This window comes from Stomoxys calcitrans, chromosome 3 (genome assembly GCF_963082655.1).
Source record: "Stomoxys calcitrans chromosome 3, idStoCalc2.1, whole genome shotgun sequence".
NCBI classification, from domain to species: domain Eukaryota; kingdom Metazoa; phylum Arthropoda; class Insecta; order Diptera; family Muscidae; genus Stomoxys; species Stomoxys calcitrans.
The window spans coordinates 46770660-46902131 of record NC_081554.1 but is presented as its reverse complement, the minus strand read 5'-3'; the positions used below and the strand labels follow the sequence as shown (position 1 = coordinate 46902131).

The following is a 131472-nucleotide window of genomic DNA, read 5'->3' as shown; positions in this document are numbered from 1 at the left end:
TAAACCCCAAGATGGTCTGAAATGTTTGAGCTGAAATCAGCAGCACGCAGCTAGCTTCCGGCTTCTGTCTCGTCGGCAATGGGGAGGTTCTTTAAGGCTGAAAACTCAAACTATGGGATGTCTACACTATATTATTTTAAAAGTGTGCGTGCGAAAGATAGAAGAGAGGGAGAGAGAAATAGAGAGAGGAAAGTAAAAAAAAGGGGAATTTTCAAGAGAGGGTTTTGTCTACCACCGATGCAGAGATGTTCACATCGTAATACGCCCGCCCATCCATGACCAGGACTAAAACCCAAAGTTATATCATATTTATCCATTGGTCCCACTGTACCTACCCTTCAAATGTTTGTAGCCCCGAAATCACAAAACGGAAATTTAGCTAATATTCATTATGTTGTTTATTAAACAAAATCCAAAATAAACCATTAAAATTCTAGAAAAAGCTAACTTGAACTTTCACATAACCTTAATCCTAAACAGCATTAATAAATTCATTAAAACAATTTCCAGATAATTAAGGTTCATTGTGGCCTAGACCAAATCTAATTCAAGTAACAATAATTATTTAGATAGCAACTAGTCCAATAATAATTTAGGCAACAATGATTCTAAAAACAACTATCCCTTTACTTTAAAAACAGGAAACAAAACTAAAAGGCTAACAGCCTAGCTAAATGACAAATAAACCTAACCGGTGTATGTGCAATTTCAAAGAAAAAAAAAAAGCTGAAAAAAATATATCCCATTCGGGTATCATGGGGTTAATTTAAATCAAATGTGCATGCAAAATTTAAATATAAAAGAAAATGTAAAAGAAAAGTTAATGGCAAAAACTTTAATTAAGAATGAAAATCCATTTAAAATTTCATTCTGGTTCGGGGATATGAACCTGCGACCCACTGTGCCGTGGTGGATTACATTCGAAATTCATTGGATGTATGTATGTAGCTTTAATCAGAATTATTTCTCTGTATGGTACATTAAAGTGCACCAAGTGCTTTCTCTTCCTCCCATATACTGCCTTACCCACGAGAGTTACCAAACAAATATCATCCAAACCAAAATGGAATTATTTAAAAAAACAAAAATTATTGATCTAATTAATTAATTAGACAAAAAAAAATAAATTTTGAAAAGAAAAATTAAATGACCAAACCCGGGCTCGATCCCACGACCTCTCACTTCAGAGTCAGCGACCCCCACCACTGAGCCAACCAACCACTTGATGGGGTGATGGCTAAGCGGCCATTTGATCACTTTGAATGATATTTGCTTAGTTACACCAAAAAAACAAGGTGAATACCACGTTGAACTTCGGTGGGTATTAAAATCTAATCAAAAAGGGTGTTTAATTACTCACTTTGAAAAATGTCCCCCGTTGAAAGATCTTTCAAGTGTTCCGGTTCCGGGATATTTTCCAACACAGCGATTCCAAGGAGGTATTTAAAAGCGGATATGGACAGGAAATTGGTGAAATCAGCAACAAAGCACTTACACACTCACGCATTCAATGTCTATGTTTTTTTTTTTCCTTTTTTTTTGTCTTTAACCACTGTCTTTTACTTTCTTTTTAAAAAAAAAAATTTTAATTTTTAGCACAACAGTTTTAGCTAATTTTCTTTATTTTATTTGTCTCTAGACTTTTTCTTTTTACCATTGAAATTGCACAACACTTACAAAAGTTTGAGTTCTAATTTTACACTTTCTAAAACACTTCTTGGTCTGGTAACCAGACGCAGGGCCAAGTTTTCACAATCTTCACAAATTACTCGATGAAATGCCCAAAAGCCGTCGGCGAATTTCTCCCAAATTCATCATCGAAAGGATATGCGGGTTTGTCGATGAGGGTTTCCCGTTCCCAAAAAAAAAGAATCGGCCTTTGATGGTCCAAACAGCTAACATCAATCTCAAACAAAGCTAGTCCAGCCAGGCGAATGGGGAGCAACCAAAAAAAAGGTTAAAAGTTCCAAAAAAAAAATTGCAGCAGAAGCAGTCAAGATGCAATAGTAAAAGGCTCCAATAAGTGCAGCAGAAAAAAAATATATTGCTGAAGCAAAAAAAAATCAAAAGAAAAAAAAGCAAAAAAAACAACAAAAAAATAGAATCTAAAAAAAAATCATTAGCGACGGGATTCAATAGTCTCACCCCTTAAATGGCTCCAGAAAATTTATTGAAATAGACAATTTCACTGAGCCTAACTTCTATTTATAAAATAAAAAGCCTTGGAAATAATGCGCTAATTCAGCTAATTTTCGTTAAATTGTTGCGGGAACTGCGTATACGTATACGTACTAAAAACCAATACAAAAATAAAACCTTCCTCAACACAATCAAGCCAATGCTAATATGGATCTCAAGGCCAAGATCAAGCCCCACGGAGGTCCTATACAAGCACTTGGAGAAAAACCACAACTCCGACAGACCCACCCACACTATAGGAATAGCCTATCGGTTAGTGACGTCGCCTTGCAATCCGGAAGCCCAGGTTCGAATCCCGGACCGGTCGAAATAAATTTTATTGTTCTAACGCCTGATGTTATTCAAACGCGTGAACAAAAAATAAAAAAAATAGAAAATAAGAAAAAATAGAACAAAATTTGTAGCTAAATTGTAGCAAAAAAAATATAAAGCAGAAAGCAGAAAACCAGCGACAAGTCACCCTACACTATATAGCAGCTATATCCAAATCTGAACCGATCTTGGCCAAATTGACGAAGTATGTCGAAGAGCTTAACACAACTCTATGTTCCAAATTTCAGCAGAATCGGATAATAAATGAGGTTTTAATGGGCCTAAGACCCTTAATCGGTGGATCGGTCTATATGGGAGCTATATCAAGATATAGTCCGATATAGCCCATCTTCGAACTTAACCTGCTTATGGACAAAAAAAGAATCTGTGCAAAGTTTAAGCTCAATATCTCCATTTTTGAAGACTGTAGCGTGATTTCAACAGACAGACGGACAGACGGACGGACATGTCTAGATCGCCTTAGATTTTTACGCTGATCAAGAATATATATACTTTATAGGGTCGGAAATGGATATTTCGATGTGTTGCAAACGGAATGACAAAATGAATATACCCCCATACTTCGGTGGTGGGTATGAAAATATGCCAACTCATTGTTCAAAAGCCAAAATTTTCGTTGTAATTCTAATGAATTTTTTATAACGGTCTTATTCGACGTAATTGTCGTTTTTTAGGGATCTTTTCGTATGAAAGTAATGATGACACATGTGTCTGCATTGAAATATATGTACGTACATATACATATGTATTCCTCTTATTTCCATCTCCTTAGACATGCTCTGTTGTTATTATTTTTTATTTCCAATTTTGAAAATAAAACCGATAAGGTGATTTGTCTTATCAACATGACTTGTATACACATACATACATACATATATTAGAAAAATACTATATTTGTCCATAGGGGGGCACGAACATGAACAGTTTTATTAAAGGAAAACTGGCATAACTCAAAATTATAAACAAATGTCTGTATAATAAGCTTAAAAGAAAATAACTTTTTCAGGTCAATTTTATGACATGAACGATTGGTGTACCACAGTAAATTATCAATTATCATGTACTTAAGCTCCTATTATCATTTAGTCTATATGTAATACGCATGATAGGAATTTCATTTTTTTGTAATAAATGTTAATTAATTGATTTTGAGATGACACACTCTTGCTGGAATTTCTTATTTTATTGTTATTTTTAGTACATATACATACATAAATACATTTTCATGGAAGTGAATTTAAAAAATTTCCTTCCATCGTAACAACATCTTTATCATCTATTAGTTTATTTTATGACTTTTTAGCGATAGAACGAATTAAAAAATGCCGGATATGGTAGGTAATAATTTTATTGTTTTTTTCCGTTTGCCCTTAGTAACTATTTTTTCCAAGTATGTTTATGAATTTATTTGCAAGTTTTAGAAGGTCTAGAAGTATTCAAGTTCGATGAAGACCTCAGATTTAAAATTTCAATTTAATGTTTTCTATTTCAACAAGTAAAAGCGTGCTAAGTTCGGCCGGGCCGAATCTTATATACCCTCCACCATGGATCGCATTTGTCGAGTTCTTTTTCCGGCATCACTTCTTAGGAAAAAAAAGAATAAAAGAAAAGATTTGCTCTGCTATTACAGCGATATCAAGTAGTCCGGTTCGGACCACAATTAAATTATATGTTGGAGATCTGTGTAAAATGTCAGCCAATTCGAATAAGAATTGCGCCCTTTGGGGGCTCAAGAAATAAAATAGAGTGACCGCTTTATATGGGAGCTGTATCAGGCTAAAGACCGATTCAGACCATAATGAAAGGATCCGTCGTACAAAATTACAGGCAAATCGGATGGGAATTGCGCCCTCTAGTGGCCAAGAAGTCAAGATTCAAGATCGGTTTATATCAGGTTATGAACAGATTTGCGCCATACTTAGCACAGTTGTTGAAAGTCATAATTAAATACGTCATGCAAATCGGATAGGAATTGCGCCCTCTAGAAGCTCAAGAAGTCAAGTCCCCAGATCGGTTTATATTACAGTTATATCAGTTTATGGACCGATTTGAACCATACTTGGCACAGTTGTTGGATATCATAACTAAACACGTCGTGCAAAATTTAATTCCAATCGGATAAGAATTGCGCACTCTAGAGGCTCAAGAAGTCAAGACCCAAGATCGGTTTATATGGCAGTTATATCAAAATTTAGACCGATATGGCCCATTTACAATACCGACCTACACTAATAAGAAGTATTTGTGCAACATTTCAAGCGGCTAGCTTTACTCCTTCGGAAGTTAGCGTGCTTTCGACAGACAGACGGACGGACGGACATGGCTAGATCGACATAAAATGTCACGACGATCAAGAATATATACATATACTTTATGGGGTCTCAGACGAATATTTCAAGTAGTTATAAACAGAATGACAAAATTAGTATACCCCCCATCCCATGGTGGAGGGTATAAAAATAAATCACATGTGTCAAAATACATATACTAGCTGAACAGGGCCCGCTCTGCTGCGCCTTCTTTCACTCTCTTATTTTATCTGAGCCCCATACTGGCACGGTCAGGAAAAAAGTCCTGTTTGGGGGTACTGGTAAGGTCTTTCAGATATTCCGACCCTATGTGGATATCATATTGGTGCTGTACTCAAAAATTTCTTTCATTTGAGCCTTATATTGCTATGGACGGTAAAAATGTCTGGTTGGGGTTTTTTTTTGGGGGGGGGGGGGTGGTGCACCCCCATGAATCACCAAATTTCTATTCGCGTAAATCGCCTCACCCATCTCCGAGATCTGGCATTTTTGCAAAAGTGAAAGTGGGGGCTCGGCCCTTTTAAGTTTCGTTGTTAGATCGGCTTCATTCTTTTGGTTTTGATGGTGGATTGGAGTAGCCAACCCTTTTCCCCGAAAGTGTATATCAGATTCAAACACTACTCCCAAAAACCACATTTAAGCTACATTTTGCTATAGTCGGTATATATGTGTAGTTCAGGGGGGGGTTTATGAGATGAGTCGTCCCTGAAACACTTGGCCATAAAACAGACCCTGAAATGGTATCGGCATTGTGCTAGAGCACGATTTTGTTTGAGCCCCATAATGTCAAGCATTTTGAAGCTGGCGATCAAGACATTCAGGGTTGCGGGTCTCGTTCAGATCCACCCTAACTATTTTTTTTATTGTTTATCTACATTCAAAATCATATTTCAAAGCTATCACTTGAGATACCAGATTTTTAAAGATCCGCAGGGTCTCCTGTGTCTTTCCCAATTTGAGGGTAAAAAGTGTACTCTCCTGTCAAAGACCTTTTATTGATGTTCTATTCTATCCTGATCGGGCTTTATAATTATACCCTACACCACCATTGTGGTACTGGGTATTATTACTTTGTGCATTTGTTTGTCCGATCTTTATAAAATTTTGCATGACATGTTTTATTTGACCTTCTAATATGTGTGCAAAATTTCATGCCCTCTGACATGTGCTTTCATTTAAATACAATTCCATACTGCCCAAAGGGGTAAAAGTGTCCTGTTGGGTGGTGTTTTTACAGGTTTTGGATGGGGCGCCCCCATGTTTTTTGACCCAAAAATTCTATACCAATTTCGTGTTTTTGGGGTACCATAAGGTGGCATACAAAATTTCGCTTAAATCGGTGCACGCATCCCCGAGATCTGGCGTTTTTGAAAATTGGTGTATGATATCAAAAAAATTTAGTGTCCTATTTCCAGGTTTTTTATAATGTCTGCAAAAAAATCTGAAGACATTCCAAGACATGCGCGCTCGATTTAAAATTTACGCGGCTTGTCATTGGCGAACAGAGCATTATCTTTCACTTCTTAACACTTAAATAAGTCCTGTTGAAAGAGTACTTAAATAATACTTACTTTACTTTAATTGGATGTGACAGAACATATGTTCCACTAGGCGAACGTAGAATCGATTTCCAAGCACCTCGATCTTCTGCGCTCATTCTAAAATCTCTGACACCAAGTATCGAGGTGTCTCCCACCACTTGATCTTTCCATCGGGCATTTGGTCTTCCCGGTTTGCCTGTACCACCGTGTTTGTCTTCAAAAGACTTCTTTGCTGGAGCTTCTTCGTCCATTCTGACAACATGACCTAGCCAACGAAGCCGTTGTATTTTGATACGTGTAACTATGCTGTCATACAGCTCATACAGCTCGTGCTTCATACGTCGCCTACATTCTCCATTAAGGCAAACTGGTCCATATATTTTACGAAGAATCTTTCTCTCAAATACTCCAAGCACTGGGTCCGACATGAGCCATATTTGAGTTGAACGTCGGGGGGCTTAAAACAACCCATTGTTTCAAATTTCAGTGGAATCGGGTAATGAATAAAGCTTTTATTTGCTAAAGGCCCAAAATCGGCCAGATCGGTCTTTATGGCAGGTATAACCAAATATGGTCCGATTTATAGCTGTGGAGTGCTTACAATAGACGGACCGACAGACACATGGACATCGTTAAATCCCATTGGAACTTTACGACGATTCGAAATATATACACTTTTTAGGATCGGAAAGGATATTCCGTATGCAACACATGGGCGCCCCGGTAGCCGAGTTGGTAGCGTGCTTGGATTACCAGTGCAGGGGTCACGGGTTCGATTCCCGCCAGAAGCCTTGGTCTGTCACTACTGTGGTATCACAATGGACTTAAAAGCATTGTCTAAGTGTGGCTGTAAAGGACTGTCACTCTTACCTAACCTAACACATCGAAATATCCATTCCTGTGGTGGTGGGTATAAAAAATTTAAAAATAAATAAATAAACAAGTAAGAGCGTGCTAAGTTCGGCCGGGCCGAATCTTATATACCATCCACCATGGATCGCATGCATCAAGTTCTACGCGCGGTATCACTTTTTGGGCAAACAAAGAATATTGAATAAGAACTGTTATGCTATCAAGCTATTGATCGATTCAGACCATATTGAACACATATGTTGAAGGCCATGATAGAAACCGTTGTACAAAATTTGCCAAAAATCTGCCAAATCGGATAAGAATTGCACCCTCTAGAGGCTCAAGAAGTCAAGATCCCAAGTCGGTTTATATGCCAGGTATATCAGGTTATGCACCGATTTGCGCTATACTTATCACAGTTATTGGAAGTCATAACAAAACACCTCCTATAAAATTTCAGCCAAATCGGATGAGAATTGCATCCTCCAGCGGCTCAAGAAGTCAAGATCCAAGATCGGTTTATATGACAGATATAAAAGATTATTAACCGATTTGAATCATACTTTACACAGTTGTTGAAAGTGATACCAAAACACTGCAAACTCTGCACTGTGCAAAATTTCAGTCAAATCGGACGAGAATTGCGCCCTCCATCGGCTCAACAAGTCAAGACCCAAGATCGGTTTATATGGCAGCTATATCAGGTTATGGATCGTTAGTTATTGTTGGAAGTCATAGCGAAACACGTCGTGCAAAATTTCATTCCAATCGGATAAGAATTGCGCCCTCTAGAGGCTCACGAAGTCAGGACCCAAGATCGGTTTATATGGCAGCTATATCAAAACATGGACCGATTTGGCCCATTTACAATCCCAACCGACCTGCACTTCTTCGAAAGTTAGCGTGCTTTTGACAGGCAGACGGACGGACATGGCTAGATCGACTTAAAATGACATGACGATCAAGAATATATATACTTTATGGGGTCTCAGACGAATATTTCGAGATGTTACACACAGAATGACGAAATTAGTGTACCCCCATCCTATGGTGGAGGGTATAACAAGTAAAAGCGTGCTAAGTTCGGAGCTATATCAACTTATAATCCGTTTCGGACCATAAATGAATTGAATATTGAAGACCATAGTAGAAGTCATTGTGTAATATTTCAGTCCATTCGGATAAGGATTGCGCCTTGTAGGGGCTCAAGAAGCAAAATCGGGAAATCGGTTTATATGAGAGCTGTATCCGGCTATAGATCGATTCAGGCCATATTGGACACGTATGTTGAAGGTCATGGGAGAAGCCGTTGTAATTTCAGCAAAATCGGATAAGAATTACGCTCTCTAGAGGCTCAAGAAGTCAAGATCCCGCATCGGTTTATATGGCTATATCAGGTTATGAACCGATTTAAACCATACTTAGCACAGTGTTTGGAAGTCGTAACAAAACACTTCATTAACATTTTCAGCCATGAACTGATTTGAACCATACTTAGCACTGTTGCTGGAAGTCATAACAAAAAACTTCATGAAAAATTGCATCCAAATCGTATGAGAATTGCGCCGTCTAGAGGCTCAAGTAGTCAAGATCGGTTTATATGACAACTATGTCAGGTTATGAACCGATTTAAACCATACATAGCTCAATTATTGAAAGTCACAACAAAACACTTCATGAAAAATTTCATCCAAATCAGATAAGAATTGCGCCGCCTAGAGCCTCAAGAAGTCAAGATGAGATATCGGTTTATATGGCAGCTGTATCGCTGAAATTTTACACTGTGACTTGTGTTAGGCTTTTCGACATCCGTGTCTTATATGGTTCAGATCGGCTCAATGTCCGGGCCGAGTTTGGTCCAAATCGGACTATATTTGGATATAGCTGCCACGGGTGCATATGTAAGGCATTTTTCACCAGATTATGACGTAAAGTGGTTAACATATATACCCGAGGTGGTGGGTATCCAAAGTTCGGCCCGGACGAACTTAATGTCTTTTTACTTGTTATACCCTCCACCATAGGATGGGGGGTATACTAATTTCGTCATTCTGTTTGTAACTACTCGAAATATTCGTCTGAGACCCTATAAAGTATATATATTCTTGATCGTCGCTACATTTTATGTCGATCTAGCCATGTCCGTCCGTCCGTCTGTCTGTCGAAAGCACGCTAACTTCCGAAGGAGTAAAGCTAGCCGCATGAAATTTTGCACAAATACTTCTTATTAGTGTAGGTCAGTTGGTATTGTAAATGGGCCATATCGGTCCATGTTTTGATATAGCTACCATATAAACCGATCTTGGATCTTGACTTCTTGAGCCTCTAGAGTGCGCAACTCTTATCTGATTTGAATGAAATTTTGCACGACGTGTTTTGTTATGATATCCAACAATTGTGCTAAGTATGGTTCAAATCGGTCCATAACCTCATATAGCTGCCATATTAACCGATCTTGGGTCTTGACTTCTTGAGCCTCTAGAGTGCGCAATTTTTATCCGAATGGAATGAAATTTTGCACGACGTGTTTTGTTATGATATCCAACAATTGTGCCAAGTATGGTTCACATCGATCCATAACCTGATATAGCTGTCATATAAACCAATCTTGGGTCTTGACTTCTTCAGCCTCTAGAGGGCACAATTCCTATCCGATTTGGCTGAAATTTTGCATGACGTATATTATTCTTACTTTTATCAACTGTGTTAAATAAGGTTCAAATCGGATCATAACCCGATATAGCTGCCATGTAAACCGATCTGGGATCTTGACTTCTTGACGGATCCTCTCATGACCATCAACATACGTGTTTATTATGGTCTGAATCGGTCTATAGCCCGATACAGCTCCCATATAAATCGATCTCTCTATTTTACTTATTGAACCCCAAAGGGTACAATTCTTCTTCGAATTGGCTGACAATTTACAGAGGTCTCCAACATATAAATTAATTGTGGTCCAAACCGGACCATATCTTGATATCGCTCTAATAGCAGAGCAAATCTTTTCTTATATCCTTTTTTGTCTAAGAAGAGATGCCGTGAAAAGAACTCGACAAATGCTATCCACGATGGAGGGTATATAAGATTCGGCCGGGGCGAACTTAGCACGCTTTTACTTGTTTTTATATCACATTCGTATTCTACACCTTAAGATATTTCATTTAAGTCCCATATTGCATCGGAAGTTCTATACGTCCGTTTGGGTGAGTTTTAGGCATGGGGTATCCCCCGGGTACTTGACCCCAAATTTGAATATGTGATAAGCGCTCAAGGGTTTTGGGCTACTATTAATGTACAAACTAAAAAATCGCATAAATCGTTGGACTCAACGCTGATATATCTCGGTATACCGCAAAATATGCTGACCCTTCGTCTTCAATTTGGGCCCTCAAAAAGTTTAGCCAACGAACTCTTCAAACTCTTTTGAGTTTTTGCTCTTTCCCAGCCCCCATATTGGCTGTTGCACAGTGTACTAAGACTCTTGTACTGTATACCAAGTTAAGTTTATTTTATACTACGATTTAAGATAATATTTCCCTAATATTAAGTAAAAATTTTTCATCAAAGAAATATGTTTCCTAAAGTTAAGACAATTTCTTTCAATTTGAAGCATAAAATGGCAGAAGACGTCATATTTGCCATTATTCCCAAAACCTATTTATTTCAAAACATGTATTATAAAAACGCAAAATATTTTTGTTATGAACTTTTTTTGAGTACAAGAAGAAATTGTGATGTTTTTATTATATACGTGATCTATTTCTTTCTTTCACATTAATTTCAAACTCAGCTTTGATGGTCATCGACCCATAATCATATCAAAAAACTTAGCATTACTAATCAATACATATGGAAACTGTGTGCGTCATAATAAGAAGTGAAATTAAAAGGGGGACAACAACTCTTCACAACGTATGCCCATCCCCCATTGATTCTAAACGGAAATGGGTAGCTAAACATGAATTATTCTATTGTAAACGGAATGATGCGCAACATTACAATACAAGTCTGTTCTGAAAGGATTTATTCAGTATTTTTGATTTTTTTTCATTCTTTGAAATAATTTTATGTTTTTGTGAACGTGCCTCCGTTTGAATATAGTCAGGCAAAAGTGTCATTATGTTTAATCTGAGAGACCTCAAAATTTCTTATCAAAAATCTTGGGGGGAAATTTTTTTGACGCAAATTCAATTGTTTACGACAAATCTTAAGAACGTAGAACAAAGCATGAGAACACGAAATAACAGACTTCATCGCAAAATTTTTGACATTATGCCATTTTGCATTCAAAATTTGATGACCATATAATAATACCTTGACAGCAGCCTTGGATGGCGCTCATGCAGATAAAAGCATTCGAAGCCAAGTTTGAATAAATATCGATCTAAAGAAATGTTTTCAACAAAACATTACTTAGCAGACAATGCTGTACAACAGTATGCACAGATTTATTGCCATTGTATTTTTTAGATTTGCAAATGAAAACGACTTCAAAAACGGGGTAAATCTCTTTCATATCAATGAGTGCTGTCCATTTCAAGTTTAGCATAATTATATGGCTGATCGGTCTATATGGCAGCTATATCCAAATATAATCCGATCTGAACCATATTTGGTTCGGATGTGGGGACTCACAGTTTCAAATTTCAGCAAAATCGGGTAATAAATAAAGATTTTATGGACTTCAGACCCTTAATCCGCATACCGATCTGCATGACAGCTATATCTTAATATAGTCCGATCTGAACCATATTTGGATCGGATATCGGGAGGCTTAAAATAAATCACTTTTCCAAATTTCAACGAAATTGGGTAATAAATAAAGCTTTTCTGAGCTTCAGACCCCTAATCGGCATATCGGTTCTATGACAGCTAAATTTAAGTACAGTCCGATCTTTACCATATTTGAATCGGATGTCGGGTGGCATAAAACAACTCACTGATTCAAATTTCAGCGAAATCGGGTAAAAAATCCAGCTTTTTTGGGTTCCAGACCCTTAAACGGTAGATCGGTCTATATGGCAACTATATCTAAATATAATCCAATCTGAACTATATTTGGATCGGATATCGGGAGGCTTACAACAACTCGCTGTTTCAAATTTCAGCAAAATCGGGCAATACATGAAGCTTTTATGGGGTTCAGACCCTTTATCGGCGGATCGGTCTACATGGCAGCTATATCTTAATATAGTTCAATCTGAACCATATTTGTATCGGCTATCGAGAAGCTTACAACAACTCACTGTTTTAAATTTCAGCAAAATCGGGTAATAAATAAAGCTTTTCTGGGTTTCAGACCATTAATCGGCATATCGGTCTATAAGACAGTTATATCTAAAATCTGGTAATAAATAAAGCTATTATGGGCTTCAGGCCCTTTATCGGCAGATCGGTCTACATGGCAGCTATACCTTAATTTAGTCCGATCTGAACAATATTTGGATCGGATATCGGGAGGCTTACCACAACTCATTGTTTTAAAATTTCCACGAAAGCGGGTAATAAATAAAGCTTTTATGGGCTTCAGACCCTTTATCGGCAGATCGGTCTATATGGCAGCTATATCTAAATATAGTCCAATCTGAACCGTATTTAGGTCGGACGTCAGGAGGCTTACAACAACTTAAATTTGAACGAAATCGGTTAATAAGTAAAGCTTTTATGGACTTCAGGCCCTTTATCGGCAGATCGGTCTTTTTCGCAGCTATATCCAAATATGGTCCGATTTGGTCCGATCAAGAACTTAACATGCGTATAGCAAAAAGACGTATCTGTGCCAAATTTCATCTCAATATTTCAAACTTTGAAGGCTATAAAGGAATTACAACAGACAGACACATGGACATCGTTAAATCACCTTAGAATTTTACGACGATCCGAAATATTTCGATGTGTTGCAAAAGGAATAAACAAACCCCCTATCTTATGGTGGCAAGTATAAAAAAAGGTTATATGGATTTCATTTCCTTGGGCCGCACTCGGGGTATTTGTCCTGCTGGTATAAAACGAGCGGTGCTGCGCTATTGTTGTCTCGGAATTTCCTCTCGGCAACTATCACAATAGAGGGTTTAGTCAGTTCTCTGAAGCGGCGATTAGTGTACTCTCTGAAGTCGACCCAATTGGTCTTCTTTTGATTGATAAATGTCCGGCGCTCAGAGGTTATGAAGTCGTGTAGTTGGTCAATGGTGAGAATTATGGGGAGGTGGTCTGACACCAAAGAGAAGACGGCTTGCCAGGTTACGTCACTCAGGAGATCAGGGGATGCAATGGAAATGTCTGGCGAGCTGCTACACAGAAGGCGATGACGACGACACTTGTGACTCGCTACTGTCTATCTTCGCAAAGCACATTCACTGGCCTAATACATGGTACATGCGACCTTTTAACTGTTCAGCTACCTTATTGAGAGATCAGAGTTACAATACAGCAGAACGTTGATCCCGTAAAGTGATTCGTTTAAATCTCACCGGTTACGTCCTGCCGCAAAAAAGGAACAGGGGTAATCTTCTCACTTATCAAAGAGTGCTGTCCGATTTAAGGTTTAGCTCAATGATAGCCGAGTCGGAACTTCATGCAGCAATGTGACACCTTTTGGAGAGAAGTTTTTTTAAAAAGTACCTCACGAATTTCGCCAGCTTTAGCGGGGTATAACAACCGCTGACATTGTTATACCCACCACCATATGATGGGGGTATACTAATCAAGTCATTCCGTTTGTTACACCTCGAAATATTCGTCTTAAACCCCATAAAGTATATATATTTTTGATCGTCTCGACCTTCTGAGTCTATCTAGCCGTCCGTCCGTCTGTCGAAATCACGATAGCGGTCGAACGCGTAAAGCTAGCCGCTTGAAATTTTGCACAGATACTTAATTTGCATGTAAGTCGCTGGGGATTACAAATGGGTCATATCGGTTCAGATTTAGCGATAGCTCCCATATCCGCTGATCTCCCGATTTACTTCTTGAGCCCCTAGAAGCCGCAATTTTTGGCCGATTTGGCTGAAATTTTGCACATAGTGTTCTGCTATATCGGTCTATAACCTGATATAGCTCCCATATAAACCGATCTCCCGATTTGACTTCTTGAGCCTCTTTGGAAGCCACAAATTTCGTCCGATTTTGATGAAATTTTGAACATAGTGTTCTGCCATGACTTATAACAACATTGCCAAGTACGGTTCAAATTGGTCTTTAACCTGATATAATTCGCATATAAATCGATCTCCCGATTTGACTTCTTGAGCCTCTGGAAGCCATAAATTTCTTCTGATTTGGCAGAAACTTTGCACATAGTGTTCTCAGATGACTTTCAACAATTGTGACAAGTACGATCCAAATCAGTCTCTAACCCGATATAGTTCCCATATAAACCGATCTCCCGATTTGAATTCTTGAGCACCTTAAAGCTAAAATTTTTGTCCAATTTAGCTAAAAATTTTTACATAATCTTCAGTTATAACTTCCAACAACTGTGCCAAGTACGGTTCAAATCAGTCTATAACCTGATATAGCTCCCATATAGACCGATCTCACGATTTTATTTCTTGTGTCCTTAAAAGCCGCAATTTATGTCCGATTTGGCTGAAATTTGGCATATGATGTTCTTTTGTGACTTCCATCAACTGTGCCAAGTACGTTCCGAATCGGTCTATAATCTGATATATCTCCCATATAAACCGATCTCCCGATTTAACTTCTTTAGCCACAATTTTTGTCCAATTTAGCTGAAATTTGGCATGTGATGTTTTGTTGTGACTTTCAATAACTGTACTTAGTAAAGTCCAAATCGGTCTATAACCCGGCACAGCTCTCATATAAACCGATCTTCCGATTTGACTTCTTGAGTCCTTACAAGCCGCATTTTTTTGTGGGATTTGTCTGAAATATTGCATACGATGTTCTGATACGACTTCTAAAAACTGTGACAAGTACGGTCCAAATCAGTCTATAACCTGATATATCTCCCATATAAACCGATCTCCCGATTTAACTTCTTTAGCCCCTGGAAGCCACAATTTTTGTCGAATTTAGCTGAAATTTGGCATGTGACGTTTTGTTATGACTTTCAATAACTGTACTTAGTTAAGTCCAAATCGGTCTATAACCCGGCATAGCTCTCATATAAACCGATCTCCCGATTTGACTTCTTGAGTCCTTACAAGCCGCAATTTTTTGTCGGATTTGTCTGAAATTTTTCATATGGTGTTCTGATACGACTTCTTAAAACTGTGACAAGTACGGTCCAAATCAGTCTATAACCTGATATAGCTCCCATATAAACCTGTCTCTCGATTATCCTTCCTCGGTTCCTAGAAACTTTACAGAAGTTTGGTATGTAGAACAAACTTATACCTTTCAACTAAATTTATTTTGTATAAATTTTTAGCAGAATCCATGGTGGTGGGTTCCCAAGATTCGGCCCGGCCGAACTTAGTACGCTTTTACTTGTTTAAAATGGCATAATTCCTCATAAATACCACCACTGAAAATTTTTCTGATGTTCTCGCCAGGGTTCGATCTCTGGCGTTCAACGTCATAGGGGGACATGCTAGCCTATGACACTTCCTCTGCGCTACGATGGTGATAATTACTATAGTAGGTTAGGTTAGGTTGAAAAGGGGGTGTGGATATTAATCCGCCCCATGCCACTATGGAAATACACCTAAGCCAGTAATCGGCTTATTGTGCGGTCTAAATACTAAAAAGTAACCTTGAAAAAGAAAATCTAAGGGAATTCCGTGCTACTTACAAAATCTTTGTTTTTCATGCCACGCCCCTAAGTTGGTTCATGTCTGGTATTGTGTTCCCACCTAAGTGATAGTATCGGTTAGGCCCGAAAGCCGGGCAATGACATAGGAAATGTTCAAACGTCTCATCATCTTCTGCGCATGCCCTACACAAGCTATCACTTACCGCACCGAGCACTGAGCTCGTAGTCCTATGTGTCCCGTTATGATACCGAAAGCTATACTGACCTCCTTCTTACTTCCTTTCAGTAATAGCCTCGTCTTCTCACGATCTGGACCTCCCCATAGGATTTTCGGCATCCTACCGACCGTTTCGCTGTAAATAAAAGATGAACTGACACAATTCGCTTTCTTTTCGCCTTAAAATCGCTAGCTGTATACTTTTGCCGACCACTGTCAATACACATGTACCTACACATGAATTTTATTTTCTATAAAGAAAGAAAGCAGAGATTTGACACGAGTTTAATTTTTTGTGTCTATTTTTTTACTGATAATAAAGTGTTTTTCGAAATTTTTGTTGTACTTTTTAATATTGAAGGAAACAAATACGTATGGGATGTTATAAATAAAACTAAGATTTGCCGATTTCAAACAGTTAAGAAAAATCATCCGTTGTGAGAAGTAAGTTGAGAAGTGTATTGCTGTCGATCCATTAGTGAAGCCTATTTGTGTGATTTTTCTCAAAGTGTATTCAAAAGAATAATTAAAACTAATGGAAAAGGACGCTTTGGTTTAAAAAAATTATTTGTTTTTGTTTTTTCAAAGTGTTTGTGTACTGATGATTGAATTTTGTACCACCATTCATGTGGTCAAATTTTGGAAAACGTTTTCCTTATGTAACAGTGATAAGGCGAATCGCTTTACTTCTTATTGTGTCTCATCCATTGTCTGCAATTGTTGTCAATGCAAACGAGTTATCAGTGTCAAGCAATGTAAAAACGCTTCCCGATTTAATGTATATCGATTGCTTCTTCTACATTTATAGTGTTCGAACAGCATGTTTTTGCTGACATTGAGCGAAAATGTCAAATTTACAGTCAAAATTAGTGTGGTTAAGTGTTTTTAGAAAAACTGTCAAAATACACGTGCATCTTGTCAATATACACGTGAAGGTTGTCAATATACATGTGCAGGTTGTCAACATACACGTGGAAGGCTGCGCAATTTTTTTTTTATATTTGATCTGACAACCAAAGTCAAATATTCGAATATTCCAAAATTCCTTCGTCATCGCGGTCCTCCTTGCAGCTACTGCACCATCTTACGATTTTGATCCTATGACTCGACTACTTAGTGACAAATATCTATGATCTAACTGCATGATCTTGAATGAGATAGTTCCACTTCAGTGTCCTGTTCTATTTCCTCCGATATGAATTGAAACACCTACGAATGTATGGGACAAAAACGGCTTTGTAAACGGAAGATAGTAATTTGTTTGGTTCCAAAAGATTACTATCTTTGATCTTAGTGGATGACCCAATTATCTGGTTGACTTTAGATATAGATCCCCCACACACAATACTAAAGTAGACATATTCCTCTGTTTTGAAGGCCACCATAGCGCAGAGGTTAGCCTATGACGCTGAACGCCTGGGTTCGAATCCTAGCGAGAACAACAGAAAATAAATTTTCAGCGATGGTTATCCTCTTCTAATGCTGGCAACATTTTTGAGGTGCTATCCCATGTAAAAACTTCTCCCCAAAGAGGTGTTACACTGCGGCTATCACTTTATTAATGGCACTGCACTTTTCTTGGTAGTCACTTCGTTCTCACCTCCGGTTGCTTCGACGTCTCAAAAGGAAAAGAAAGATTTTCCCTCCTGTTCCAGTGGCTTGCGTTGTAGTTTTTCCCATTATGGCTTTCTTCCCAGCCAGAATTTCCTCTGATGGGCCAAATGACAACCTCGCAACCAACTGTCATTCAGACAGGGGTCGTGATTAATGGCTAAGCAGCTGAGTACGTTCGGCAATTGTCCGCTACATGGCGCTTTGAGCGACATCAAGGCGCATGCGACACTGCACGCAATCGGACTCGGCTATAAAAAGGAGGCCCCCTATAATTTAGCTTATACATGAATCGGACGGCACTCATTAATATGTGAGAAGTTTGCCCCTGTTGCTTAATGAAATGTTCTGGGCAAATTTGTAATTTGCAAATGGTATATAGCGTCTTGTCTGCGGAACGTGGTCTGAAGTTAATCATGTCACGTGAGATGGTACGTAGGGCTAATAAACGTGTTGCCTGGGGAATTAAATAGTCGAGCTTGTAACCCATCGGCCACTCCTGCCTTATCGTAGTTGGGTTATTTTGACTATATAGCATACATTCTATATCGTCATCATTGATTGTTTCTGGAGTATCCACGTCACCGCCAGTTTTGTTAAGTAGTTCAGCTAGTAACCCATAAGTTCCTCCTGCCTTATGTTACTTCAGATGGGTTAGCAGAGGAACACCTCAAGGAAGTGAACGAGATAGTTCTACTTTAGAATATAGCCATTAACAATATATTATCTCTGGACGAAAAAGATGGTCGCGTATGCTGATGACGTGGCTATTGCGGTTAGGAGTAATTTTCCAAGCACTCCTACATATATACTTCTGGAAGCTCTACGTGCAACAGCAAGAGAGCTATTGGCAATCTGGGAGTTTAAACCGTGTGTCGTACAGTGAGGCGGTATGTAAAACCGGCTGCATGCAGTTGTCAGATCTATAATGTTATATGGTTGTTGTTGTAGCCATATTTTCCGTCAAGCTCCTGTAGGTGAGCAAGCTCTTTCCGGTCCAAAAACCCACCGCCGCGGGAACAGGGAGACCCATTGATTATTTAGAGGCGCCAATAAATCGCCTTGTCATTTCGAGCATCATAGGCACTCAGTATTTGTGCAAGAGCCGATAGCTCGCAGCTAAGATTCTCGTGACAGCAATGAACACCACACAGATCAGACCTCAGACTTTCCAGCCTAAATATGGTGTTGTGGTCTGGTGGGCGGCGCTTTAAAAGTCCATCTACTGTTCAATACTCTGCCGTATCCGAGGGATGGCTTGTTTGTGCATCACAGCTGCACTGGGGACAACATCTGATGCACTGAATTTAATTTTACATCTAATGCCTTTAGCGATATGTAAGCTAGATTTTCAGGATCAGACCCGAAGGGCAACGAAACATTGATGATCGCATGCGGGGAGTTTGGAACATTCCAAAATTATGTGGCCAAATCTAGACTTTAAGAGCTCTACCGCTTTGCTACCGTTGGCTAGAACAGATGTCTCAGTCAGTGTCCGTCATGACATCCTCAGATTTATTTCATGGTATGTTGCAGGCCACCCTAATGTGTTGGTGGCAGGGAAAGATGACACCGATTGCATGAGGGGGTGGGGGGGTACGGTGTGATGGTGGTTATGGTTATTTCCATGATCGGCTGGTTCGATGCACGCCACCACCGATATCCAAAAGTTGACGGTTTCGCCGATAGGGAGATATTCCCAGATGAAGAACACACGTTTTCTTTTAAAGATTTAATTTTTAATTCTGGTGTGTTCTGCAGTGGGCTTCTGGTGGATGGATCGTGGTATCGTGGTGGTGGCGTGCGAGTGAATGGGGATGTGCGTAAAGTTGGCTGCGAACATCATGCCGATCGAAGCCAGGGTTGGTTAACAATTAGTGAATTACGTGATGATACGCTAGGTACGTTGGCGTAGGGCGTAATGAGTGATTTTGTGAATTCAGTGCGGGTATGGACTTTAAGGCACGGTGGACATTGAAAGGCATTGATTGATATGCTATGGGGTATCATGTATGCTATTACCCCCAAGAAATTACAATGGTCTTGTGATTTTTATTTTGGCCAGGACCATGAGAAATCTGCACGATTTGTTCGAAGATTGGTCGTACGACCGTAAATGTATGTCGATAATGTGGCCACGTTAATCGAAATCGACCCCAGTGGGAAAAGGACGACCGATGTATTTGGGGAAAATGAGAATGGGCCTAAAAGAAAATAGCTAAAGAAAATGGTTGTGGCTGGAAAATTGGCTTGTGGCGGGAGGGTATGCGGGGATATATAAGCCTCATGAGCAAGCGAAAGAGCCATTCTAAGCCCAGCCAGTGAAACTGATCGTAGTCAAGAAAAAAAAAAAAAAAAAAAGAAATATTCATCAGTGTTTTTTTTTTGTTGCCGATTTTATTTAAAATAATTAGTTTGTGTTAACTCATGCCTTTGTAAGTAACAGGTGTAGTGTTTATTGAGTGTGTGTAAAAGTAATTTGTTGTATTTTTGCCAACTTTCATAGCTGCACTGGTTTTCTGAGGACGGACGGCCAGTGCTTGTTTCTTTTTTGCGTGTGTGACGTTACATATTTGAGATTGGTGAATTCGCCATCCAACACGACTCATTCGTTGCCAAACTGCCAGTAAATTGCCCGCGAAAGTTGATTCTAGATCCTGTGTGCTTTGCCCTTGGTTGCAGCAGCCGTGGAACCAACAATTGGTTAGCTACCATCATTTTATTCGGTTTGCCAGTAGCTCTACTGCAACTTGCGGCAGGAAACTGTGGCGTGTCGCGTGAATTGAAGCTCTGGTGAGCGTTTTGCTTCCCTCTCCGTCTGTGAAGACCGCGGGAGCGCTTCTGAAACGTTGGAAGAAGATTGTTAATTTGTGTCAAAAAAAATTAAGGTAAAAGTAGATTCTGTTACCTGTGTGTGTGTCGTCCACCTATATCCAAGATTTCGTCCAAGTATATTCAGTATTGTGGCTGAGCGCTAGCTGCAAAGAAGAAGTTGAAAAATCAGTAAGAGCTAATTTTTTTTTTTTATTTGGACAAGAGAAACCATTATATACTAAAGAAAAAAAGAGAAAAGAAGAAGAAAAACAGATCCTAGGTTAGTTTTATATTTAACGTAGTGTTAATTGTTGTGTTTTGTAAAAGGAATAATAGCCTGAGGCTAAGAGAAATTGTGCCTCCCAGGGGGATTATATTGAATTGTCTATGAACCTTGTTTAGTTTTTTTTTGTTGTGCCGAGAGAAGACATTAACGGCAAAAGATAACCAGATAAGCGAGCTCGTTTAGTGGTAGGTAATTTCTATGCGCTGGTATTAAAGCGAAAGACAAGGTTAAAGAAATATTCGGTTAGTCTCGCCTTAGGTGAATTGGGCAAAAAAAAAAAAAAAGGGGGAATTGTTTGTTTTGTTTTACCAGGTATTATTCTTTGTTTGTTTTGCAAAAAAAAATAGTTGTAAATCCAGGTTAAGAAACAAATGTATTTTTATGGCAAAATTTTCATATAATTTTAAGTTTTTTTTTAGTTAATAAAATATGTGCTGATTGTAATGTGTAATAATTAAAATGACTATGTGTTGGTAAATTTGTGATTGCGGGGGCAGCGCGATGAAGTAGGTGCATAGCTTTGTGTGTGGAATTTGGGGTCCAAGTAGAAATATGGTAAGTGGATGCCTTGGACCATGGTTGGGCGGGCTAGCGCGGGATTGTGACATCAAGATCCCTGTGAAGAGTGTTTCCCCTTGAGTTTTTTTTTGTTCGCTAGTGGTAAAGTTTTGGATGTGAAATAGTATCCCCCTCATTTTTTCGATGTTTGTGTGCAGGGTTTGTTTTGGCGGGTTGAGGCCCCTAGCCCTGAAAGTCTCACCACAGCTAACCGGTAGCCATTTCAAACGCCGACCAAGCGCACACATAACAGAGATGGCGCCCAAACGAAAAGTAAGACAGAAAATACCTGATGCGCGTTTCAGAATGGCGATGTGAATAACGCCTTTGTTTAATGTGATATTAGGTTAGTTAAATCTGTGCAATAAGACCGACGCACATAGCCATAGAATGATAGTGTTGAGAATAGACCAAAAGAAAATATACAAATGTTTTTACAAACTATGATATTTTATTGCAACCAACCTTGTAAAAAGCAATTTATGATGTGCAATATTAGATCTAGTAGGTTGAAAATAGAATAATTTCTCCATTTTACACCGGATATGTGCAATAACTCGTTAGTTCTCATAAGGACGACGAATGTTTTGTCTATGTCCGAAGTTTGCCTTACAATTTTTGTTTTGTGTTTTACATCGGTGCAATATATAACAATATGACAATATCGCTTCAATTTTGGGAAAGTGCAATAGCCGTTTCAATTTACGCATCGTTTTGAAAGTCAGAGTATTGCGAGTACAGTAAGCCATGAACTTTTCATGAAAGTAAAGATTTTAAGAAATGTCATGGACATTGAAGTGATAGTTATTTGTTTCGCAAATGTTCAGTTCGTAAAATTGTCTAGAGAAACATTTTTTTTTACACCTCCAATAGAGGGCGCTTTATAATTCTTTCAGTAATTAAGAAGGGAAAACCACACAAAATGCACGCACTGCTTCTGAGAAAGCATTGCCCCCACAAATTAATGATCTGATTGGAAATTCAATTTCGTAGTATTTGTCAACCAAGTATTTTATGTTTTTAGAAGTAGCGATTGATGTTTGTAATATTGAGTGTCATATTTATTTTAATTTAACAGCAATTTATATATATAAAAAAAAAAAAAAAAAAAAAACAATAATAATAATAATAAATAAATAATAGCATTAATACATATCTGGGTTACGGCGAACCGCCTAAAGCGAATTGATTTTTAGGGCTGTTCAATTGAGGCATGAATATTAATACTCGATCAAAGAAAAGAACCCTACCAGAGTCATTTGATTTGAATAATTCAGTGTATTTCCCTGAACATAGTAGACGAAGACTTGTAAAGGGCGATATGGCGGAACCAAGTACGAACACGAATGGGGCCCAAGTTAGGGATCTCTCAAATTCTATAATCAATAAAGAACAGAACAATGCTAACGTGTCTGCCAGTGGCGGTCAGTCATCAGGTAATGGGGCAGGAGAAACATTGCCGCAAGAGGCTAGAGGTCCGGTAAAGAATAAGGCCGCGTCCAGCCAACGATCATTAGAGGAACGGGTCAAGGAAATGGTTAGGGACGAATTAGGCGATGTTAGAAGGATGATAGCTTCCTTGGCGAAAGGCATGGATGATCTATCTGGTATTGTCCGCAAACAGTCGGCCATACCAACAAGAGGAGACACGCCCATTTCTGGCTCCAATGCATCTGGATCGGTCATTGCAGAAGGACCGATACATGATTATGGGAACAATGTAGCTTCTCTGCCCACGGCAGATATTCACCCGATCATATCATACCCCGGTACGACCTCGTCGACCAATCTAGACAGTGCACCAGCGGTGTACCCTAGTAATGAGCCCTTGCGCATACGAGTTGATAAGTTGGGTTTGATTTTTAGCGGGGATCCTCGCGAACTAAGGGTCAATGATTTTATTTATAGGCTTGAGTTGATGAGAGCCCAGTACAATATTCCATGGGCAGAGGTTTTACGAGATTTTTCGTTTTTAGTATCAGGCCAAGCCAGGGAATGGTACTGGTTACACCGCCGAAATAATGTCGATTCCGATTGGGAAAGTCTGAAACATGCGCTGACAAGTCAATATCAAACTCCACAGTCAAAATTTGACATACTACGGGAGTTGTTGGAACGGAGGCAAAGGCCCAATGAGTCCGTCAACAATTATTTTCACGAGATGGGAATATTACGCTCTAGATTAATGCAGCCCATCTATGAGTATGAGATGATAAAGATCTTGAAAGGCAACATAAGAGAAGATATAAAGCGTCATGTCTACCAGATGACCATATCTTCTGTTGAACAGTTGCGCATTGAATGCATAGAAGCAGAGCGTAACTTTCCCAGACGTGAAAATAGGCCACTGCCCGTACCACAACGACCCATGAGACAAGTGAGCGAGATATATGGACAGGAGATAGAATGTCCGGTCGAGGAGATTCAGGAACCTCAGGAGGAGAATATTTCAGCACTTCGAGTGCAAAGTCAGTCCAGAACACAGATTATTTGCTGGAATTGCCGCGAACCTGGACATATGTTCATGGACTGCCAGGCGGAGTTCCGAAAACTATTCTGTTACAGGTGCGGTAAACCAGACACCGTAACGCCGAAATGCCCGATATGTCTACAGGGAAACCAGAGAAGGGGCGGAGAGAAGAGGGGGGAACCTCGTCCGTCCGACAACCCGGTGCCCCACGGCAAGTAGAAGATAAGATAGTTAAGAGTTTAAATAATATTAGGAATAGAGAAAATAAGGATAGTACTAAGAATATCTGTGGGGATTTTACCCCATCCCAAAGGCATTATATTCCACTGGAGATAAGAGAAAGAAACTATGAGAAAGTAAGAGAGAGAATTTTTAATTCGGAAGTAAAAACGATCCCAAAGAAAATAGTCAAATTAAGGCAAAAAGCAACCCAATGGCGCCAACAGAGGCGATTTTTAACAGACTCGATAACGAAAATCGTAGGTCGTCGGAATGATCCCAGAGTTTTTGCTGACATAACCATTCAGGGAAAGGTCATTCACGGTCTTCTCGACACCGGGGCGTCCGTTAGCATGTTGGGAAAAGACTGTAGAGAATTGATTAATGAGATGGAAATTCCAATGATACCCCTATCCAGCAACGTTAGCACTGCAGGTGGGAAACTGTATAGAGTTTTGGGAATGGTAAAGGCTTCCGTTGAATACCAAGGGGAGACTAAGGAGATGGTTTTATATCTATGTCCCGACTTGGAACAGAATCTCTACTTAGGCATTGATTTCTGGCGACTGTTTCAATTAGCCCCTGATGTCGTAGGCGTCTCTGAGTTAAATCTCGAAAAGATCACCAATGACATGGCCAGTACCGATTCCGAACATCGGCTGAATCCCCACGAACTTTCATCCGAACAAGCTAAGCGGCTGAATAAAGTCATAGAACAATTTAAGACATTTGAGAAACATGGTCTGGGTTGTACCACTTTGGAAAAGCACTCCATAAAACTGATTGACGGGGCGGAACCGGTAAAAGACCGCCATTACCCCATGTCACCCGCGGTGCAGGCAATAACATTCCAAGAAGTAGACAACATGCTAGCCTTAAATGTGATTGAGGAAAGTGACAGCCCGTGGAGTAATCGCACAACGGTGGTGAGAAAACCGGGTAAAAACCGCTTCTGCTTAGACGCCCGGAAGTTAAACAAACTAACCGTAAAAGATGCCTACCCACTGCAAAATATAGATGGCATATTAAGCCGAATAGATGAGACTTTCTATATAAGCAGTGTGGATTTAAAATACGCATTCTGGCAAATCGAGCTAGACGAAGAAAGCAAGTCTTACACTGCCTTTACGGTCCCAGGCCGTCCATTGTATCAATTCCGTGTGATGCCGTTCGGCTTGTGCAATGCTGCGCAAAGATTATGCCGCCTGATGGATAAAGTCATTCCCCAACGACTGAAGGAGAATGTCTTTGTATACTTGGACGATCTGTTGATCATATCAGGTGAATTTGACGAGCATCTTCGTCTGCTAAGCGAAGTTGCCGAATGTCTAAAGAAGGCGAATCTCACGATAGGCTTAAAAAAGTCCCAATTCTGCTTCAGGCAACTAAAATATTTGGGATTTATTGTGGGCGAAGGAGTCTTAAGGACCGACCCCGAAAAAGTAGAGGCCATTAAAAGGATCAAAGTGCCCAAAAATGCAAGAGAGGTCAGAAGCTTCCTCGGTACTGCAGGGTGGTATCGTCGGTTTATTAAAAACTTTGCCACAATTTCAGCACCGCTCACCGACACCCTGAAAAAGTCCACAAAGTTCACGATGGATGAGAAGGCAAAACAAGCATTTGAAAACCTAAAGAGAGCTTTAACCTCGGCACCCGTCTTACGCCACGCCGATTTTTCCAAGAGATTTTATATCCAATGTGATGCATCGGAATACGGGATAGGCGCCGTACTTTTCCAACTCAACAGCGAAGGGGAGGAGCACCCCATAGCTTTCTATTCTCAAAAGCTCAACAAATGCCAACGAAACTACAGCGTTACTGAGAAAGAGTGTCTCGCAGCTGTGATGGCCATCCGCAAATTCCGACCCTATGTCGAGCTCATGGAGTTCACCGTCATTACTGACCATGCGAGCTTGCAATGGCTAATGAACCTAAAAGACCTAAGCGGTCGTTTGGCTCGTTGGTCATTGCAACTCCAGGGGTATAGCTTCGACATTGAGCACAGAAAAGGGAAAGACAACGTGGTGGCGGATATGCTGTCACGATTACCTACAGCTGACGAGATAGATATGAACCAGGTCTTGGAATTCGAGACGACTGAGTTTGAGAGTGAGGCGTATAAGGAGATTAGAGGGGTGGTGGAAAAGAATAAAGCACAGTTGCCTGATCTCAAGATTGTGGATAATATGATTTTCAAGAAGGGCCATGCGTCGTATGACCCAGACACCCAAGAATTTCAGTGGAAACTGTGGATTCCTGAAGCTTTGACGCATACCCTAATAGAACAAGCCCACGACAACACCACTGCTGCTCATGGAGGAATATCCAAGACGTTGTATCGATTAAAAGAAAAATATTATTGGCCACAAATGGCATCGCAAGTGCGACAATATGTAACCAATTGCGCTATATGCAAGGAAACCAAGCCCACCAATGAATATACTCAACCCACAATCGGTGACGAGGTGGTAACCCAACGTCCCTTTCAGAAGATCTATATAGATTTCTTGGGTAAATATCCGCGCTCCAAAAGTGGAAATGCCTTTATATTTATCGTGGTAGACCATTTCAGCAAATTCACGTTCCTGAAAGCGATGCGTGAGGCGACCGCTTCCAACGTGGTGAAATTTCTGATACAGGACATATTCCGAAAGTTTGGGGTGCCCGAAACGGTTCATAGCGACAACGGGGCTCAATTCGTATCGAAAACTTTTAAAGATATGATTGAAACATACGGTATAAACCATCTACAAACAGCACCCTACGCCCCACAGTCCAACGCATCCGAGCGGGTGAACCAATCGGTGCTGGCTGCCATCAGAGCCTATCTAGAAAATGATCACCGAGATTGGGATCTATACTTGACAGACATTGAATGTGCTCTTCGAACGTCGATTCATAGTGCGACGGGGGCAACCCCATTTTTCGCCCTATTTGGGTACAATATGTATACCCATGGCGCTGATTATAAACTAGCCCGAAAATTACATTCTATGTCTGATCACGAGATTGTGCAATTGAAAAGAGACGACAGAATGGACTTGGTTCGTAATAAAATCAAACAGAATATGCATCAAGCTTACGAACGGAGCGCCAAGAGGTACAATGCGAGGGCTCGAATGGTAACATTTTCTCCTGGACAGGAAGTATACAAAAGGAATCATGTCCTAAGTGACTTTGGAAAAAATTTCAATGCTAAATTCGCCCGTAAATTCATAAAATGTCGTATCGTAAAACCGATAGGAAATAATATGTATTCCCTTGAGGATCTGAACGGAAAACCAATGGGTGTAAGTCATGTGAAGGACCTTAAAAGATAGACCAATGCCACTGACGTGAACGCAGATCTAGTTTTGAGAAACATAAACGAATCCCTATTGAGTCGACTTTTGAGCATGGGTTACCAAGATTAAGCCAAACCATGTGACATTACTCTGTAACTGTCTTACCCAAATGTAGCAAATTGGAAAAATAGTTTTTGTTAACCATTGACATTGTTTGAAAAGTTAGACATAGCGAGATGCATTAGCTATCACTGGACTGAAGGTACCCGATTAAGTGTGGAATGTCTGATGATATCCTGTATTGGGTCGAAGTGGAACAAATCAGATCGTACATCAACACGGTGGGACAGGGCAACATGAAGACCTATTTCCTTTTTTTTATGATGCACACTTTGTCACCATACTACCTACATTTTTTTCGACCACTGGTATATAGAAGTATGAGCAGTATGAATCGTAGCTTTGCTTGCGTCAGCTACCTGGTTGTCTAGATCAGTGAATGTCACCAAGAATGCAATACAGGCCAAGAATACATTCCTGCAATATTTATACCTTTTCTTAAATACATTTCCCAACGCGGAATATGCTACATGACAATCGTTTGCAATGAGGTATATCACTTTAATGAAATTTAGATAACCATAATATTCACAACTCTCAAAACATCGTTTTCTTTTGTGTCCCAGACCTAGTCCTTTGGAACCCGGTAATCATAGGCCGTATTGTCCAGTTACATATTATGAACTATTTGTATCCATATTTATATTGGGTAGTACATGGTTATGTTTTTTGTGTTGTACGCATTTAGTAAAAAAAAAAAAAAAAAAAAAAAAAAAGAATCAAATATAAAATCTAACATTAGGGGTATGTCATGCCCTGTAAAACACCCTGAAATAATATTCCTATACATTGGTATAGTTTGTGTTTTTATCCGTTTTTCGATCCGTCCAGCTGGCGAATGTACGTCCGTCCGCGTAACGTATCTACCCAATCTTACTAACGTTTTTCTAAAACACGTAAATTTTCCAGTAGGCGGTCACATTTGGTTATGCAAAAGCACGGGCAGATTTAAGCAAACCATACCTACGATTTCGCGTCAAAATACCACTTGATCGTTTGCATTATTTTGTGCATTTGATGCATTAATATTTTTAAACATTCATGGCAAGTTTAGACCGCATAGGCCTTCAAACGGTTAGGCCCCTCACGGAAAAGATGAATTTCATTTAACTTTCAATGTACGTCTGTTTATGCACACATTAATTGTACGTACCATTGGTTACAACAACAATAACGTACCACTTTCTTATAACGATCGGCACATTTTGTGCTATTTTGATTTTTCCCACTGTTTCGCTGCTGCCATAATAAAAAGAAAACATCAACCACTGACTGCGTCATGCTTATATTTTCACTCCCAATAAGGGTGCATGTGTGTGGCATGCCAATAAGTACTTTGGTGACAGTATTTTTTTTTTATATCTATTTGTCCTCATGAAACACGAATATTTTGGCTGCAATAACGTACACTGATTTTTCATGATGGGCTGTAACTAAAACTATACCTGTTGCATCCTCATGTTTTGCACATAAATACTGTGAATCGGGGACAGTATCTATTATTTATTTCCACAATCATATTCGACCACTGTCACTAAATTCACAAACTATGCCTGTATGTTTTCATAAACCAGAAGGAACACAATCATTTCCATTTGGCCATGTGTGTTTTTTTTTTAATTCAAGAAAAAAACAAATGTCTACGGACACTAACTAGAGACAACCACAACGATTATGGTACCTGAGTGGATTTGGGCCACGGCATTCGACCTGGTTATTGTGATGGTGAAGGGGTCAATGGAAACATGAGGACAGGTAGAGATATTGGCACGACAACCCTCATGACCGACAGAGCTGGATTTTCGCAAATACGTTTCACGCGCAAGTTCCACTGAATGGCCATGGCTTCGTCAATACCAGTAGTAAGCCAACAACAACTACGAGCCTGTGGATGATATGTGAAATTAGTTTTTTCTCTCATTTTCGTGAGACAGTCATACTTACCTACAGCGGCCATATAACGCCTAGAGCCCGGCATGAGACATCTCAGGCGTGGGTGTTCCCCACGTTGGAAATCCTACCTGTCCTGACACATCGTTGCCGTCTGCGGAGCCTCGCCGTTCCCCGATGTTTTGTTGCAGGCCACCCTAATGTGTTGGTGGCAGGGAAAGATGACACCGATTGCATGAGGGGGTGGGGGGGTACGGTGTGATGGTGGTTATGGTTATTTCCATGATCGGCTGGTTCGATGCACGCCACCACCGATATCCAAAAGTTGACGGTTTCGCCGATAGGGAGATATTCCCAGATGAAGAACACACGTTTTCTTTTAAAGATTTAATTTTTAATTCTGGTGTGTTCTGCAGTGGGCTTCTGGTGGATGGATCGTGGTATCGTGGTGGTGGCGTGCGAGTGAATGGGGATGTGCGTAAAGTTGGCTGCGAACATCATGCCGATCGAAGCCAGGGTTGGTTAACAATTAGTGAATTACGTGATGATACGCTAGGTACGTTGGCGTAGGGCGTAATGAGTGATTTTGTGAATTCAGTGCGGGTATGGACTTTAAGGCACGGTGGACATTGAAAGGCATTGATTGATATGCTATGGGGTATCATGTATGCTATTACCCCCAAGAAATTACAATGGTCTTGTGATTTTTATTTTGGCCAGGACCATGAGAAATCTGCACGATTTGTTCGAAGATTGGTCGTACGACCGTAAATGTATGTCGATAATGTGGCCACGTTAATCGAAATCGACCCCAGTGGGAAAAGGACGACCGATGTATTTGGGGAAAATGAGAATGGGCCTAAAAGAAAATAGCTAAAGAAAATGGTTGTGGCTGGAAAATTGGCTTGTGGCGGGAGGGTATGCGGGGATATATAAGCCTCATGAGCAAGCGAAAGAGCCATTCTAAGCCCAGCCAGTGAAACTGATCGTAGTCAAGAAAAAAAAAAAAAAAAAAAAGAAATATTCATCAGTGTTTTTTTTTTGTTGCCGATTTTATTTAAAATAATTAGTTTGTGTTAACTCATGCCTTTGTAAGTAACAGGTGTAGTGTTTATTGAGTGTGTGTAAAAGTAATTTGTTGTATTTTTGCCAACTTTCATAGCTGCACTGGTTTTCTGAGGACGGACGGCCAGTGCTTGTTTCTTTTTTGCGTGTGTGACGTTACATATTTGAGATTGGTGAATTCGCCATCCAACACGACTCATTCGTTGCCAAACTGCCAGTAAATTGCCCGCGAAAGTTGATTCTAGATCCTGTGTGCTTTGCCCTTGGTTGCAGCAGCCGTGGAACCAACAATTGGTTAGCTACCATCATTTTATTCGGTTTGCCAGTAGCTCTACTGCAACTTGCGGCAGGAAACTGTGGCGTGTCGCGTGAATTGAAGCTCTGGTGAGCGTTTTGCTTCCCTCTCCGTCTGTGAAGACCGCGGGAGCGCTTCTGAAACGTTGGAAGAAGATTGTTAATTTGTGTCAAAAAAAATTAAGGTAAAAGTAGATTCTGTTACCTGTGTGTGTGTCGTCCACCTATATCCAAGATTTCGTCCAAGTATATTCAGTATTGTGGCTGAGCGCTAGCTGCAAAGAAGAAGTTGAAAAATCAGTAAGAGCTAATTTTTTTTTTTTATTTGGACAAGAGAAACCATTATATACTAAAGAAAAAAAGAGAAAAGAAGAAGAAAAACAGATCCTAGGTTAGTTTTATATTTAACGTAGTGTTAATTGTTGTGTTTTGTAAAAGGAATAATAGCCTGAGGCTAAGAGAAATTGTGCCTCCCAGGGGGATTATATTGAATTGTCTATGAACCTTGTTTAGTTTTTTTTTGTTGTGCCGAGAGAAGACATTAACGGCAAAAGATAACCAGATAAGCGAGCTCGTTTAGTGGTAGGTAATTTCTATGCGCTGGTATTAAAGCGAAAGACAAGGTTAAAGAAATATTCGGTTAGTCTCGCCTTAGGTGAATTGGGCAAAAAAAAAAAAAAAGGGGGAATTGTTTGTTTTGTTTTACCAGGTATTATTCTTTGTTTGTTTTGCAAAAAAAAATAGTTGTAAATCCAGGTTAAGAAACAAATGTATTTTTATGGCAAAATTTTCATATAATTTTAAGTTTTTTTTTAGTTAATAAAATATGTGCTGATTGTAATGTGTAATAATTAAAATGACTATGTGTTGGTAAATTTGTGATTGCGGGGGCAGCGCGATGAAGTAGGTGCATAGCTTTGTGTGTGGAATTTGGGGTCCAAGTAGAAATATGGTAAGTGGATGCCTTGGACCATGGTTGGGCGGGCTAGCGCGGGATTGTGACATCAAGATCCCTGTGAAGAGTGTTTCCCCTTGAGTTTTTTTTTGTTCGCTAGTGGTAAAGTTTTGGATGTGAAATAGTATCCCCCTCATTTTTTCGATGTTTGTGTGCAGGGTTTGTTTTGGCGGGTTGAGGCCCCTAGCCCTGAAAGTCTCACCACAGCTAACCGGTAGCCATTTCAAACGCCGACCAAGCGCACACATAACAGGTATAAAACTATTTTTGGCACAAAAAAACACTACATTATCGGTAGTACTTACCTTTTACACATTTCACTTCACCGCAAGGCTTAAAACCACCAGTAGCTTCAAGATTTTACGTAGAATGAATGACGCAGAGATCTAACTGTACATGTTGTCATGTTGTGCATTGGTGTACGTATGTAAAAGGTATGTAAAACATGCATGTATTTAGTTATGCGTGTGTGTGTTTTTTCATTCTTTCTTTTGCACCCAAGAAAGCAGGTGAGTAAAAATGGAAAACAAACAAATGTACAGCCCTTTAAGAAAGAAGGACTTCTCTGGTACATAATGTATCCAGCCTCCCGCAGATCAGAAGAATGCCCATAGTACGAGGAACGCAAGTTCCCGAATTCCTCAGTCAAGGGCAGTATAATTGTTGTAAACACAACAAAAAGTTGCAAAGACACGAGATCAATCACTACATTTAGCTATTTGATTTTGGGCACGCTACGGAGATCACAACCGCTGCGACTCTCTGTAACCTCTCAATCATCCTCCCAAGGACTGAGCTGACCAGAGTCTGATGCCATAACTAAGACCCATAGGTGTTAACCGACCAAACCACCACCGCAAACATCTAGTGTACATTCTCCCCTGCTTAAACCACCAACTATTTCCTATTGAGTTGCAATAGGAATAGAGCGCATTCAGTCTCCTTCCGACCTTCTCCTCGATATTCCTTCTAGAAATATGCACGTGAGTGATTTTTCACTCACGCACGCTCGCAAGAAAAAAAATTTACTCGCCCACGCTCTAACACGACGTTTTTTATCTTGACTCACATTCACGCATGCTCGCGAGACGAACATTTTGCTCACGGACGACTCACGAGACAATGACGACAATTACGTGGTTGGATTTGGATCTCACTCACGCATTACGTGACTTGTGCGTGACACGACAATTCAGTTTCTGGTCAGACCCAGGTTGTTGTTGTTGTTGTAGCAGTGTGTTGTACACTGAGACGGCAGCTCTTGCCGATGAAGGACTTCATCGAGTCAATCCGGTACGTACAACCGGCTGCCATGGGATTGCAGACACAGGTACAATAGTTTGTCTATAGAGAGGCAATCCACCCAATCCAGGACAGTAGCCCCGATCACTCCTAGTATACGTTTCCTTGTGAAAAATATAGTCTTTCTAGGGTATTTGTAAAGCACATTGGTCTTCGCCCTGGCAGTTTCCACAATATATCCCCTTAAGGATGCTCATAGAGGTAGGTTAAAGATCCAGCGATCGGTCTTATAAACCGAAACAACCTAATTATAGGAGCTACCTCCAAATGTAAATATGTGGCTAAAACAACAACGTCATTCACGTAGGCAACTACTTTTACCCTTTCCTCCTCAAGAACCTGAGAATTCCATTGACAACCATAAACCCTGTTTACACTGCACATTAAATTTTAAGGCTCCGGATTGAAGGCTTTCGTCGGCTGATTTTACAAAGGGAAAACAGATGATCGAGCCATTAAATCCGGATTTAAAGAGCAGTGTAAACGGGGTTATAGCTTCAAATGATGTGATGAAAATCCCCTACCTAATCGAGTTCTTCGCTAGTGGTGCACTGCCAACCGACGGACCCTTAGTGTAACCATTCAAATAGCTACATAATAGTAAAGGGTCGAGAAGGTTTCTAATATATGCTGCCGCTTCAGACAAATGATAAGCGAATTTTGGGCCCTTAATCCTTGAGCGAAGAGTAGCTTAGTTTTCTTTCGGTCCTGTAAAACGTATCTCCAGAGAACCGTTACTTGTTTTTTGTGTTCTAACCACATTTTCAAGGGCGATCCTTGCCAAGCTCCTGTAGGTGAGCAAGCTCGTTCCGGTCTAAAGGACCGATCGCCGCGGGAACAGAGTGGCCATTGGTTATTTAAAAGCGTCAATAACTCGCCTTGTCATATCGAGGAACATAGGCACTCAGTATTTGTGCAAAAACCGGTGCAACCGACCTCTCACTAAAACTCTCCACTCGATACCGCTGATTGTCCGCGTCTGCAAATACAGCTAGTCCTTATGGAGCACTCCACTATCCGCAACCTGTGAACGCGCCCGGTAGCTCGCAGCTAAGCTTCTCGTGACAGCAATGAACACCCCACAGATCGGACCTCAATGTTCCAGCCCGTGTGGTGCTCACAGCTATCCCGTGCCGTTACTTGTTGTTAAACATTTCCTAATTTTCCAAATAACTGACCCTATTGACATAATTTAATTTGATGATAGCTCAATATAACGTTGAGAAGATATGTAGTGCCAAAAATAAAACGAGTCTATCATTCATATAGCGATAACGCCATAACCTGACCACGCCACAAATTCGAAAATATGTTTTTTCTTGTACCACACTGTGTTGCCAAAGAATTCTCACCACAGTTACGTACAACTGATTGAAATATGCCGATAAGCTAACATTAAGATTGGGTTAGTACAGGACATTAACTTGTCTGGCATACAACAACAACCAATCCCATGACAGCCGGTTGTACGTACCGGATTGACCCGATGGATTCGTTCATCGGCAAGGGCTGCCGCCTCTGTGTACAACACACTGCTATAACAACAACAACTGGTCGTAATAAAATGTCTGTTTACATTATTTTTTATATGAAACTTTGCAGAAAATAGCAAATTTCCTCTGCTGGTTGTTGTTGTAGCAGTGTGTCGTACACTGAGGCGTCAGCACTTGTGGCTGCTGTAGCAATTTGTTGTGTTCTATCTTTCGTCTGCTTGATTCTGTTGAGTGTCAAGAACCAGGAACGCTGCGACTAAGATGAGGTGCGTCCACAGGGATCTGGGTCTAAGTCGAGTGGGTCTGACTGGACAGTTAAACAGGTGACGTGTATCGTGTGGTCCCTGGTTACAATCGAGATATTAATCTTGTACGTCGTCTTCAATCCTTGATCTGTGGGAGTTGAGGCGGCTGCATCTGCCGGAACGTAATTTAGCCAGAACTACTCTGGTTTGTCGGGGGAGGTCAATTTCTTCAGATGCAATGGGAGGCGTCGTAACCAAGTTAATAGCATGGATTATCAGTGAGGTCTTGGTCTGTCGCTACTGTGGTATCACAATGGACTTAAAATTGTGTAAGTGAATCCGAAAAGAAATGCCACTCTTACCTAACCTAACCTACCGTGTCTGCATGAATGTTGTCTAGACCCGCTTCAAATGCCGCTTGATCAAGGGGTTCTCTCTTGTAGCGCTAAATCTCACGCTCCAGATCATGTAGATCTACCTTAAGATTTCTGGGCGGTAGATATCTATCCACAAGATGTTGATTTGGATGGTCTCTGCGGTAACAGCTCAAAAGGTATTGCTTAGACAGCATGTAGTAATGTCTTCACACAGGTGAAGACATGAGAACTGAGGAGACAGCCCGTCGCAGTTCGGAGGGCGGCATTCTGACAGATCTGAATATTATTTCACTGCGTGTCACATAGCTGGCGAGCTGGCGTTGTATAACTCACCACAGACCGGTCAATTGCTTTGCATGTGGTCAACAAAGTTTCTTTGTCTGCGCCCCAAGTGCTGCAGGCAAGTGAGTTGAGGACCTTGTTTCTACTTTTGACATTATCGCAAATTGCTGTGTCATATTGGGAAAAAGTGTTAGAGCTTGATGCTTGAAATCATTTCTCCATCGACCATCACATTCAGCTCGGTATTCACCTCAAGCGTATTTGTACTGCACAATGTGGCTGAAGATTTGGTGGCAGATATCTTCGGAAATCTGAAGCAGCGAAATATGAGGCAAGTTCGTTGAGGTAGACGTTTAACCCATCGCAGATGTCAACAATGTTTGGGGGCCTAATGCCATGATCGTACTATCGTCTGCATATGATACGATCTCTATGCCATCTGGAGGGAGTGAAATCGAGGATAAGTAGAGGTTCAACAGTGCCGGAGATTCGTATTTGTATTTCAAGATCCAGCGTTTCAAGCCTATTCTGTAGGGACGTTTTGGCGATGTCTTCAAATAGTTTGGCATGCCTGACCGTGTCGAATGGCAGCCGGTTGTACGCACTGAATTGACTCGATGGAATTCTTCATAGGCAAGGGCTGCCGCCTCAGTGTACGTGTTTCTCTGCTGGTAAATACAGTATACAGTACAGTACACAGTACATACAGTACGCCAACAGCATACAAAGGTATTACGTTACGCTTGGGTTTTTGTTTTTTATTAGGTTTCCCCTTATTCCCATTTTGACATGTGCTTCTTCTGCTGTCAAAAGTATGCTCTCTTGACAAACAGCTGATCACCACATTGTTTTTGGAGCGAAAAAATTGGCAAAAGAAAACAGCAGCGCACATGTGGAGATAAGGGAAGGAAATACAAAAACACGCTTACAGCAATTTGTTAAAAAAAATATCAAGCAGTAAAAATTCCCTAACAGCAGCAAAAGAACTTCTGACTCACAGGTAAACCAAATACAGGTAGAGCAACAACCAACCTATTTAATTTCAATCAAGGTATTAAATTGTAGAAGCGAATGAGTAGCATAACACAAAAAGTGAAAAGGTAAACTAAAACAATTGTAAGCAATGAGCCAGACACCCGCAAAAAAAGTCTAATAACAAAAGTACCACATTTCCCAGGTTGCTGGTTGGAGACGGCGCAAATGTCAACGAATATGATGAAAGAGTATAAAACGAAAATAATGTGAATATTGTGCGCTCTTTTACGTTTAGAACCTCGAGGTGTGAGGACGTTGCCTTCTCTGTATCAATTGCCTTCTTGTGGTGGCGAACGAACAAACGACGAAACTCAAAACGTTTTCCACACACATACGCATACACTTCTCCTGCCAATCAAGCCCATACTAGAGGAAAAAAAATCGTGTATGAAATTATATTTTTGGAATTGCATAAAGTTAAATGAAAATCTAAATTAAATTTTAGTGTGCTAATTGAATAGTTCTTTATCCATCGAGAAAATCAATGAAAATGCAAGTCCAGGCTCTGCCCAGTGCGAAAAAAGCGTAAAATATTCAAAAGAAGTTACATAAAATTGTCTTCTATAAAAAAAAAAATCAAGAAAAAAGAAAATTTAAAGCAAAATACAAAAAAAAAAGAAATATCCGAAGAGGAAAACAGTGTGTGTGCTGTAGTGTGTTTGTGTGTTGTTTTTATGAAACAGCCATTCAGTGTCGCCCCCCTCCTCTAGAACGCTTGTTGGCTGGCTGGCTGGCTGACAGCAGCAGACAAAATATTTCATCACTTTGAGAAAAATCAATTTTAGTTAAATAGATTTTATTCTTTAAAATAATATCAAAATATTTTATTCTCAAAAAGCGAATCTCTAAAACGGTTAATTCATTCTTTAGCTCTGGCAATTACAAAACTACAGCGATAGCGGCAACAACAAATCTCACCCAACACGTTCTCTGATAAGTAAGCATCAGTCACCATCAACACAGCAGACACCAGAGCGGAATATAAACAATTCATCTAGCCGCACTACTACTACACTCACTGTACAGCAACAAATCAATCTTTCTACAAAAATGCCCCAAACAGTAACAAATGGTCACTCTAACGGATGCAGCGTTAATGGCAATGGCACACAATACGATATGGAAGATGGCCAGTCATTCCTATTCACTTCCGAATCCGTAGGAGAAGGACATCCAGGTAAGTGCATAATGAAATATTGCTTAAGAACTTGCTTTGATTTATTGCAGCGATTGTGCACTCAAAGGCCCCATTTATGCAGGAAAAATTATAGCCTCCACCATGGATCAAATTTGTTAAATTCTATGGATTATATCTATCTTAGGGAGACACCAAAATGTTTTGTAAAGACAAAATTTCTAAGAAATGTATCCAAGGAATTTCCTCCAAAGTTAAAATTTTTAAATTTCCTATAAATTTCTTCAAAATTTTCTCTAAAGACAAAATTTCTAACAAATTTTCTCTAAAGATAAAATTTCTAAGAAAATTTCTCTAAAGACAAAATTCCTAAGAAAATTTCTCTAAAGACAAAATTTCTAAGAAAATTTCTCTAAAGACAAAATTCTACGAAATTTTCTCTAAAGACAAAATTTCTAAGAAATTTTCTCTAAAGACAAAATTTCTAAGAAATTTTCTCTAAAGACAAAATTTCTAAGAAATTTTCTCTAAAGACAAAATTTCTAAGAAATTTTCTTTAAAGACAAAATTTCTAAGAAATTTTCTCTAAAGAAAACATTTCCCTAAAAGACAACACTTCTAAGAAAATTTCTCTAAAAGACAAAATTTGTAAGAAATTTTCCTTGAAGACAAAATTTCGTAAAATTTTGTTTTATTCAGCGGTGGTTATCCCCCTCTAACGCTGTCGACATATGTAGATTCTGTCTTATTAAAACTTCTCCCCAAAAGGTGTCGCACTGCGCCGCGCCTTTCGGACTAGACTATAATGGAGAAACCTAATCAATAAGCTTTAACCCCAGTTCCTTAATGGAATCATGGTTCATGGGCAAATTTTCAATATTTCAACCCAAATTTGAAGCTTAAACGTAATCGGGCAGCATGAAATTCTTCTCGCACATCAATTAGTGCAGTCTGATTCAAGTTGAAGCTCAATGAAAGACAACCTCCTTTCTATGTCGAGTCTTGTCAAAGTACTGTTGGGCGACATATCCTTGCAGAGAAGAGAAAACTGTTTTTTAAGGAGCTGTTTTAATTGGACATTTAAACAAGTAAAAGCGTGCTAAGTTGACCGGGGCGAATTTTATAATCCTCCACCATGGATCGCATTGGTCAAGTTGCCCGGTTATAAGCCAACAAAGGACAACGGATAAGAATTTTTATGCTATTACTTGGTTCGGATGTTGTAGAATAAAGTAAATAGAAGTCATTGTGCAAAATTTCTGCCAAATCGGATAAGAGTTGGCCCCTCTCGAGGCACAAGAAGCATAATCGGGAGATCGGTTTATATGGGAGCACGGGATAGCTGTTAGCACCACACGGGCTGGAACATTGAGGTACGATCTGTGTGGTGTTCATTGTTGTCACGAGAAGTTTAGCTGCAAAATATCGGGTTGCGGATAGTGGAATGCTCCATAAGGAATAGCTCCCACGGCAGTCGCCTATAATCAGCGGTATCGAGTGGAGAATCTCAGTGACAGGTTGGGCGGCACCGGCTCTTGCATAAATACTTGGTGCCGATATGACAAAGCGAGTTATTGGCGCTTTTGAATAATCAATGACCACAACGTTTCCGCGGCCCGGCACGGGATAGCTGTGTGCACCATACAGGCTGGAACATAGAGGTCCGATCTGTGTGGGGTTCATTGCTATCACGATAAGCTTAGCTGTGAGCTACCAGGCGCGTCCACAGGTTGTCAATAGTGGAATGTTTCATACAGAGTAGCTGCAACGGCAGCCATGGACATTTAGCGGTATCGGGTGGAGAGTCTTAGTGAGAGGCCGGGCGGCAACGGCTCTTGCTTAAATACTGAGTGCCTAAGATGCTTCAAATGACAAGGCGAGTTATTGGTGCCTTTAAATAACCAATGACAGCCCTGTTGCCGATCGGTCCTTCAGAACAGAACGAGTGTGCTCACCTATAGGAGGTTGACGACGATAGCCACCTCCACATGAAAATGTGGATACAACAACAATAAGAACATTCGATTTTGGATCGATTCGGTAATACTTGCCACATCTTTTGAATGTCATAGAGAACGTCATAGTACAAATTTTTAGCCAAATCCGATAGGATTTGCGCTCTCCAGAGGCTCAAGAAGCATAATCGGGAGATAAAGGTCTATATGGGAGCTATATCAAAACATAAACACTAAACGGAAGCATTTGTGCAAAATTTCAAGCACCTAGCTTTACTTCTTTAAAAGTTTGCTTGCTTTCAACAGACATACGGACGGACATGATCAGGGCGACTTAAAATGTCATGACGGGGTTTTATGTTCCGGCATTTACAAATGGAATAAGGAAGTTAGTATAACCCCTTCTTATGATGGAGGGTATAAAAATGTTTTTTTTTTAAGTTTCATAGAGTAAAGATCTGGTAGCATTGTTGTTGAAGAAACTGGTTCAAAAGAAATTAAACCAGATATTATTTGTTTTTATTTCTAAGCGTAGCTACTTACTACCATTCATATGAAAAACACATTGCGAAGTTTAAGTTGCATATAGAAATGAAGTACGCAATAAGAAATGGTAGCTGAAATTCGATTTTAAACTTTGATCTCTTTTTAAAAAATATCAACAATGAAAAACAACCAACGTATGATTGCTAAATAATTGACATTTTAATAATCAATTGTAAACCCATAGTTATAGTTTCTATATGTGATTCTGTATTACACACGCCCTTTGATGATAAAGATAACCCGCACATAGCTTTAAAGAGGGGACCCCAATGATAATCTTAATTGCAATGGCGCAGTACTCTTTGATTTGAGAATAGATTCCATTCTGCTTTTTAGTAGAATGTTTGAGAACTGTTTAAAGTGAGTACTCGATGAGCTAGGAAAATAGGTCAAATAAACAAGTGATCTTTTTTACTGTAAAAAGTAGGGTAGTGTATACATGGTAGCTGACATGAAGTGTAGCCAATTCAATCAACCACATTTTTTAAACACATTCACTTTTGCTCGATAGGACCACCTTTTGCTTTGACTTTGCTCGGCGAATAAAAGCGAGTTACAAGCTGTTCGAATGTTATCAACCGATATTTTGACTCATTTCCGTACAATAACTTTCTTCTGCGCATCCATACACGCATAGTTTTAGGCCTTTCCCTGCGCTCTCTAAAATGGACCAAATAGTTTTTGTTGTTGTAGCAGCGTATTATACACTGAGGCGGCAGCACTTGCCGTTGAAGAACTCCATCGGGTCAATCCGGTACGTACAACCTACTGCCATGGGATTGGGCCCAAATAGTAAAGTCCCATGGATTGGCATCAGTCGAATTGGACAGAGACTATGTGGACGCAATGATGTGTGGAACATAATTTGTTAGCCATTCTTGGTTTACAAAGTCCACGACTGAAATGTTTGCGTGCCCATGGTTCTTAAGCAGCTTCCAAAATGTTTTCCCGACAACAAGCAGCCGGTTGTATGTACCGGATTGATCCGATGGAATGCTTCATCGGCAAGGGCTGCCGTTTCGGTGTAAAACACACTGCTACAACAACAACACAGCTGCCCCTACCTTGAGATGGAAATTTTCTTCGAGTTGCCGTTCGCTGATTTTAATTCTCGTTGCAGTGTATACTGTTCTATCAGTTGTCTGCTTGGTTCTGTTGTATATCCAGATCCAGGAACTTTGCGACCAAGGTGAGGTGCGTGCAGAGGGATTTGGGTCTGAGTCGGATAAGTCTGACTGGGCTGTTAAACAATTGACGTGTGTCGTATGGTCCCAAGTCATCACGTTGGCATCAATCCCTGCTCTATAGGCGTTGAGGTAGTTGCATCTAGCGGATCATAATAGAGCCAGAACTACTCTTGTTTACTGGAGGAAGTAAATTTCTTCAGTTGCAATCGATCGATCGCCCCTTCACCACCACTGTGGTACAGGGTATTATAACTTTTTGCGTTTGTTTGCAACGCTAAGAAGGAGAAGATCTAGACCCATTGATAAGTGTACCGATCGGCTTAGAATCACTTCCTGATTCGATTTGTTGTCCGACTGTTACAAAATGTTGTACAAGACATGTTTTTGGTCCAAGGACGAATGCTATTGATTTTGAACAAAATCGGTTCAGATTTAGATATAGCTCCCATATATATCTTTCATCCGATATGGCCTTTGAAGGCTATAGAAGCCACAATTTTGGTCAGATCTTTGAAAATTTTGAACGAGATGTTTTATTTTAAGTCTCAATACGTGTGCGAAATTTCATAAAAATCGGTTCAGATTTAGATATAGCTCCCATATATATCTTCCATCCGATATGGCCTTTTAAGGCTATAGAAGTCACAATTTTAGTCCGATCTTTGCAAAATTTTGCATGAAATGTTTTACTTGACGTTGCAATATGTGTGCAAAATTTCATAAAAATCGGTTCAGATTTAGATATAGCTCCCATATATATTTTCCATCCGATATGGCCTTTTAAACTATAGAAGCCACAGTTTTTATCCGATCTTTACAAAATTTTAAACGAGATGTTTCATATAACGTTTCAATACGTTTGCGAAATTTCACTAAAATCGGTTCAGATTTAGATATAGCTCCCATATATATCTTCCATCCGATGTGGCCTTTGAAGGCTTTAGAAGCCACAATTTTGGTCCGATCTTTGCAAAATTTTCCATGAAATGTTTTACTTGACTTTTTAATATGTTGCCAAACTTTCATAAAAATCGATTCAGATTTAGATATAGCTCCCATATATATTTTCCATCCGATATGGCCTTTTAAGGCTATAGAAGCCACAGTTTTTATCCGATCTTTACATACTGGTTTTTTTCCGTGAGCGTGGTGAAATTATGTTTTTGAAAGTTTCTTCGTGGATCGAGCTGTGCACACCGCACACCTCTTTCAATTTATTTTCGAACACAGGTAAACAGTCTGTTCCGATTGGTTTTTGACATCAACATGGAGGTTTATAGAAAGTGTGTTTTTTGACCAATTACATGTATATAGCACGCAAAATTAAGTTATTTTTAGATTTATCAAACAAAGAACGAAAACAAAACTAAAACACCTGTCGCATCACATGGTTGTGGAAACAACAAAGCTTAAAATGTGCTCTTTAATTCGAAATTTATCAATTTTCACATACGTCTTAGATAGCACAACAATTTGCGTATTTCAAAAGAAATTGCACGATTTTTTTCTCATTGGCTTAAATATTAATTTCTGATATCATGACATATTTGTGCATACAAATTTGATCGATTGATGGTTCGATGGATTGATTAGTTTTGGTTTAAATTGCTCACACGAACTCACCTTTCACATTCTTCGCCTCTCGAAAGATATGAAGAGAAAAATGTCTATGCTGTTTCTTCAAATTTGGCTTTTTAAAATATCGACTCTGAGAAACTTATTTACCCAGCATTTTCTGCTACTACTGCTTCTTGGTAGCTTTTAGGCATTTGTTGTGGTTCTGAGCTACCACATGCATTCAGCATTTCCTATGGTGATGGAGTGAACTTGTGTGTTCTCTTTTTTAATGCTGTATTTCAAACAAAATGGCGTTGGCTGACTATATGTTTCCTTACTTTCGTGTGTTGATTGTATTTCGTTAGAATATTGTATTACTCTTTTCTTATACCCCATGCATTGTTTATTCGTTATCCACCATCTCTATCTCCTCTTCACCCAGAGAGAATTGTCGTTCTAATGGCTAAGTGATGTATTTTTTGCGGTTGTTATGTTACATATGTTTATTTATATTATGTCTGCCAAGAGATGTGTGTTCTGGTTTATTTGATTTTATTTTTTCTTTTTATGTATATGGACACCTTCCTCTAGGGCAATTCAATTTATGTAGTGTGTTGCTGATTCGACTAAATAGTCTAAACTAGATATAGATATGTTGTGTGTGGGTTATTTTATGCCCGCTATGAACGCAGCAGGCCGCTTCGTCAAGACGCCGCCTTAAAAGAAGGGTGCATGACCATGTTAACTCATTGAAGACGTCTAGCCGACAGCCGTTACAAATCGTTGCTGACATACTCTATATGAATGTCGCGAAAATCATGCATGACATTTGAAGCGACATTGTGAACGTGTCATGTTTCAGGACAATTCAAGTGACTGGTCCACTATGATGTTCTTTAGAGGAGGTCCATTTTTCGAAGAAAAAAATTATATAACAATTTTAAATTTCTCAATAACGCAAAAATTTTGCTGACTTGATCGTGGACACGGTTAGTGAATCGGTCGACAATAAAATTTTATAACACAATCTGTATGACACGTCAGCGGATATGCCATATCGGTGGCAAAGTTCAAATTGTCTTCAAGAAGTCTTTGAAGTCATTTTCATGATGGACTTTTGGACTGCTGAGAAATATTCCGATTGCATGGGTGAGAGTTTATATTTATACCCTACACCACCACTGTGGTATTATATAATAGGTTTGTGCATTTGTTTGCGACGCCTAGAAGGAGAAGAGCTAGACCCATTGATAAGTATACCGATCGACTCAGAATCACTTCAGGTTTAGATATAGCTCCCATATATATGTATCCCCCGATTTGCACTTAAATGGCCGTAGTAACAACAATTTTCAACCGATCTGGACACAATTTGGCACGGATTGTTTTCTTGCTGATCTTAACATGTCCGCGAAATTTCATCAAAATCGGTCCAGATTTAAATATAGCTCCCATATATATGTATCGCCCGATTTCCACTTAAATGGCCGTAGTAACTACAATTTTCAACCGATCTGCACAAAATTTGTCATAAATTGTTTTGTTGCCGATCTTAACATGTCCGCAAAATTTCGTCAAAATCGGTTCAGATTTAGATATAGCTCCCACACATATGTATCGCCCGATTTGCACCTTAATAGCCGTAGTAGCTACAATCTATAACCAATCGACACAAAATTTGGCGCGGATTGTTTTGTTACTGATCTCAACATATCTGTAAGATTTCATTAAAATTGGTTCAGATTTAGATATAGCACCCATACATATTTATCGCTAGATTTGCACTTATATGGCCGTAGTAACAACAATTTTCAAACGATCTGTTTAAAAGTCGGTTCAGATTTAGATATAGGTCTCATATAGATATATATTTATATATTGTCCGAATTTATATTTGTTGGGTAAGTGTAGGGTATTATATAGTCGGCTTCGCCTCTCCTTACCGTTTTTTTCTAAATCTGGCGGGCGGTATTAAAGTAGTTTTGTATCTGAATGTATTATTGGACTAATGACACCAAGTTTTTCCTTAGAAATTACGTTTTACATAGATGTTCCCACAGTTAATGAAAACGATTTAACCATTTTAATGACGTCCAACGATACCTATTCGCTTGTTGAAGGGTAAAGAATTGACGTTAATTTAATAGTATGTAGTTATATTTAATTAAGAAATGAGTGGTTACATTAATTTTTCCAAGCGTCAATAATTAAATATAAGACACTCCTCGACCGTTGGTCCAGTTTGTCAGATTAAGGGAAATTTCCTCAAACCGGGGATTTTTTCGTGGGTACGGGATTTATGATGGGGATTTTCTTTAGTATGCGAATTTTCCTTATGTGTAGTTCTGGCCCTTGGATTGGGTGTGAAAGCATATTCACCTACACTGATCTTTACTGTATAGCAACCGAAATGAGAAAACGTACATAAACACATGATTATGGGCGTCCCGATAGTCGAGTTTGAAGTGTGTTGGGATTGCCAGAGAGGGGTCATGGAGTTCGATTCCCGCCAGAGGCCTTGGTCTGTAGCTACTGTGGTATCACAATGGACTTAAAATTGTCTAAGTGAGTCTGTCAAAGGACTGCCACTCTTATATAACTAACCATGATAGACATATGCTTTAGTTCATCATACCACAGCGGGAAAAGTTTCCAACAATTTAAGGTTGTCCAAGGTCGCGGCATCCAAAATACTAAGATACCCCACCACCATAGTCATTCCGTTGGTAGCACCTAATTTTAATGTGCCTCCCTCCGTCCGTCTGTCGAAACACGATAGTGGTTGAACGAGTGAAGCTATGTCCTTGAAATTTTGGGTAATTTGCGAATGTTATTGTTGTTGCAGCCACATTTTAATGTGGTAGTGGCGATCCTCGCCAAGCTCTTGGATGTGAGCAAGCTCGTTCCGATGCAAAGGACCGATTGCGGCGAGAATAGGGTGGCCATTGGTTATTTATAGGTACCAATAACCTGCCTTGTAATATCGAGCCTCATAGGCACTCAGTATTTGTGCAAGAGCCGGTGCCACCTGGACTCTCCGATCGATACCGCTGATTGTCCGCGACTGCCGTTGCAGTTACTCCGTATGGAGCATTCCACTATCCACAACCTGTGGACGCGCCCGGTAGCTCGAGGCTAAGCTTCTCGTGACAGCAATGAACACCACACAAGTTTAAGCTCAATGTTCCAGCCTGTGTGGTGCTCACGGCTATCCCGTGCCGGGGGTTATTTGCGAATGGACCATATCGGTTCAGATTTCGACATAGCTCCCATATAAAGTGGTCTTTCGATTTGACTAAACCCTTGCAAACGTGCCAAGTATGGTCCAAACAGGTTTATTATAGCTCCCATAAAAACCGCATAAAACTATCTCCCGATTTGAAATCTTGAGCCTTGGGATTTTTTTGTGGACATTTTTTTGGTATTTTGGGGATCTGTCTCAAAAAAATCTGGCAACTGTGCGTTGGACCTTTTTTATACCCACCACCATAGGATTGGGGTATACTCATCTAGTCATTCCATTTGTAACACCTTGAAATATTGATCTAAGACCCCATAAAATGTATATATTCTGAGTCGTCTCGAAATTCTGAGTCGATCTAGCCGTCCATCTGTCGAAATCACGATAGCGGTGAAACGCGTAAAGCTAGCCGCTTGAAATTTTGCTCAGATACTTACTATTGATGTAGGTCGTTGCGGATTGCAAATGGTCCATATCAGCTCAGATTTGGATAAAACTCCTATGTAAACCGATCTCCCGATTTGACTTCTTGGGCCCCTGGAAACCGCAATTTTTGTCCGATTTGCAGATGGTCTTCAGTTATGACTTCCAACAACTGTACTGTCCAAATCGGTCCATAACCTGATATAGGTCCCATATAAACCGATCTTCCGATTTGAATTCTTGAGCATCTGGAAGCATACTATAAGCACACTAAGCACCTTCTTCGTCTCTGCAGGAGGATGTACTTGCACCAAAGTCATCGGTTTGATGTTTGATTCTTTGTTAAAATTTCCGGACTTCATTCTGACTCATGTGCATCCTCAATTGCTCACACTCGCGTTTTTCCAACTCACTTTTTTTTTCTTTCTGCGGAATAGATTTTTCTCCAATCCCGTTTTCCTTCAAGGTGTTACAAACGGAGTGGCGGAGTAATAACACCCCATCCTATGGTGAAGGGTATAGTAAAGTCGCGTTGTTTTATCGGAGGAAAGTCTTTAGAGATTTTAAGCATTAATAGCCTTAGTTTTTCTGCAGTTAACGTACTTTTTTATGTACAAAGTCTCAACTCCTTAAACAGGTCGTAAATGAAAATACATTAAATACGTGACTTGAGATTTTTCTATTCTTTTCCTTTCTTTTTCAATTATTTTATAAGAACACATATTAGGTCACATAATAACGCTGGCCACTTTGTTATCTTATTAGTACTTAATTACACAAATAAACGCACTTTGAAGCCTTATATAGGTTAGGGTAGGTTATAGTGATAGTCTGCAATCAAATTAAGACAATTATTTGTCTTTTGTTTTTCTAAATTATTTGTTTATTTAGTTTAGTTTTTGCATGTATTAGGTTGTTTATGTTTCAAAAGTTTTTAATATGAATTTAATGGAAAAACTTTACGGAAAGTCATAATATAAGCTCTGGTAACATACAAGCCTTAGGCATTTGGTGGCAAATGCTATTCAGTTCAATAAACCCTTAATGATGATCAACATATAAAAAGTTAGCAGGACAAAAGAAATATGGGCATTAAAGGGGATATTTTATTTTGGTTGATTCAACGGTTCAAACACATTTCCATCGCCATTATAAATTCACCTAAAATCAATTCAAGTTTAAGCTCAATGATCAGGTGCCTCCTTTTTATAGTCGAGTCCAATTAGTGTACCACAGTGCAACACCTCTTTAGGGAGAAGTTTTTACATGACAAAGTACCCCACAAATGTCGCCAGCATTAGGAGGGAGAGGGAATTGGTTAGGTAAGGTTAGGTTGAAAAGAGTGTGCAGATATAAATCCGCCCCATACCACTATGGACATACGCCTAAGCCAGAAATCGGCTTGTTATGCGCTCTAAATACAAAAAAAAGTAACATTGAAAAAGAAAATCTAAGTTAGGATTTCCGTGCTACTTACAAAATGCTTAATTGTTTTCCATGCCACTCCCCTAAGGTGCTTCATGTCTGATATAGTGTCCCCACTTAAGTGCCCGTATCTGTTAGACGCGAAAGCCGGGCAATGACAATGGAAATGCTCCAACGTTTCATCATCCTCCCCGTTTGCCCTACATATGCTATCACTTGCCGCAACGATTATACATAAGTGAACTCATAGTCCTATGTGTCCCGTCATGATACCAATATCTTTGCTGACCTCCTTCTTATTTCCTTTCAGTAATAGACTCGTCTTCTCACGATTTGGATCCACCCTAAGGATTTTCGTCGTCATACCGACCGTTTCGCTGTTCTACAGTGTTGCATGCGCATTCGTCGCCCATGCCCTTAACTCGGACTGAACCAAGTTTATTGACAGCAGTCCTCTGGTCTTCACCGCCAAATAATCTGCCCTTTCATTCCCCCTTACTCCTTTATGACCCAAACGATGTGGATTTTGCCATCCTCAGAGATACACTGCAAGACTGTTCGTGATTTAACCGTTATTATTGTTGTTATTGCCCTTATGGCAATTTTACTCTCCGTAAAGATGTTCACACTCGACGTCCTCGCGTTAGCACCACACCACTTCACGCATTACGCGATCGCCCGGATCTCCGCCTGCAGGACCGTATTATGGTCAGACAGTCTTAAACAGACCTCAGTCCCTGGGTTCTCAATGTAGACCCACTGGCCCACTCTGTGCTCTCGCTTTGATCCGTCCGTGTAACATTGACCTTCCAAATGGCAATATTTGGGGTTCCGTCAATCCAAGTCGATGGCAGCAGTGCCTCGCACTCGACCTCAAGTGTCGTCTCAGGTATCCGATCGAAAAGTTAAATTTAAAATGCAGCCCTGTGGCGTGCCCTGTGCCACTTTCTGTATTCTAGTGTATCGGTCCGCACATTGTTAAAAGCCCCCTCTATGTCAATGCATACCGTTAGTGTGTACGTTATGGCATCGAAGGATTCTCCTATTTCATGCACAACCTCGTGCAGGGCAGTCTCCACCGACCTTTCCTTGACATAGGCATGCTGTTTGTATTTGAGCTGGATGTCCTTCTCTTTATCATGGTGCCCACAATACGTTCCATGGTTTTGAGTAGAAAGGACGTAAGGCTAATGGGTCTTGCCTCCTGCCAGGCTTTCGGAGTATATGCAAATCCTAGGCACGCTGTGAAAATTTTGTCCAGATGAGGCGCCAGATAGTCTGCCTCTTTCTGTAGTAACGCCGAAAATATTGAGCGTCGCGTTGCAAAAATGCAACTCTGCACACAAATTCCACAAAAGCAACGCCGAAAAGTAAAAAAATTTTCAACTCTGACGCTAGAAACAGAGCTTAATTTGGTGTTGCCACATTTGAAGTTGTGTTTTTGGTCGTCAAAGTTAAAAATTATTTCACTTTTGCGTGTTTTCAACTTTGACGCTTGAAACCGAGCGTCATTCGGTGTTGTCCAAAACCACTTGTTTGAAGGACAAGTGGTTTTGTTAACTGTTTTTAAGTGGAATGTTCATGGGCATTTACTTCTCAAAAACATGCAAAATTTCATAATGTGAAACCGTTCCAATTTTATACTTCAAGTACTGTAAAAACTTATCAAAATGTTAACATAGCAATATGGCAACACCAGGGCCATCCGGGTTAATGTTTTTTACCCGTTTTAATAAACATGACGAAAAATTCGCTCTTTAAACATGTCTTTTTCGACCCTAAATAGGACTGTCGGCAAAACATTGGCTCTTATCAGGTATTGGCTTAGAGATAGTTTTGTGACCAAAAGTTTTAGCAAATGTTCTCTCAATATCCATCTTGATCTTCAACCCAGTTTACACTGCTCATTAAATCCGGATTTAAGGCTCTCGTCAGCTGATTTTATAAAGGGAAAACAGATGATCGAGCTATTAAATCCGAATTTAAAGAGCTGTGTAAACGGGGTTTTAAAAGCTTTAAGTATTTACTTATATACACCCGTATTCACAAAACTTAAAACAGCTTTACAGTAGGTTTATTTGACAGTTCGATAATAGAAATCTGTCAAATAAGCCTACTACAACTCTACTTTAAGTTTTATGAATATGGGCAATAGGGTTTTCTTTCTATGCTATAAGTATTTCTGGTCGTTTAGGCAAAGAAAATAGTTTAAAGATAATTTGTACATTCAAATAGTAGACAAACAACCAACCAAAACGCCACCAATGCTCCATGCCATTATACACATATATATATGATTGTAACATATTTATTTTATTTATTCACACTCACTCTCCACTCACATGAAATAAATTCCATTTATAGACGTTTTGTTTTGAAAACCTGGTCACCCAAGAACATAGTTCAACTCATTCATGCGCACCATGTGCTTTTGAATTTTGCCTCTCCAGAATACGTTCGTCTCATACTATAGAACGAATTCTATCTCTTACATTGCACAAGTATGCATTCAATAACCCAATGCCTTCAGCACTGTTGTTGCGTTCTCCTCTCAATAAATGCATGTTGAGCGATATTTAGTTTTTTTTAAGGGGGGAATATGCCTACTAGTATGTGTACATTGCACAAGTATGCATTTTATAACCAAATGCCTTCAGCACTGTTGTTGCGTTCTCTCAATTCATGCAAGTTGAGCGATATTTAGTTTTTTTAAGGGGGGAATATACGTACTTGTATGTGTACCTCTAGCGCCATGCATAAAATCCATTAAGAATCGGTTGATCAAAACAAACTACAAACGAGTATAGTAGAATATTGATCGTATTCTTATCTAAAAATTTTATAATACAAACATTATGTGCTGAGGTGTGTGTGTGTAAGTGTACAATGTTGGGGTTTTTTTTTGTTAATTTCTTTTTGCACGCTCTTTGCATGATAAATTTCTTTAACTAACGTGTGAGGGATATGTACAATGTACATATGTATATCCATTGTTTTTGGAAAACACATACCTGCCTACTTAGATATGTATGTATAGAAATATCTAATACATATGTATGAATCTCAACCACGTGTTGTTAACTTTTATTTTTGTTATAAGGTACCTAAGATATTAGTTTGGGCTAAAGCGTGTTATTTTACTTCGATGTAGATACAGTGAGCATCAAAATAAAATGTATAGAAGCACAAAAGCATTTGTTTTAAAAAAGTTTTTAATTCAGCATTTAAATTTAATATTCATATGAAGTAAGAAAATTAATGAAGTTTCTTTCTGGAACAACGTTTTGTTTAGCGATGAAAGTTAGTTTGAGGTTTTTGACCAGAAAAAGCCCGCCATAGTATGACTTTTGTACACGTTATTTTGACACTCGCTGTACATACGTATTAGCAACGTTTATGTGTTTCTATTTCATTTGTTTTTTTTTTCGTGCTTTTGTTATACAATGTGATGTTTTTTCTAGCTGATAGCTGAATTGCATTTATGTTTGTAGTCACCGGTCTCTGGACATTTCATTATTTCTTGCTACATGCCCTATTTGTCACCAAGTATCTATCTATCTCATTAACAAACAACCTACACACATACATTTGTCTACAAATTTTCTAAAATGCCTTATCTCTCTAGCATTAAACTTGATTTAAAATTCATTTTTATTTATTTTGTTGATATGCTCATATGAGCTTATTTTTAAATAGAATGGTAACGCCATTACTCTATTGTTTATGTCTGAAAAACAGAAATTGTTTTCTCAGCTGATTTGGTCTTCAATAATGGGTGACGTCCGAGATAGTGATTACTAAGCAAAAATGTATTATATTTTTTAAAGCTCAAAATGTAAAAAAATTATCACGGAGTTATATTTGAAAAGAAATTTCAATGCGCACATTTGAATCGGGGGAACTTTTTATTCTATTAAATAAGAGACTTATTGCATTATATACATTACAAAGTTTTTAAAAACATGTTGTTTCATGCCTTGGATCAAAGGGCTTTTGCTATGTCTTATAAAAAAATATTTTTATTTTTTTTTAAATGCTGTTCACTGAACACTTTCACTTAGAACTTAATCTTTATAAAGATTAAATAGCAAATATATTTGCTACAGTATATGAAACTGGACGTGTTATGACTGTAGAACTAGAATTTACACTTCAGAATTTGAACGTGTAGTGCCTATAGTAGGAAATTGTGTTTTATTATTGTCTCTGTAATAGCATGTTAATGATTGGCGTTTTCTATACTCAATACTTTAGATGATTTTCAATACATATAGATTTGTATGTACATAAATTTTTGTAGGTTAGGTTAAGAAAAATGTTTTGGATTATTATCCGCCTCTTGCCACAATGTACATTAAGGTGATGACTTTTTTACAGCCCCATATCCCTGTATCATATTTTCATGAGTTCTTATTCGTAAAAAATCTGACGCACAAAATTATTTAAAAAATTTCTTCACACTAATGAAGAAGTTCGTAAATTGACTTTTACTTTATATGGCACAAAATTATCTTTTGAATATTTATTTTCGACAATTAAAGAGCTTTTAGTGAAAAACCATGCTACGAAAATCATATATGTATCGCAAAAGCATAACAATATAAATGCCTTTATCCGAATCCCATATGATCTTTATTGGTCTATGAACTCGCTCGGAGAGTTTAGGGTCATTAAAGTTTGGGTTTTAGATAAAGTCCATTCTTAAAAGTCTTTATTGCAGCCCGATATTGTCAAAATGTCCGATTTAGGGGTGGGCCATTTATTTAACCCCAAATTGCCATTGTTTGAAGAGGAGTTTGTGGTATGAGGCGTCCTCAAACACTTGGCCTCAAAATTTGTACTCTTTGGGGGGTGTTTTGGGATAGAGCGGTGCCCCAGATGTATGGTCCCACATTTGGATATCAGATTCGTATTCTACTACCAAAATACCTTTATATTGCAACGTGGTCGGTAAATATGCCCGATTTAGGGGTGTTTTAGGGACCCCACTCCCCCAAACACTTAGGCCTGAATGTATATCAGCATCATAGTCTTCTCTCATATATCATTTATATGAACCCCATATCGCCATTGGCCTCAAAATTGGATATTAAATTGGTTTTCTAATCTCAAATACCTTTCATTTAAACTCCCTATTGTTAAAGTCAGCAAATATGACCGGTTTAGGGTTTGAGCCCTAAACTTGATCACACATTTGGATACCAGATTCGTATTCTACTCGCAAATACCTTTCATTTGAGTCCCATATTTATTTGTAAACCGATTCTCACGAAATTTTGTACGAAGGGCTTTCTGATAACTCTCGCCATTATTGCCGAATTTCATAGAAATCGGTTCAGATTTATATATAACTCCCATATATATATTCGTCCGATTTGGACTTAAATTGCAATTATATCATCATTTGTAAACCAATTCTTACGAAATTTTGCACAAAGGGCTTTCTGATAACTTTTCTTGGGCCTAGAGACAAAGACTTTTGAAATTGGAAAAAATCGGTTCATATTTAGATATAGCTCCCATGTATATGTTCGTCCGATTTGGACTAAAATTGCAATTATGTCGTCATTTGTAAAACGATTCTCACGAAATTTAGCTCGAGGGATTCTCTTACAAGTCTCTAGACTATGGGAGGATTTCATAGAAATTGGTTCAGATTTAGATATAGCTCCCATATATATGTTCGTCCGATTTGGATTAAAATTGCAAGTATATAGTTATTTGTAAACCGATTCTCACGAAATTTTACGCGAGTGATTCTCTTATAAGTCTCGGCATTATTGGTGAATTTCGCATAAATCGGCTCAGATTTAGATATAGCTCCCATGTATATGTTCGTCCGATTTGGACTAAAATTGCAATTATGTCGTTATTCGTAAGCGGATTTTCACGAAATTTTGCTCGAGGGATTCTCATATAAGTCTCGAGACTATGGGAGGATTTCATAGAAATTGGTTCAAATTTAGATATAGCTCCCATATATATGTTCGTCCGATTTGGGCTAAAATTGCAATTATATAACCGATTCTTACGAAATTTCGCATGAGTGATTCTCTTATAAGTCTCGACATTATGGGCGCTTTTCATAGAAATCGGTTATGGGAGGATTTCATAGAAATTGGTTCAGATTTAGATATAGCTCCCATATATATGTTCGTCCGATTTGGATTAAAATTGCAAGTATATAGTTATTTGTAAACCGATTCTCACGAAATTTTACGCGAGTGATTCTCTTATAAGTCTCGGCATTATTGGTGAATTTCGCATAAATCGGCTCAGATTTAGATATAGCTCCCATGTATATGTTCGTCCGATTTGGACTAAAATTGCAATTATGTCGTTATTCGTAAGCGGATTTTCACGAAATTTTGCTCGAGGGATTCTCATATAAGTCTCGAGACTATGGGAGGATTTCATAGAAATTGGTTCAAATTTAGATATAGCTCCCATATATATGTTCGTCCGATTTGGGCTAAAATTGCAATTATATAACCGATTCTTACGAAATTTCGCATGAGTGATTCTCTTATAAGTCTCGACATTATGGGCGCTTTTCATAGAAATCGGTTCAGATTTAGATATAGCTCCCATATATATGCATCTTCCGATTTTCACTTTGAAAGCCTCTGCTAAACCATTTATCATTCGATCTTCTCAAAAAATCAAATTTCAAATTCTACGACTTAGCCTGCATATTTAATGTGGTGTAGGGTATCAAGAGGTCGCCTTCGTGCGGCTTTAGCCCGTCTTTACTTGTTTGGAAGTAAAGTAGTCTTGAAAAAAAATCTTTGCCATCTCTTCTTCTTTGCTTTGATTAGATCTTGGTGACTGGAACATTCACCACAATTGCGTTTTAACTTTACTTTCATTTCTTATCATCTTGCTTTTTTTTCGTTTAATTCTGCAACAGGGCAACGATTTTTTCTATTATATATAACATACTGATACGCCATTTAATCCTCTAATTACTGTGTTGAACTTTTGTGAAAATTGATTATTGGATCATATGCAGCGGTCAATGATAACTTGATTTGAATATTAACTTCATTTTGTCCAGTCAATATAAGTTCTTTGTTGCTCTCTTCATTGCGGTGGATTTCTCAATTTCAACGAAAATCTCAAATTGCATTTTATGGCATATACCGGGGCATTTTTTGTTTGTTGTTTTTGTAGCTCTTTCATAATTTTTAGGAAGATACCAAATTGGCGCTTGTGCCAGCTAATTAGTTCTCTATGTTCAACGTACATTTGTCTTTTTCAAATGTCGTCCAATTTTAGTGCAGCGTCATCAGAAAATATGTACATGTCTTACAAGGTTCTCTTATGTTCGCAGTCATTTAATATTCCGACAGGGTGGTGGGTATGATGAAGGGGGTCAACACGGTGTTCGGTTTTCTGTCGTTTGCCATGAGGAGTTCTTCAAATTTTAATACAAATCTCGAAATATATATTATGTGACACTGAGTTGGGTACCCTAAGTTTCGTGTTCTAGACATATTGGCATTGAATTTCACATATGCAAACGTTTGACAGTGCAGTTTTGTCTCCTTTGGTCGTTTCTTGCAGACTTGTTCGCTGTATTTTGAATGCGCGTGCGATAACTCATGTTGCAGGTTTCCCATAATCTGATTGTTTTTGTAAGGCAAAGTGAATTTTCAAATTTCGCTCACCACTGCAAAGCAACTGCAATAATTCTTAATTTTATTTTATTTTTGAACTACATATAAGCATTTTATATATATATTGAAATATAGTTTTGTTTCATGTTTGTCTTATTCACCTTTTCCGTTTTTTTTATGTGTCTCTTACAGATAAGATGTGCGATCAAATCAGTGACGCTATTTTGGATGCCCATTTAAAACAAGATCCTGATGCAAAAGTTGCTTGTGGTAATTATTTTTAAGTTTAAGCAATGTTTGTCTTCTTTATGATGTACAGCTGATAAAAGAGCTTTAGAAGAATTTAAATTAGATTGCTATAAATAGAAAATTTTCATTTTTAGATCATGACTATCTTCTGCTTTTGGTAAAAAAAAGAAATGGCCCTTATAAAGTAAAAGTCATTATACGCATTATATGATACATGCGAAAATATTGAATTGACAATGCTTTGGCAGATATCAATAAGGCTTGGAGCATAGTAAATAAAACACACGCTTCGAACAAGTTCAAATGTTAATGAATTCAAGCTAAAAAATTTGAATTCTTGCTCTTAATATTCTTTAGGTCTTGTTAAAAGCATATTTGTTTACCAAGAATAAACAACTTAAAAGGCGTTAAGTTCAATCGACCTTTGGATACTCACCACCTCGGGTGGTGAGTATCCAAGTTTTGTCATGATCCGGTGAAAATGCATAATTTATGACCCCATATCAGCTTTTGCGAAATTTGGTCCAATTTCGACCAAATTCGACACGGATATTGAGAGCCCTAATAAGTACAAGTCATTGTTCAATTTTGTAGATCTAAATATTGGCCTTTTTTGTAGCTATATCCAAATATAGACCGATCTGATCCATATAACATAACATAAGTCACTGTCAAATTTCAGCGATATCGGATTATAGATGTGTCTTTTATGGGGCCAAGACTTTAAATAGAGAGATCGGTCTATATGGCAGCTATATCCAAATCTAAACCGATCCGAGCCAAATTAAAGAAAGATGTCGACTGGCCTAACATAGCTTACTGTCCCAAATTTCGGTGAAATCGGACAATAATTGCGCCTTTTATGGGTCCAAAACCTTAAATCGAGAGATCGGTCTATATGGCAGCTATATTCAAATCTGGACCCATCTGGGTTAAATTGAACAAGGATGTCGAAGCGCCTAACAGAACTCACTGTCCCAAATTTCGGCGAAATTGGACAATAAATGCGCCTTTTATGAGCTCAAAACCTTAAATAGAAAGATCGGTCTAAATAACAACTACATCCAAATCTGGACCGATCTGGACCAAATTGAAGAAGGATGTCGAAGGGCTTAATACGACTCACTGTCCCAAATTTCGGCAAAATTGAACAATAAATGCGCCTTTTATGGACCCAAGACCTAAAATCAAGATGTCGGTCTATATGGCAGCTATATCCAAATCTGGACCGATCTGGGCCAAATTAAACAAGGATGTCAAAAGGCCTAACACAACTCACTGCCTCAAATTTTGGCAAAATCGGACAATAAATGCGTCTTTTATGAGCCTTATACCCTAAATCGGCGGATCGTTCTTTAGGGAGGCTATATCAAGGTATAGTCCGATATAGCCCATCTTCGAACGAAACCAGGTTATGGACAAAAAAAAAGAATCTGTGCAAAGTTTCAGCTCAATATCTCTATATTTAAATACTGTAGCGTGATTTCAACAGACAGACGGACGGACATGGCTAGATCGTCACAGATTTTAACGCTGATCAAGAATGAATATTTCGATGTGTTGCAAACGGAATGACAAAATGAATATACCCCCATCCTTAGGTGGTGGGTATAAAAAGACATACATTTTGTGTAAACTTGTTGCTCAACAATCTCTAAAACAAAATTGTCCATTCAAATCCCATAATTTTGCTTCACCTATACTAAAAGTTTAAAGCGTTGCTTTTGTTTCGCTCACTCATTATACCCTACACCACTACTGTTGTATTATAAATAAGTGCATTTGTTTGTAACACCCAGAAGGAAGAGAGATAGACCCATTGATAAGTATACCGATCGATTCAGAATCACTTTCTGATTCGATTTATCTATGTCCTGCTGTCCATGTTAATTTGTGTACAAAGTACAGATCGCATTTTTCATCCGATTGTCTTAAAATTTGGTATACGCATGTTTTTCGACCTAGAGACGAAGCCTATTGAAATTGGAAAAAAACGGTTCAGATTTGGATATAGCTTCCATATATATGTTCGTCCGATTTTCAGTAATAATGCAATACAATGGTCATTTGTTAAGCGATTCTCTCGAAATTTGGAGAATTTTCTCTTGACTGTCGACATTACTGGTGAATTTCATAGAAATCGCTTCAGATTTAGACATAGCTGTCATATATATGATCGTCCGATTTTATGAAATATTGCAATAAAGTGGTCATTTGTCAACCGCTGTAATTTGGCAGGAAGGATTTTCTTATGACTTTCTACATTACTGGTGAATTTCATAGAAATCGGTTCAGATTTAGACATAGCTGCCATATAGGTATATCGTCCGATTTTGACTTCTAGAGTCACAGCAAGCGCATTTATTGACCGATCTTGCCAAAACTTTGTACAACGCTTTCCCCGACGACTACGACAATATCTAATATGTTTGCTTGAAATCGGTTCAAATTTAGATATAGCTCCCATATATATGTTTGTCCAATTTTGAGATTTATTGCAATAAAGTGTCCATTTGTAAACCGATTCTCTCGAAATTTGGCTGAAAGGATTTTCTTATGACTCTCGACATTACTGGTGAATTTCATACAAATCGGTTCAGATTTAGATATAGCGATTTTTTAAAAGAAAGTTAATGCATTTTTAATAAAACTTAGAATGAACTTTAACCAAATATACTTTTTTTACACTTTTTTTCTAAAACAAGCTGTGAAAAAATTTGTCAACGCCGACTATATGAAAAATCCGCAATTACTTTTTGGGCAACCCAATATATCCCCCGATTTTCACTCCGAGAGCCACTACAAGCGCATTTATTGGCCAATCTTGCCAATTTCTGGACGACTACTACAATATCTGAGAAGTTTGCTCGAAATCGGTTTAGAATTAGATATAGCTCACATATGTGTGTTCGTCAGATTTTTGGGTAATTTGCAATAATGTTGCCATTTGTGAACCGTAGTTATTACAGTTTGAACATATTTGCTCGGAATAATCTGCCGAGGTTCATCAAAATAGGTTCAGAATTAGATATAGCTTCCACATTGTACTTATAGGGTAGGTGTAGGGTATTATACAGTCGGCACCGTCCGACTTTAGCCTTTCCTTAATGGTTTAAATTTGAGAAAATGTACCCCAAATTGTTGTATTTGTAGTAAAATATATGCATTTGAGCCCCAAAATATTGAAATAAGAACCTAAAGTAAAATTAAAATGTGCCCAATATAGTTTACCACCAATTTAATCGGAAATTTTTAGTTTTGGATGAAAAAGGCCCCAAAAAGAGGAAAATGGACCCCAAATTTTTTTGTTGTTCTCCATTAACCTATTTGGGGCATAATTGGATTTGGGGTGTAATTTTCTGGACTCTCACTTCATACTGCCTGAATACCAGTTCGAAGGTGGACTGTGTTTCCAAGATTTTTCTGTCCCTTGTGTCCAAATTTCGGATAAAAAAAAATTCCGATTTACAACTCAATTTTTCCAAAAACAAAAACTGTTCTGAATGGATTTTTACAAAAGTACAAGGTAACAATCGTTCCCAGTACTTCTAAGACCCTAAATTACAAATGAATTTTCCCCAAAAAAATGTGTTCTGAATCGATTTTTGCAAAAGTACAGGGTAGAGCTGGCAAACTATCGTTAATCGCAAGATTCGATATTTTCGATAGTTTTAATAATAAATATCGATAGTATCGATACTATCGTTCATTTTCCATCACCTATATTTCGAACGAAAATGAGAAGCAAAAATCAGGAGATTGACTTATATAGAAGCAATATTAATGCACATACCAAATAAAACCAAGGTTAATAAAGTCAGTTGGAAGTCATGAGAGAAATCATTGTACAAAATGTTAGCCTAATCGGATTAAAATTGCGCCCTCTATAGGCGCAATGTATCTTAAAGGACATATTCAGCGTCGGATTCCTTATTTTTGTTTAGTTTTACAAAAAATTTAACTTTTGCGATAGTATCCATCGGAAAAATATGAATTATTCAGTCAAAAAATTAAATATCGTTAGTGCCATCGATATTTTGCCAGCTCTAGTACAGGGTAGCTGACACAAAGTGTTACCAATACGAACGTTCACATTTGTTTTGTGTGAAAATATTTTTGTTTTTGATTCAAGTGACAAATGGAAGCAATCTTAATTTCAGAATCCATTCACTTTTGCTCGATATGACGACCTTTTGCCTTGACTAATGCTCTAGGTTAGGTTATGTCAGAGTGGCAGTCCTTTATACAATAGACTCTCTTAGACAATTTTAAGTCCATTGTCATACCACAGTAGCGACAGAGCAAGGACTCTTGTGGGAATCGATCCCTGCTCGGGCAACCCGAGCATGCTGCCTACTCTGCTACCCGGGCGCCTGCTCTAAGTCGGTCAAAAAAAGGGGTCTATTACTTTTATGGCTTGTTTAATATTAGAATCCAATTTTTTTTGTCTTTAGTCCCTAACAGATCGATGCACAAAGAGAGCAAGCATAACGATCGCCCTTTGTTATAGTTATGGGTGATTATATATCCCCTTCTGTTATGCGTTACAAGTTAATGTTCTAAATTTAATAACCTGTACCACAGTAGTGGTAAGTATAGGGCATACAAATTCTTCATATCAGACTTTGTTGTCTGCCGCCAAATGTCCATTATCTTGGTAATATGATTCCTATGGCAACGAAATTCTCAGAATTAAAAATCCTCCATGCATGATATCTTTATTTTTTTTCGCTTGCAATAAACACTTAAATGGCTAATCATAATAAACACTGCGCCTGATCGTAGGCATTGTTTCGATTTATTCGTATGTTTAGGGAATGAATTTGAAGCGTGCTGCTGTAAACAACCATTTTAAGAAAACAGTTTAATTTTAGATTTCCAAAAACTTGAGTCAGAAATGATACAAAATGATATTCTTTTGCAGAAACCGTCGCTAAAACTGGCATGATTCTCTTGTGTGGTGAAATCACCTCAAATGCTGTAGTGGATTATCAAAAGGTTGTGCGTGAAACTGTTAAGCACATTGGCTATGACGACTCGTCGAAAGGTAAGTAGTACTGGCTCTTGGGCTTTGATGGTAAAGAAGCAACTTAAATGATTCGATAAGAAATTTCGAATGAATTGAATTTTCTATTTCAAAAGGGGCGGGACTAATTGTTTTTATATATGTATATGCCAAAAGAAAATAATTGAATTTTAAATCCTATTCTGTAATTAAGGCTACGATCATAAAACTTTGAATTTACTTGTTGCCCTTGAACAACAGTCTCCCGATATTGCCAGAGGTGTCCATGTTAATCGCGAAGAAGAAGATGTGGGTGCTGGTGATCAGGTATTGTTATTGGTTCTTCACTTGCTCTTCCTAAGAGTTGTGTTCTCGTTAAGCGCCGTCAACATTTAAAATTCTTGGCATATTTTCGCTCTTTAAATTACACATTTTTTTAATGTTTTTACCATGGCCGGCAAACTCATATTTTCATATTTTTTTTAACTAATTCATTAATTTAAACTGAGTAATGACAATGGGATGATGATTTTATATGAGCAACTTCAAATAATTGTTTGTTATATTTGAGGAATATAAACGAAAATTTAATGTCCTTTTTTTGGAAAGTTTCATTGTTTTTAATGGTAAAATGTTGTAAAGAGCAAAACCAAAGATTTTTATGAATGGAAAATAAATGAGTTTGAAAACTTAATACTACTCATATAAGAATCAGGGAAGGAAATCTAGTAATCAACGATTAAAAGCGAAATTATTGGCTAGAAAATTCTCAAAAAAAAAAAAAAATCAAATAAAATAAAATATATGAAAGAATAATAAAAAATATTTAAATATAAAAAATATATTCAAATGTTATAAAATACAATAAAATATTTAAAAAATAAGATAAAAAGTTAAAAATTAAGTAAAAAAATTAACAAAAATTAAATAAAATTAACTAAAATGAAATACAATTAACTAAAATAAAATAAAATTAATTAAAATAAAATAAAATTAACTAAAATATATTAAAATTAACTAAAATAAAATAAGATTAACCAAAATAAAATAAAATAACTAAAATAAAATAAACTTAAAAAAATAAAATTATCAGCTTCAATGCTGATGAAAGTCACTGTGTCACATAGGTTTGCATGTTACGCCTATGATGCTGTGGCTCCTTTCGTGCTCATGGTCATTCCCTCACTAAATACAGTCGACATTTTTAATACTGCAGCCTTAAAAATATATTCCCTACAACGATGTGTTGCTTAGTGGACGCTGTCTAGATCCTCCTTTAAAAAAGTAGCTTTATTATTAACTGTATTCAGCTCGCATTCCTTGATGTGAGAGAAGTCTCACTGCAGGCATTAACTTTGGCCAGGCCAAAAATTGGATTCCCCAACACCTTGGATATATATAAACAACATTTCGTTAAAATCCAGTGAAAAATACACGATTATAAACCTATAGTACTTACTTTAATTTAATTGGCTATGACAGAACATTTGTTCCACTAACCGAACGTAGAATAGCATTCCAATCTCCTCGATCTTCTGCGCTCATTCTAAAATCTCTGACACCAAGTTTCGAGGTGTCTCCCACCACTATATCTTTCTATGGGGCTTTTGATCTTCCCGGTTTTACGGTGTACCACCGTGTATGCCTTTAAAAGACTTCTTTGCTGGAGCTTCTTCATTCCGACAACATGGCCTAGCCAACGCAGCCGTGTAACTATGCTTTCGTCGTCATAGAGCTTATACAGCTCGTAGTTCATACGTCGCCTATATTCTCCATTAACGCAAAGAATCTTTCTCTCAAATACTCCAAGCACTGCCTCGTCTGTTTTTACAAGTACCCATGCCTCAGAACCATATAACAACACGGGTAGTATCAGTGTCTTGTATAGTGTAATCTTCGTCTGTCGAGAGGTGGCCTTGTTTCTAAACTGCATACTTAATCCAAAGTAGCATCTGTTTGCCAGTATTATTCTTCGTTTTATCTCAAAACTGGTGTCATTTGTTTCGGTTAAGGCGGTGCCGAGGTAGATAAAGTTGCTGACTATCTTTATCTGCTCGGTTGTACAATGCGTTTTGGGAGTTGAAACCATCCATTTCGTCTTATCTCCATTTACTGCCAGGCCCATTTTCACTGGCTCTCTTTCGATTCTTTCAAAGGCTGCGGTTACTACTTCCGGTGACCGACCTATGATGTCGATGTTGTCGGCATAGTCGAGTAGCATGTGTTCTCTTGTGATTAGTGTGCCATATCTATTCCCATCTGCATCTCGTATAATCTTCTCCAGCAGGATATTAAAGAGATCATCTTTGAAACCTCCCGTGGTATTGAATGATTCAAAGAGATTCTTTCCTATTCTTACTGAGGAACGCAGATCAGCAGGTGTCATTCTGTAAAGTCTTATTAATATTGCAGGGATACCAAACTCAGACATGGCTTGAAATACCTTTGAACGTAATGGGGTATCGAAAGCGGCTTTGTAGTCAACAAAGAGATGGTAGGTGATGATTTGTCCTTCTCGGGTCTTTTGCAGGATTTGGCGCATTGTGAATATCTGGTCCAGGGTGGATTTACCAGGTCTAATGCCGTATTGATAGTGCCCAATTATCTCATTGACTTTAGGTTTTAATCTTTCACACAGTACGCTCGAGAGTACGCTTGTATGCGATGGGGAGGAGACTTATTCTTCTGTAGTTGGTACATTCCGTCTTGTCTCCTTTCTTGTGTACGGGACATAAATGCTGAGGTTCCAATCATCGGGTATGCGTTCTTCTAGCCAGATAGCGCAGATAAGCTGATGCATACGCCATATCAGCGTGTCGCCACCGGTCTTAAATAGTTCAGCGGGTAACCCGTTGGCTCTTGCTGCCTTGTTGTTCTTTAGTCGGGTCGCTGTTACTTGGACCTCATTTTGACTAGGAGTTAAACATTCTATACCATCATCATTGATTGGTTCTGCGGTATCCTCTTCACCGCCACCGTCCGACACTAGCAGTTTGGTAAAATGTTCTTTCCATATTCTCAGGATGCTATCTGTGTCAGTTACCAGATCTCCTTCTTTATTTCTGCAGGAGGATGTGCCTGCACCAAAGTCATTGGTTTGGTGTTGAATTCTTTGGTAGAATTTCCGGACTTCATTCTGACTCCTGTACATCTAAATTCGCCCACACTCATGTCTTTCCATTTCCTTTTGCTCAGAATTAGAGGGGTATTTATTGATTGATATATGTGGGACTAAAATGAAATATATTTGAGAGTACAGTACGAATATCTCTTGGAATTTCCCACTTCCAAATCGGCTGTTGTACAGTGTAATTCATAAAATGATTTCTCAGATCCGGGTACGCAACTAAAATATATTTATCTGAAGAATTTTCATAGAAAATTTTAATATAATCGACATATGATGGTCACTGATGTTCTTGTCGTTGTTATTTGCATTTTGGTTAGGTACGTTCCAAATGAAAAAAAACTCTTGTCATTACTTGCATGTTGGTAGGCCCTTCAAATAGGATTTCATTTTGAATTTATACTAGTGCTCATCATCGTGGGTTATGTTGTCCAATTGAAAGTTAAATGTTTGTGATTGTCTTTAAGTGTAAAGAATATAATTATATATATATTACATGGGGAATTATATAAAGGCCTATTCCTGTTTTCGAAAATGCATAATGAAAGATTTTCTTAGCCTAACGCCACATCGATGTTTGAATGCTTACTCTAAAATAATTTCTATATGATTTATCGTATGATTTCAAAACTTAAAAGAAGAAGACTTAGAAAATACTGGCCAAATATTTTTTTGAGTTTTGTGAATTCGAAAATCGGAACAGGCCTAACGAATAGTAAAAATATGTTTGTATAATTTATTTATAAGTAGGAAGAAGAAAATAGCATTGGCTACTGAGGCCATCAGCTAACATATTTTTTTATCTTTATAATATTGGGTTGCCCAAAAAGTAATTGCGGATTTTTTAAAAGAAAGTAAATGCATTTTTAATAAAACTTAGAATGAACTTTAATCAAATATACTTTTTTTACACTTTTTTTCTAAAGCAAGCTAAAAGTAACAGCTGATAACTAACGGAAGAAAGAATGCAATTACAGAATCACAAGCTGTGAAAAAATTTGTCAACGCCGTCTATATGAAAAATCCGCAATTACTTTTTGGGCAACCCAATATATTTTTTTTAAATACAAAATAATCATAACGTTGTGTGCATTTTTCTTTTTGTCTATTTCCATATCATATTTAATACTAAAAATATTTAAAAATCCATTATCAAAAAATATAATGAAATCAAAGGTTTTGATTATAAGACTTGCAACGTTTTGTTAGCCTTGGATCAGCAATCGCCAGAAATTGCCGCTGGAGTGCATGTAAATCGTGCTGAAGAAGAAATCGGTGCCGGAGATCAGGTGTGCCTTAAAATCAAATATTCTCTTTTCGTTTGAAACTAAGACGCTTTGTTAATAGCATCTTCCAAAAACCCACGTATCTGTAAAAAATCATTGTTTCTAACTTGTATTTCCCCCCCTTTCTTTTCCTATAGAATTAGGCTGCTGCTTGAAGTACGCCTATTAATTTTTTTTAACTATTTTTAGTTCTTTGTTTAATAATTTCTTGCTAGAGCGCACACACACATTAAACCTTTCACCTCTATTCAAATTTATAAAGACTTGTTATTTAATAGTAGAAAGTCCTCGAACTGCCTATTGTCTTTTCTAAAATTTTTGTATGCTTTGGGAACCGTTTCTATGAAATAAAAAATAACAAGTTTTTCTTTTATCATTCCTTATGTTGGTAGCAGAATATTTTTGTTGAATTTTTCAATATTTTTCAAAATATTTAGTTGGAGTTTTGTGTAGAGATTTCAAAACATATTTTTTTCACAAATTTTTAAAATGTATAATTGGTTTATAGTTTATCATATATCCGATTTTCATGGTGTTTATATGACTCATACAACAGTTTGCATAATAACTACAGTCGAAATCGTTTATAGCGAACTTGCTGAAAAGGTCTTTGCAGTTTTGACGAATCACAAACGATAAAGGGAAATAAACAAACCTTTAAATAACCGACAAATTTCGTCGTTTCGCTGAACGTCGTTATAACCGATTTTGACTGTTTATATACTCCACTAACAATATAGCACTCTCCCATCTGATTCATGGCTTTTCTTCATTGTCTAAACCTTTAAACCCTTTCTCTTGCTTTTAGCTTGCTTTTATTCCTTACTTGGTTACTTTTCTGTCTTGTATATTGGTGTACAGTTCTTCCCTTATTTTTTTGTTTTGTTTTAAGAATATTAAAAATTGGATTTAATTGAATTTTAATAATGTTTTTTATCCGATTTACTTTTAAAGGGTATTATGTTTGGTTATGCCACTGACGAAACTGAAGAATGCATGCCTTTGACTGTCGTTTTGGCCCACAAATTAAATGAGAAAATTGCCGAATTACGTCGTTCTGAAGATTTCTGGTGGGCACGTCCCGATTCTAAGACTCAGGTGAGATATAACAATAATTTAAAGCATTCTAATTAAAAAATAGTAAAAAAAAGCGTTAAGTTCGGCCGGGTCGAACCTTTTATGAGAGATCGGTCTTTACCGCAGCTATATCCAAATCTGAACCGATTAGGGCCAAATTGCAGCAAGATGTCGAAAGTCTTAACACAATTCACTGTCCCAAATTCCGGCGAAATCGGGCAATAAATGCGTCTTTTTATGGGGCCAAGGCTTTAAATCGAGAAATCGGTCTATAAGGCAGATATATTTAAATCTGGACCGATATGGGCCAAATGGAAGAAGGATGTCGAAAGCCCTAACACAACTCACTCTCCCAAGTTTCGACGAAATCACACAATAAATATGGCTTTTATGGGTCCTAAACCTTAAATCGAGAGATCGGTCTATATTGCAGCTATATCCAAATTTAGACTGATATGGGCCAAATTGAAGAAAGATGTCGCAGGGCCTAACACAACTCACTGTCCCAAATTTCGGCGACATTGGACAATAAATGCACCTTTTATGGGCCCAAAACCTTAAATCCAGAGATCGGTCTATATGGCAGCTATATTCAAATCTGGACCGATCTGGGCCAAATTGCAGAAATATGTCGATGGGCCTAACACAACTAATTGTCCCAAATTTCGGCTACATTGGACAATAATTGCGACTTTTATGGGCCCAAAACCTTAAATCCAGAGATCGGTTTATATGGCAGCTATATCCAAATCTGGGTCAAAATGCAGAAAGATGTCTAAAGCCCTTACACAACTCTCTGTGCCGAATTTCGGCGAAATCGGACCATAAATGCGTCTTTTATGGGCCCAAGACCTTAAATCGAGAGATCGGTCTATATGGCAGCTATATCCAAATCTGGACCGATCTGGGCCAAATTGCAGAAATATGTCGAAGGGCCTAACACAACTCATAGTCCCAAATTTCTGTGACATCGGACAATAAATGCGATTTTTATGGGCTCAAGACCTTAAATCGAGAGACTGGTCTATATGGCAGCTAACTCCAAATCTGGACCGATTTGGGCCAAATTGCAGAAAGATGTCGAAGGGACTAACACAACAAACTGTCTCGAATTTCTGCGACATCGAACAAAAAATGCACTTTTTATGGGCCCAAAACCTTAAATCAAGAGATCGGTCTGTATGGCAGCTATATCAAAATCTGGACCGATATGGGCCAAATTAAAGAAAGATGTCGAAGGGCCTAACAAAACTCACTGTTCCAAATTTCGGCGACATCGAACAAAAAATGCGCCTTTTATGGGCCTAAAACCTTAAATCCAGAGATATGGGCGAAAATGAAAAAGGATGTCGAAGGGCCTAACACAACTCACTGTTCCAAATTTTGGCGAAATCGAACAAAAAATGAGCCTTTTATGGGTCCAAGACCTTAAATCGAGAGATCGGTTTATATGGCAGCTATATCTAAATCTGGAATGATCTGGGCCAAATTGAAGAAAGATGTCGCAGGGCCTAACACAACTCACTGCCCAAGTTTCGGCGACATTGGACAATAAATGCGCCTTTTATGGTCCAAGACCTTAAATCGAGAGATCGGTCTATATGGCATCTGGACCGATCGGGGAAGTTAGTGAATGAAATTAAAAGTTGAAAGGCATAATTATCAAATTTCTGTTTAACCAGGCAAAAATGAAAGCTTCATGGAACCGAAAAAGGATAATAGAGAGATCGGTTTATATAGGAGCAACATCAGGATAAAGACCGATTTGGACCGTAGTTGGAACAACTGTTAAAAGTCGTAACAGAACACCACGTTCAAAATTTTATCCAAATCGGACAAAAATGTTGATTTTCAGGGGTTCGAGAAGTTAAATCGGGGGAAATGTTTATATGGGAGCTATATCAGCTTAAAGACCTATTTGGGCCGTACTTGGCACAGTTGCTGGAGGTCGTAACAGAATACTACATGCTATATTTCAGCCAAATCGGCCCTAAAGTGCGGCTTGTAAGGGCTCAAGAAGTCAAATCGGAAGATCGATTTATATGGGAGCTATATCCAAATCTAAACCGATATTGTCCATTTGCAATCCCCAATCCAAATCGGTCTAAAATTTTACAACTATGGTTCAAATCGGTCCATAACCTGATATAGCTGCCGTATAAACCGATCTTGTATCTTGACTTCTTGAGCCGCTGGAGGGCGCAATTCTCATCCGATTTGGCTGAAATTTTTCATGAGGTATTTTGTTATCACTTCCAATAACTGTTCCAAGCACCGTCGGAATCGGTCAATAACCTGATATAGCTCCCATATAAACCGATCTCCCAATTTGACTTTTTGAGCTCTTATAAGACGGAATTTTTGTCCGATTTGGCTGAAATTTGAAAGTAGTGTTCTGTTGTGACTTCCAGTAACTGTACCACGTACCGTCAAAATCAGTCTATAACTTGATATAGCTGCCATATAAACCGATCTCCCGTTTTGACTTCTTGAGCTCTTATAAGACGCAATTTTTATCCGATTTGGCTGAAATTTTGAATGTACTGTTCTGTTGTGACTTTCAACGCTAAGTACGGTCCAAATCGGTCTATAACTTGACATAGCTGCCATATAAACCGATCTCCCGATTTGACTTCTTGAGCCTCTGGAAGCTGCAATTTTTGTCTAATTTGGCTGAAATTTTGCACATAGTGTTCTGTTATGACTCTCAACAAATGTGCCATGTACGGTCTAAATCGGTCAATAATCTGATATAGCTGCCATATAAACCAATCTCCCATTTTGACTTCTTGAGTCCTTACAAGCCTCAATTTTTTCCGATTTGACTGAAATTTTGCATGTGGTGTTCTGCTATGACTTCCCATAACTGTGCCACGTGCCGTCAAAATCGGCCGATAACCTGATATAGCTGTCATATAAACCGATCTCCCGATTTGACTTCTTGAGCGCCTGAAAGCTGCAATTTTTGTCTAATTTGACAGAAATTTTGCATGTGGTGTTCTGCTATGACTTCCCATAACTGTGCACGTACCGTCAAAATCGGTCAATAAGCTCATATAACTTCCATAAAAACCGGTATCCCGATTCGACTTATTGAGCGTTTGGAAGCCAAAATTTTTGTCCGATTCGGCTAAAATTTTTAATGTACTGTTCTGTTGTGACTTTCAACAAATGTGCTAAGTACAGTCCCAATCGGTCTATAACCTGATATAGCTGTCATACAAACCGATCTCCCAATTTGACTTCTTGAGCCTCTGGAATCCGCAATTTTTGTCCGATTTGCCTGAAATTTTGCATATAATTGTCTGTTATGACTCTCAACAGCTGCGTTAAGCACAGTCCAATTCGGTCTATAACTAGTTATAGGTCCCATATTTTATCAGAATCCATGGTGGTGGGTTCCCAAGATTCGGTCCGCTTTTACTTGTTAGCAATAAAAAATTGACAACTCAACTAATTTCCTTTGTTTTTCCTTTTTCCTGTCTTTTTGCTTTATAGATCACCTGCGAATATCTCTTCAATGCCGGTGCTGCCGTACCCAAACGTGTGCACACCATTGTCATTTCCATGCAACACTCCGACAAGATCACACTCGAGGATTTACGTACAGAGGTCATGAATAAAGTTGTCAAAGTAGTCATTCCCGCCAAATATTTCGATGCCAATACAATTGTTCACATTAATCCATGCGGTTTGTTTGTGATTGGTGGACCCATGGGTGATGCCGGTTTGACGGGTCGCAAAATCATTGTCGACACCTATGGCGGTTGGGGCGCTCATGGTGGTGGTGCTTTCTCGGGCAAAGATTACACTAAAGTCGACAGATCAGCAGCTTATGCCGCTCGCTGGGTAGCCAAATCGTTGGTGAAGGCTGGTCTATGCAAGCGTTGCCTGGTGCAGGTGTCCTATGCCATTGGTTTGGCCGAGCCATTGTCCATTACAGTCTTCGATTATGGAACTTCACACAAATCTCAAAAAGAATTGTTGCAAATTGTCAAGAGCAACTTTGACTTGAGACCCGGCAAAATTGTCAAGTAAGTTTAAAGTATGGTGAAGAGAGAATTGTTCAGCTTTTAAGCATTTTCATTCTTTTCCACAGGGATCTCGATTTGAAGAACCCCATTTACCAGCGCACAAGTACTTATGGCCATTTCGGTCGCGAAGGTTTCTCATGGGAGCAGGCTAAACCTTTGAATATCAATTGACTAGACGCTAATCTGCAGCAGCTGCCTCAGCCACCGTGTGCTAAAAAGTGTAAAACTGCGTAATTTTTAGTTTTAATTTTATCATCTTAATTTTTCTTATTTTTTTTTTAATATTTTTATTTTAAACTATTAATTTTTCGTTTGAAAAAGGCAAAAGAATCAGGAACAGTGAATCAACGTTTAGGGGCATCCAATAATAATTTCCTAAAATAGGAAAGCCAAAGCTCTTCGAAAAAGGGAAGGGAATTTGTTCGTCAAATGCTTTTTTTTAGATTTGCCTTTTTTGCAACATTAAATTGATAGAATTAGTTTTAGTTGTGTCAAAACAAAAAACAAAAACAGATAAACTCTAAATTAAAATAAAGTTAAAACAACAGCAAAATATAATATATATATTTTATAAAACAAAAGAAGAGCCCCAACAAATTTATAAACAAAAGAGAGAAATAAAAAAATTATGCTTACCACTGCTATAATTGTAAATCAACAGAAAAATACTGAAACAATCCCTTTTGCCATGTACAAACAGATGTTTTTTTGTCGTCTCGCTATTTGTCTTTTAAAAAAAGTTTTAAATTTTTTTTTGTTTGTATCTGTAGAACAAAGACTTACTACAACGAAACAGCCTAATTGAAATTTGTTTAAATATTTTCTGATTTTATTTTTGGAATTTTTATTTTATTATTCTAATTTGTCTGTCAGCCATATCCGTATGTGCCCCGTTACTATTTCGCAATTATAGTGTGTTTTACCAATTATGTATATTAATTTAGTCTATTTAAATTTTATAAACAAAATATTTTAATAATGTCTTCTTCGTATCGAATCAACCAATCAACCAACCAAACACCCCCCTTCATATGCAGTTGTTGTAAGATTAAGTGTCCCTTCTGCTGCCCCCTCCCCGAATAAAAAACTACAAAATCTATCTGTTTCATCTCGTTTATATCCTCCCACATGTACTACTTCTTCAAAAAATTAATAAAAATATAAACAAATGTGTATTTTGTATTACCCAGTAGTTTCTTCTTTAAGTAACACTCTCCAAGCAGGAATAACCCAACAAACAAAAATATAACAAAAGAAAAACAAAATACATTTTCAATAAAACTATACATAAAAACCAACATCAATAAGAAGAATAAGAAATAATTAAAAATGCAATTATTATTGGAATCATTTCTTTTGGTTTAATTGTCCCCCAGTAAGCAACTTTTCAATAATAAAATAAAATTATAAATATACACATAAGTAAATAAAAAAAAATACCAACAAAAGCAGCAAGTTTTAAACATCTAAATTATATTTGGAAAAAAACTAAATAAATAAAACAAATTACATATTTAAAAAAAAAAAAATAATTCCATACTTACTTTGGTTGGGTAAAACCTGGCAATCTGCAACAGAAAAAAAAATAAAAATCGGTTTCAGTTACGAAATTAATTGATCCAATTAATTTTTTTTATTGAAACTGCTTCAATCACGAAAATGATAATATCAATCACAGTGCTTCAAAAAAAGTGATTAAAACAAGTAAAGGCGTGCTGAATTCGGTCGGGCCGAATCTTGGTACCCACCACCATGGATTCTGCTAAAATATGGGAGCTATATCGGTGATTAAAACAAGTAAAAGCGTGCTAAATTCGGCCGGGCCGAATCTTGGGAACCCACCGCCATAGATTCTGCTAAAATATGGGAGCTATATCGGTGATTAAAACAAGTAAAAGCGTGCTGAATTCGGTCGGGCCAAATCTTAGGAACCCACCACCAGGGATTCTGCTAAAATATGTGAGCTATATCGGGTTAACAAACGATTCAGACCGTACCTGACACAGTCGCTGGTAAGGGCTTCGTTCGATTTATTTCGAGCTTTCTCGGAGATCGCACTATTCGAGTCATTACAGATGGGTTCTCATCCGTTCTCCTTCTCTTTTTCTAATTTTCATCAACGATCTGTTGGGTCAGACATCGAATCCGATCTACTCATTTGCGGATTGTCATTCGACCATAGGCCAAGTCTTCGAGAGATTGAGGACAAGAGGCGGGTTATGGACGATATACTCTGCCAGGATTTGCTGGCCATTTCTGAGTGGGGTCGAATGAATCTAGTCATTTGCTGATGACTGTGATCTCTGTCATTCGTACTCATTCGACCATAGGCCAAATCTTTTGAGAGATTGAGGACAAGAGGCGGGTTATGGACGATATACTCCGCCAGGATTTACTGGCCATTTCTGAGTAGGATCGAATGAATCGAGTAGATTTTAATGCACCGAAGATTCAATGCTGCTTGTTGTCACACAAACGATTCGACGACCCATACACCGTTGTCTATCAACGCTGTAGATGTTGAGCAATCAGAAGCTCTTGATGTTCGTTAAAAAAAAAAAAACACCATGACTTTGCAATTGCTGTAACTTCCTTAGTTTTTCAAACTTTAGAATTTTTCAGATACCGTTGGATTCGTGAAGAAACTCCTTTAGTTTTTCGAATTTCGAAAATTTTAAGGCATTCCGCAGTTCGAAATTCGAAGAAGTTTCGTAAAATAAACACAATTACTTCAAAATTCACATTTTATTTTTTTGCATTTTTTTTTAGCAAAGGTTACCCCCTTATAAAAATTTTCAAATTTTGAAGCGAAAAAATTTTTCGAGTTGAATATACAGTATTGACGTTTATGTTTTTTCTTCAAAAAATGCCTATGTTTTTTCTTCAAAAAAACAAGCTCAAAATCGCATAATCGATATCCGAAAAATGCTAAAAAAAATCAAGGTGAATTTAAAATTTCACAATTCTGAGGACACCATTGTATTCGCGAAGGAAACCTCTTTCCTGGACGAAGCAATACTCTTTTCAGTTTTCTTGAAAACTTTGGAGAATTGCTTCAAAACCGCATAAATCATATCCAAAAAATTCAATAAACCAATGTGAGTTTGCTATTGCTGCAAATTCCTAAGTTTTGCAAACTTTAGAATTTTTCAGACACCTTTGGATTCAATAGGAAAACCGCTTTCACTAATGGTGTTGGATGAGCAATACTGTAAAGTTATCTAAGAAAAACATCGCAAAAACTTTTTTTAGGGCGTAGCCCCTACAGCGGATTAATATACGCACCCCTTTTTCAATCTAACCTAGCTAATCGGGGATACAATTGAGCGAGAAAATTCGCGTAAATAAAACACCCCTATTGTTACAAAATATATTTTCAACTGGGTAGTTAATTTAAAGAATCGTTTGGTTTGTATCTGAATTAATTTTGGCAAAACTTTACATTATTAATTACAGTTAAAACGTCTCAATTGTTTAGTTAATTACAGTTGCAAAGCTACTGTGCTTCATTGTTAACACATGTTGACTCGTGCAATGCTTAACATGAACAGGGTAGTTCATTTAATATTTTTTTGGGTTTGTGTCGAAACTGATTCTGGGAATAGCAAAGGTAACAATCTGTTACTACATTACCGACAGTTTTTAATATTTAATATTTAAACTGGGTTTGTGTCAAAACTTATTCTGGGAATAGCAAAGAAAACAATATGTTACTATATTACCGACAGTTCTGTATATGGTTATTTTATGGGTAAGGCAGTGTTTAAGTACAACATTAGGGTGTACAATTGTATTTTGGATTTTTCGTTTATTTGAAAATTCAGTTTTAACTATTAATGGAACAAGACCGAAAGAGGTTTTCAATTAATAGAATAGTCGATTTATATGTCTAATAAACAAAAATGGGACACTTTTTGATATTTTATCGTTCAAATATTTCTCATATATGTATGTCAATTTGTTTTGTTAGTAGGCCAAATGGATCCAATATGTTTGATACTCCTCTTTGAAATATAGCAAAAAAATTCTCATCTCAATTAAATGATATTTTACCCAAGTGGAGCCTTTGACAAATGGAGACAAAGGACACAATTCATGTGCTTTAAAGCTTTTTATACCCTGCACAACTACTGTGGTACGGGGTATTATAACTTAGTGCATTTATTTGTAACACCCAGGAAGAGAAATAGACCCATTGATAAGTATAATGATAGACTCAGAATCATTTCCTGATTCAATTTAGCTATGTGTACAAATTTGGTACAGGCATTTTTTCGGCCTAGAGATGAGGCCTATTGAATTTGGAAAAATCGGTTCAGATTCAAATATAGCTCCCATATATATGTTCGTCCGATATAGCTTCCATAAATATGTTCGTCAGATTTGAACTAATATTGCAATAAAGTGCTCATATGTTAGGTGATACTTTCAAAATTTGGCTTTGAACACGACCTTAAATTTTTACGCCCAAAAAAAATTTGATTTATGCGATGTTTTTTGCTTAGAAAACTTTCCAGTATTGCTCATCCAGCACCACTATGGAAAGTGATTTTTCTCACGAATACAACTGTGTCCGAAAAATTCTGAAGTTTGCAAAACTAAGGAATTTACAGCAATTGCAAACTCATGTTGGTTTTTTTTTGATTTTTTTTTGGATATGAAGCAACACTCCACAGTTTTCAAGGAAACATAAAAGAGTATTGCCTCGTCCAGCACCATTACGGAAAGAGATTTTTCGCGAATCCAATGGTGTCCTCAGATTTTTGAAATTCTCAAAGCAAAATATGTTAATGCAATTTTAAACACGCCTTGATTTTTTTTTTGCATTTTCGGATATCGATTATGCGATTTTGAGCTTGTTTTTTGAAGAAAAAACATGGGAGTTGCACTTAACCGAATTTTTCGCCATAGCCGTCAATACTGTATACTCAACTCGAAAAATTTTTTCGCTTCAAAATTTGAAAATTTTCATAAAAAAAAATGCAAAAAAATAAAATGTGAAATTTGAAGTAATTGTGTTTATTTTACGAATCGTCTTCGAATTTCGAACTGCGGAACGCTTAAAATTTTCGAAATTCGAAAAAATGAACCAGTTACGGCGTTTTAGGCCTTAACAACGACTTTGAGTTTTTACGCCCAAAAAACATGGTTTTTGGCGATGTTTTTCATAGAAAACTTTACAGAATTGCTCATCCAGCACCACTGCGGAAAGAGGTTTTCTTCACGAATCTAACGGTGGCCTCAGAATTTTGAAGTTCGCAAAACTAAGGAAGTTTCAGGTCTTTCAAGCTAACCTTGATTTTTTTCGGATATCGATTTCGGATATTGATTATACGATTTTGAGCTTGTTTTTTGAAGAAAAAACATGGGAGTTGCACTTAACCGAATTTTTCGCCATAAGCGTCAATACTGTATATTAAACTCGAAAAATTTTTTCGCTTCAAAATTTGAAAATTTTCATAAGGGGGTAACCTTTGCTAAAAAAAATGCAAAAAAATAAAATGTGAATTTTGAAGTAATTGTGTTTATTTTACGAATCGTCTTCGAATTTCGAACTGCGGAATGCTTTAAAATTTTCGAAATTCGAAAAAATGAACGAGCTACGGCGATTTAGGCCTTAACAACGACTTTGAGTTTTTACGCCCAAAAAACATGGTTTTTGGCGATGTTTTTCATAGAAAACTTTACAGAATTGGACATCCAGCACCACTGGGGAAAGAGGGTTTCTTCACAAATCCAACGGTGTCATCAGAATTTTGAAGTTCGCAAAACAAAGGAAGTTATAGCACTTTCAAGCTAGCCTTGATTTTTTTTAGCATTATTCGTAAATCGATTATGCGATTTTGAGCTTGTTTTTTGAAGAAAAAACATAGGAGTTGAACTAATCCGATTTTTTTGCCACAATCTTTAATACTGTATACTCAACTCGAAAAATTTTTTCGCATCAAAAATTGCAAATTTTCATAAGAGGGTAACCTTTGCTAAAAAAAAAATCAAAAAAATAAAATGTGAAATTTGAAGTAATTGTGTTTATTTTACGAATCTTCATCGAATTTCGAACTGCGGAATGCTTTAAAATTTTCGAAATTCGAAAAAATGAACGAGCTACGGCATTTTAGGCCTTAACAACGACTTTGAATTACTACGCCCAAAAAAAAATGGTTTTTGCGATGTTTTTCATAGACAACTTTACAGAATTGCTCATCCAGCACCACTGGGGAAAGAGGGTTTCTTCACAAATCCGACGGTGTCCTCAGAATTTTTAAGTTCGCAAAATAAAGGAAGTTATAGCACTTTCAAGCTAACCTTGATTTTTTTTAGCATTTTTCGTATATCGATTATGCGATTTTGAGCTTGTTTTTTAAGAAAAAACATAGGAGTTGCACTAATCCGATTTTTTTGCCACTTTCTTCAATACAGTATACTCAACTCGGAAAATTTTTTCGCTTCAAAATTTGAAAATTTTCATAAGGGGGTAACCTTTGGTAAAAAAATAAAATGTGAAATTTGAAGTAATTGTGTTTATTTTACGAAGAGTCTTCGAATTTCGAACTGCGGAATGCTCTAAAATTTTTGAAATTCGAAAAAATTAATGAGTTACGGCGTTTTAGGCCTTAACAATGACTTTGAATTTTTACGCCCGAAAAACATGGTTTTTGGCGAAGTTTTTCATAAAAAACTTTGTTTTTGTTTTTAATTTTGATACCTACACCACTACTGTGGTACAGGGTTTTATAACTTTGTGCATTTGTTTGTAACGCCCAGAAGGAAGAGAAATAGACCCATGATAAGTATACCGATCGACTCAGAATCATTTTCTGATGCGATTTAGCCATTTTTGGGGTAAGGAGGAGGGTCTGCCCCCATCCGATATCTAAAAATTATATAGCTTATGTTTCCTTCCAGACAATCCTACACAGTTGGAGCGTTTTTAGGGGGTTGGGAGTACCCCCTATTCTTCGATCTGATTTTGTATGCCAGATTCGTAATCTACTCCCGAATAACTTTCATTTGAGTCCCATATTGACATGAACATCTAATATGTCGGTTTGGGGGAGTTTTGGGGTTGGGACGGCCTGATTGTACCAATAAGACCCAAATTTTAATACTATATTAGTATTCTACTTTCCAATACCTTTCATTTGATACCCATATTGTGCCCATCGGTCGACTTTTGGTTTTGGATGGTGTTTTTGGGGTAATGGGGGAAGGTCGATATAGACCGATCTGCCGATTAAGGGTCTTTGGCCTGTAAAAGCTGCATTTATTACCCGGTTTCGCTGAAATTTGACACAGTGACTTGGAAAAGGCCTCCCGTCATACTTTATTTAGATATAGCTGCCACATAGACCCCTCTTCCAATTTAGGGTCTAAAAAGCGGATATGTTGTTCGATTTCGCTGAAACTGGGACTTGTATAAGAGTTCTCGGGACCTGAATCAAATAAGATCCAGACCAGGCGCCTTTTGCGTATTACTACCGATATGGTAGTGGAGTTGTTATAAAAGAGGATGTTTAATTTATGCTTGGTGGTGGGTATCCAAAGTTCGGTCCGGCCGAACTTAAACCGCTTTTATTTGTTATTTTATGTTAAAGACAATGATTTATTATTAACATGATTTTTCGGACATGTGCATTCTTGTTCCAAGATTGTGATGGACAGGCCTCTTGCCTAACAGAGACACCGTTTGTGCTTACAATCCTTCCAATGACATTGTTTTATTCACTTCCACTGAAATAAGAAATCCAACAATGAAAAAAGTCGATGGTCCCAGGATTGAGAGGAAAACTACCGACTCAATTAGTAAAACAAGTTTAAATGAAGTTGCTATTTATTGCTTATTAAAAATCACATAGCCACAATGTTCTTGTTAGTGAAACAAAAATCAATACAATATCTAGTTTAAGATTAAAATCGCCGGTGTAAGGGTGACTTCGTAAATGCAATGGGACAAAGGCAATTTGTTTTTGTGAACAGAATATTAAACCGCCTCGCCCCATACTTGGCTAGGCAGAATCACTTGTCACTATCATGGGATGGGGGGTATACTAATCTAGTCATTTCACTTGTAACACCTCGAAATATTGATCTACGACTCTATACAGACCATATATTCTTGATCGTTTCGACATTCTGAGTCGATCTAGCCGTGTCCCTCCGTCCGTCCCTTCCAGGAAATGGGCTTCTTGGGTGGTCTTATCGTCGGCTCCCTGTTCGCTACACTGCATTGAGTCTCTCGTCCCTGCACTGCCTAATGTTTCCATATTTGGATCTTTGCCTTTTCTAGTCTTTCAAATGGGCTTTTTGGGAGCCATTCTCGGCTCCCTGTTCGCTAGGCAGAATTGAGATTCCTGCCACTGCACTGCCTGATGTTTCAATATTAGGATCTTTGTATATCCTAGTCTTCCCAATCTTGAGAATGTCGGTCTTGGTTCTATCGTTGGGTCCCTGTTTGTTAAGCTGTGTTGAGTCTCTCGCCTCTGCACTGACTGATGCTTTAAAATTAGGATCTTCGTCCCAGTCTTCCCATTATTAAGACAGTCGGCGATGGTCTCATCATCAGGCACCTGTTTGTTAGACGGTATCGTGTCACCTGCCACTACACTACATGATGCTTCAATATGAGGATCTTTGCTTATCCTAGTCTTCCCAATCCTGAAAAAGACAGTCTTGGACCCGTAGTGTATCATGCTTTTAGTCTTAGCAAAACTTGTCACAGAGATTTGATCAATGGCTACCATAAGGAGAGTTCCTTCCTCCTTTTTCTCCTTGTGGAAGACCTCCCATTTCTCTTGGACCAAACCTTGGTTTTGCTTGCCTAAGAGTCCCAACATGGATTCCGTCCTGAATTTGCTGCCCCATCCCTTGATGAATACAGTTGACTTTTTAAGATAGACGATGTCCATATTTCTCACCAGGCATCGTTACTTGTTTGTAAGATAAGAAGGAAGGAAGACCCTCAAATAAATTTAAAAATCGACTTAGAATCACCTGCTGATTCGATATGGCAAAGTCCGCCTGTCTGTCTGTGCTAGTTGTACTGCCGAAAAAGTCATAAACGATTAGCGTGAGGTTTGGTGAGCATAATGAAGATTATTTCATTCGACGTTCGATTTTTTGGTGTATGCGTATGGTGAGTCATCCTTTTTTGTATGGTCTTTGTTGCAATCGATTAATGTATGCGAAGTACGACGAATGCTGGAGAAATTTCCATTCAACGTTCGATTTGGATGGCATTTAAGGAGCCTTGTTTGTTCGGAGCCTTTTTTACTGGTTGAAATCTGTCTGTGCAGAGTTCCTACTGCACATCACATCGTTTGGCAAGAGAAACTAATCCTAGGCTAATGGCTAGAAATTTGTTACTTTTGCAAAATGTACCTCAAAACCCACCGTAGCGCAGAGGTTAGCATGTCCGCCTATGACGCTGAACGCCTGGGTTCGAATCATGGCGATACCATCAGAAAAAATTTCATGCGGTGGTTTTCCCCTCCTAATGCTGCCAACATTTGTGAGGTACTATGCCATGTTAAACTTCTCTCCAAAGAGTTGTCGCACTGTGGCACGCCGTTCGGACTCGGCTATAAAAAGGAGGCCCCATATCATTGAGCTTAAACTTGAATCGGACTGCACTCATTAATATGTGAGAAGTTTGCCCCTGTTCCTGGAATGTTCATGGGCAAAATTTGCATTTTTTTACCTTAACGCCCAACTCTCTTAAATCCTACAAAAATACATCTAAAGACAAATTTAAACAAAAAGTTTGTAATCAATGTCTGAAGGTTGTAAGTCCAGACAGGCACCTTAATTTGTGCAAAGTTAAAAGTTTATCAAAGAGCGAACTAAGCTGAACATTTTAAAAAATAATGCATTTATATTTTCTCTGAGATTGAACATAAAAAAAATCATTCTATAAAAACGACGTTGATGACCGCTTTAATCCAATTAACTTAAATCCGTTTACTTAAGCTAGAAGTTTAAACATGTTTTACGCCCTTTTTTCCACACAATGAGTATCTCAAGGGTCCATTGCCCTTAACTGCTCGTACAACAAGTATCGATTGTTTTGTTTTAGCCGCTCTATAATGAGTTGTGTTTAACACTGCGAATGCTACGAATTACAAATAACAAGGAAAAATGTGGTAAACTCGGTTGGGCCGAATCTCGGGTACCCACCACCATGGATTTTGCTAAAAATTTGCACCAATGAACTAAGTTTAAAGGCATATTTTACATTTCGTGCCAAATCAGTTAACAATTGCAGCTTCTAATCCAATCGAGAGATAGGTTTATGTGGGAGCTATGGCAAGGAAATCATAACAAAACACTAATTTCACCCAAATCGATTAACAGTTGCGGCTTCCAGCGGCTCAAGCTCTAAAATCGGAAGATCGGTTTATGTGGCAGCTATACAAAGTTATAGATTGATTTGTCACGATTATAGGCAGTCATAACAGAACAGTACGTGCAAAATTTCAGCCCAATTGGATAACATTTCCGGCTTCTAGGGACTCAAGATGTCAGAAAACATACTAACAAGAAAAAACATACTTAGTTCGGCCGGGCCGGGTCTTGGGTACCCACCACCATGGATTTTGCTAAAAATTTGCACCAATGAACTAAGTTTAAAGGCATATTTTACTTTTCGTGCCAAATCAGTTAACAATTGAACTTCTAATCCAATCGGGAGATAGGTTTATATGGCAGCTATATCAGGTTAAACACCCATTTGGATCGTATTTGGCACGGTTGTTGAAAGTCGTTACAAAACACACCGCGCAAAATTTCAGCCAAATCGGATAACATTTGTAGCTTCCAGGAGCTCATGATCTCAAATCTGGAGATCGGTTTTAATGGGAGCTATATCCAAAATCTGAGCCGAAATTGCCCATTTGCAATCCCCAACAACTCACAATAAAAACAAGTATGTGTGCAAAATTTCAAGTGGCTAGCTTTATGCGTTCGACTGCTATCGATTCGGACAGGCGGACGGACAGACAGATCATTTCGTCGAACTAGCCTTATCCGTCAATGTAAAGACGATCCAGAATGTACAGCATTGTATATACTTTATGGGGTCTTAGACGAAAATTTACAGGTGTTACAAACGGAATGACTAGATTGGCATACCTCTATCCTATGGTGGTGGGTATAAAAATGTAGGTAGGCAGGTCAGTGTAATGAGCTTCATTGTCGTGCCTTGATCATGAACTTTCTGGGAGGTGATATGTAAACATGTTTAGATTCGGCTGCAAATAATTCCTGTCACGAATTCTTACTGAAGTGAAGGTGAGCCAAAGGCAGGTATGTAACGGAACAGCCTATTTATACGAAATGATTAACATTTTTTTACTATGAACAATTTAAACAGTTAAATTGCATCAAATAAGGTGCTGATTTTACAGGAAGATGCTTTTATTTGTTATTCAATTATTTCAGTTAAATACGACAAACTTGTGTTTTTCACCATAATCCCCCAATGTGTACTATTCCACAAGCAGAGTCAGAAAATTCAAGTAAAAGGGCGTTAGGATTGGCCGGTCGAATCTAAAATACCCTACACAATGGATCGCATCTGAAATATTCTTTGAATGACCTTTTTTAATATAAAGGGTGATTTTTTTGAGGTTAGGATTTTCATGCATTAGTATTTGACAGATCACGTGGGATTTCAGACATGGTGTCAAAGAGAAAGATGAAAGATGGTGGAATCATTGGACCGTATTTTTTCAAAGATGCTGTTGGACGCAACGTTACGGTGAATGAACACATTTCGAACCGAACACTGATTTTGGTAATAAAATTCAATGATTTGCAAGCGTTGCTCGTTAGTAAGTCTATTCATGATGAAATGTCAAAGCATACTGAGCATCTTTCTCTTTGACACCATGTCTGAAATCCCACGTGATCTGTCAAATACTAATGCATGAAAATCCTAACCTCAAAAAAATCACCCTTTATATAGGAGACCAGCTGGACAGGGCCCGCTCCGTTGCGCCTTCTTAAAAAATACCCTACACAATGGATCGCATTTGAAACATTCTTTGAGTGAACTTTTTAAATATATTGGAGACCAGTTGGACAGAGCCGCTCCGTTGCGCCTTCTTTCACACTATTTTTTTACCTGAGCCCTACACTGGTACGTTCAGGAAAAAATCCCGTTCGTATCTGAAACGTTCTTTGAATGGACTTTTCATATATATGGGAGACTAGCCGGACAGGGCCAGCTCCGCTTCGCCTTCTTTCTTTCTTCTATTTTATCTGAGCCCTATACTGGTACGGTCAGAAAAAAAGTCCTGTTTAGGGGTGCTGGTACGGCCTCTCAGATATTTCGCTCAAATGTGGATATCATATTGGTGCTCTACTCCCAAATTTCTTTCATTTCAGCCTTATATTACTATGGTCGGTAAATATGTCCAGTATGAGGGTGTTTTTAGAGGTGGAGTGAACCCCCATGTATCAAATTCATGATCTAGTCTCAAATACCTTTCATTTGAGCCCCATATTGTCATTATTAGTTTAAATTTCCATTTGGCGGGCTTTGGAGATGGGGCCGCCCTTGACATCCCACCTTAAATAAGTATACCAAATTTCTGTTTTTTTTATATTTATTATAAACAAACTAAATTTCGCTTTAATCGACTCAGCCATCTCCGGGATCTGGCGTTTTTAAAAATAGGGTAACGGGAGGATCCGCCCAAGGAAGTTTGGATGTTAGATCTACTTCATTCTCTTTGTTTTTGGTGGTCAATTGGAGTAGCCAAACCCTTTGCACCGAAAGTGGATATCAGATTCATACTCTACTCCCAAAAACCATACTTAAGCTATATACTGCTATAGTCGGTATATATGTGTGGTTTATGGGGAATATATGAGGTAAGGCGTCCCTAAACCACTTGACCATAAACCAGATATCAGATTTGAGCCCCTTTTTGCCATAATTCACAAATATGTGCAGTTTGAGAGGTATTGTAGGGTGGGGCGGCAACCCACACACTTAGCCCCGAAAAAATATCAGCATCGTGCTCTACTCTCAAATTTCTTTTGTTTGACCCCAATTGCCATTGGTTTAGGAGGAGTTTATGGGGTGAGACGACCTCCAAACACTCGGCCTCAAAATTGGATATCAAATTCGTTTGCTGCTATCAAGCACCTATTATTTATTGCCATAGTAGGCAAACATGGTCGGTTTGAAGGGATTTTAGGCGGCAGACTCTAAAATAATATCATCATCGTGCTAGAACACAATTTTGTTTGAACCTTATAATGTCATGCATTTTGAATATCTATGTATTCAGGGCTTTATAATATTTTTTGTATTGGCTATCTTCATTCAAAATCATATTCCTAAGCTACCACTTGGAATACCACATTTTTAAAGATTCGCGGGTACTCCTGTGTTTGTCCCAATTTCAGTGTAAAAAGTGAACTCTACTACCAAAGACCTTTTATTGATTTTCTATTCCATCCTTATCGGCCTTCATTTATTGTTTGTAATTCCTTTTTTTGGGTAGGATAGAGAGAGGGGGATTGCCCTCTGACACATCCTTTCATTTGAGTACAATATATTCTCTGTCGTCCTACATGACAGTTTGGTGGTTGTTTTTATTGGGAAGAGAAGGTCGGACCCACTGAACCCAAGGCCCAAAAGAGAATTTATTTGAGTCCTTTGTCCTCGTGATCTACATGCCCTGCTGAACTTTAGGACGTGACCGAGATACTTGAATCCTTATATCAATATTAGATTCGATCTCTACTGACATAGACCTTTCATGATGGTCTAATATGGTTTTGGGCCTTACTTGGTAATTACACCTGATTTTCAATATTCTGTAATCATATTCGTACTATACTCTTGAATACCTTTCATTGGAGTCCCATATGGTCCCGGTCGGTCCATTATTGATTTTGGGCGGTACTTTTGATGCGGTTTTGGGCTTGGGGTGGCGTCCTAGCTACTTGAATTTTTGACATCATATTCGTATTCTACTCTCGAATATCTTTTATTAGAGTCCCATATTGTCCCGATCGGTCCACTTTGATTTCAGAAGGTTTTGCGCTTGGGTTGGCTGCCTAGATACTAGGATCCAATTTTGTTATATAATTTTCATACTCTATTCTCGAATACCTTTCATTGAAGTCCCATATAGTCCCGGTCGGTTCACTTTTGATTTTGGGCGGTACTTTTGATGCGGTTTTGGGCTAAGGGTGGCGCTCTAGGTACTTGAATTTTTGACATCATATTCGTATTCTACTCCCGAATATATTTCATTAGAGTTCCATATTGTCCCCATTGGTCCACTTTGATTAAAGGAGGTTTTGGGCTTGGGATGGCTCCCTAGATACTTGGATCCAATTTTTAATACCATTTTCATACCCTATTCTCCAAAACCTTTCATTGGGGTCCTATATTGTCCGCATCGGTCTACTTTTTATTTTAGGCGGTACTCTTGGGGGACGTCCTAGGTATTTGAATCCAATTTTTGACGCCATATTCGTATTCTACTCCCGAAAGCCTTTCATTTGGTTCCCATATTGGTCCGATCGGTCCACTTTGAATTTTGGCGGTACCTTTGGGGTGGTTTTGGGCTTGGGAGGGCTCGCTAGGTACTTGAACCCAATTTGAAATATCATATTCATATTCTTCTCTCAAATACCATTCATTTGAGACCCATATTTTACTGATCGGTCTACTTTTGATTTTGGGCGCTATTTATGGGGTATTTTTGGGCTTTGGACGACGCGCTAGGTACTTGCACCCAATTTAAAACATCATATTCATACTCTACTCTCAAATACTTTTCATTGGAGTTCCATATAGTCCCGGTCGCTCCACTTTTGATTTTGGTCGCTACTTATGGGATGGTTTTGGGCCTGGGGCCGTCCTCGCTAGGCCGCTAGGACCCAATTTTGTATACCATATTCGTATTTAACTCCCAAATACCTTTCATTTGAGACCCATATTGTCCCAATCGGTATATATATCCTGCTGGGGGGTTTTGGGGGTGGGGAGGTCCCTCAGACACCAAAACATAATTTTTTTGTCATATTTGCACTCTACTTTTAAATACCTTTCATTTGATACCAATATTGCCCAAAGTGATAAAGTGTCGTTTTTGGGGGTGGGGGACCCCTCCTCCCGACACTTAGGGTGACATGTTTATGCCAAATTCGTACTCTACTCTTTAAAAACATTTTATTTGATACCCATATTTTCCCAATCGATAAACATATCCGTTCGGGTGGGTTTTGGGACAGGGCATCTCCCCAGATTATTTGACCCCAAAATTTTATACCAATTTTGTGTTTTTGCGGTACCGTTAGGTGGTATGCAAAATTTCCCTCAAACCGGTGCACTCATCTCCGAGATCTGGTGTTTTTGAAAAAAGGTGGTAAGGGGGAGGGTCCGCGCCTTCTAGTGGTTCAAGGAATGAAATCGAAGGATCGGTTTATATTAACAGATATATTAGGTTATAAATCGATTTTAACCATACTAAGTGTACTTGTTGGAAATCAAAACAAAACACCTTGGCTCCGAGATCGGTTAACATTGGCAGGTTATAAGGAGATTTGAGCCACCTTGTACAAAATTTCAGCCTGATCGGTTAAGAATTGTGCCCTTTAGAGGCTAAAGAAGTCTAGAGCCGAGATCGGTTTATTTGGCAGCTATATTAGGTTATGAACCTATTTAAAACATTCTTGGCACAGTTGTTGGAAGTCAAAACAAAACACCTCGGGCAAAATTACCGTCAAATCGGATAAGGATTGCACCCTCTAGAGGCTCAAGAAGTCAAGATCCGAGATCTGACCTACAATTATAGGAAGTATATGTGCAAAATTTCAAGCTCCTAGCTTTACTCCTTAGATTGACGGACGGACATGACTAAATCGACTTGGAATATCAAGACCATCAAGAATACATAAATACTATGTAGGGTCTTAAATCAATATTTCAGTGTATTACAAATGGAATAACAAAATTAGTATACCCCCTTCCTATGGTGGAGGGTATAAAAGGGGAAAACAAAGATTTCTCACTTTTACGACTAAATCTATTTTAAAACTTTAGAATATCATATGGGAGGAATGTTAATTTACTTAATGACCGTATTTAACATCACTCTCAAAATAGCACAAGCATATTGCCGAGATTAAGTTGCAGAAAATGTTGTAGATAGTCGTGGTGGTCCTGCAAGTTGTCATCGCATACGTTAAAATATTTTTGCTATGCATTTTTTTATGCGTACTTTTAAAGCTAGACGATTGCCTTTTTTACTGTTGTTCTACTCTTCTGGATGCATTGGAATTCTCTGAAATGTTCTTTTAAATAAAATTGTATTCTATGTGAAAGGCAAGAACAGTTGTTCGCAGGACATTCGTGGGTACACTTCGTGTTGTCTGTCGCTTGTGGCTTAAATTATATACTGAAAATTTTACAAAAGTCATAATGTTAAGATTGTGTTTAATTTTCCTAGGATTTATGGCAACAGAAAGTTTGGGTTTGTATATTTGAAAGAAACATTATTAAGTGAATTTAAGTGTATTTGTTTTGAAAATTAAACACGCAAAAGAGTGTAATGCAAAATTGTTTCTTATGGAAAAATGAAAAAGATAAAGAAATAAAAATGGATTTTTTTATGATTGAAAACAAAAGACCTAAGACACATGCATGTTTAATTAAAGTGACAAAATGTGCCTTTTACAATTTTACAAAATTTTCACATTTTTCATTTTTCTGACATGTTTTCATTATTAAAATTTTAAATATTGACAGTTTTCCTAGTGAAATTGCTTACATTATTTATATGTTAACATTTGTAACATGCTTTTAAGTTTTTGCCACTTCGCATTTGACTATTTATGATTTTGTTTTATTGTAAAGCTTTATGACTGTGTTATATGTATAGCCATTCGACCTTGTTATATGACCTTGTAAACACACTCTTCAACTGTGAGATAAACTGTTTACCTAAAATGTTTGAACTTTTCTAATGAATGTGGCAATTTCGACTTTGATGCCTCATACCAATGAGCATATGTTTAAAGTGACTGTGACTTAACAGTGGAAATCAAGTAAACATTCATTTAATACATCCTGGCTGGGTTTTCGGGATCAATCGAGATCAGAAAATAAGTAATGGAATCAATTCACATGAATTTTCATAAACATAAACTTAAAAGAGTAGCTACAATCAAACAAAACAAGTAAAAACGTGCTAAGTTCGACCAGGTGCTGATAAAAATTTCTACATCCGAAATTTCTCCCAAATCAGGCAAAATTCTAAATTATATACCGATTAAAACCAAACTTGTCACGACTGTTGGAAGTCCTAACGAAACAATGCGTGCAAAGTTTCAGCCCAATCGGATAACGATTGCGGCTTTCGAGACACAAGATATTGGGTTGCCCAAAAAGTAATTGCGGATTTTTCATATAGTCGGCGTTGACAAATTTTTTCACAGCTTGTGACTCTGTAATTGCATTCTTTCTTCTGTCAGTGATCAGCTGTTACTTTTAGCTTGCTTTAGAAAAAAAGTGTAAAATAAGTATATTTGATTAAAGTTCATTCTAAGTTTTATTAAAAATGCATTTACTTTCTTTTAAAAAATCCGCAATTACTTTTTGGGCAACCCAATATTAAATCGGGAGATCGGTTGTTATGGGAGCTGTATTAGGTTATTCACCGCTTTGGGTCGTACTTTGTACAGTTGTTGGAAGTCGTAATAAAATACTACGTGCAAAACTTCAGCTCAATCGGCTAACAATTGATGCCTCTAGGGGCTTTAGATATCAAATGGGGTGATCTGTTAATATGGGAGCTATATCAGGTTATAGGCCGATTACGACCATACTTGACACAATTTTTGGAACTAATAACAAAATACTACTTGAAAAATTCCTGCTCAACCGGATTACAATTGTGGCTTCCAGGGGCTCAAGAAGTAAAATCGAGGGGAGATCGATTTATACGTAGCTATATTAGGTTATTGACCGATTTGTACCGAACTTGGCACATTTGAACACTACGTGTAAAATTCCAAGTAAATCGTATAACAATTGCGGGTTCTAGATGATCGAGAATTCAAATAAGGAAATCGGTTTATATGGGAGCTATATCACATGTTATATCGGATGAAAGACATATATGGGAGCCATATCTAGTACTGATCCGATTTTGATAAAATTATGCACACATATTGGAGCATTAAGAAGCACATCTTGTACAACATTTTGTAAAGATCGGACAAAAATTTTGCCTACAAGAGCCTTAAAACCAATATCGGATGTAAGATATATATGGGAGCTATATCTAAATCTAAACCGATTTTGTTCAAAATCCATAGCGTTCGTCCTTGGACCAAAAAAGTGACTTGTGCAAAATTTTACGATAATCAAACAACAAATGCGATCTGTACCTTTATCACAAGAATATCGAAAGAACCGAAAAAAAGCGGATTAAGATTTTATTTTAGACAAGCTGAGCCCGACCCGTTTTGCTGCGCCCGATAATGCTATGTTGTAGAAATGTACTTTAAATTTGGAAATTTCTGCCTAATTTGAGTTGAAAATGTATTCCAATTCTCCTGTGAATTTTTCTACTCTCAAATACCTCTTATTAAAACCCCAATTAAGTAAAAGTCCTGTTTGAGATATGGGAAAATCCCAGACTCTTGGTCCCAAACGTGCAAGTAAATTTCGTGCTGTACTCCCAAAGATCTGTTATTTTAGATCCATACTGCCATGTTCGGTAAATATGTTCGATCTGAGGTTTTTTTTTGGGGTGGGATACCCACGAAACACTTAGTCCCACAATTGGATATCAGATTCGTTTTCTACTCTCAAATACTTATAATTTGATACCAATATAGTAGTGATTGGTCTATAAATCCGTTTGGCTGGTTTTGGATTGGGCAGCCCACCTAGGCACCCCACCCTAGATTTTGATACTAAATTTTGGTTTTGAGGTTACTGTTAGTGTGCAAACAAAATTTCGCTTAAATCGCCCTATCCCATTTCCGAGATCTGGTGTTTTTGAAAATTATTGCAAGGGGGAGGGTGGGAAAGTTAAAAAATAATAACGTTAACAACCACAACGAAATTCCTATATTTTATTTTTCTTTATTCAAAGGACCGAGAGGTTATCCTAACAAACATATATGCTGTATGATCAATTTTGACCACTTTGCCCTCTTTCTGTTCATTTTGCCTACATTTACTTGTGTCTCCACACATTAATTAAATCATACAGTGTCCCATTAGGTCACTATGATTGATCGACTGTATTGGGGTGAGGTGGTCCGCTAGACATATGAGCAGAATAAAGATATCAGATACCTTTAATTTAAACCCATATTGTCATGATTGGTCTATACAGCCGTTTGGTGGAGAGCGTCTATATGAGGGTTGTGCGCCACACCCCATCTGGCACGAGTTAAGGAGCTTAAGCACCACCTAGATTCTTGGACACAAAGATTATTGTTATATTCGTAATCTGCTCCCAAATGCCTTTTTTTGAGTCTCATCAAGCTATGTTCGAGTAATATTCCCATTTGTAAGGGTTTATAGGGGGTGGGGCGATCATCAATCACTTTGACCTCATTTTTTATATCATATTCGAAATCTACTCCCGAATACCCTTCATTTGAGTCCAATATTGATATGTACGTCCAATAAGTCTGTTTGGGACAGTTTTTTGAGTTGGGCGACGCCTTGGATACTTGAACCCAGTTTTTATACCCTCCACCATAAGATGGGGGGTATACTAATTTCGTCATTCTGATTGTAACTACTCGAAATATTCGTCTGAGACCCCATAAAGTATATATATTCTTGATCGTAGTAAAATTTTATGTCGATCTAGCCATGTCCGTCCGTCCGTCCGTCCGTCTGTCTGTCGAAAGCACGCTAACTTCCGAAGGAGTAAAGCTAGTCGCTTGAAATTTTGCACAAATACTTCTTATTAGTGTAGGTCGGTTGGTATTGTAAATGGGCCATATCGGTCCATGTTTTGATATAGCTGCCATATAAACCGATCTTGGGTCTTGACTTCTTGAGCCTCTAGAGTGCGCATTTCTTATCCGATTGGGATGAAATTTTGCACGACGTGTTTTGTTATGATATCCAACAACTGTGCCAAGTAGGTTCGAATCGGTTCATAACCTGATATAGCTGCCATATAAACCGATCTTGGGTCTTGACTTCTTGATCCTCTAGAAGGCGCAATTCTTATCCAATTTGAATGCATTTTTGCACGTAGTATTTTGTTATGATATCCAACAACTGTGCCAAATATGGTTCAAATCGGTTCATAACCTGATATAGCTGTCATATAAACCGATCTTGGGTCTTGACTTCTTGAGCTTCTAGAGGGCTCAATTTCTATCCGATTTGGCTGTAATTTCGCAAGACGTTTTTTATTGTTTCTTTCAACAACTGTGCCGAATAAGGTTCAAATCGGTTCATAACCTGATATAGCTGCCATATAAACCGATCTGGGATCTTGACTTCTTGAGCCTCTAGAGGTCGCAATTATTATCCGATTTGCCTGAAATTTTGTACGACGGATTCTTTCATGACCATCAACATACGTGTTTGTTATGGTCTGAATTGGTCCATAGCCCGATACAGCTCCCATATAAATCAATCTCCCTATTTTACTTTTTGAGCTCACAAAGAGCGTAATTTTTATTCGAATTGGCTGACATTTTACACAGGTCTCCAACATATAATTTAATTGTGGTCCAAATCGGACCATATCTTGATATCGCTCTAACGCAAAGCAAATCTTTTCTTATATCCTGTTTTGCCAAAGAAGAGATGCCGGGAAAAGAACTCGACCAATGCGATCCATGGTGGAGGGTATATAAGATTCGGCCCGGCCGAACTTAGCACGCTTTTATTTGTTAATACTATATTCATATTCTACTCTCCAATAGCTTTCATATTGTCCCCATCGGTCTACTTTTGATTTTGGGTGGTGTTTTTGGTGTTACGGGGGAGGGTCCGCCCCCTTCCAATATCAACAAATTATAACACCTATACCTCCTTCCTGACCATATTCATAATCTACCTTTCATTCGAATCCCACATTCCCATTATCGTCCAATATACATATTTTAGGGTGTTTTAGGGTCGGGGCGGCCCCCCAGTTACGTGGACCCATTTTTTGATATGCAATTCGTACTCTACTTCTGAATACCTTTCATTTGAGTCCCATATTGTAACGATCGGTCCACTTCTATTTTTGAGTCGTACTTTTGGGGTAAGGGGAGGGTCCTATACCTCCTTCCTAACCATATTCGTAATCTACTCCCGAATACCTTTCATTCGAGTCCCATATTGTCATAATCGTCCAATAAACATATTTTGGGATGTTTTAGTGTCGGGCGGACCCCCAGTTCTTGGATCCAACATTTGATGTCAGCCTATTAAAGTAGCATTTTTCTTCCGATTCCGATGAAATTTGGCACATTGAGCTCTGGCAGACCCCTACCCATTCCTGTCAAATATGGTCCAGACCGTACCATATTTAAATATAGCTGCCATATAGAACGATCTTCCGATATAGAGTATTCAGCTCATAAGAGGAGCATTTTTCATCCGAGTTTTGTGAGTGAGTTTTGATAGGCCCCTTTCAAATATGAACGGCCCTCTGTGCCTTGCTCGAGTTCCAGCGAAGAAGTCTTTTGAAGGCGATCACGCAAACCGGGACGATAAAAATCCCGATGAAAAGATCAAGTGGGGAAAGACATCTCCAAATTTGGTATCAGAGATTTTAGAAGGAGCACAGAAGATTGAAGCTCTTGAAACGCTATTCTAAGTTCTGCTAATGGGACAAATGTTTTGTCATAGCCAATAAAAGTAAAGTAACAAAATTATAGCGTAATTTAATTTTAACTGTGCTACTGTATTTAATTTAACAAGTAATTCGTTGACTTCTTCCAAACATTAATGACTAAGAAGAGAACCTAAATACATTTTGTTCACCACAACTGTGAAAAAATAAAGGCGTAAGAGTAAACTGTAACCATAGCTTCATTAATAACTCTCGAAAAACAAGGACTGGTAATTTTCCAATTTATAACACTATACGAAACATTATTCTCATTAATGATAATTGCTTTGCAATATGGTTGTACATTGCCACCAACTTTCATTCTCAACTTGAATTCATCATATTTTTTTTTTTATTATTCTTTTACTCCCATATAGCCCGCGACAATGGCAACTACTTGAAAAACCAGTTGGGTAATTGCGAGCCATTGACAGTGGATTTTTTAGCGACCCTAGTAACAAAGGAGGCTCGTCAATTGCTCACGCCCGGTTTTAGCAGAACGAATAAACAATTACGCTTTGATTTATATACGAGAAAGAATTCGTATGTGAAACAAACATTGCGAACTGGGGATGAAAAGTCTCTGTACGAATCCAACTTTAATGCAAAGTGGCCAGTAAGGTGCGTATCTATCTGTGCGAAAGAAACATTTCAACAAAACAAACTTGTGGTGCTATAAAAATAGCCCAGAAGAAGGAAGCATGTGCTAAGATTGTGGCGTTAACGGCTTGTCAGATTTGCGGTTTCCTTTGTAAGATCCTTCATATATAATTTAGTGTTGAGGAGATGGTTTGTTTAAACTGTAGTATTTTTGTATGATCTCGAGGTGATGAAACGCATTTACAAGTTTCATGATAGCTTTACAACATGAAGTTGTCTGTCCATAACCTGAAACTGGTGTTTTTAATGCAATTATATAGAACTGTAAAGGAACTGTTTGTACGTGCTTAATAATAATAATTATAAGAAAATATTCGAATCAATTAGCGTATAGTTTTCATAAAAGTAAATGATTACAGGAATTTTGCAGTTTTTATAAAATATCTTAAAAATACTATACATTGAAAGCTCATATATAGTGGACTTAGCAGAAATTTTAAAGTTTCAAGCGTATATATACCTATATATTTTTTGCGAAGCATGTAGAGAACACGGAAGTCTTTAACAACAAAATGTGGAGCAAAATGAGTTGAGAACTAGTTTTTGATATAAACATGCACAAGCATGAAGAGTTATTGGTTAGGTATAAGGAGTTGAAATCATTCTGAATGCTTTGGACTCAACGTAAAATGTGGGTAAAATTGCTAATATGATTAATTTTAAGCTATAATATATCAGGGTGGGTGAGTATTGGCGGTTGTCACAACCTTAAGAAATTTTTCCCAAATCAAATCGAAATCAAGGTTTTAGGGCAAAGTCGGAAGTTTCCTTATTATTGGTCCAAACACAAAAGTTTGTCATTAAAAACCAAAAGCTCAATTTTGGATATAGACCCTTGGTTTTTTTTGGCAAAGCTTCTTCGAATTTATCGTAGAGTAGCTGGAGAGGGCCCGCTTCGCTGAGCCTTATTTAACTCTCTAATGTCTTTATTTGAGAGTGCTGGCGGAACTTCGGACAAAATTTAAAGCGGTGGTTATCCTCTCTTAATGCTGGCGATATTTGAGTGGTACCATGCCATGCATGGTCATGTAAAAAAATCTCCCAAAAGAAGTGTCGCACTGCGGCAACCCGTTCGGACTTGGCTATAAAAAAGGTCCCTTATCATTGATAAACTCAACTTGAAACGGAAAGCACTCATTTGTGTGTGAAAAGTTTGCCCCTGATCGGTTCCTGGGCAAATTTTTACTCTACTCCCAAATGCCTTTTTTTTGATTCCCATATCACCGTATTGGTGGTGGTCATCAAAGTAAATGGAAGATTCGAGCTCTACTTTCAAAAACATTTCATATGAGTCCCATAATGGCATGATCGGTACATAAGTTGTGTTTGATGGTGGGGTGGACCCCAGGCTCTTTGTCCCGATAATTATTATGACTTTCCCGAAAATCAATAAATTTCCACCCCAAATCGCTTTTATAAAATAGGAAGGTATTTTGGGTGGGACGGCTCCCCAAACACATGACTCTATATTGTCGTGATTGCTCTATATATTCATTTGGCGGGTTTTGGGCGGCACCCGTCCCGAACAACAGAAACCATATTTTTCTTTTGGTGAATGTTAGAGTACAAAAAAATTCAAACAAATCGAATGGCCTATCTCCGAGATCTGGTAAATATTTTTGAAATAATGGTAATGGGAAGTGCTTTTTAGGGGAGTCATATCGACTCAAATATGGATATCAAATTCGTGTCCACTCCCAAATCCCTTTACTTTGAGCCCCACATTGTCATGGTCGGTAAGTATGAACCGTTTGGAGGGTTTTTTTGGGGCTGGGGCGGCCTCCGGCACTTTGCACGCAAATACCATTGATTTGAGCTGCATATTGTTATAGTCGGAAATAAAGTTCAGTGTAAGTGGTGGTTTAGGGCGTACCCCCAAAATTGGATTTCAAATTCGTTTTCTACTCTCAAATACCTTTCATTTGAGTCCCATATTGTCATAATGACCTATGAACCTACGACGTACAAATTTTAATGTCACATGTTTAATCTACTCCCAAATATCATCTGAATCCCATGTAGACATGGTCGGCTGATATGCTCATTCGGGGGTGGGGCGACCTCCCATTATTTGGACTTAATTTTTTATGCCATATTTGTAATCTACTGCCGGATACTTTTTATTTGAGTCCCATATTGATAGGAACATCGAATATATTGGGTTGCCCAAAAAGTAATTGCGGATTTTTTAAAAGATAGTAAATGCATTTTTAATAAAACTTAGAATGAACTTTAATCAAATATACTTTTTTTACACTTTTTTTCTAAAGCAAGTTAAAAGTAACAGCTGATAACTGCCAGAAGAAAGAATGCAATTACAGAGTCACAAGCTGTGAAAAAATTTGTCAACGCCGACTATATGAAAAATTCGCAATTACTTTTTGGGCAACCCAATATCTGTTTAGAGGAGTTATGGGGTTGGGGTGACCTGCTGGGTACTTGGAACCAAAATTTAATACGCTACTAATTTTCTAGTCTCCAATACCTTTCATTTGATACCCATATTGTGCCCATCAATCCTCTTTTAATTTCGGATTGCGTTTTTGGTGTAAGGGGGAGGGTTAGCCACCATCCGATATCAAAAAATTATATAACCTATATGTATGTTCTTTTTTTGATTCTTCGGAACAAACAAACAAACCGAGTCTCATATAGTCATGATGGGTCATATGCCCATTTGGGGAGTTTTTGGGGGTGGAGTGACTTTCTACACTTCGATCTGATTTTGTATTCCAGATTCGTAATCTACTCCCGAATACCTTTCATTTAAGCCCCATATTGATATGGACGACCAATTTATCTGCTTTTACATATTTTGGGGTTAGGGCGACTTCCTGGGTACTTGAACCCAATTTTTTATACCGTATTTGTATTTTACTCTTCAATACCTTTCATTTGATACCCATGTTGTTTTTATCGGTCCCCTTGTGATTTTGGGTGGTATATTTGGGATAACAGGGAGGGTCCGCCCCTTCCGATATCAACAAATTATAAAGCATATTTCTTCTTCCTGACCATATTCGTAATTTACTCCCGAATACCTTTCATTTGAGTCCTATATTGTCATGCTCGTCCAAAATTTTTTGGCACCCTAATATTAATAACTTTGTCATTTCGCATCAACAGAAATGTAAATACAGTTTTTGCTATAATTTATTACTGTTTTCAGAATTTCCCTGCATGGTTGGAATGGCAAAACAACAACATGTTCCAGTGCTGCTATTAAAGATGCATATATGGATGCAGGGAACTTTAATGTCATACTAGTCGATTGGAGTGATTACTCACTGGATGTCAACTATATACGAGTCATAACAGAGGTCTTTGAAATAGCCCAGCAATTAAATGATTTTACCGCATTTTTGCATAAAACAACCAAATATCCATATGAAGAAATGTATTTGATTGGTCACAGTTTTGGTTGCCACATAGCCGGTGTAGCGGGCAAATTATTGAAACACTCTCGCTATGGTGTTATATATGCTTTGGATACCGCTGGACCCATACATCAGGTGTTGAATGAGGAATGGCGTTTAACCGCAGATTCTGCTCTCTACGTTGAGTCCATACAAACAGATACCGCTCTAATGGGTTTTCGTGGTAGTAATTTGGCTCATGCCTCGTTTTTCCCCAACTGGGGTTTGGGTCAGCCACATTGTCCCAATGTGACCGATATGGAACCGGATTTCAGCTGCGATCACTTTAGTGCTTTGTATTATTTCGCAGAGTCAGTACGCAATCCCCAGGCCTTTGGAGCTATTCAATGCAAAACCTATGAAAATGTCATTAAGCAGAAATGTGAATGCAGTAGTCGGAGTAAACGGTGTCCGGCCCAAGTGTTTATGGGTGGAGAACCTGCTCAACCCAAGAGAGGAGTTTTCTATTTGAGCACAAATAAACGTAGGCCATTTGGGAATGGAGCTATTTGCCGCATGCGCAGAGCCATAGAACCTACTGTTGTGAGAATAACAAATCCGCAATAGGTGTATAAGTGAGTTGTTAAGGTGAATTTGGATCTCTGTAGCATGACGAAGATTTTATGTTAACTAATAATGATTTTGTTTTTTAAATTTAGAATTACTATAATATTTTGTATTATTTAATTTGTCAAAAGGTAAGAAAATATTTTTGCTTTGGTGTAAGATTGTTTGCCTTGTGGAACTTGTAAGACTTAAACTTAAGCTCGGTTTTATAGTCATTTTATAGCCACCAACATAGGATGGGGGACATACTTAGTCATACTGTTTTTAACACCTCGAAATATTGGTCTGTGAGCCCATAAAGTATATATGTACAGTAGAGTGGGGCGATCTGAAAATCTCAATGGGCCCTTCGCGTTTCTGATTCTTGGTATTTTACTGAGCAAAATAATGCACTAGACTTGTTTTGACTTGCAGTTTTTTCTCAGACTTTTGTCACAATTTTTGGATATATTGGCCTATAACAGCCAAACCATTGAGATTTCCGATCCAATACTCACACACAAATTGTAGCCCTGACAATAGCTAAGAACTCTCTAGTACATCGCAAAAGCATTGGAATTCTCCCCCAGGCAGTTTTGGCATTGTGGAAGTTAACATTTTTCCTGAAAATATTGATAAATTACTATGAAGTACTGAAAATGGTAATTTAACAATATTTTCACGAACAATTTGCTTTTGCACAAGGTCAAAACTGGCTGAAGGTGGGTTCCAATGCTTGAGTTCTTAACTAATGTCTTGGCTACAATTTTTGTATTATTATTGGATCAAAGATTTCAATGAGCTGGTTTACAGGCCAAAATATCAAAAAAAAAAAAAAAAAATCGTGACAAAAGTCTGAGAAAGCCTGCAAGTAAAATTTTGGAGGCTCAATTTTCACCGTAGACGTATGGTCTTGCGGAATTTTTTGTTCAGGACAGTCCCAAGAATCAGTAACGCGAAGGACCCTTTATGATTTTTTCTCTTCCATACTTATCGCCTCTCCCTAATGTACAGTAAGGTGGGGCGATTTGAGCATCTCAAAGGGCGCTTCGCGTTTTTGATTCTAGGGATTGTACTGAGTAAAAAAGTAAAATAAGAATTGCGCCCTCTTGAAGCTCAAGAAGTCAAGACCCAAGATCGGTTTATATGGCAGCTATATCTAGTTATGGATCGATTTCAACCATTCTTAGCGCAAATGTTGAAAGTCATACCAGAACACTTCATGCAAAGTTTCAGGCAAATCGGATAGGAATTGTGCCCCCTAGAGGCTCAAGAAGTCAAGGTCGATTTATATGGCAGCTATATCAGGTTTTCAACCGATTTAGACCATACTTGGCACAGTTGTTGGAAGTGATACCCAAACATGCAAAATTTCAGCCAAATTGGATAAGAATTGCGCCTTCTAGAAGCTCAAGAAGTCAAGACCCCTGATCGGTTTCTATGGCAGCTATATCAAAACTTGAACCGATATGGCCCATTTACAATCCCAATCGACCTACACTTATAAGAAGTATTTATGCAAAATTTCAAGAGCCTAGATATACTCCTACGAAAGTTAGCGTGATTTCGACAGACGGACGGACGGACATGGCAAGATCGACTTAAAATGACATGACGATCAAGAATATACATATATACTTTGTGGGGTCTTAGACACATATTTCGAGGTGTAACAAACGGAATGACGAAATTAGTGTACCCCCCATCCTATGGTGGAGGGTATAAAAAACGTGACAAAAGTCTGAGAAAAAATAGCAAGTCAAAATCTGGAGCCTCGATTTTCACCGTAGATGCATGGTCTAGTAGATTTTTTTGCTCAGAAACTCCAAGGTCCCACTAAGATTTTTTTCCACATTCTTAAAGATCCACAGGTCCTCCTGTGTCTATCCCAATTTGAGGGTAAACACTGTACTCTACTACCAAAGACCTTTTATTTCTGTTCTATTCTATCCTGATCGGCCTTCATATATTATTTTTAATTCCTGTTTTTTTTTTTTTTTTTGAGTAAGATAGGGAGAGGGGGGTTGCCCTCTGACACGTCTTTTCGTTTGAGTATAATATATTCTTGGTCATCCTACATGACAGTTTGGCGTTGCATGGGAGGAGAAGTTCGCTCCCTTCGACAATTTATTTGGGTCTTTTGTTGTCGTGATCTACTGTCCTGCGGAACGATAGGACGTGACCCAGGTACTTGAATGCTTATACCAACATTAGATTCAAAATATATTTTCATAGACCTTTCTTTCTTTTAATTTACATATTATCCCGATCACACTACACGTTCTATTGAAGGATATTTAGTGAGTGGGCCGGTCCCAGTCTCTGTGCTAAATGTGTATACCAGATTCGTAGTCAAATTCCAAAGACCTTTCATTCGATACCCATTTTGTGACGTTGGATATTTATGCCCGTTTTGGGGTTTTTTGAGGTTGGGAAGTCCCCGTAGACACCTTAGACTAAATTCTTATAACAGATGTGTACTCAACTTCCATATATCTTTCGTTTGATACCCATATTGTCCCAATCGATAAATATGTTCTGTTGAGGGGTTTTGGGGAGTGGGTAGGCGTCAGACACGAAGGAATACATTTGTATATCAGCATTGAACTTTACCTTTAAACAGCTTTCATTTTATATCCATATTGTCCCAATCGGTAAATTGTTCTGCTGGCGGGTTTTGGAGACACCAAAAAATTAATTTTTGTGTCAGAATTGTATTCTACTTTTAAATACCTTTCATTTGATACCCACATTGCCCAGAGCGGTAAAAGTGTCCTGTTGGATGGTGTTTTTGGGAGTGGGGGAAAATGTGACATTTTTATGCCAAGTTCGTACTCTACTCTTAACTACCTTTCAATTACTTTGTTGTTTATGGTCGAATTTTTATTTTTTTTATATTAAAAGAAAGCAGCATTCTTTCACTTTGATGTAAGTATATAAGTTCACTTTTAAACCTACAATAAATATTATGTTTCTAAAAAATAACTGGAATATCTTTCTAATGATCTACAATATCCCCTGCAATTTCCACCGGTTTGGATTTCATCTCATTTTGCACAGGTGTATTCGGTGGAGGAGCTGGATAACAAACAATGCGTTCTACCTCCACGGCATTCCCACTCGCATTGGTTTCCTTGACTTTGAGGGGCATGCAAATAATGCCATAGGGAGGAGTTTCAGTTGTAGAAGACATGGGCGTTGGCGTGGAAGACATGTATGCCAATGTGTAAGGTTCTGATCGTTGCATTTCTGTTGTAGTAGAGCTGAAATCTGCTGGCTTTATAGTTGTTGTCATAGTTTCTTGATTATTGTTGATAACAATAACTTTTCCGGAATTGTTGTTGTTTGGAACTTGTCCCGATTGCTCAGGGTTATCCCGATAAATATGAGTTACATGATGGCTGTGATAGGGAGCAAATCCCATTGTCATCAGTCTGCCTGTTAGATAACCAGTGAGGAAATCTCCAAATTCTGTAATGAAGGGGAATATTATTCAAAAACAATAGAAAAAAGCATTAGTCGGGCGGTGCCGACTATATAATACACTACCCCTCCCCTCTTGGTGGAAATTGGGCAATACCTCGATATGGACGCCATATCTAATTCTGAACCGATTATGATGAACTTCGGCAGAGGTTTTTAGACAGTTAATCGAGAGATCGATTTATATGGGAGCTATATCAGGTTATAGACTGATTTTTACCGTACTTGGCTCAGTTGATGGAAGTCGTAACAGAATACCGCATTAAAATTTCAGCCAAGCGGTTTGTAAGGACTCAAGAAGTGAAATCACCAGATCGGTTTATATGACAGCTATACCAGCTTGTTGGTAGTCGTAACAGAACACATCACGCAAAATTTCAGCCAAATCGGACAGAAATTGCGGTTTGTAAGGACTCAAGAAGTCAAATTGGGAGATCGGTTTATATTGGAGCTATAACAGGTTATAGACCGATGTGGACCATACTCGGCACAGTTGTTGGAAGTCATAACGGAACACCACTTGCAAAATTTCTTTCAAACCGGACAAAAAGTGCGACTTTTAAGGGCTCAAGAAGTCAAATCGGGAGATCGGTTTGTATAAGAGCTATATCAGGTTATAGATCGATTTGAAGTGTGAACAGAACATTACGTGCAAAATTTCAGTCAAATCGGACAAAAATTGGGGTTTGTAAGGGCTCAAGAAGTCAAATCGGGAGATCGGTTTATATGGGAGCTATATCTGAATCTGAACCGATATGGCCCATTTTCAATTCCCAATGACCTACTTCAATATTAAGTGAACGAACGGGGTGCCGCAGTGCGACACCTCTTTGGTGAGAAGTTTTACATGCCATAGTACCTCACAAATGTTGCCAGCATTAGGAGGGGAAAACCACCGCTGAACATTTTTTCTGATGGTTTCGCCAGGATTCGAACCCAGGCGTTCAGCGTCATAGGTGGCCATGCTAACCTCTGCGCAACGGTGGCCTCCATTTCAATATTAAGTATCTGTGCAAAATTTCAAGTGGCTAGCGTTCGACCGCTTTCGTGATTTCGACAGACGGACAAGGCTAGATCGACTCAGAATGACGAGACGATCAAGAATATATATATACTTTATGGGGTCTTAAACGGAATAACTAGATTAGTATACCCCCATCCTATGGTGGTGGATACAACTAATACAAAATACCCTTTGAGAACGGATAGAAGTAACTCTTAAATTCTGAATATTCATAAGACCAACGAAACGCAATTCGTCATAATAGTAGGAAAATCTGGGAGTAATTGCAAGGCCTGGAGGCCACCGTGGCGCAGAGGTTAGCATGTCTGCCGATGACGCTGAACGGCGAGAACATCAAAAAAATTTCAGCGGTGGTTATCCCCTACCTATGCTGGCGACATCTGTGAGGTACTATGTCATGTTAAAACTTCTCCCCAAAGAGGTGTCGCACTGCGGCACGCCGTTCACACTCGGCTATTAAAAGGAGGTCCCTTATCATTGAGCTTAAACTTTGAATTGGACAGCACTCAATGATATGTGAGAAGTTTGCCCCAGTTCCTTAGTGGAATGTTTATGGGCAAATTTGTTGTTGTATTTGTAATGGCAAGATCTTGAATTCATTTCAAGTACTCTGAGATGGGCCCCCGATAACCTTAATTGTAATACTCACCTGCACCTCTGGGCGGTGCCTGGGCGACATAAATGGCATTTCCTGGCATTGCTGCGGTATTTGTATAATACGATCCACCCGGTGGTACTGGTGGTGCAGAGTATTTATTGTAAGTTTTTCCATTTTTAACAAATTTATCACTTCCTGTAGTTTTCTTCTCGTTCAAAGCCTTTGTAATGGGTGTGTGCACAGGGGAACTGCTCACTATACGCCTTGTGCTCGAACTGCTCGAAGAAGGTTTTTTATATTTACGCCAACTGCCGAATAAGCCACCCATGGAACCACCACGCCTACCACCGCCACCACGTGCTTCACATATCGTGATTAGCACAAAAGTTATGGCCAAAATTTTCAAAATCCACTTTGATCCCTGCATATTGGATATGGACTTGAGTCGACGTTGATGATTCGTTAGAAAAGTGTCACTTAAAAATTATATCAATTTACAAAAGAACCTTCCCGCGAAGAGCGATCATTACACTTTGAAGACTCGGCGCACAATGATGTGACAATCATTCGGGTTCAGACAAAAAGGCCATTTGTCACATGAATTGTGGGCATACACACTTGTGCATTGTGGCTCGTTGATAAAGCGTACAATGCACCAGAAATTGGATTCGTGTAAGAATCACTTTTCTTGGAATAATTTGAAAATAAGCTACGACATTTTCTTGATGTGATGTGTACATAGAGAGAGAGCGGGACGTTATGGGCTATGCAAGGGCAACTTCTTTATTTATTTTTCCTTGATTAGGCTACAAAATGATCCAATTAGTTTTTAAATTGGTTTGGGAAATGTCTGAGAAAGTATTGAGTGTGAACACTGAGATGTGCTACAGTTTAGTGTAAGGCCAGCAACATTAGATATTCGGATAAGATGATAGATATTCGAGAAGAGGGATGGGTGTGTGAGTCGGATTTAAACCAAACATAAGTGCCAGTCTGCCATCCGACTCACTTAGACGTTTGCGTCCATTGTGATGCCACAGGAATAGTAGAACTAGTTCCTACAGTAGAACTATCCAGATCGCTTTAGGTTAGGTTAGGTTGAAAAGAGGGTGCGGATATTGATCCGCCCCATGTCATACACCCCATGGACATACACCTATGCCAGTAATCGGCTTGTTGTGCTCTCTAAAAACTAACAAGTAAAAGGATGCTAAGTTCGGCCGGGCCGAATCTTGGGAACTCACGACCATGGATTTTGTTAAAAATTTATTGGAAGTCATAACAGAACACTACATGCTTAAATTCCACCAAAACAGCCAAAAATTGCGGCTTGTAAGGGCTCAAGTAGTCAAATCGGAAGATTGGTTTATATGGGAGCTGTATCAGGTTATAGGCCGATTTGGACCGTACTTGGAACAGAAGTTAGAAGTCATAACAGAACACTAAGAGCAAAATTTCAGCAAAATAGGATGAAAATTGCGGATTCCAGGGGCTCAAGAAATCAAATCGGGAGATCGGTTTGTATGGCAGCTATATCAGATCATACACCAAATCCGACCGTACTTAGGATAGTTCTCGCAAGTCATAACAAAACACTACATTTCAGCCATATCGGACAAAAATTGCGGCCTCCAGGGGCACAAGAAGTCAAATCGGGAGATTTAGACAAAATTTCAAGCGGCTAGCTTTACGCATTCGACTGCAGATCGTGATTTCGACAGATGGATCGTCTCAGAACATCGAGATGACCAAGAATATAAATACATATCTATACTTTGTGGGGTCTTAGACGAATATTTCGAGGTGTTACAAACGGAATGACTAGATTAGTATACCCCCCACCCTATAATGGTGAGGGGTATAAAATGTAACCTTTAAGTTAGGAATTCCGTGCTACTTACAAATTCCTTAATTGTTTTCCATACCACTCCCCTAAGTTGGTTCATGTCTGGTATAGTGTCCCCACCTAAGTACCGGTGTCTGTTAGCCGCGAAAGCCCGGCAATGACATAGGAAATGCTCCAACGTCTTATCATCTTCCCCATGTGCCCTACACATGCTATCACTTGCCGCACCGATTTTGCATAAGTGAGCTCGTAGTCTTATGTGGCACGTTATGACAGCAAAAGCTATACTGACATTCTACTTACTTCCTTTCAGTAGTTGTCTTATCCTCTCACGATCCAGATCACCCGATAGGATTTTCACCGTCCTACCGACTGCTTCGTTGTTCCCCAGTGTTACATGCGCTTTCGTCATCCACGCCCTTAACTCTGACTGCGTCGATCCGAAAGGCTTCGGGTTAAACGAGTTTATTGATGGCAGTACTCTGGCCTTCCCCTCCAAATCGTCTGCCATTTCATTCCCCCTTACTCTGCTCTGGCCCAGCAACCAAACGATGCTGATTGTCAAATTTACTGTCTGTAAAGATGTTCGCACTCAACGTCTTCGCGTTAGCACTACACCACCACACGCATTACGTGATCCCCAGGATCTTTGCCTGCAGGATCGTATTATGGTCAGGCAGTCTAAAAAAGATTTCAGGTCTTGGGTTCTTAATGTAGAACCCCAGGCCCACTCATTCCTCTAGCTTTGATCCATCCGTGTAATATGAGCTTCCAGATGGGTTCCGTCAGAGCAAGATTGTGCAGCTCCCAGCAGTGCCTCGCACTCTACCTCAAGTGTCGTCTCAGGTATCCGATCGGGAACTTCATCCATTCCATCCAGGTTTCCTATCGTCGCCTCGATTATACCACGATGGCATGAGCTGCTCCCATCCTCCATCCGTTCTCCCATCGCATTAAGTCTCATAGCCGTAGTAGCTGCCTCACACTGAATCTGTATGTCAATGGGTCGGATATCTAGAATAGTCTCCAGTGCTCTAGTGGGCGTAGTCTTCGTCGCTCCGCCTATGCCAAGAGAAAATGTTCACTGAACCTGTTGTATGGTCCTTGTGTTGCACTTTTTCTCCATAGTAGTCCACCAAACTACTGAGGCGTAAGAAAGTATTGGTCTAATCACACTCCTGTGGAGCCAGTGTACTATCCCCGGATTCAGGCTCCATTTAGAGCGTACGTCTACAAAGTGCCCAACATCTGTGAGTCTTCTCCATACGCTGCTGAATGTGACACTTCCAATTAAATTTCCTATCCAAGATCATTCCTAAGTATTTAACCTTGTCAGATATCGAAATCGTTTTATTGAGGAAGCATGGCGCGTCCAATTAGCCCACTTTCGTCTTCCTCGTGAACAGGCATATTTCTGTCTTCTCTGGGTTAACATTGAGACCCCTGGGTCTAGCCCAGTCATATGCCATATGCAAGACCCTTTCGGCCCTTCTGCATAACTGGTTCAGATCCTACACCTAAGAAGTATTATAACATCGTCTGCATAGCAGGCGAGTTCAAATTCCTCCTCAGTCAGCATTCGTAATAGGTTATTTATGGTGGTCACCCAAAGGAGTGGCGATAAAATGCCCCCCTGTTCGAACGCTTTAAAAAGCCAATAATTTGCGAATGTTCATATCCAATAAATCAAACAAGTTATCAAAGAAATGAGAACCTAAAGTGGAACTCCTTCTGACCATCAGTGCAGGACTCACACCGCAGATGCTCTATAGTCTCTTCTTTCTCGACGTACTTACAGCTTCGCCAAAAGTCTTTACATGCAACCTTCAGTCTGTCAGCATGTTTTCCAATCATACAGTGACCTATTATGACGGACACTATGACTGAGACGTCTGTTCTAACCAGCGACAGTAAAGCGGTAAACCTCTTCAAGTCTAGAACAGGCCACACAATTTTGGAGTGTTCACAACCCACTCTTATGTAAAATTGCCCATGAACATTCCACTAAGAAACAAGGCAAACTTTTCACATATCAATGAGTGCTGTCCAATTCAAGTGCCGCAGTGCGACAACTCTTTGTGGAGAAGTTTTTACATGGCTGACATACCAAGTGGTACAGTACTTTCGAAATGTCGCCAGCATTAGGAGGGGATAACCACCGCTGAAAATTTTCATGATGTTCTCGCCAAGATTCGAACCCAGGTCATTCAGCGTCATAGGCGAACAAGCTAACCTATGCGCTACGGTGGCCTCCCCCTTTTAATGATCGTCTGTCATTCATTGTTTTTCGAGCCTGATCCTGAAGACTTAACTTTCATATCGTTAGAGGCATACCCACATATTCCAGTTCCCTGGAATATGTGATGTAGTTGCTAGTCTCGCAAGCTCGTCTATTCTACTATTACCTGCGATATCTCTGTGGCCTGGCAGCCACAACAGGTGAATTTTGCCAATTATCGCCAATGTCATTTTTCTTTAATAGCATAGATCTCCTCTTGATACACACAGAAGTGGTCGGGTAACCTTCTCGATAAGACCAGTCCTAGTTCTTTAAAGTACAAAGCCGATCTGTTTATCTAATTTGGAACCATCCGTACAGAAATGTACGCAACTTCTTTTGCCAGGGATATTGTGGTTCCAATCGGTTCTATCTGAAATAGTGGTACAGTATTTTTTGTCAAAAAGCGGCTCAGGCAAAGTGTAATCCACAATACGTGGAACATCGGACACTGTATCAAGAGTAACACAGTGTTCATAACCGCCCTATGACTAAAGGGAAAGCTCCCTTAGCCTCAGAGCAGTGGTCGCAACAATTTGTCTAGCCATAATGTTCAGGGACATAAGGTGTAGCATTAAATTCAGTGTATTAGATTGTGACATGCTCAGTGTGGCTGTGATGCACAAGCAAACCATCCTTCGGATCCGGCTGAATATTGAACTGTAGGCGGGCTTCTGAAGCACCGTCCACCAGACCATAATACCATATACCATTTTATGAACGGACAACTGCCGTGTACACCCAACTTTTGCCAAAGGGATAGGTGAGGGACAGCATTTTTAACAATTTCATGAGAGGATAGTATGGCTGATTCAGTTTCCAGTTTCCAGTCATTGAAATCTGCCGGACCTGACGTAATCATCCCTGACATTCTGTGCAGGATTACAGACCTATCGTTTTTATTTAAAGCTTTAGAAAGACTCATTGGCCTGAAGGTGTGGGAAAGAGAGACTGACACCGAAGAACTTCAGGGGAGTACAACACGCATACTTCAAAGTTATATCGATCGAGAAGGTCTTCCGCGAAATGGAACGAAACGCCAGGATGCTCTTCCCAAGAAAACTTATGCAATGATGGTATTCCATGGTATCGAGAGGGCAATTTACAACGTGGATTTAGTGTCGATAATTGCCGCTCTGGATCAGTCGGGGGTCTAATAACTCCCAGTGAACGTATAGAATGCTATGAGGCAAGATTAATAACTCAAATTTGGCTAAAGGCAGATGATAAGGGTAACGCCTCGAGTGTTTTTGTGTAAAGTAGAAAGATTGAAGTTATTATTAAAGCTGTCAGTTTTTAAACCCCTGGAAATCGAATTTGCCATATTTGACTTTGCTGGTAAGTTAAGTAATTGATGTTAGAACATCTTTTCAGCTAAATTTATATCAGTCTGCACTACAAAACCGAATAACCGTTTCAAACATTCATGAATAGCAATACCAGTGCTCTCATTGCAATTAGTCTTAAGTGTCCTACATAAAAGAAATTTGTAGTTGTTCAATGCTCTTTAAAATGCCAATTGATTTATTTAAATTAATTTGAATTAATCTGTGGACAGTAGAAAAACTTCAGCACATGAATTATGGGTGTCTTTTGTTTATGTGTGAGTTTCAAGATAATATGTACAACAACATATAAAGTGAAAGCATCGATCTGTCTTAAATTTTAAATAAGAAAAATTAGATTGCTGTGTAAATTGCGAAAGTTTTAGTGGAGGGAAACATTTGCTGGAAATTTCCAAAGAGAAATCAGAAAACGTTTTGAGGCCAAAATAAAACAAGTAAGAGCGTGCTAAGTTCGGCCGGGCCGAATCTTATATACCCTCCACCATGATCGCATTCGTCGAGTTCTATGCGCGGTATCTCTTTTTAGGCAAACAAAAAATATTGACTAAGAACTGTTATGCTATTGGAGTTATATCAAATTATAGTCCGATTCGGATCATAAATGAATGCCGAACATTGTAGAAGTCATTGTGTAATATTTCAGTTCATTCGGATAAGAATTTCTCCTTGTAGGGGCTCAAGAAGCAAAATCGGGAGATAGGTTTATGTTGGAACTGTATCAAGCTATTGATCGATTCAGACCATATTAGAAACGTATGTTGAAGGTCATGAGAGAAGCCGTTGTACAAAATTTCAGCCAAATCGGATGAGAATTGCGTCCTCTAGAGGCTCAAGAAGTCAAGATCCCAGATCGGTTTATATGGCAGCTATATCAAAACATGGACCGATTTGGCCCATTTACAATCCCAACCGACCTACACTAATAAAAAGTATTTGCTCAAAATTTCAAGTGGCTAGTTTTACTTCTTCGAAAGTTAGCGTGCTTTCGATAGACAGACGGACGGACGGACAGACGGACCGACATGGCTAGATCGACTTAAAATGACATGACGATCAAGAATATATATTTATGGGGTCTCATAAAAAAAGTAACAAGTAAAAGCGTGCTATGTTCGGCCGGGCCGAATCTTGGGAACCAACCAGCAAAAATTAAAGCTTTAGGAACCGAACAAAGATGATCGAGAGACCGGCTTACATGGAAGCTACATCAGGTTCTTGACCGATTTGAACCGTACTTGTTAGAATTGTTGGAGGTCATAACAGAACACTATGTGCAAAATTTTAGCCAAATAGGATGAAAACTGAGGCTTCTAGGGGCTCAAGAAGTCAAATCGGGAGATCGGTTTATACGGGAGCTATAACAAGTTCTTGGCCGATTTTAACCATGCGCACAGTCCTTGAAAGTCATAATGAAAATTTCTGCCAAATCGGACAAAAATTGTGGGCTTAAGAATCCAAATCGGGAGATCGGTTTATATGGGACCTATATCAGGTTATATACCGATTTAGACCGTACTTGACACAGTTGTTGGCCTCCTAATGCTGGCAACATTTGTGAGGTACTATGCCATGTAAAACTTCTCTGCAAAAAGGTGTCGTATTGATTGATATATGAGAAGTTTGCCCTTGTTCCATCATTGTAAGGCGGTTTTTGGGGCACTGAAGTTCCTTCTGATGGCAGGAGGATTTGACGTGGTTTTTTATCCAGGAAGCAGAGGTGTGTCGAGGAATGGTTTGTGGACTCAGAATTCCTGGATTTTAACTACTCATGGATAAGGGGAATGGGAGATGCAGAGCCTGAATTCTTGCAAAGATTAGTCTAAATGGGTGCCAATCTTCTTTGCAAACAACCCGTTCGGACTCGGCTATAAAAAGGAGGACCCTTATCATTGAGCTTTGACCAGTACCGGGTGAACCCGGTCCATAGAGACTGGATAAACCATATGCTACGGAACAGGTGGATAAATTGTATGTCCCATGGCATATATATAGGGGAGAATGTGGCACAGGGCACGCCACAGGTAGGCATTTTATCGCCACTCCTATGGGTGACCACCATAAATGACCTATACAGACGATGTTATAATACTTCTAAGGGGCAAGAATCCGAACGAGATATGCAGAAGGGCCGAAAGGGTCTTGCATATGGCATATGAATTGGCTAGAACCAGAGGTTTTAATGTTAACCCAGACAAGACTGAAATACGCCTGTACACGAGGAAGACGAAGGTGGGCCAATTTAACGCACCACATTTCCTCAATGAGATGATTCCGATATCTGACAAGGTCAAATACTTAGGTGTGATCTTGGACGAGAACGATATTGGAAGTGTCACATTCAGGAGCGTTTTGAGAAGGCTCACAGATGTTGGGCACTATGTAGAAATGGGGCCTGAATCCGAGGATAGTCCACTGGGTCTATCGGAGCGTGATTAGACCAATACTTACTAACGCCTCAGTAGTTTGGTGGACTGCTATGGAGAAAAGTGAAACATAACGACCATACAACAGGTTCAGAGAATATGTTGTCTTGGCATAGGCGGAGCGATGGAACCTCACCCACTAGGGCACTGGAGACTATTCTAGATATCCGACACATTGACATACATACAGTGTGAGGCAGCCACTGCGACTATGGGACTTAAGGCGATGGAAGAATGGATTGACGATGAGAGCAGCTTATACCATCGCGGTATAATCGAGGCGACAATAGGAAACCTGGAAGGAAGGCAAGAGGTTCTGATCGGATACCTGAGATGAACCTTGAAATCGAGTGCGAGGCACTGCTGCCATCGGCACAGTCTTGGATTGACAGAACCCTAGTGTTGCCATCTGGAAGATAATGCTACACGGATGGATCAAAGCTTGAGGGCAGAGTGGGCCTGGGTATATACATTGAGAATCCAGGGACGGAGATCTGTTTTAGACTGCCTGACCATAATACGGTCCTGCAGGCGGAGATCCGGGCGATCACGGAATGCGTGAAGTGGTGTGGTGCTAACGCGAGGACGTCGAGTGTGAACATCTTTACCTACAGTAAAATTTCCATAAGGGCAATAACAACCAGGACGGTAAAGTCACGAACAGTCTTGCAGTGTAAGAAGGAGATTAACGCCTTTTTTGAGGATGGCAAAATCCCCATCGCTTGGGTGCCGGGCCATAACGGAGTAAGGGGAAATGAAAGGGCAGACGATTTGGCGGTGAAAGCCAGAGGACTGCCGTCAATATACTTGGTTAACCAGAAGCCTTTCGAGTCGATGCAGTCCGAGTTAAGGGAGTTGGCGACGAATGCGCATGTGGACATTGTGGAACAGCGAAACGGTCGGTAGGACGGCGACAATCCTATGGGGGGATACAGATCGTGAAAAGACGAGGCTATTACTGAAAGAAAGCAAGAAGGAGGTCAGTGTAGCTATTGGTATCATAACGGTACACATAAGACTACGGGCTCACTTATGTAAAAACGGTGCGGTAAGTGATGGCATGTGTAGGGCATGCGGAGACACAACCAACTTAGGGGAGTGGTAGTGAAAACAATTAAGGATTTTGTAAGTAGCACAGAATTCCTGGCTTAGGTGTTGTCTATAGTGGCTGGGGCGGATTAATATCTGCACCCACTTTTCAACCTAACCTATCATTGAGCTTAAACTTAAATCGGATTGTACTCATTGCTATGTCAGAAGTTTTCTCCTGTTTCTTAATGCAATGTTCATGGGCAATTCCAATTTACAACTAGACATATATTGGGTTGCCCAAAAAGTAATTGTCGGTAATATAGTAGTAATATAGTCGGCGTTGACAAATTTTTTCAACAGCTTGTGGCTCTGTAATTGCATTCTTTCTTCTGTCAGTTATGAGCTGTTACTTTTAGCTTGCTTTAGAAAAAAAGTGCGCGAAATTTTGTTTACATTTGTTTGGCGTCAATTTTAATACGGGTACCACATGTATTGAAAGAAATTCATTTAACAAACCGAATCAACGCTTGTGATATGCACCTTAAACGCAATGAATTCGATCCGTTTTTAAAACGAATCATAACTGGAGATGAAAAATGGATTGTTTACAACAACGTTAGTCGAAAACGATCATGGTCCTAGCATGGTGAACCAGCTCAAACCACTTCAAAGGCTGATATCCACCAAAAGAAGGTTATGCTGTCTGTTTGGTGGGATTGGAAGGGTGTGGTATATTTTGAGCTGCTTCCAAGGAACCAAACGATTAATTCGGATGTTTACTGTCAACAATTGGGCAAATTCAATACAGCCATCAAGGAGAAGCGACCAGAATTGGTCAATCGTAAAGGTGTCATATTCCACCAGGACAACGCTAGACCGCACACATCTTTGGTCACTCGCCAAAAACTGAGTGAGCTTGGCTGGGAACTTTTGATGCATCCACCATATAGCCCTGACCTTGCATCAGACTACCATTTATTTCGATCTTTGCAGAACTCCTTAAATGGTAAAACTTTCGGCAATGATGAGGCTATAAAATCGCACTTGGTTCAGTTTTTTGCAGATAAAGGCCAGAAGTTCTATGAGCGTGGAATACTAAATTTGCCAGGAAGATGGCAAAAGGTTATCGAACAAAATGGCAATTATATATTTGATTAAAGTTCAATCTAAGTTTTATTAAAAATGCATTTAATTTTTTTAAAAAATCCGCAATTACTTTTTGGGCAACCCAATACATATCTTTCACTTCTAGGTCTTAAAAGTCACCTATCCCAAATTTTTAAGATAACTCAGACGAACATGCGATCAGTAACATGGACAGACGGACATGACTAAGTAGAATCAGGAAGTGATTCTGAGTTTACTGATACTCGTATACCTAAAAATATGTCTACTGTAAAATCCGCATTCATTACCCGATTTCCTTGATATGTGGCACATTGAGTTGAGCTAAGACATTCGTGCAGACTATGATTGGACCATATCTTAATACAGCCATCTTTCGGAGGCCCATAAAGGCCGCATTTATTGCCCGACTTCGTAGGGATTTAACACAAGGAACTGTGCTTCCAGCATATATTGCAGATCAGATTTGAATATAGCTGCCACATATATAACGAACTCTCGATTTATGGTCTTGCAACCATATTAGACCCATTAATTACCCGATTTTGCTGAAATTTTGATCAGAAATTTCAAAAAATTATAAAAAAATATAAGGAATTGTAACATAAATACTTCAATTTTTTCTCACGGGAAAGGGAATTTTACAACGGTGGTGTAGAGTATTATATAGTCGGCTTCGCCCGACTATTGCCTTTCCTTACTGGTTACATAATGGATACATAACAAAATTCAATACCAATAATCTGTTCTATCCTTCAGTTGTTTAATTTAAACACAAAATACTAAATGGGATCATTTACAGTTGTGAATACCATTGTCATAACTATCAACATTTTAAATTATGTTGTTGTCGTCGAGATGTGTGACATAAACATGGACATATGTACGTATGTGATATAATCCATTACGTATTGGAATGTCGAGTAATTGATAGAAAATGTCTAGAAAAGCCAATTATGTTAAATCAAATTGTTTACAACAAGTAAATGGGGAATAAAGTTGGACAAAGGCGACTTTTTGATACCCTACACCACCGACGCAGCCAGGGAGGGCTCGGCACATCTAAATTATTTTATTCAAGCCGAATTTTCAATAAAAAATATTCTCTAGAGATAAAATTTGGCTCAGCCCCGAGCCCTATAAATTATTTCAGAAAAGATAAATTTCAAAAAATGGACTTTTTTTAGGATTTTTAAATTTTTTTCTAAAGACAACATTAAATTTTTTTAGTGAAAAATCTTTCTAGAGGTGAAATTTCAATGATATTTTCATTAAAATTTAAAAAAAAAATTAATTTCGTAGATCGAATTGCAAATTGAAATTTTGCCCATGAAAATTCCATCAAGGAACAGGGACAAACTTCTCACATATCAGTGAGTACTGTCTGATTCAAGTTTAAGCTCAATGATAAAGGCCTCCTTTTTATAGCCGAGTTTGAACGGCCTGCCGCATCTCTTTGTGGAATAGTTTTTACATGGCTGCCATACCAAATGGTACAGAACCTCACAAATGTCGCCAGCATTAGAAGGGGATAACCGCTGCTGAATATTTTTTCTAAAATTCTCGCCAGGATTCAAACTCAGGCTTGCAGCGTCATAGGCGGACATGCTAACCTATGTGCAACGGTGGCCTCCTGTAGACAAAATTGCAAAAATCACGCCACAGTTTTTAACAAGTAAACGCGTGCTAAGTTTAGCCGGGCCGAATCTTGGGAACTCACCACCATTGATTCTGCTAAAATATGGGAGCTATATCTAGTAATAGACTGAATTGGACTGTACTTGGCGCAGTTGTTGAGAGTCATTACAGATCACTATGTGCAAAATTTCAGCCAAATCGGATGAAAATTGCGGCTTCCAGGGGCTCAAGAAGTCAAATCAGGAGATCGGTTTATATGGGAGCTATATCAGGTTCTCGACCGATTTAGATATTTCTTGGCACAGTTGTTGGAAGTCATAACAAAACACTATGTGCAAAATTTTATCCAAATTGGACAAAAATTGTGGCTATTAAGAGCTCAAGAAGCCAAATCGGGAGATCGGTTTATATGGGAGCTATATCTAAATCTGAACCGATATGGCCCATTTGCAATCCCCAAGCGACCTACATCGATATTAAGTATCTGTGTTAAATTTCAAGAGGCTACCTCTACGCATTTGACTTCTATCGTGATTTCGACAGACGGACGGACGGGCGGACAGACGTGCGGACGGACGGACATGGCTAGATCGATTTAGGACGACGAGACGGTCAAGAATGTATATAGGTGTTACAAATTGAATGACAAGATTAGTATACCCCCATCCTATGGTGGTGGGTGTAAAAATCGGCAGCTAGGGCAACACTTTGTGTTGTGTGTTTACACCATACTACCGTTTAATGCTGGAGGGGTTAAAAAAATAAGCGGAATACCCATTTATTTATTGCCTGATACGTGGCGAGTTCGGTCCCAATGGGACCAAACGAGGGTTGCCTTTTATATTTCAGGATTGGAGAGCCCTTGTATTGCAATCCGCCAACTGACAGCTCTATCGTAAAGCTAGATATTATTGAGGTTATACGTACTGAGAACGTTTTGACATATGAGCGCTATTTGTTTTTTTTTACAGTAACTGAAATAAATCGGGAACATTTTCATCTGATTATTTTTTACAAATTTCGACTTGGATTAACTCAACAAAAGTGCATCGATGAACTTAATTTAATTTTTCGCGATGAAGCTCTAACAAGAACCAGTGTTTATCGATGGTAAGGCGAATACAACCGAGGTCGTAGTTCACTCTAAGACGAATTTCGTGAAGGTCGCCTAAAATCAGTTGTTGTTTCAAAAACCATTGATGCTGTGCGCCAACTGATATTGCAAGATCGTCATGTGACATATCGTGGGATTGAGACAACCATAGGCATTAGAGGGACCAGCATACATTCAATATTGCATAAACATTTCACCGTCAGAAAAATTTGTTCGCGTCGGATCCCATACAATTTGCCAATTGCTAAAAAAATTGCTCGTGTCGATTGGTCGAAAGAAATGTTCCAACTGCATTTTTGAGCACTCAAAACATCGATTTGATGAGTCATCCAGTGTATAGTCCTGACTTGGCACTGAATGACTTCTTTTTATTCCCGTACATCTATATATATAAAAATGAATCTGTGTTTGTTTGTTTGTTCCGTTTAGACTCAAAAACGGCTGAACCGGTTGGTCAGGAAGGAAACATATGCTATATAATTTTTTTATATCGGGAGGGGGGCGGACTCTCCCCCTTACCCCAAAAGTACTACCCAAAAATAAAAGGGGATCGGGACAGTATGGGATTCAAATGAAAGGTATTCAAGAATAGAGTACGAATTTCATAACAAAAGTTGGATCCAAGTACATGGGGGCCGTCCCAGTCCCAAAACCCCTTAAAATAGGTTTATTTGACGATCATGATAAAATGGAACTCAAATGAAAGGTACTCGGGAGTAGATTACGAATATGGTCAGGAAGAAGAAATATGCTTTATAATTTGTTGATATCGGAAGTGGCCGGACCCTCCCCGTTACCCCAAAAATACCACCCAAAATCACAAGTGGACCGATATAAACATTTGGATATCAAATGAAAGGTATTAAAGCGTAGAATACGAATGTGGTATTAAAAATTGGGTCCAAGTATCCAGGAAGTCGCCCTAACCTCAAAATTTCTAAAAACAGACAAATTGATCGTCCATATCAATATGGGGCTTAAATGAAAGGTATTCGGGAGTAGATTACGAGTCTGGCATATCAAATCAGATCGAAGTGTAGGAGGTCAAAAACTCCCCAAATGGGCATATGACCCATCGTGACTATATGGGACTGGAGGCCACCGTAGCGCAGAGATTAGCATGTCCGCATATGACGCTGAACGCCTGGGTTCGAATCCTGGCGAGACCATTAGAAAAAATTTTCAGCAGTGGTTTTCTCCTCCTAATGCTGGCAACATTTGTGAGGTAATATGCCATGTAAAATTTTTCTCCAAAGAGGTGTCGCACTACGGCACGCCGTTCGCACTCGGCTATAAAAAGGAGGCATTTTATCATTGAGCTTAAACTTGAATCGGACTGCACTCGTCGATATGTGAGAAGTTGGTCCCTGTTCTTTAGTGGAATGTTCACGGGCAAAATTTGCAATTTTTTGACCCTCCCCCTTACACCAAAAACGCCATCCAAATCCAAAAGAGGACTGATGGGCAATATAGGTATCAAATGAAAGAAAATGAAAATTATATTCAATTTTGGGTCCAAGTACCCAGCGGGCCGTCCCAACCCAAAAACTCGTCTAAACTGAAATATACGACGTTCCTATCAATATGGGACTCAAATGAAAAGTATCCGGCAGTAGATTACAAGTAATTGGAGTTCGCCTCACCTTTAAATAGCCCCAAAGGGGTATACCTGACGACCATGGCTATATAGGATTTAAATGAAAGATATTTGGGAGTAGATTAAATATATGACATTAAAATTTGCGTTCAAGTCAAGTTGGCTCTTTTCCTCCTAAAAATACGTCGAATAGATTAATTGACCCGTTATGGCAATATGGGACTCAAATGAAAGGTATTTGAGAGTAGAAAACGAATTTGATATCCAATTTTGAGGGTACGCCCTAAATCACCCCTTAAACTGAACATTATTTCCGACTATAGCAATATGGAGCTCACATCAACGGTATTTAGGAGTAAATAACGAATTTGAAATCTATTTTTAGGGCATAGTGTCGGTGGACTCCCTAGCCCCAAAACACCCTCCAAACGGTTCATATCTACCGACCATGACAAAATGTGGTTCAAAGTAAAGGGATTTGGTAGTGGACATGAATTTGAGATCCATATTTGAATCGAAATGTCTACCCTAAAAAGCACTTCTCTTTACCCTAATTTCAAAAATACCATATCTTGGAGATTGGCAATGCGATTACTTACAAAATTTTTTGCACCAAAAAAAAAAAAACATGGTTTCTATTGTTGGGGACGGCTACCGCGGGGATAGCCCAAAACCCGCCAAATGGACATTTAGACCAATCACGGCAATATAAAGCCATGTGTTTGGGGAGCCGCCCCAACCCAAATACCTCCTTATTATATAAAAGCTATTGATATTCATATTCGGGACAAAGACCCAGGGGTCCACCCCACCTTCAAACACAACTTATTTACCGATCTTTAATGGCGATCTGACCACCAACTGATGGCCAAGTGACCACCCCCGAAATACCCCCTAAACCCGAAATATTTACCAATACAATAATATGGGGATCAAAAGAAAGGCATTTTGGAGTAGAGTAAAAATTTGTCCAGGAACCAAGCAGGGGCAAACTTTATATATATCAATGAGTGCTTTTCGATTCAATTTGAGTTTATCAACGATAAGGAACCTTTTTTATAGCCGAGTCCGTACGGTGTGCCACAGTGCGACACATCTTTGGGGAGAATTTTTTATATGACCATCCATGGTATGGTACCTCGCATATGTCGCCAGCATTAAGAGGGGATAAAGACCGCTTAAAATTTGGCCGAAGTTCCGCTGAACGCGTCATAGGAGGACATAGGCTACAGTAGTACGATATCCTCATTCAAGGCGATGTGTCCCCATCCTAAATAGATATTAGCGAGTTAAAGAAGGCGCAGCGGAGCGGGTCCTGTCCAGCTGGTTAAGAATAAAATGAGAGGTCAACGTTTTTCGACACCTGAAGAAGCGATTGATGCGTTCAGAAAGCATGTTTTGGAGATACCTCAATCAGAGTGGCAAAAGTGCTTCGACATTTGCTTCAAACGGGGAATAATGGGGATTATTTTGAAAAACAATAAAGCTATTTTGGTTGATTAATATTTGTTTTCGCGATCTCTAATCCCAAAATATAAAAGGCAACCGCCGTATTTCAGTAAAACTGCTGTGTTCATAAATGACGTATTTTTCACCGAATTATAACGAAAAGTGGTCGTATATATGTCGGAGGCGGTGGGTATCCAAAGTTCAGCCCGGCCAAAGTCATCGCCTTTTTATTTGTTTTCGTAGAGTCTTAACTTCTGCTATCTCTCACAACCCATTTGAAACGACTAACTATTGAAATATTTTGTAAACCCCTTCGTTCTATGGTAGGGATACGAAAATCAATCCAAACTTTTTCCCTTAACGTTACTAGCATGAATATTAAACTATTTTTGAAAAGTTGCTCTAACTCAACTAGAAGCCAAACATATTTCCTGCTTATTGCCCTCCAGTAATTAAAATTAGAATGTTAGTGAATACTTGCGTTCTGTAGTTTTGGTGTTGATTTAAGCGGATGATGAAAATGCTGCTGCTACCATAGTTACTGTTTAACAAATATCATTTGTTAAATGCTCAACATATTCCAACAAATTTATCAAAGGATTTGTAACAACACCAACACATTTGCCTCAGCTAAACAACAAGCACACTTTTCAAATACTAGACCAGGGAGGACATGACAATTACTTTTGGTTGAAAGTTTGATTAGCTTTGCAGGTGCTGTGGACGAATATATACCCCCAACCCTTTAAGACGAATATTATGTAGTAAGTGCTATAAGCAGAAAAAAACTAAAAATACCCTATTTATAGCTTACCGGTCCAATAAACGACTAAATGCATGCAAAACATTGAGAATATGTGTGTGTGTGTGTGTGTGTGTGTGCAGTCAAAGGAAGGCGAATGGGGGGTCTTAACTTTTTAGCTTTAGTCTTAAAGCTTAGCTCTATTAGCAGCAGAAGACGAAACTTTTAAAGCATTTTGCTGGTATGGGTGTTTGAATAATGTATGTACAAATAAATATGTATAAGCAGATGTATTTGTATATTTTCTGTTTCAAACGATGTTTATGTAAATCACAGTGCTGCACAAAAGAATACAGGGACGAAGCAAAGATATAAGGACGGTCAATGCCAGCCAAGAATCTGTTCATGTGGACGTAGTGAATCGAATCAGATCAAGCTTAGAACAGATGTTGTAAGTTAAAACGGCATAAGTGCCACCGTAGCGCAGAGGTTAGCATGGCCGCCAATGATGCTGAACGCTTGGGTTCGAATACTGGCGAGACCATAAGAGAACATTTTCAGCGGTGGTTTTCACCTCCTAGTGCTGGCAACGTTTGTGAGGTACTATGCCATGTAAAACTTCTCTCCAAAGAGGTGTTGCACTGCGGCACGCCGTTCAGACTCGGCTATAAAAAGGAGGCCCCTTATCATTGAGATTAAACTTAAATCGGACTGCACTCATTGATATGTGAGAAGTTTGCCCCTGTTCCTTAGTGGAATGTTCATGGGCCCAATTTGCATTTGGATGCTGACTGAGGATGGATTTGAACCCGTTTGCTATGAAAACTATGTTATAATGCTTCTTAAGGGTAAGGATCCGAACCAGCTATGCAGAAGAGCCGAAAAGGTCTTGCGTATGGTATATAACTGGGCTAGACCCAAAGGTATCAATGTTAACCACGAAAGGACTAAAATATGCCTATTCACGAGGCAGACGAGGTGGGCCAATTTGATGCACCACGTTTCCTCAATAAAACGATTTCGATATCTTACAAGGATAAATACTTAGAAGTGATCTTGGATAGGAAACTTAATTGGAAGTGTCACATTCAGTAGCGTACTGAGAAGGCTCACAGATGTTGGGTACTATGTAGACTGGCCGTTGGCTCAATATGGGGAGTGATTCCGAGGATAAACCACTGGCTCTACAGAAGCGTGATTAAACCAATACTTACTTGCGACTCAGTAGTTCGGTGGACTGCTATGGAGAAAAAGTGCAACATAAGGACCATACAAGAGGTTCTGAGAACATATTGTCTTGGAATAGGTAGAGCGATGAGGACCACGGCCACTAGGGCACTGAAGACTGTTTAGATATCCGACCCATAGACATACAGATTAAGTTTGAGGCAGCCACTGTTGCTATGAGACTTAAGGTGATGGGAGAATGGATTGAGAAGCAGTTCATACCATCGCGGTATAATCTAGGCGACGATAGAAAACCTGGAAGGAATCGAAGAGGTTTCCGATCGAATACCTGAGACGATATATAAGGTCGAGTGCGAGCCACTGCTGCCAGCGGCACAGTCTTGAATTGACGGAATCCTAGTATTGCCATCTGAAAGATCATGTTAAACGGGTGGATTAAAGCTAGAGGACAGAGTGGGCCTGGGGGTTTACATTGAGAAGCCAGGGACTGAGATCTGTTTTAGACTGCCTGACCATAATATGGTCCTGCAGGCGAAGGTGGTGTGGTGTTAACGCGAGGACATCGAGTATGAACATATTTACGGACAGTAAACTGGCCATAAGGTAAGGTACGTTAAGATCACAAACAATCTTAGAATGTAGGATGGAGATTAACGCCTTCTCTGAGGAAGGCACTTTACGTAACGGGGTAACTGGGAATGAGAAAGCAGACGATTTGGCAGTGAAGGCCAGAGAACTGCCGTCAATAAACTTGGTAAACCCAAAACCTTTCGGGTCGACGCAGTCTGAGTTAAGGGCGTGGGTTTAATAACCCATCTGAAAACATCCGCCAAAGTCCATCAAAATTGATTCAAAATTGGATATAGGTCCCACATTGTACTTAAAGGGTAGGTGTATATATAGTAGGGTATTATACAGTCGGCACCGCCCGACTTTTGCCCTTCCTTACTGGTTTTTTCTTGCAATTGCGTAGCAGTGACACATAATATGTTCGACCATACCCATCGAATACCATTCAGAAGTCTCGCTCTACCAGCGTCGAGCTCGACGTCAAAGACTTGATGTTGCAGTGACCGGCAAAAATCCTTTCAGCAGTGCGAAATCATGCATCTTCACCTCCAGTATAAGCGATGTTCAGTTTTGCGAAATACTCGGCCGCAAGTCCTTAACCATTCTGCAAACCTCAACACCAGTCCACGCTCCACCACCACTCCTCCTGCCTACCAAGATTTTGTATCACGAACTGCGCCAATTAACGATTCATTCCTGGCTGTTTCATCTCCCGCCAGCCCTTGAGGGACTAGGTCCTGAGACCCATCTTAGCACATATAATCTCTGCCGTCTTGACATTATAAGTCGATATAAGACTTGCCCGTCCGTATGTCGAAAAAACTTTAACTTTCGAAGAATAAAGCTAGAAGCTTGAAATTTTGTGTGAATGCTTCCTATTTGTGTGAGATGGTTGGGATTGTAAATGGGCCATATCGATCCATGTTTTGATATAGCTGCCATATAAACTGATACCGGCTTCTTGAGCCTCTAGAGGTCGCAATTATTATCAGATTTGTCTGGTATTTTGCATGAGGTGTTTTGTTTCGACTTCCAACAAATGTGTCAAGTATGGTCTAAATTGTTTATAACCTGACATAGCTCCAATATAATCCGATATCCCGATTTGAGCCCCTGGAAGCCTCAATTTTTGTCCGATTTGGCCAAAATGTTGAGCGAGGTGTAGTGTTACGACTTTCAACAACTGTGCTACTTGTGGTTCAAATCGGTTAATAACATGATATAGCTCCTATATAAACCGATTTGTGATCTTGACTTTTTGAGCCCCTGAAAGCCCTAATTTTTGTCCGATTTCGGCTTAAATTGTTCATGTAGTGTTCTGTTACGACTTCCAACAACTGTGTCAAGTATGGTCCAAATCGGTCAATGACCTGTTATAGCTCCCATATAAACCGATCTGTGATCTTGTCTTCTCGAACCGCTAGGGGGCGCAGTTCTTATTTGATTTAGCTGAAATTTTGCAAGAAGTAGTTAGTTTTGACTTCGAATAACTTTGGTAAATATGGTCCAATACGGTTAATAACCTTTTATAGGTTCCACATAAACCGATCCCGAATATTGACTTCTTGAGCCTCTAGAGGGCGCAATTCTTATCCGATTTGTCGTAAATCTTGCACGAAGTGGTTTGCATGTATGGTTTTAATCGGTTCATAACCTGATATAGCTCCCATATAAACCGATCTTTTGACTTAACTTTTTGAGCTTCCAGAGGGCGCAATTCGTATCAAATTTGACTGGAATTTTGTAAAATCACTTGTTCTATGACCTTCAACATACTTGCCAAATATGGTCTGAATCGGCTCATAACTTGATATAGCTCCCATGTAAATAGCTCTCCCGATTTTACTTCTTCAGCCGCTACAGGGAGCAAATCTTATCCGATTTGGCTGCCATACCAAATGGTACAGTACTTCCCAAATGTCATGCTAACCTCTGCGCTACGGTGGCCTCCACTATATCTTGATATCTCATCCATATTAAAGGCCCCTTAACCTGTACCCTATACTCATCCGTCCCTGTGTTGCCGTTATGCTACCACTAGGCGACATGCAGCATGCAACTTTAAGCTTAAACTTCAACATATTTTGCAAGGGATACAAGTTGCCACATACGTTACATTACATGATTGCACGTATGTATGTGCCATACTCAGCTCTGGTATGTAAAAATGTTGCTCTGCATACAGATTAACAAGGGTATGGAGAGAGAGGCTGGTGTGGCATGACGTTACAAGTTTGGGCTGCATTTATATTTGACAAACTTTGGGGGCTGCCATTGTTGCTAATGGAACAATAGTACTATTTTGAGGGCTGCTGGGTGCTCTTCCAGTTTCCAAGAGGATCATTTAATATTAATGTTTATCTCATTGTATTTTATTTCCCCAATGTATCAACATACATATATATGGTGTACATATATACGGTCGGAGTGAACGAAAGACTATGTGACATTTTGCCTGTAAGTTTTCTTCAAAATTTCTTCAGATAACTTATTTAATTTAAATGTTTTCCAATCTAACATTATACAAAGACCATAACATGTCATAATGTTGAAGTATGATGGTAGTTTTTAATTTAAACTCTAGAAAATTGACAAAAGTAGTAAGAACAATCATAGATGTTGAGTGAAAAGCGAAGTTTTTAAGAAATTCTCTATTTGGGAGATATATGTTATGTTTGCGCATTCACCCATTATAATTCGTTTATTTAAAAATCTATCTTTCTGGCAGAACAAATGCAATGCAAAAACAAATTGTAATGCAGTTAAGAGCAAAATGTTAAAATGTCTTTGACAAAGTTCGAATGAAATTTTTGTACATTGATCACTACGAATATATGGAAAATAAAATTTTAATAACACTTTCTCTAAGGATAACATTAAAATAAACATTTTCATCTTTGGACAACATTTGCTCTAAAATTTGAATTTTAATAAAATTTTCTCTTGGAATAATATCTCAGTTAAGGAGATATGGCCATTTTAAGTTTTCCTAGGGAAAAACTCAGTTTTACTCTACGAAGCTTAGTTAAGGAGATATGGCCATTTGAAGTTTTCCTTGGAAAAATTCAGTTTTTGGCCGAATTACATAAATTTATTTGAATTTTCGGAAGTGATCACGAATTAACCTTACTTTTGCTCTATAAGGCTTAGTTAAGGAGATATGGCCATTTTAAGTTTTCCTAGGGAAAAATTCAGTTTTTGGCCGATTTACATGGATTTTATGAATTTTTGGAAACGATCACGAAGTGACCTTACTTTTGCTCTTCGAGGCTTAGTTAAGGAGATATGACCGTTTTAAGTTTTCCTAGGGAAAAATTCAGTTTTTGTCCGATTTGCATCAATTTTATGAATTTTTGCAAGTGATCACGAATTAGCCTTACTTTAGCTCTACGAGGGTTGGTTAAGGAGATATGGCCATTTTAAGTTTTCCTAGGGAAAAATTCAGTTTTTGGCCGATTTTCATCAATTTTATGAATATTTGGAAGTGATTACGAATTAATCTTTCTTTTGCTCTACGAGGCTTAACTAAGGAGATACTACCACTTTAAGTTATCCTAATGAAAAATAAATTTTTTGGCCGAATTACATCAATTTTTTTAATTTGAATAATTGGAAGCGGTCACGAATTAACCTTACTTTTGCTCTACGAGGCTTAGTTAACGAAATATGGCCATTTTGAGTTTTCCTAGGGAAAAATTATTTTTTTGGCCGAATTACATCAATTTTCGGGATTTTTCGAAGCGATCACGAATTAACCTTACTTTAGCCCTATGAGGCTTAGCTAAGGTGATATGGCCACTTTAAGTTTTCCAACGGAATTTTTAGTTTTTGGCCGATTTACATGATTTTTATGAATTTTTGGAAGTAATCACGAATTAACCTTACTTTTGCTCTACGAAGCTCAGTTAAGGAGATATGGGCATTTTAAATTTTCCTAGGGAAAAATTAATTTTATGGCCGATTTACAAGAATTTTATAAATTTTTGGAGGTGATCACCAATTAACCTCACTTTTGCTCTACGAGGCTTAGTTAAGGAGATATGGCCATTTTAAGTTTTCCTAGGGAAAAATTCAGTTTCTGACCGATTTACATACATTTTTTGAATTTTTGCAAGTGATCACGAATTAACCTTACTTTTGCTGTACGAGGCTTGGTTAAGGAGATATGGCTATTTTAAGTTTTCCTAGGGAAATATTAATTTTTTGGTCGATTAACACCAACTTAATGAATTTTTGGAAGTGATCACGAAATAACCTTACTTATGCTCTACGAGGCTTAGTTAAGGAGATATGACCATTTTAAGTTTTCCTAGGGAAAAATTAACTTTTTAGCCGATTTACATCAATTTTTTGAATTTTTGGAAGTGATCACGAGAACCCTCTATGAAGACAACTGGTCGTAAAGAACAACTTGGTCGTAATAGTTTCAGTGGACTTGCCCTTACTATATGAATGCTGTCACTTTTCTTACCTATATGAATATGTCACGAAAAACAATCTCCAGAAATATTTTCCCTAAGCTATGTTTCTATTAAACTCTCTAGAACTTCAGCATAAAGTATGACAGACTAATTCATTTGAGGTAAGGTTTTCCTGCTTTTGAAATGAAAGTGACCTTTGTGTGCCACCATCCCACTGGTATATAAGAAATGCTGATACAAGCAGAGTATATCTCCCTAACCCAAGGAACCATTCTATCAGACACCGCTTTTAATTCGACCGGTGAAACATTATCAGGGCCTGGCGACTTAAAGGAGTTGAAACTTCTTATCGCCCAAAGCATTTTCGGCTCATACACATTTTCCCTAACCTGCAACGAATGCATACCAGTGACAACCTCTTCTGGCGCCACGATGTCCGTTGGAGAATTTCCTGGGAAATGAGCATCAACGAATAGTTCTAGTCTTTCCTCACTAGACATTGCCCACACATTGTCTGACTTCTGAATATACCCCACCATAATAGGTCTCGAGGACAGAATCTTCCTTAGCCTTGGGGCTTCAGATGTATCCTCCATGGAGCTACAAAATTTCATCCAGGATTTGTTCTGAGACATTCTCAGTTCTCCCTTACATTTTCTTAGCTCAGCCTTATAGATGTTCCAAACGTGTGGTGCTCTTGTCGCTTTCGCTTTGTTGTAAAGTTTTCTGCAGCCCTTCCTTAGACAAACCAGATTTGGGGTCCACCATGGCGGTCGCTTTTGCTTCTTAGCTTGGCTCCAGCATATGATGACAAAAGCGAGTCATGTAGGGCCTTCACCATCCGCTTGACCATTGTGTCTATATCCTCCGCAGTTTCCACTTCGTTTTGTGGTCTAAAAGGGAAAGACGTGCAGAATTTTGCCGAAATTGATTCTAATTCGGCTTTCTTCTGTTTAGCCGAGGGTCAACTTCTAAAATATTTTCTCCAAGGCTGAAACTAATATAGCTATGCATAATATGCATTAGCACCACTTCCCACAATAAGGCTCTTCTTCCCTGCAGAAGCGGCTTCAACGTACAACTTAAGGTTTGAATGCGGCATTTCTGAAACGATTGACATATATAGGGAAGCCAACCAGTAATGAGACTTATTTATTTCAAGGCTGGCTACTACTGAATTTTCAGTGCTAAGCGATGGAAGAAGAAAAATATTTAGACTACTCTTTGCAAGAATACAGGCTTTGTGTCTCCCATTCACCGTACCCGGAATTCTTAGTCCACGAACCACTCTTCAGCCCACCCATGGTTCCTGGATAGGAACCACGTCAAATCCCCATGCCATCAGGAGGACCTTTAGTGCGCCTAAGCGGGTTTACAATGGTGGAGATTTATCTGCAGAAACCGGACCACAGTCACGATTCAGAACTTCCACCACTGTTGCGTTAGCTTCGTCTACTGATACCGCCAGGAGTTCATCCTCACAAGATTCGTTAGATCTTGTCATGATGAGCTTCCGTACGCATCTAGGGACAGCTGAGAAGGCAGTGGAACCACTCTTCCTTAAGATACTTGATGCTGGACACTTGCGGTGTGGACGATTCCTTCTTAGATGCTTCACTAGCTGCTGCTATCGAAGTACTTTTTGAGTTCCGTCCTTCCCCGCTGGCGCACACCTTAAGCCCAGTGCAACTGGATGACCCACCCACACAGGGCTTGACGGGTTGCTTTTTGATGCCTTTCCCTCCTGTCTCGATTGTAGCAAGGGGATTTTCAATCTCCTGCAATCCTCCAGACTTTAGATAGTTCCTCAAGCAAGTGTCGCAGTCTAAGTCGGAGTATTAAGCCGGAGTCGGAGAGCGATTCGAAGGGGCTAACGTGCTCAACTCCGAACCAAACTCCGATTCCGGCTCAATAGACTCCGGTTGACCCCGATCGACTCCGCAGCCCTGCTCCGGTCACCATCAGCTTCATCCAATCTACCAATCTTCCAGTCGGTGGTTGAAAGATTGGTATTACATTTCCTTAGTCTTTTAAGTATGGATTCAGGATCTGAGGGAATCCTTAGTCATTGTGTCCTTCATGACAGGTCACTGTTTATTCGAAAAACATACTGACAGACTGAAGGTTGCCAGCAACGACTTTTGAAGAAGCTGTGAAGATATCGAAGAAGAAGAGACTATAGAACACATTTTGTGTGTGTGTCCCGCACTAGCAGTTAGAAGGAGTTCCACTTTTTGTTCTCATTTTTTTGAGAACCTGTCTGATTTAGCAGATGTGAACATTAGCAAGTTATTGGGCTTTTTTAAGCGATCTGGATGTTTCAACGGTAGGAACTAGAAGGCATCTTCCTTCTTCCGTTCCTGTGGTATCACAATGAACGAAAAAGTGTAACTGAGTCTGATGGCAGGGAGGCCACCGTAGCGCAGAGGTTAGCATGTCCGCCTATGACGCTGAACGCCTGGGTTCGAATCCTGACGAGACTATTAGAGAAAAAATTTCAGCGATGGTTTTCCCCTCCTAATGCTGGCAACATTTCTGAGGTACTATGCCATGTAAAACTTCTTCTCTTTTTATAACCGTTCGGACTCGGTTATAAAAAGTAGGCCCCTTTTTATTGAGCTTAAACTTGAATCGGATTGCACTCATTGATATGTGAGAAGTTTGCCCCTGTTCTTTAGTGGAATGTTCATGGGCAAAATTTGCAATTTTGGGTCTGATGGCAGACTGCCACTTAAACCTAACCTAACCTTATATTGTTCGCCCTAGTTCTTGTAGGCATGGGATGCCCTCTTGGTGACCGCAGCATTTTGTCTGATTGCGGTGCAGTTTTCCAATCTAGACGTGTAGTCTTTGGGGTAGAATGTGCTGCGAATCCCGAGCCCAATTTAGGGAGTCTCTCTCTCTATTAGTGAGAGTCTTAGGATAATTCGCACCAAGCCTCTCAATAAACCTGAGAGCGATGAGCCTTATTCCACCTCTTAAACGGCGTGTTGGTTTGCCGGGGAAGGCCGACGGCCTTTGTAAATTATAGACTTGCGAAGATGGAATGGGTGGAGACTACAGTAGCTCAGAGGTTAGCATGTCCGACTGTGACGCAGAACGCCTGGGTTCGAATCCTGGCAGGGAAATCCGAAAATTTTTCATCGGTGGTTATCCCCCATAATGCTGGCGGCTTTTGTTAGGTACTTTGCCATGTAAAAACTTCTCCCCATAGAAGTGTCGCTTTACGGCACGCCCTTCGGACTCGGCTATAACAAGGATTTCCCTTATCATTGAGCTTAAAATTGAATCGGACAACACCCATTTAGAGAAGTTTGCCCCAGTTCCTAAATTGAATGTTTATGGGCAAATTTGTATAGAATAGGTTCGGCCTTTTTCTTAAGACTCAAACCAGGTGTCTGGTAAAAGTCCCTGCTGACCAGTCGTCTGTCAGCTAGAGGAGCCTGTAGCTGCAGCTTCACCAGTCGAGGTTTCAGTAGCAGACAAAATGCTACGGCCTGATGTCAACACCGCAGCTGTTGGGTCTTTGGAGTCCATTCTAAGCCTACTCCCGAGCTTGAGATCTACTGCTCCACTGGAAATGGACGCAGATCATCAACCGCCTAATGGTTACCACTATCGTAGCTATTCTTTAGTGACTTTCTTTCTTCTCCAAAAAATAATGACCTATTACGAGTTACAAAAAAATTTTTGGGAAGCGAAATAACATAACGTCCGCTCCCCTCAAGGGTTCAAGCATATACTCGTCTCTAGGCCAAAAAAGATGCTTGTGCCAAATTTGAGGACTATCGGATGAAAATTGTGAATTGCACTTGGTACACAAATTAACATGGGCAGACAGACAGAGAGACAGGCGTACAGACAGAAGGATAGACAGACGGACGGACAGACAGGCGGGCATAGCTAAATCGAATTGGGAAACGATTCTGAGTCGATCGGTATGCTTATCAATGGGTCTAGCTCTCTTCCTTTTGGGTGTTACAAACAAATTCACTAAGTTGTAATACCCTGTACCACAGTAGTGGTGTAGGGTATAAATATGGATCTGTGTAAAATTTTAGCTCAATATCTCAATTTTAGAAGGCTGCAGAGTGATTACAACAGACAAACGACCTTTTCTTACTATGCGCCACAAATGCATGACCATGTTTATTTGCAATGTTTTTCATGACATACCATTTCTAGAGCAAATGTTTAAGCCCTTAGCATCAAACATTCCTCACACCTCATAATACCTCATGATATGCAAAACAATAGTAGGCGAATGACACTCTTTAGCATCCTTTGTCATATCAACATTTTGAATAAATCAACAAAATCTGATAAAGCTCTTAAAAATATACACAAGATACAAGAGTTAGAAATTATTTCGTGTGATGTCCTCATTTTTGAGCGGCAAACCTTTTTTACCCATTTGGCCCCTGGTCTGTAGACCAGGCAGTCGGCGATGGCAGCAAAAGAGACATATGCCCAAGGGACAATAGTAATTATGAAATTATATAAATCAAGATAAAACTGTAATCACATTTATACAACATAAGAAGATGACATAAATTTCCAACTAATGGTCCTGGAATTGCAAGGAAAATGGGCACAAAAGCCAGACAACAAACCACGGTCATTTGGGGTTTAATCCAAAATGGATGGGGAAAAAAAAGAAAACTCTGTCTGTACATCTGTACGTTTGGCTTAAGTTAAAGGGGTTTAAAAATGTTAGCCCACACACACACACACACCAAAAACACAAAGGCCCTAACCAAAAAAAAAAAAAAAAAAGATTGAAACATCTCTGAGCCCATTTGCCGTGCTATTATCCCGCTGCAAGCTTTCCTTCCATGAATAGGCTGAGGTCCGGTATGGCTTGATTGTTTTCACTTGAAAAGATGACGGAGATGTAGCACAGAACAAATGACCGTTGGTTGCGAATTGGATACGGAGGCATTTTTTCTACGCTCACACTTCGTGGGCTCGTTTCCCATTTATGCCACAAATTAACGTTTAACTATTTTTCATTTGCTCCAGAACGCCAGAATGTTAACAGCCATAACTATGAACGCTGAGCGACGAGATGCTGATGATGATGATGAAAGTAAAGCAAAACGTAACGAAATGTAATGAAAGCGACATTGTAACGACGTAGCAGTTTTTCCGTCTGGCCAATCAAAACAGGAACCAACCAAAAAAAAAAAAAACAAAAACGAAAAAAATCAACGTAGAGAAAAATTGAAAACACCACGGGTGTGCAAAGCAAACAAGCAGGGCCGGAAAATGAATTGGACCTGCAAAGCCAAAATCATGAGCAACCTGCTTTGGAGCAACATTAGCACATACCGCCCGTAGCAAAAACATTTGGGTACAGTGATTCGAATTGTGAAACAAAAATATGCTACAGGATAGTTGAACATTTCATTGTTTAAAGTTCATCGATTAGGTTGTGAAGTGAGGAAACACTGATTAACATTTGGCGTTTGGTCTCTGAATACAAGCGAGACAAACTTTGCTTACATTCGTCTCGATTCTTGCCAACACGACTTGGGGTGGTTGCATTTGACGGAACGTATTTGAGCAAGAACTATTTTGGTTTGTCTGGAGGCAGATGGTGTGGGAGGCGGATGATGGCTCTTCGCCGCTTCTGTTAGCCTATCCTAGCGACAATTATTTAAAAACGTCTTAGAGGCTACATTTTGTAGCTAGAAAACGCTAGCTCTAAATCAGTGATGTGCACACTAACATAGTTGAAAATATTGTGTGAGGGGCAGTAAAACTCCAACAACCAACTTTGGTTAGGTTGAAAAGAGGGTGCGGATATTAATTCGCCCCATGGCCACTATTGACATACACCTAAACCAGTAATCGGCTTATTGTTCCCTCTAAATACTAAAAAAGCAACCACGAACAAGAAAATTTATGTTTAGAATTCCGTGCTACTCACAAAATCCTTAATTCCATGCCACGCCCCTAAGTTGGTTCATGTCTGGTATTATGTTCCCACCTAATTGCTGGAATCTGTTACACGCGTGAGCCAGGCAATGACAGAGGAAATTCTCCAACGTCTCATCGTCTTCCCCGCATGCCCTATACATGCTATAACTTGGCGCAACGATTTTACATAAGTGAGCTCGTAGTCCTAAGTGTCCCGTTACGATACCGAAAGCTAAACTGACCTTCTTCTTACTTCCTTTCAGTTATAGTCTCGTCTTCTCATGATCTTCACCCCCTATAGGATTTTCCCCGTACTACCGACCGCTTCGCTGTTCCAGAGAGTGATTTGTGCATTCGTTGCCCAAACCCTTAACTCGGAGTGCATCGACCGAAAAGGCTTCCGTTTAACCAAATTTATTGACGGCAGTTTTCTGGCCGTCACTGCCAAATCGTCTGCTTTCTCATTCCCTGTTACTCAGCTATGGCCCGGCAACAAAACAATGCATATCGTGCCATCCTCAGAGAAGGCGGTAATCTTCTTCTTACACTGCAAGACTGTTTGTGACCTTACCGTCCTGATTTTTATTGCCCTTATAGTAATTTTACTGTCGGTAAAGATGTTCACACTCGACTTCCTCGCGTTAGCACCACACCACTTCACGCATTCCCTGATCGCCACTATCTCCTCCTGCAGGACCGTATTAAGGTTAGGCAGTCTACAACTCAGTCTCTGGGTTCTCAATGTAGACCCCCGGGCCCACTCTGTCCCCTAGCTTTGATCCATCCGTTTAACATGATCTTCCGTTAATCCAAGACTGTGCCACTGGCGGCAGTGGTTCGCACTTGACCTTAGATGTCGTCTCAGGTATTCGATCGGAACCCTCT

The 131472-nt window shown here is 38.9% G+C and overlaps 3 protein-coding genes and 2 long non-coding RNA genes across 6 annotated transcripts; 2 read left to right on the top strand and 3 right to left on the bottom strand.

Moving 5' to 3' along the window:
• Positions 1–29015: 29015 nt before the first annotated feature.
• On the bottom strand, positions 29016–30300 carry LOC131995961 (uncharacterized). The gene is made up of 2 exons (XR_009397715.1): positions 29477–30300; positions 29016–29417 (listed from the first exon to the last, which is right to left on the bottom strand). It is a non-coding gene; the product is annotated as an uncharacterized LOC131995961 (long non-coding RNA).
• A 210-nt stretch (positions 30301–30510) lies between these two features.
• Positions 30511–31098, bottom strand: LOC131995962 (uncharacterized). Its single transcript, XR_009397716.1, has 2 exons — positions 30987–31098; positions 30511–30919 (listed from the first exon to the last, which is right to left on the bottom strand). It is a non-coding gene; the product is annotated as an uncharacterized LOC131995962 (long non-coding RNA).
• Positions 31099–37340: 6242 nt separating this feature from the next.
• On the top strand, positions 37341–71518 carry LOC106084809 (S-adenosylmethionine synthase). Of its 2 annotated transcripts, none has more exons than XM_013248729.2 (7): positions 37341–37647; positions 55751–55828; positions 60732–60854; positions 65116–65228; positions 66180–66323; positions 69801–70336; positions 70402–71518. In XM_013248729.2, exons 1-7 carry the CDS (start codon positions 37521–37523, stop codon positions 70505–70507), a joined length of 1227 nt encoding a protein of 408 aa, XP_013104183.1. In that variant the 5' UTR covers positions 37341–37520; the 3' UTR covers positions 70508–71518. The 2 variants fall into 2 exon arrangements, with proteins under 2 accessions (XP_013104183.1, XP_013104184.1); XM_013248730.2 differs by lacking the exon at positions 65116–65228 and adding an exon at positions 61027–61139.
• Positions 71519–80105: 8587 nt separating this feature from the next.
• On the top strand, positions 80106–96812 carry LOC106084806 (inactive pancreatic lipase-related protein 1-like). Its single transcript, XM_059365445.1, has 3 exons — positions 80106–80118; positions 92547–92790; positions 95999–96812. The coding sequence occupies exons 1-3, from the start codon at positions 80106–80108 to the stop codon at positions 96810–96812; spliced, it is 1071 nt and encodes a 356-aa protein (XP_059221428.1).
• Positions 96813–99652: 2840 nt separating this feature from the next.
• LOC106084808 (uncharacterized) lies at positions 99653–102477 on the bottom strand. Its single transcript, XM_013248728.2, has 2 exons — positions 101948–102477; positions 99653–100262 (listed from the first exon to the last, which is right to left on the bottom strand). The coding sequence occupies exons 1-2, from the start codon at positions 102321–102323 to the stop codon at positions 99790–99792; spliced, it is 849 nt and encodes a 282-aa protein (XP_013104182.1). The 5' UTR covers positions 102324–102477; the 3' UTR covers positions 99653–99789.
• Positions 102478–131472: the final 28995 nt, after the last annotated feature.

Excerpts from the sequence above, each read along its gene's own strand:
- LOC106084809 (XM_013248729.2), top strand. The coding sequence starts at position 37,521 with ATGCCCCAAACAGTAACAAATGGTCACTCTAACGGATGCAGCGTTAAT. Across the intron at positions 37,648-55,750 it reads CGTAGGAGAAGGACATCCAG|ATAAGATGTGCGATCAAATC; the intron begins GTAAGTGCATAA and ends TGTCTCTTACAG. Across the intron at positions 55,829-60,731 it reads TGATGCAAAAGTTGCTTGTG|AAACCGTCGCTAAAACTGGC; the intron begins GTAATTATTTTT and ends ATTCTTTTGCAG.
- LOC106084806 (XM_059365445.1), top strand. Across the intron at positions 92,791-95,998 it reads AATGCAAAGTGGCCAGTAAG|AATTTCCCTGCATGGTTGGA; the intron begins GTGCGTATCTAT and ends TACTGTTTTCAG.
- LOC106084808 (XM_013248728.2), bottom strand. The coding sequence starts at position 102,323 with ATGCAGGGATCAAAGTGGATTTTGAAAATTTTGGCCATAACTTTTGTG. Across the intron at positions 100,263-101,947 it reads GGCACCGCCCAGAGGTGCAG|AATTTGGAGATTTCCTCACT; the intron begins GTGAGTATTACA and ends CCTTCATTACAG.